The sequence below is a fragment of the Bubalus bubalis genome, chromosome 6 (assembly GCF_019923935.1).
Source record: "Bubalus bubalis isolate 160015118507 breed Murrah chromosome 6, NDDB_SH_1, whole genome shotgun sequence".
Taxonomy (NCBI): domain Eukaryota; kingdom Metazoa; phylum Chordata; class Mammalia; order Artiodactyla; family Bovidae; genus Bubalus; species Bubalus bubalis.
The window spans coordinates 105,525,939-105,653,462 of NC_059162.1; the positions used below are offsets into that span (position 1 = coordinate 105,525,939).

At 38.9% G+C, this 127,524-nt stretch overlaps 1 protein-coding gene across 4 annotated transcripts; it reads right to left on the bottom strand.

The window, feature by feature from the left end:
* Positions 1–1,901: 1,901 nt before the first annotated feature.
* RLF (RLF zinc finger) lies at positions 1,902–82,424 on the bottom strand. 4 transcript variants are annotated; one of them, XM_006061924.4, is made up of 8 exons: positions 82,138–82,422; positions 50,804–50,958; positions 49,819–49,900; positions 47,088–47,220; positions 40,155–40,357; positions 16,307–16,443; positions 11,322–11,463; positions 1,902–6,778 (listed from the first exon to the last, which is right to left on the bottom strand). In XM_006061924.4, the coding sequence occupies exons 1-8, from the start codon at positions 82,372–82,374 to the stop codon at positions 2,129–2,131; spliced, it is 5,739 nt and encodes a 1,912-aa protein (XP_006061986.2). In that variant the 5' UTR covers positions 82,375–82,422; the 3' UTR covers positions 1,902–2,128. The 4 variants fall into 4 exon arrangements, with proteins under 4 accessions (XP_006061986.2, XP_025144801.2, XP_025144803.2 ...); XM_025289016.3 differs by lacking the exons at positions 49,819–49,900; positions 50,804–50,958; positions 82,138–82,422 and adding an exon at positions 41,035–41,123 and having other exon boundaries at positions 47,088–47,222; XM_025289018.2 differs by lacking the exons at positions 1,902–6,778; positions 16,307–16,443 and having other exon boundaries at positions 11,332–11,463; positions 82,138–82,423.
* Positions 82,425–127,524: the final 45,100 nt, after the last annotated feature.

The following is a 127,524-nucleotide window of genomic DNA, read 5'->3' on the forward strand; positions in this document are numbered from 1 at the left end:
ACCACTCCAAACTAGAATAGAAAATGCTTCTAGGATCATATTAAAGCAAACTCTCAACTGGGTTCTAAAAGCCAGGGTTTGGCACTACTGCCAGTGGCTCACTTGGCCCTTCCAGGGTGTAGGGTTAGGAGCGGCTGAATACAGCTGAGTCTTTTTCTTTTGGCCAAACCACACAGCATGTGGGATCTTGGTTCCCCAACCAGGGATCAAATCTGTGCCGCTTGCAGTGGGAATGCAGAGCCCTAACTAAACCACTGGACCACGGGGACTTCCCCTTTTTGGATGGATACAGTTGAGTCTTAAAATTAGCAGCTTTCTCTTGGTCTGGTCTAAAAATCTCTAGAATGAGCAATTTTTAAGATGGAGCCACTGGTTATTTCTCATGCTCAGACCACAGGTAAAGGACTTTTTGAAACAATCACTTACACCTCAACACTTCGTAAGGCAGGAAACTGAAGCCCAGAGGGGAAATGAGCTCACGATCCCAAAGAACTCAGTCAGTAGTGACCTCAGCCTCTAAGAAGTTCCACTGTTTCTGCCACTTTTGCTTTCAGTAGAATCTTGTTTGAGAATCTTGTATCCTACTAAGATCTGAGCCAAGAAATGACTTCAGCTTGGTGGTGGTGGTGGTAGCGGTAGGGTGCTTTAGACTCTTAGGCTGAGGAGGTGGTAGAATAAAATTCTTTAAGAGCTGACAAAACAAGGTTTAAGGGTCAGAGAAAAGATCTTAAAATTCTAACCAGAGGCATAAGAAGGGGATTTTAGTACTATCTGTGTCATTTCATTGTTAAATAATGATAAAGTGACTTCATAAAGAACAGAGAAGAAAGCTGCTATATAAGAAAACACTGCTTTTCTTGTCATTATACATGGATGTCCCACTGTCCACTGAAACTTTAACAGAGACCAAACTCATCTTGTGTTTCTATTCTCTTCCCCCAAACTCCTTTTTAGTCTTGCCTCAGTTGGTTGCACCCATCACTACAGAACCTTAAGTTTTCCTCAAAACATTTTCTCTACCCTCCAGTGCCTAATAATCCTCTTAAATTTCTCAATTTCATCTACTCACCCCTCTGCTGCCGTTGTTTGCCTCTCACCAAGTTTGCCTCAATTACTTTAACAGTCTTAGATCCGTTTCCATTCTCAGCCCCTCCAATCACACTCATTTCAAGCAATCTACAGATTAATATGAATGTTGTTTAAAATTCTGTAAAGGCTCTCGGCTGCCTATGGACTCAAGTCCAAAGTCCTCCGTGTTCGTGGTCTGGTTCCCATCTCTACAAGAAGCTCATCTGCTCCAGGGCTCCCCTTTTACTGCCAGCCTATCACATTATTTGTAGTTGCCTGGAAACATGGCTTTATTATCTCTGAATGCGTGGAGCCCTTCATAATATGCCTGGCATACCCTCTCCTTTCTACCTGAAAAACTCCTGAACATCCTCTTCCAGGAGCTACCTTGACTCCCAGAGTTAATTACTCTATTACTCTATCTTAGAATTTTCTTTCCACAAATTTTTTAAGACAACAGTCATTCAAAAGGAAGCTTGATCTGAATGGTTTGGTTAAGAACTGGGGTAAAATATAAGTGCACATTTCAGAAAATACATGTGCAATTCCAATTCATGTGTGGCATGAAAACTCATTATGAGTAAACAAAAAAAATGGGTGAAAAATTGTAATTTATTGAAACTCAACTCAAAAAATATAAGATGCTGTAGTGTACAATATATTACACAAAGCACCCTCAGGCGCACATTCAAGTCAAGTAAGAACTCCATACCCCTTTCCCTAGCCCTCCCACCCTGGGATCTTAGTATCTGTTCCATATACAATCATGCACACTTAATTTGAAAAAGGAAGCCCCAATATATTTTGATGTATTAATTAGCACCAAACAAGAATACAGTTCCATTTTTTAATAAACAAAACAAAAAACCCAATCAATAAACCAACTGGAGAGCTAATGGACTCAGCCAATACTGCTGACATAGATATTATACATTCATGTAAATACACAGCCTATTCTACCCTAATGACGGTGTGGCTGGTTCTCAGCCTTTGTTCAAGTTGGCAAGTGTCCCCACGTTGCAGTGCTGGAGCCAGTCTGTTTCTAAAACAAAATTGCTATTTAGGAACTTCCTACACAAAGCTCATCTGTCTTTTTTGTTGGAAACAAGTCTAAAATTGGTGTGGAAAACTTAGATCTTTCAAGGACAACCACTGGCCGAAGATAATGAAGCTGTTTTAAGGCAAGTTCTCCACAGTCTGTTAATGCTTTGTCCAATACGACCCTCAGGTTTTCCAAGGAGGGAACTGTCGTCGTCTCAGCTACTATTAAAGGTGGGATTGCAGTCAGGTTCTCATGAATTGCAGAGTCACTGGAAGAATGAGGTATGTCAACTTCAGGGTCATTGTCATTCACCATATTGTTTGCCATAACACTCCCTGTTATGTCATTACACGGTTGTGAAGAATTACTTAATGTTAAGTGCTCTGAAGGCTCCCAATCATCAAAATCATCTTCTTTCTCTTCACTTTCCTGAATAAATTTCAGAAATGAAGATTCAAATCCCATTGGTTTATAAGTCTTCAAATCAAATGACCTGGGCTGTGGATGCTTCCTGAAATTCTCTTTTGGAACATGGGTTGAATTTTTTACAGTGTTTTCTTGCCCTGAACTTTGCTGCCCGGTTTCTGAGTCTTTGATCCTTGGTAAAGGCAGCTGGAAACTTGTGAAATAAGTCCCACTTTCAGTCCCATCAGGATTAGGTATGGAATTTTCTATTTTACAAGGAGGAGGCTGAACTATATTACATTGTTCCAAAGAAGTGGTTTCTGAACTATGGTTACATTTCAGAGTTCCTCTGTAGAGCAGAGAATCTGCATCAAAAACTGGGTTGCTCTCTGTACATCCTTTCTGGCCTCCATCCCTTTCGCCTGGATGAAGGGGGTCAGCGGCCTGCACAGGCATGCTAGTGTCTCCTGGGGGATGGCTATGCTGTATGAGCTCTGATTCACAGCTTCCATCTTCTTCTTTCTTTATATAGGGCTCTGCTTCAGAAGTGGGCTCCTCCTTAATTTTGGTACCGTACTTAACACACATGACAAGGTTTTCCATCTGTTGCTCTAGGTAGGCACTACTCATCTGATGGGTGCGTTTGTAATGCCTCACTATGCTGCTCTCCAACTTCACCACAGACAAGCATCCTTGAACCATGCAGGGGTACTGTGTGTGCTCAGAATGCTCCACGCACATATGGAGGGCTTCAGCTCTCGTTTTAAAACTAATCGGAGCTTTCTTGTCTTTGATTAAGCCACACTTTTTAGCCTTGGCATTAAACGATTTCCTGGTCGTCTGATGTTCGTGCCCCTGAGGGTGAGCTGTTTGACACACCTTTTCACTCCGTAGTAGCCTTTCATTTGCTACTTTCTGGCTTCTAAACAGATCATCATAATAGTCCTTATGTCGGTAATATACATGTTGAGAATAATTGCTGCGATGGGTGAAAATCTGGCCACAGCCATTAAGATCACAATGAATTTCATAGTCTGAATGTATTTCTCCTTCGATGTTATGCTGTTCCATCAAGTGGTGCTTCAACTTGCTGAATGTATAAAAAACAGCAGGGCACTGAGGCTGGTTACAGGAAAATCTGGCCACTGACTCAGCTTCAGAAAGCACTTTCGGCTCTTCAATGTGGTCTAGGTTATGAGAGTCACTACAGTGCTTCGCAAGAGCTTTGGAACACAGGAAGCGTTTGTTACATTCCTTATATTTGCAGGCAAATATCTTTTTACATTTGACAAGTTCCCTTTTGGTTCTCGCTTTGTCTTTCTCTAAACATAACTGCTCTTTGTTGTATTGATGTACAGTCCTGTAATGGCGAATCAAGCCTTTGAGATTGGTGAAGGAGGAGTTGCAAGTTTTATGAATACAATGGAATGGTTTGTGGTATTTATTCAAAATGTAGCAGAGATTTCCTTTAGCAACAGTTCTCCTGCTACCTCTGCCCTCTCTTCCTTCTCCTTCTTCTCTATGGCTGCCTACTGGTGATGAGAGATCAGATATTTTACTTTCCGTTTCTTCACAGGATGACTCCAAATCTGTTTCCGAACTGCACTCATCCTTTTTAGAATGACAGTGTGGCTTCTCAGAGTTACCACTGGGATCACCTCCAAGTTCTGAAGGACAATCAACTTTCAACCTGTCTACTGAGCATGGGCCTTCATGATCACATTTTTCATTATCTAATAGTTTTTGAGTTACTCTGTCGCTGCCAATTTGATGTTTATTTTTATAATGAATCCTAAGGTGTGTTTTTCGCGTAAATGACCTTTGGCAAATATGACACTGGAACGGGGAATACCGATGTTGAAACATGGTTAACTGAAGGACTTTTTCTTTTGAATAATTATGCTTTTTAAGATAATGCATTAACAAAGCCTCTCTAGTCACAAATTCGTATTTGCATCCTTGAAGCTCACAAAAAAAAGGCTTGGCTGCCAACTGCGCCAGGTACTGACTTGGCATATTTTCATCTTGATTCTGAAAATTAAGATCTGAGATTGTAGCTGAAACTGCTTGAAGAGATTTAGCACCACTGGATGGGTACCCCTGCAATGACCCTGAGAAAGATCCATGGGTTATTGAGTTTTTCAAGCTTAAATGTTTCAAGCGTAACAGAAGTTCCAACATGGTATCCTCTGTACAGGGCCTTTTAGAGGCACAGATGGAGGCTTCTGAGGAATAGCCTTGATGTTCTCGTTTACATTTAGTATGGATATTGTGATCCAGACCTTCATCCGGGGAGTCACTGTTTGTATCTGAGCTGGGTTTAGGTTCTGCATCAAACTTTTCAGTCGTTGGATTGTGTTCATTACCCAAACAGGGAAAGAGATCCTTTGTCTTTACCTTTTTGGGTTTGAAATGGTATGGATGAACCTTCCGTAGGTGCTTCTGCATGCCTCTTGCGTTTTTGTACGTGGAACCACAGCCATCAAAACCACAGGTAAACTTAGTCCCATCAAAACAAACTGCTACATTGGAACATTTCTCCTTTAAACTGGAGGGTACAAAAACTTTTTCATGAGATAGTAATATATCCTGCATGGTTTCAGAGTGATCCAGTGTGTCAATTAACTCTTCATTCATGGAAGCTGAAGAGCTATGACTTAACTGATCACTAGAATTACTGTCACTGTTTTCTTTCAGATTTTCTGTAGTTTCTATCTGAGAACTAGCTGATCCTGCACAGAAGAGAAGATCCTCTGGTAAACGTGACTTTTCAGTTTGGTCAAGCAGATGGGGCTGATCAATACAATCCTGCTTTTCACCTGCTGCCGGCTCAAGTTTCACTGTTTTCTTCACATCTCCATTTGAACTTTCAACATTATGCATTGAGAGGTGATTCTGATATTCAATTTTGGAATAATAGAACTTTTTGCAGCCAACGAAGTTGCACGTGTAAGATGCATCCCTAAAGTGTTGTGCTTCATGGTGGTAAAGCTGTCCCAAGTCACTGAAAACAATATTACAGCCATTTAATTCACATTTATAACGCAGATCATCATGTTTTTGTTTATGGTTAAGCAGTTCATTCACTGATCCAAACCTAGCATAGCAATCTATAGATACACACATATAAGGCTGAGGACCACAATGCACTTGTTCATGCTCTCGCAGGTGAAAAGCAGACATGAAATGTCGTCGACAATAAGTACACTTCTCTCTTCTATTTTTCATATCTAAGTAGTGCTTGGCATTTTCATCATTATTTTGGTGTTCAGCTTTAAGATGTACACTTAAGTATTTGAACTGCTTAAACACACGGGAACAGTCTGTGCCAGGACATGGGTACAAATCTCTGTCTTGCAGGTGGCAATCTTCTAATTTGCTGAATGTGACATATTCATGTGACTCTCCTTTGGCTTGTTCATTCAGTGACTGACCTTGCTCCAGGGCTGCAGAGGGGCTCTTGGGACAGATTCCCTTTTGAGAGCCTTTCAAGAGTAATTTCTTTCTAGAGCGGTCCCTTCTGCTTGGTGGCATTTTAACATGTTCCATCACATGAGGAACAAATATTTCTTTTCTCTTGAATTTTTTAATACAAACCGGACAGGTGTAAATTCCATCTTCCATATGCATCTTAGAATGATGAAGAATCCTGGCCTCTATACATTCTCGCTTACATAACAAACAGAAAAATTTATACTGAAGCCACCTCTGGTATCTTTCAGAAGAACCAATGGGTTTCTTGTCTCTTTTCTCCTTATGTTGATCTGTCACATCTCTTCTTCTATATTGTTTATCTTCTTTACCTTCCTCATAGTCACTGAGAAATGACTCTAAAACATCTGTGTCGTTAATAGACATTTCATAGCCACTTAGATCATCATCAGAATCTGAGGCTTCTTGTCCTAGAAGTTGGTGGCAGTGTCGTTTTAAAGTTTTCCAGTCCCAAAATTCAGGATCAAAAGGCCAGTGGGCTTTTAAAGCTAGTAAAAGCTCACATCGGAGAGAATTTGGAACTGGTGCATTTTCTTCATCAAATTTTTGATCTGGTTGGGAATACAGTTCTTCCAACATGTTAAATCCATCCAAACTGGGTTCAATTAAAAATTCTGTAAGTTGACAAGCTCGTCTAACTTCTAAATCTTCTGGCAAAAGACAAGCAATTGTTTTGCAAACTGATGCCTTCATTTCTTCATCCTCACTTGTTCTGAGTTGAAGAGCTCTGACACACAGTAAAATCGACACCCCAAGACCAGCATCTTGTGCCTGTTAAGAAAAACAGGGAAGAAAAGGTTTTTTTTCCATTTGGAAAACTACATAAATTTGGAAACACTACATAAATTTCACTGATAGTATACACACATACACTCTTCTTAAAACTTATAAACAACAACAATGTACATTTATAGAGTATGCAACTTTATAAAGCACTGCATATTATTATTATTTGGCCACACTGTGCAGCATGCAGGATCTTAGTTCCCCAACCAGTAACAAAACCCATGTTCCCTGCAGTTGAAATGTGGAGTCTTAACAAATGGACCGCCAGGCAAGTCCCAAAGCACTGCATATTAAAGCAGTCCTTAACCCTCAGCAATCTACCTATGTGCCAAATGTGTACATTAAAAAGGCACATAAATTCAGAGGAGCTCAGAATAAATAAGGTCACTGAAAGATTCAAAAAAGAACTGTCTCAAGCTGGGTAGGAAGGACAGGGCTTAAATAAATGGGTTTAAGAGGAAATACATGTGTAAAAGGGAGTTTAAGACTGAATTCAATTTAAAAAATTCATGTATCATGAACAACTGGGTGTTTTCAAAACCTCAAGGGTAAAATAAATGATTTTTCCGTTTCCTCCAAAAAAAATCAGTACTTTATAGTTACATGTGTACTGAATCTGTTTCCCATAGAAAAACAAAAGAAAATTTCTATATAGCAGCAGGTTCTCAGAAATTAGTCAAAAATCATGAAAAAGACCTGGTTGTATATGATAAAACGCAAGTGCATTTAAGATGATCCTTTCATGTGAGAGGCTGAAAGGATATGTGAAAATAATATGAACAAAGAAAAGCAGGATCTTATGGCAGAGGAGCTTAAAACACAGTACTGAAAAGCACAGAATTTTGAGCCAGACTGACTGCCTTTGAACCCCAGCTTCACAACAGTGACAAGTTCTTAACGCCTCTAAGCCTCAGCCCCTTCTCTGTAAAATGACAGCTGTAGCGGCAGTATTAGATTTTCTCCTAATGTTGTTATAAAAACGAAGGAAGGTAACAGAAAGTGATTAATACAATGTTGGCACACAGTACATATTCAACAGAATCCCATATAAAATACTTGAGGATAAATCCCACTGTTTAATTTGCTAAGCAATTATTCTGTGTTGGGTACCGTTCTAAATTCTGAGAACACAATGAAATAACTGCCATCAATATACAGAACCCTTATGAATCTTGGACATTATTCTGAATAAACTTTTTGCATAGATTATCCTCATTTGACTTCGCTATATCCCACGTGCCCTTGATACAATATGCCAAGTCACTTCTTCAGTTTCCTGTTTAAAAGCCTATCAAATTATTCATATCCATCAGTTTCTTCAAAATTCAGTTCCACATTCCACACCCTAATTCTAATTTATTCACCACTCCTTTAACAAGTAACTATCCATTCAGAATGTATAATGGTAGTTTTGTGGGGTTGTTTTTGGAAAAGTATTCTTAGTGATTTCACAAATTTTACCATTTCAACTAGATTGGGCTGTTTAAGAAAGAACAGATCTGGATTCTTTGCTGTTTACCTCACACAGTCTTGCGAAAGGGGTTTAGTAACCTGTTAAGAACCTATGAAAAATTTTAAAACTTAATGGACTTTCTCCAAGTCCTCTGTGCTCTGACTTACAATGATAACCATTGTATCTGACTTACAAATGATAACCATTATGCCATTTGTCAAGATACCCAGGGTCTAGATCCTTACAAGACACACATTTCTAATTTTCAGATTCTTTATTACTAAAGAGAAGAGAATAAAACTAGACAAAATTTTGCAAAATGATTCTAACTTGTATGTTCCACCAAAAAGAGCTCAATGGTCAAATAAACTGGCTTCAAGATTATCCCTCTTCTTATACCTTCCATTTCAAATATAACCAACATCTATATCCATTCTTCTGTCATACTACTTTTAAAGCCTTGAGAGACACCCTACATTCTCTAAAGTCATCCCTTCCAATGAGTTTCTCAAGTCACAGAATCAAAGTTTAACAAGTCTTGAGCACCTTTAATTGATTATCTGCTTTAAGCTCTTTTTTTAGAGAAAACTAAAACCAAGAAAATAAGGAGGTACTATTACAAGGCCTGCCTTCCACAAAAGACCCAATGCCCACAGAAGTTTTTCAGCATCATTAATCTTTTCCTTCCCAAGGGCTATGTAACTGGTTGCTATGCACTAAGATCATTTCACCTCTTTCTCAAAAACCAAATACCTGATTTTATCTGGTTAGAAAGTCACCCAGATTCATCAGTGTATCTCCAAGCTCCCCTTGCAGCTAGGTGACCGTGTCTGTGAATGTGTTAGAAGGAACAGGGGAAAAGGTGTGTCATAGTGTGGTCTGCTCCCCACTCTACTCACTATCTGGAATGAAGACATTATAGCTGGGACTGGAACAGTTAGATCTTGGAACATGAGATGGAAGCTATGTGTTAACAGCAGATAAAAGGAACCTGGGTTTCTGATATGTGGAGCCTTGAGAGGATCCTTTGCCTATCTAGCTGGGTTATCGATTTGTATAAGAGAGGGAAAAACTTCTTTCTTCTTCACATCACTATCATCTGGGATATCTCCATTCACAGTAGAACTAGATCCCAAATGACAGAGGTTAGATCACCTCTCGCTTTTGAAAACCTAGAGGTGTCTTGCTCAATTTGAAAGGAATTCCATTTCACTCCCCTTCCACCTACCAGTCCATAGCTTTTCTACCCTTTAGGACAAATATCATAAGTAAAGATTACAGGGGGAAAATATCCTAGACTAGGATGAAAAACAAATGGGTTCTGGTTATACAAATGGACAGCAAATTCCTTGATATGTGTCAGAAACCCACCTTCTCTAATCCTCTAACATTTTCCCATTTTTGTGATTCCCTGAGGTAAAGAGCAATCTAAAATAACCCCCTGACCTTCACTTTTGTATAATCTCCTCATTTTGAGTATAAGCAGAACCTATAAATATGGAACTATTCTTATGATTACATTATGTTATATGGCAAAAGAGACCCTGCAGATGTAATTAAAGCCCCAAACCCATTGATCTTAAGACAAGTGGATTACCTGACCCAATCACTCAAGCTCTTTAAATCTAGGTCTGGAAGTCAAGAGGTGAAGGAGGTCATATTTGAAGAATTCTTTGTGCCTTTGCTGGCTTCAAAATGAAAATGAGAGTGGCTTCCAGGAGCTGAAAACAGGCTGTGGCTGACAGCCAGCAAGAAAATGAGGATTTTAGCCCTACAACTGAAAGGAACTGAATTCTATCAACAATACGAATGAGCTCAGATGTGGATTGTCTACAGAGCCTCCAGATAAAAACTCAGCTTGGCCAACACCTCAATTTTGGCCTTGTGATACTGAGCCGTGAACCATGCCACACTGTGCTGGACTTCTGCCCCACAAAACTGTGAGCTAATAAATGGGTGCTGACTTCAGGGCTAAGCTGTGGTGTTCTCTTATGCAGCAAGGAAAAACTCAGCCTTTCCTTAAAGATTTAAAAAAACAAACAAACCCTAAAACCAAAACTTATAAAAGGCCAGTTGTACCACTGATTATTTTAAACAGGCAAGTTCTGTAATTACTTGAACATGCTCCTGTGATAGGGACACAACTTCATTTATAGTGATGAGAAATAATAATCACCTAGCTTGTCTAAGTATGAATTTGCTTCTGATAACTGTTTTACATTTTCCTATCTTCACTGGAGAAGACTAAACACACAGTATTAAAATAGGATATGGATAGTACTAAAATAGGATACATTAAAGGCTATAGAACATATCAATGATACAACTGTGCCTTGACTTTAGTATAAACAATCCTTGGATGTTGTCAAAGAAGTAACCCATAAAACATACCCATAAACCATCATAGATACGGGTATACAGGGATCTCTGTCATTGAGTAGACACTAAAAACAGAAACCAAGCATAGCATAAGGCTCATCTAAATCTCCAGTCTTAGCATTAATTTATGGGGCCAAATTCAAAAAACTAGGTTTTATACATAGCACTTTGTTTTAGGAAATATTTATTTCTTAAAAAACAAGACAAAACTAACTTGCTTCCTAATTCGCACAGAAGCTTGCAATCTGTGTACAGTCCATTCCTCTAAAACCTAGATAATCTATCACTCCATCATCAAGGAGTTAGTCATTCCATTATCAAGGAGCTGGAAAATACAATTATACTTTCTTCACTAATAATTACTATCCTAATTTACCAACAAACATGTCTGTATATAATACAGAACACTATTCTAGGAAAACCAGACCTAGGTTGGGGTGACTGAGGGGACAATCAAGAAACAATCTTTCCTTCCTCCAGTGGTCTGTAATGTCAATCACTATTTTCCACAAAGAAATATTGTTGATTCCTAGGAAATAAATCTGCAGAAACAGCTAGCTATGTCTAGTTCCATAATCTTATTAAACTCCATTATTTCTCATTTTCCCTTATTTAAAAAGAGTTGCCTGAGAAGTTGTCTCCCCACTTATTTCTTCCCTCCAGTAACAATCAGCACAAAAAACATAAATTACTCACTTCAGTTTGTATAACTCTAATCAGGCAAAATAAATGCTGCTGTGTTTTAGCTATGACACCAAACTGACGACAGCGCTCCAAGAAAGTGTCCACAGAAGCGTCGATTCTTCTTTGCAGTTTACTCCAAAAGAGAGTCAATTCCCTATTTTAAAAGAGAGAGAGATTATGATAAAACATTTAAAGGAACTGGTATCGCTACCCCAGTTTTTCAGTTTGTGAAAGTAAGCTGACAGTAGTGTAACAAAATCTAGAAGAATAAATCATCTATATTCCCTATTTTTGCTGTTTAGTGGCCAAGTCATGTCCGACTCCCTTGCGACCCCATGAACTGTAGATCGCGAGGCGCCCCTGTCCATGGGATCCTCCAGGCAAGAACACTGGAATGGGTTGCCACCTCCCTTTCCATATTCCCTATTGCTTCCTCTCAAACTGGTTAAATTGTTAAAAAGAATCCTCCTTGAAAATTTCCCCACTTTCTTCTTTGTGCCTGGGGAAAAATAAAAACAACAGAAGACTACTTCCTTTATGCTGACATTTTCAAAGACTTCTTTAGATCCCACCTTATCCTAAAAGGTTTTACTCCTTACAGTGGTAATTATAATGACTGAATCAAGCCCTGTTCTAGTGGGCAAGCATCATCAGACATCACTACGCTGCTAACAAAGTGCATAGAACTATGAAATAGTCTAATGGTATACTTCTCCACATTAATTTCGTGAGAAATCCTTTTCCATCTCTAAAATGTCATAATGCTACTTAGGCCTGTATCTTGGAATGCTTAAATATTACTAATAAAATTAGTAAAATGACACTCTTGGAAATGGCTACAATAGAAGAATCCCACAAATATACAAAGAAAAGCTTGAAAAGAATAAGTTACATAAAAGCACTGAATGGGTTCAGAGAAACTCTCAAGAAAAAGCACTAGAAACTCAAAATCATCCAGGACAGAAATGACTTATAACGTGAATATGAAATGTGAATGTAAGGAAAGTTACTTAGCAAAATAGAAGAGAAATGTTATCATTTTCTCATATTTTTAAGGAAGTAACTGACATTTGGATATGATACAATTCTTACATAGATATAAGATAGGCCAGCTATGAAAATAGCTACCAGGCAAGTAATTGGGATGACTGTTCATTTTTAAGCTTACAAGACTTACATATATGTTTATCTTACTAACAAAACTTTAGAAAATGGAGAATTACATATGCTCAGAGATAAAAAGGAGTACCTACTGAAATATATGTACATGAAATCTATGCTATTTGAAAAGAAAAAATCATCAAAGCTAGTGAAATCTGATTATAAAGATAAAAGGGTAAAGAATATCTACTATCTAAAATTCATCAACTAGCTAGAAGTTTAAAGTTAGGCAAATTTGATAAAGTGATAAAAGGCACGTTGAGAATTAAAATGTCTCAAAATGTTTTTTTAGTAAGTAAGAATGTGTGGGGTCTGATTTATTCCAAATTAGGTATTTCAAACTCTGGTTATCTTAACTCCAAATAACCGTGACCAAAAAAGAGAATTTCTATCATGTATTTTATATCTGTATACATATTTCCACAGTTTCAATTCAACAATTTAAAACTACTATTGCCCTCCCAAACATAAAACCATGCCTGAAACCATGACAACTAGTGGATTACTTACTAGTGAGAAAGTCAAGATGTCACTTTAACCATCCATTCAAATCTACATACCAGAATAACGAACTACCACCAGCAAATTATAGTCTCCCGGATCATACATGTACTAGGATAATGCTTCCTTTAACCACTATAATGATGTGATCTTTTTAAATAGACAATCATTGAAAAATATACTGAAAACGATTCTACTGTATGGATACTTCCAATGTTCAGATGATTTACTTCACCTTCAAATTAGGTCACTGCCTACCTCAAGATAACAAATTACATACAAATTTATAAAAATTGGAAAGGAAATTTAAAGGAAAAACTGGCAGACATCTATCTACCAAGTAAGAACTTTACACTATGTTTCTGCAAAGCAGGAGGCCCACAATGTCACATTGTGATCCAGAATTTAGACATTTTAGAAGCAAGGCAAAGACAACTTTGTGGAATTAAGGAATGACCACCCCCTTAAAAGGGCTCCTGGAAAGGCTGATTCTCATGACCTTTTTTCATAAAAAATGTCAGTTAAATATTAATAAAACATATGGATATCCTGGATCTGATCTTTGCCAGGTGCTACGGACTGACCTGTAAATTGGACAACATACATAAAGACCCTGGTATATCCATCACAGTCTAGTTGAGAGAGAACAGACATGAAATTACACCTGAAGAAACATAAATACATAACACACAAGATTTAAGCTCAGAGATGCTACAGAAACCAAAGGTCAACGTATCAAACACTGACTGAAAGTTTCCAGTGGAGATTAAAGTTCAACTGTATGATTTTATTTTCAAAGTAGCAGCGGTAACCACATCTGTATGTACACTGTCCCATTCAAAATGGTTACCTTTCTCACTTGCATGGCTACTCTAATTACATTACCACTGCCAAACATCTATAGGGAGCTCACTCCTTCAGCCCTTCCTTGACTTTTGTAGACAGCCAAAAATCTTTTGTGGCCAAGCTTAATGAATAAGCTAAGTGATATACCTTTTGAGATCAATAATATGGTAACTGCTATAAAGTAGTAAGATTTACTGCAATTTGTTAAGCATCTCTGAAGGAAATTTCTAAAAGAATAAAAAAGTCTGGGCGACAGTTACATAGTTTACCTTTCAACTATCTTCAATGGTAACCAAGCTCAAGAATGACACTTTATAAATTCTAGTATATATATGTATTTAAAAATAAGTGACTTTTTATTATCATATTCCAACTTTACTGTTGCCAATAAAATGCCAATTAATATTTTTTTTCTTTTCTAGACAAATACTCCCATATAGTCTACTATCTTCAACACAGGAACATCTCTATCACAACAAAAGAATCTAATCTATTTGAACAGAATTCCTGGGATTTATTTTCCTTAGTAAAATTCAGTTTTTATGTCATGGCTATTCTAATATCTACTACCTTACCACCCACTCCCCTCTCTCCAAATAGAAGGGTGAAAGAATACTTCAAAATTCTAAAATTTTATATTCTATTTCCCTCTGAAATGCTTGGAAGAAGCTTACTTTTAACAAAGTGTGAAGTGATTTAAGATTTTCTTTCCTTTCCTTTACTCATTACAGCGCCTCAGGAGGCGAACAAGTGGGAAATCCCTGTTAATCCCTTCCTGCTGCAGGAGAAGAGCATTAATCCGAGACCCATTAGGGAAACAAGGGAAGCTGTATGAAGAATATTACAAGAACCATGTGACTACAGTTTTAAAAACTCTTTATAATCTGTAACACATCTCCTATGTGATTTAATGTGATTTCTTTGCACTAAAAACCTAGCTGCAGCTAGCTGATATTACTCCTTATAGGCAAAGAAAGTAACTATAAAAGAAAAAATGCCTATATTCATTATAGGCAAAGAAAATAACTATAACAAGAAAAAATGGGGGTTGCTCCACCAGCAGTAAATAAATACATCTGCTTTAATGAGGTTAAATCTCTAATTTCTTATGCATGAAAAGCAAACAAATCCTTCTACTTGACAGTGATCAAAAATCTCACTGCTCTGCTAAAATTTCTTTTTACTTACATCATTTCTTTTGGTTGGCTAATAAAATGCCCACAATGATTATTACAAAGTATAGTTCAGTCCTGTCCCACTATCTCCTCCCTGGTAGGAGATGTAACTCTAGCATAGAGGAAGTGGCAGCAGAAGACTGCCACTGAGTTCTGGCCCTTGTCAAGGAAACAGCTGTATGAGGAGCCAAAACCCTGCGCTTCACTCTACGACTCTGGCCCTGAGACGATGGGCAGCTGAAGACTTCTAGAATTCCTTTGATCCTCCACTCCCTTATCTGTACAATGATTATTATGAGGACTGGGTGAGATAATCTATGGAACACAAATAATATTTCTATACAAATTATTAAATAAAAAGAAATACAATAACATAAAAAATGCTAACAGTTATAAAACTTTACAAATATATACAGATGCTCCAGAGGGAGATCAATAAGGGCTGAAGTATATATAAAAGGCTTTACTAGGTTTTCCTATAAACAAAATGCTTATTTCCAACTTCAAGCCATCCTTAAAAGCTCTTCTAATCAAGATGATGCCCAAAAAAAAAAAAAAAAAAGATGATGCAAATCCAACCAGTCCATTCTTTGCATGCTACCTCCTCTCTAACACCCTGCTTCAACTCTGGTATACAGTGAGCACCTTTCTCTAATACCTTACAGTGTTATCCATACCACTAATCTGATACTTACTGACACAGTGTTACATTTAGAGGTTTGTCCTGCTGTCCTAAATAGCTTCAATACAGTTAGGATGAAAGAACCATGGGTTACATTTATTGTTTCCTTTTTAGCAACTAAATACTCTGTATGCAAACAAGACATAAACTGAATTAAAACCAAATAATGCAATTTTGCTGAACAGTACTAAAGTTGCAAAAAAGATTACTATTCAAAAGGGTTTCCCTCTGTAGTGCAAGTTTGACCTAGAAACCTAGATAATTAGTGTGTTTCCAAATATGAGGGTGAAAGTGACTACCAGAAGATGTGAAATAAATGTAAAGGATAACAAACTCACACCTATTTGGTTCATACTGCCATAATTACATCTTCAAAGAAGAAGATTTATATTGAAGTTAACAGATAACCCTCCATGAAATAATCAAGAGGAGCTCAGACTTTTCACTCTCTCTTTATTTTTGGACTCAATATTTTTAATTAAATGGTTTAGCTTGTAAGTGAGATTTAATTGTCATGTCATCATTTAACCCACTTAAGACTTTAAGTTCGAAACAAACCAATGTTTTACATAAACCCTAAATGCTATACTATGTACTAACAAATAAAGGGAATAAAAACTAAATATACTTACCATGAACAATATACACTTGCAGTTTGGAGCTGCTGGGTAAGGTAAGTCGTACAAAGAACAAATGCTGTGTTATCCTGACCCTCAGATTCCAGATTACATATGATGTCTAGTATTTCCTTGCAGTCGACCTTTGCAATCTATCAAAAATGAGATGACTAAGTCAAAAAGAAAATGGTGACTTTTCTATAAACTTTGTTATATAACATGAAGCTTCTTTATGTAACGTTTTCTATCTTTGATAATTCATGAGGCAAGAATTAGAAGCGTATAATTTTCTTCTACTAATGGCTGAGTCTGCTGGAATATTTCACACAAGAAATTATTAAACAGAAGAAAACAGACACTATGAGGAAGTTCCACTGCAGTCCCAACACAGATAAAAACATTTTTGTAGAGTTAAAAAAAAAAAAAATTACTCATGAACACTGTTACTATATAAAAGAATCAAATTATGCATAACTTCAGGTTATTTTCACCTGAAGTACCATCATCTTTTTTTTTCCCTTGTTTTTTGTTTCTTTCTTGTTCAATTTTATTCAAGTCACTCAAGTTACAGAAAGAAAAATACCATGCTTACCCTTCCTCCCAGTAGGGCTAAAGGAAGCCTGCTGAGAAACTGTTTTAAATATAAATGCTACGGTAACATATAGTTTTCTCATATAATTTAGGAAAAAATATTTTGTATAAATGAGTTTTTCACACAACTAAAACACTTTCAGAAACACATCTTTTATATTTATCCTATTTATAGGAATCTTAAAACAAAAAACCAATCTCGGAGCAAATAAGTAGAGTTTTCTGGGGATCTTTTTGTATAGTGGTAAAACAGGAGATTAAGACTTCTAAAGAACCTTTCTCAGTCTATTTTATCCTTTTCCTATCTTAATAAACAGGATATGAAGAACATAATCTATTTCATGACTGTGTCAGCACTATAAATGTCAATTATACTAGGCACCAACCGCACAAAACAATGATACTTTCAGGACAAATGAGGTGTATTTTCAAGGCAAATGAAGCATATAGTTTAGCTCATCTCTGGTGTTTCTCTTATTTCATGAGTTCAGGATTATGTACATCTTGTTCAAAACTCAGCACTTATCAGTGTCGGAAACATAAATACACCTAGTAAATATGTGCTAAATGGAATAAATGAAATCCGGTCTAACCAGGGTAAACAGTTTATGTTTACAAAGTGAATCTTATTTCTGTGTTTTTTAATCTTTTCAAGGACAATCCAATGACATAATAAGCAATGTAGTACAGTGGTTAAAAGCAATTATTGTAGAGCAAGACTGTATACATTCTCTTCCCAGCTCACAGCTACTAGCTGTGTGATCCTAGATAAGTTATATAACCTCTCAGTAACCTACTGCCTCTTTCCTCATCTATCAAATGGGAATAACAGAACCTCCCTATAGTTATTGCAAGAATTGTATGTTTCAGCACAGCATAGTGACTACAGTTAATAATACCATACTGCTTATCTGAAATTTGCTAAGAGTATATGTCAATTATATCTCAAGTTTTAAAGATGTGGTTCATGTGCCTATTAAAGTCAGAGTTAAAGCTTTTCATTAAAAGTAAATAATAAAAAATTGTTTTCATAAAACACATAAATTTTAAAAAGAAAAAAGTGAACCTTGGGATACTAGAAAGTAATTGAAAAGATCATTCTCAGATGCAAAAATCACTTGATGCAAATTTATATCTAATGAGTGTTGGGAGGGAAAGTTAAGTTTGTTAAAGCCTAAACATAATTAAATTCAGGTTTCAAGGAAAAAAATAAAACCATACATTATGAAAATGGAATTCCATGTCCTCTACCATAGCTGAATCAATCACAAGGGTCATCCAGAAACGAAATGCCCAGAACAGAGCCACTTAAAATTGCGCTGGCTGAAGGATCAAAATAAGGATTCCACAGCAAGTAACAAGAGTTGCTCCAGAGCCGCCGCCGCCACCACCACCACCACCTGCACTCCACACCATGTTAAAGCTCATGCTGAAAACCAAGAACTCTAAGGTTCAATTTTTGCCGCAGTATAACATCTCCAAGCTGAGAAATAGCTCAAGAAGCTCTCTATTGCCAGGCATATACATTAGAATGGAAATAAATACAAGCTGCATTTCTAGAATATTTTTATTCATTTCAAATAATTTTACTGTAATATCTCACTTTATCAACATGGTAAGATCTGTAAGATTGGCAAGGCAGGTGGTATTCTTACTTTACACAAAAAATGAGCCTAAGACAGACTGTTTCTTGTCTCAAGTCAACTGCGGTAAACAAAGTGAAAAACTAATCTCATGCCATTTTACTCCTAAAGGGAAATCCTTAAATTCTGAAAAGGTACATTTCAGAAATGTACAGGCTTTCATCCTTTGGAACCAAAGTGTTTAGAACAGTAACAGTGTCTAATAGGCCAGAACAGTCCCTCCTCCTCTCGCCTAACCAATCCTTCTCCTCCTCCAACATCTAATTGAAACTCTTTTTCCATTATCAAGTCTCCATTCATAGATTACTCTAGCATCCAGTGATCTGTTGCCCTGCCCTGAATTCATAGCATGTTGTCAACACTTTTAATTGGGCTGTTTTTAATTCTACTTTGAGTCAACCATTAAACTAGTGATTCACATTGGCCTTTATCCTTTGTTATTTTACCTCTTCGCATGATTTTACTTTGGCCCTCCAATCAGATGATGAATGGAGAAGAGCAGTCTTATAAATGATATCCAAAATCCTCTGTGCACTAAATCTGGTCAGAAGGAAAATGTACATATTCTTCAGTCAAAGTAGTGCTATTTACTAAATACTTATGTACTGTGCTAGACATTGGGGATACAAGTCATTTTTGCCCTCATGTAACTCATAGTCAGGGATAATAAATAAGCAAGATTATAATGTATGTTAAAGACTACACTGGAGGTATACAAAGTATTTTTCAAATACCTTTTGTCAGAAAAATCTAACTGAAATTTGGGGGAAAGGATTTGAAAATAACTTCTTGGATGAAGTCACAACTGATATGTGAGTTAAAAGAATGAGTAGGAATAAGCCATGAGAAAGAGGAGAGAGAAATAAGAAAATTGTTCCAGACAGGAAGAAAAAGACATGCAAGGGCCTAAAAGTGAGCACGGTACTGAAGGAACAGAAATATCTCAACATAACAGAGGAACAGAGCGGTACTGCTGGAACATCAGATCGAGCGATTCCCAGGAAGAGAAGCACTTCTGTTCTTCCAGCGTCCCCGTTGCCTTCTGAGTCTGCCACAGGGTACTGTGGCAGCCACACCCCTGCACGGCACTAACCTCTAGCAATTTCTCAAACTGACTTCAACTTTTCCCCAAAAGCTATACATTTCTAGTAAATTTTAAATACTAACATTCTTTAACATTTAGTTTGTATTCAATACTGCCATTTACCTTACATTTTAGAATATGCCTGATAATGACGTTTCTAACACAAGGTCCATAACACCCAAGCACATGCAAGCCTGTTAAGCCGCTTCAGTTGTGTCCGAGTCTTTGTGACCCTATGGACTGTAGCCTACCAGGCTTCTCTGTCCATGGGATTCTCCAGGCAAGAATACTGGAGTGGGTTGCCATTTCCTCCTCTAGTGGACCTTCCCAACCAGGGATCGAGCCTGCATCTCTTATGTTTCCTGCATTGGCAGGTTAAGTTCTTTACCACTAGCACCACCTGGGAACCTGAGTACATAATTTTAACACATTTTTTTTTATTATTCATTAACTTGATAATTTTACTTCCATTAAGGTTTTTTATTGAGAAAGTAGCACTATTTTATGGTGGGCCTATTTAATAGTAGAATTATTTTAACCTTCTGATTAAGAACTCATTTGCCTCACACATACCTATCTAGGCTATTAACACTGGAACATTCTTCTAGTCTTCCTTTCCACTTTCATTTTACTAAGTAATAAAACAAATCTGATTGTGTCTGTTATCTGTCCCTCCTTACAGGCTCTAAATCCCCAAAAAGCCAATACCATACCCTCATTTTGTACTTTTACCCACCACCCCCCTAAATGCCTGCTTCAGGATCATTGTTTAACAAATAAACACCAGTTAACTTTTTTTCTTGGGGTGGGGGTAAAAAGAATCTTAGTATTTTGCCCCAAATACCTGCATTTTCTTGAATGTAGAGGAAATGTGGAAATATGACAAAAAAATTAAGATGACATACTTTTTAACACCTCATTAGTAATATAGTTATATTACCTGTCCCCAGCGACTGCAATTAAAAGCACACTAAAAACAAAATACATGGACAAAATACTTATCAGCTAAAGTAAATTAAAACGAAAGGTCACTGACAAGATTTTGAGCATTTCAATCAGTATCTAGAAATACTTTGTACCTGGACAGGAAATAACTTTCTTATTCTTAAATATGAAATCTTATTTCTGGGTTTACATTTTATAGCTATTAAGACAAGTGTAACATGCATCAAATAATAATTAAATCTTTGTTTACTATTTATCTTATCCACTAGAATATATGTTTCAGGAGGGCAAAAGTTTATTTCATTCACTACTGTATCTTCAGTGTACAACAGTTCCAGGCACATGAAGGAATATCAATAAATATTTGTTGGAATGAAAGATAACTACAAGATAAGTAAGTGACCACAAAATGGCAAGATAAGTGGGAAAGACTGAAAACAAGAAGCATAATGTGGACTGGAGTAAGCAAAGAAGGGTTTAAGAAAAATAGCTCTTCAGGGGATACCAGTGTCTAGATGGACAAAGGTGTAAATGACCCCTCAAAAGCTGCCAGAATGAGCAAACAAATGTGAGAGTAGTCATGGCATATGAGGGGAGGAGGATTATCTGATAAAACTGTAAAGAGTGATATTTACACTTAGCTGGCACTCAGTGAAACAAAGGTTGAATTAATAAGTAAGATTAGAGACTTAGGATGGGCTTCCCTGGTAGCTCAGCTGGTAAAGAATCCATCTGCAAAGAGGAGACCCTGGTTTGATTCCTGGATTGGGAATCGAACCCAGTACTACCCACTCCAGTATTCTTGCCTGGAGAATCCCCAGACAATCCCCTGGCAGGCTACAGTCCACAGGGTTGCAGAGAGTCAGACACAACTGAGCGCACAGCACACAGAGACTTAGGACAGAGCTCAACTGCGTCGCCAGAAGGTGTCATGAATGAGGCCACGCCATAGAGTTGTGCAGTTTCACATTACACGAAGGTAGCTAGCTAAGGAGGTTAATAGGGGCTAAAATTTAGTCAGCTTGCCAAGCCCTAAGTTCCAACATGTGGCACTTCCTCTTAGAAGTGAGACCTCTGAAAGGCAATCACGTGAGATGGGGGGACAGTGGAGCACAGTATTTCTTGCTGATTTCCATAAAAGTACCTACAGGCTAATGCTAGTGGAGACTCTAGGATATGGAATTTATCCTTTGTGTTTTATGGGGAATCACAGGTTTTGCTGTTACTGTTTCTTCTGGATATATACCTGAAAGGGATGACTGGAATTCAGCATAGTCTTAGTCTGATTAACTTACATTTATTATATTTCTGATTATAAAAATATTTATATTAGAAAATCTGAAAACATAAAAATTAGCCTTAGACCTTACAACTCAATAATAACTAATGTTAAAAATATAGTGAATTTTACTCGAGTATTCTGTTTATATACACTAACTACATAGCATGGGTTCAATACATGGCTACTGCAAATATGTACCTATTCTAGAGAAAGGCTGGATTATGCTGATTGTATATTTGTTCTTTTATCCTAATGTTCTGTTGTGACTTAAGAGTTTTTTTAATCAGTCCACAAGACAGAAAGGAGAATGTAAACAGATTGTCGAGGCAGAGACAGAAGATGTGAAGGAAAAAAAAGCATTGTAAAAGTAATAATAATGATGATAATATTTCTGAACCTTATACAGCATTACGTATGTCATGTACTGTTCTACAATTTATATAAACTAAATTATTACATCTACACAACAGTCCTACAATGTAGATAAACTACAGTTATCCCTATTTATAGATTACAAAACTTGAAGCACAGAGAGATTAAGTAACTTGACCAAAGTTTTATAGGTAGTACACATCCCTAGATCTAGCCCAGATGGTCTGGCTCTAGAGTCCACACTCTTGGCCACTTATGCTCTATTGAGATGCTTTAAGGGTAGAACTCACAATACACTATTACTAAATAGAAAGGAAACTATATCCCCAACTGTTTGCTCTTTGAAGGCAAGGAATATGGTGACTGTTTTATGTCTAGACATTTACTGAATTGAAATGAATGGACAGTGAGCAAAACTAGCTAAGAACTTAGAAGTATCTGAAAGACTACTCAGGCTCATTCATTGTACACCATGTTTTCACCTTAAGCTTCTTCCAAACCCTAAACAGTCTCCTCAGATTTTTCCTTATCAAGATTTACCTCATAAAGTCTGATAAACTTAATGATATAAAAATATAAACCGTGCAGAAACATTATTAATGACATTTAAATATACCAGAATCAAAACTCTGTGGATAAAGGCTAATGTTGGAAACTCAGGTGTCAAAGACAAAAAACATAAGACTTTACCATATGAATTTTATATATAATGGTTCTATGCTTCCCTGACAGCCCTGGTGCTGAATAAGGAATAAAAACAAAGAGTTGGACTTGACAAGAATAATGTCTGAAAATTCTCCTGTGGCAAAGCACTTAGAAATCCTGGATAAAACACAACTAATGTGTTTCTTAAATACACAGTTGAAAACTCAAGAAAGAAGTGTGAATGGACAAGTGCCTTGACTTTCTGGGTTGTTGATAATTTCACTAAGAGGCTTGGGTTTTACAAGTTGTGTTTAGATGATAAAGCTTGAACCTGAGGACAAGAAGTTGGCATTGAGCCCTTCAACATATGGTTGGAACCTCTGAAGAGCTCAAAACTCAAGAGAAAGTACAGACTAAAAAAAGGGGAGAAACAGGGATATAACAGGAAAATATGTTTGTCCATCTCACCCTGGTTCTTGTAGGACCAAAAAGTTTTGGGGAATTTTAATCTGTCCTGATTCAAACTAGAAGTTTCATACAATACTATTCTGTTTGTCTAAAAAATCCAAACTGAGAAAAACAAAATAAGAAGATTCTGGCTGGTAATATCCTTGAATCACTTGGTAGAAGCAAATGCAAAAATGATTTACAGAGATACATGCTAACCAAGGCCTATGAAAATTTTCAGACATAAAGCATTCCCTACCCTCATCCATCCCACCAAAACTGATGCTCACAATCCCAAACTATAAAAAGCACAAATAAACAAGCCACTCCAGAAATGTCACCACACACAATAAATATCAGATTTAGACTCCTGAGAATTTCAGATAACAGAATACACAGCACAAAGACTGAAACCTAATATGGACTTTGGTTGGTTTAAAAAATGAAATAAGGAACTAGGAATAAAACCACCAATATGACCCAGCAATCCCACTCCTAGGCATATACCCTGAGGAAATCAAAATTGGAAGACACATACGTATCCCATTGTTTATTGCAGCACTATTTACAATAGCTAGAACATGGAAGCAACCTAGATGTCCATTGACAGATGAATGGATAAAGAAGTTGTATATATACACAATGGAATATTACTCAGCCATAAAAAGGAACACATCTGAGTCAGTTCTAATGAGGTGGATGAACCTAGAACCTATTATACAGAGTGAAGTGAATCAGAAAGAGAAAGATAAATACCGTATTCTAACACATATATACATACAGCATCTGGAAAAATGGTACTGAAGAACTTATTTACAGGACAGGGGGACGGGGAGGAGTAGGGTGAGATGTATGGAAAGAGTAACATGGAAACTTACATTACCATATGTAAAACAGATAGCCAAGGGGAATTTTCTATATATCTCAGGAAACTCAAACAGGGGCTCTGTATCAATCTAGAGGGGTGGGATGGGGAGGGAGATGGGAGGGGGTTTCAAAAGGGAGGGGATATACGTATACCTATGGCTGATTCATGTTGAGGTTTGACAGAAAACAGCAAAATTCTGTTAAGCAATTATCCTTCAATAAAAAATAATTTTAAAAAATGAAATAAGGGCAATATAAGTTTGATAATAATTTGGGGAAAAGAGACAGAGACAAAAACACGTAAGAACCTTAAATGCATATTGTTAAGTGAAGGAAGTCAATCTGAAAAGGCTACATAATGTATGATTCCAACTACATGATATTCCAGAAAAGGTAAAACTATGGAGGCAGTAAAAAGATAAGCGATTGTCAGGGGCATGAGAGGAAAGTGAGGGATGAACAGGCAGAGTACTTTGGGGCAGTGACACTATGCTGTGTGACTCTGCAATGGTGGATACAAGTCATTATAGGTTTGTCAAAACCCACAGAATGTACACCACCAAGAGCGGGACCTAAGATAAACTATGGAGTTTAGTAAATAATAACGTATTGGCTCACCTATTGTTAACAAATTTAAGACATCAATGACAAGATGTCAACAGGTGACTCTAGGGGTGAGGGAGTACAAATGGGAACTCTGTACTTTCCGCTCAATTTTTCTGTAAATCTAAAACTGCTCAAAAAAAAAAAAAAAAAAAAAAAAACAATCTAATGATTAAAAACAATTTGATCATTTTAATAATTAAATTATTTGTCTTTTTAGTACTGATCTTCAAGAGTTCAATATATATTCAGGATTCAAGAATTCAGTTCAATTCTACATATATTTAATCCTGTATCTATTCTTGAATATATATATATATATATATATATATAGTTAGCAAATATTTTCTCCCATTCTGCAGATTAACTTTTCATGTTGTTGACTTTGACATACAAAGTTGGATACAGTCCTACTTGTTTTTCCTTTTGTCACCTGTGTTATTGGTGTCGGATATAAGAAACAACAGCACAATCGAGGGTCTTAAAGATTAATTCTTGTATTTTCTTTGAAGATGATACAGTTTCAGCTAGTACATTCAAGTCTGTGATTTATTCCGAGTTAAATTCTGCACATGGTATTAAGGGTCAAACTTCATTCTGCTTCAAGTAGATATCCATTTGTTAAAGAACCAACTATTGAAGACTATTCTTTCCACCACTGAATTATCTTGGCAGCCATGTAGAAATCAACTGGCCGTTAAGTGTGAAGGCTTACTTCTGGACTTTCAATTTCAGTCTACTGATTTTTTTTTTTTTCCCCTACACTTTTGCCAGGAAAACACTGTCTTAATTACTGACATTTTTAGTGACCTTTGAAATAAAGAAGAATGAGCCCTCCAAGTTTGTTCTTTTACAAGACTGTTTGGGCTACCCAGGGCCCCTTGAATTTCCACATGAATTTTAGGATCATCTTGTCAATTTCTGCAAGAGAGAAAAATAGAATTTTGATACAGGTAGCACTGAATCTGAGGATCAATTTGGGGAGTACTGCCATCTTCAAAGTCTTGTTTTCTGGTCCATGAACATGGGATTCTGCTCCATTTACTTCTTTCAACAAATTTTTGAAGTCTTTAGTATATAAATGAGTCTTGTACTTCTTTTAAAAGATTTATTCCCATATTTTTTATTCTTTTTGATGCTATTGTACATGAAATTGTTTTCCTAATTATATTTTTGTGTTGTTCATTGTTAGATGTATATAAATAAAAATCATTTTTGTATATTGATCTCATTAGAATAATTTATATATAAGATCATGATACATGCAATCAGAAATACTTATACACCTTACTTTTCAATCGAGATGCTATTTTAGCTATTTCCCTGCCTAACTGCTCTAGCTAAAACTTCCCATACAATATTGAATAGAAGTAGCAAAAGCAGACATTCTTGTTTTGTCCCTGATCTTATGGAAAACCACTCTATCTTTCATCATTGAGTATAAAGTCGGCTGTGGGTTTCCACAAATGCTCTTTATTGGGGTGAGGAAGTTTTCAGCTTATTCCTAGATTGCTGAATGTTTTTAACACAAAAGTGTACAGGATCTTGTTAAATGCTTTTTCTGTCTCTGATGACACAGGCAAACATACCTTTTGTCCTTTATTCTATGGCACAGTATTCACATATAACCTTCTGTATCCTTTAAATCACCCCTAGATTGTTCATAATACCATCATGTCTGTCTGTCTGTGACCCTATGGACTGTATGTAGCCCACCAGGCTCCTCTGTCCAGGGGATTCTCCAGGCAAGAATACAGGAGTGGGTTGCCATTTCCTCCTCCAGAGGATCTTCCCCACCCAGGGATCAAACCAGCGTCTCCTGTATTGCAGGTGAATTCTTTACCCGTGAGCCATTGCGGAAGCCCAATACAATGTAAAGGTTATGTAAACAGTTGTTGGAGTGCACAGATTCAAGTTTTGCTTTTTGGAACTTTCTGGAAAATATTCCCCTGAATATTTTTAATCCATAGTTGGAGGCAGAACCTAAGGATACAGAGGGCAGACAGCACTCCTTTATTTTATATTGCTGGGTTTTGTTGAGGATTTTTGCATCCATACTCATTACAGATATTGATCTGTATCTTTCTTTTGATGTCTTCATCTGGTTTTAGTTGTCAGGATAATAATGGCCTCAGTGCATGAGCTTGGAAGCACCCCCTCCTCTTTTTTTTTCTAGAAGACTTTGTGAAGGACTGGTGTAAACTTTTCTAATGTGTTTTGCACAACTCACCAGTGAAGGTGTGGGTTTTTCTTTATGGGAAGTTTTACAATTACCTACTCAATCTCTTTACTAGTCATAGGTATGTATATTCAGTTTTTCTTCTTTTTTTTTGGTTAGTTTTAGTAGCTTGTTTCATTCTGAGATCCGTCCATTTCATCTTAGCAAATCCAACGTTTTGGTATATAGTCATTCAAGGAATACTCTCATAATCTTTATCCCTGCAATGTCAGTTGTCATGTCCTTTCATTTGTTCCTGATTTTCATAATTTGAGTATTCTTTTTTCATGTTCAGTCTAACTAAAACTTTATCAATTCTGTTGATCTTTAAAAACAAAACCAACTTTTACTGCTTTTTCTATTGATTTTATTTCATTTATTTACATTCTAATCATTATCATCCTCCTTCCTTCTGCTTGCTTTGGGTTTAGTCTGCTCTTCTTTCCTGTCTTTTAGGGTAGACGGTTAAGTTATTAATTTGAGGTCTCTCTTTTTTTTGGCCACACTATGTGGCTTGCAGGATCTCAGTTCCCCAACCAGGGAGTGAACCAGGGCCACAGCAGTGAGAGCCCAGAATCTCAACCACTAGGCCACCAGGGAACTCCCAGGATCTTTCTTAAGACTGATATTTTACAATCATAAATTTCCCCTAAGTGCTGTTCAAGCTGCATCCCATAAATTTCACTGTGTTGTGTTTTTATCATTCAACCCAATGTGTTTTCTAATTTACCATTTTTCTCCCTTCGATCAACTGCTTATTTTGAGGTGTTTAATTTTCACATTATTTGTGAATTTCCCAAATTTCCTTCTGTTACTGATTTCTAATTTCATTCTATTGTGGCCAAAGAATACACTGTATGACTTCAATCCTTTTAAATTTACCAAAGTTTGTTTTATGGCCTAACATATTTCTATCCTAGAGAATGTTCCATGTGCAACTGAGAAAAATGTATAGTCTGCTATTCTTGGATACAGTATTCCACAGATGTCTACTTGGTCTAGTTGGTTTACAGTAGTGCTCAAGCCTTCCATATCCATGTTTAGTTGGTTTATCCACTACTCAAAGTGGGGTATTAAAGTCTCCAACCTTTGTATTTGAATTGTCTATTTCATCCTTTGACTCTGCCAGTTCATGTATTTTGGGGCTCTTTTGTTCCTCATGGGCTTCCCCAGCAGCTCAGACAGTAAAGAATCCGCCTGCAATGTGGGAGACCTGGGTTCGATCCCTGGGTTGGAAAAAGGACATCTTTTTTGGATGTTAGTTCTACAAGGTCTTGTAGGTCTTCATAGAACTGTTCAACTTGAGCTTCTTCAGTATTATTTGGTTGGGGCATAGCCTTGGATTACTGTGATACTGAATGGTTTGCCTTGGAAATGAACAGAGATCATTCTGTCGTTTTTAAGATTGCACCCAAGAACTGCACTTCAGACTCTCTTGTTGACTATGAGGGCTACTCCATTTCTTCTAAAGGATTCCTGCCCACTGTAGTCGATATAATGGTTATCTGAGTTAAATTCACCCATTCCAGTCCATTTTAGTTCACTGATTCCTAAAATGTCTATGTTCACTCTTGCCATCTCCTATTTGACCACTTCCAATTTACCTTGATTCATGGAGCTAACATTCCAGGCTCCTATGCAATACTGTTCTTTACAGCATCAGACTTTACTTCCATCACCAGTCACATCAACAACTGGGAGTTGTTTTTGCTTTGGCTCTGTCTCTTCATTCTTTCTGGACTGATTTCTCCACTCTTCTCCAGTAGCATACTGGGTACCCTCATAGGACTTCCCTCATAGCTCAGTTGGTAAAGAATCTGCCTGCAATGCAGGAGACCCGAGTTCGATTCCTGGATCAGGAAGATCCTCTGGAGAAGGAAATGGCAACTCACTCCAGTATTCTTGCCTGGAGAAACCCACGGACAAAGGAGCCTGGCAGGCTACAGTCCATGGGATCACAAGAGTCAGACATGACTTAGCGACTAAACCACCACCACCACCGACCTGAGAGTTCATCTTTCAGTTTCATATCTTTTTGCCTTTTCATACTGTTTCCCTGTGTATGGGCTACCTTTTTTTTTTTTTTTTAATAAGTGAATATTTTAAAAAATATATTGTGGCAACTCCAGAAATCAGAATCTTCCACCTCTTTGGAGTTTACTATTGTTAGTATCTGTTTACTGATTTTCTTGGAATAATTCTGTAAAGCCTATATTCTGTCATATGTGGTCTCTGCTTCATTAGCTTAATTCAACAAGCTAAATATGTTGCCTAAATGCTGTGAAAAAATAAGTCTACTTTTCTTAGAAAAATTATTTTTTGTTGCACTGGGTCTCTGCTACATGCAGGCTTTCTCCAATTGTGGCAAGCTATTTTCTCTAGTTGCAGAGCATGGGCTTCTTGCTGTAGTGGCTTCTCTTGTTGCGGAACATGGTCTCTAGAGCATGGAGGCTTCAGTTGTTGTGGTGCATAGGCTTAGTTGCCCCAAGGTATGCAGAATTTTCCCAGACCAAGGATTGAACCAGTGTCCCCCTACATTGGCAGGTGGATTCTTTACTACTGGACCACCAGTAGTCTTTCTGTTTTTGCCAAACAGCTCTGTGTGTGTGTGTGTCAGGGCATCCTTTCAATATTACAGTAGGAAGTTAATGGCTATTCCTTGCCCTTCATCTCCTACTTGTATGCAGCCTCTCAGTAAACAAGAGTGAGGGATTATAGCCTTCTCAAGTCATTCCTTGGCAGACACACAGCACTACACATTTGTTTTACCTTCCAGAGTACTAGGAATACATCAGAGGTTTTCAAAGTCCTCTATGGATATCCTTTATCTCAGTTTTTCTTTTTAAATTTGTCAGCCTTTTGTTACCTGAACTGGTAATTCCTCTTCAGACAAATGTCATGTTAAACAATTCCCAATGATTATTTCTGATAAGTGCCCTGGAACAGATCTTTTGGCAGAGTGGGCTCTGAATCAAATAAAAACAAATGCTGAGAGTGGAGGTTTTCGGAATGTTGCTAAACAGGTCAAAGAGTGACAATTCTGTGGAGTCGGGCTTTTGCCGAGTTCCACAACCATGCTGCTTCCTCAGGTGGCTGCTAGGAAGCTTACCGGTTCAAGGTTCAAACGCCACCAAGCTCACTGTTCTGACATTCATGTGTTTTTCTTGAATAAAACTTTCTAGGATTATGGTAAGCCTTTAATTTCTGGAGGTCTAAAATGTGAATGCCCTCCACACCCTGGTTTCAAATGCTGATAACTTGGAACTCAATTTCCAGCACCAACCTTTCCCCAAATCTCACACTGTGTGAACACTGCTGCTGGTTCTCCCTTGTGTCTTGTTCATCTCTGTATTTCCAGTGCCTAGCACAGTCCCCAGTGAATATATATTAAATGACTGGAAGGCATGCCTGCATTATTTCTTATAGTAACAATGAGAATGTACTATTATCTCAAAATAAAATGTTTTAATTTAAAAAAGAAAAAAAAAAGATCACTTCGGTTGTTGTAGAAAATAAAGTCTGGGGCAAGAACAGATGTTATTAGAAGGCTTTCATGATAATCAGTGAATTAAACACCAATGGTACAAGAGGTAGTCACTGGCATAAAAGAATGTGCATTTAGATGACTTATTTGTCTTCTTAGTTATCATCATGCTTAGGCTACCAAGGTAAACTAGTATTCTGGCCAGTGACATTACTGTAATATTTTAACATTTACCTTTCTCAAGAATAATGGTTTTCAATCTAGTATTCTCCTGATCAGTTCTGGAGTATAAGGCAAGTAATTTGTTCCTAATGAAGTGAAGTGAAGTGAAGTGACTCAGTTGTGTCCGACTTTTCAAGACCCCATGGACTGTAGCCTACCAGGCTCCTCAGTCCATGGGATTTTTCAGGCAAGAGTATTGGAGTGGGTTGCCATTTCCTTCTCCATTGTTCCTAATAGGAGATCTTAAAAAACAAGCTGGTAAATGTTTCTTTCAAAACAGAGACAAAGTGGATTTAAGGTTATCCATATAATGAGATCTCTCTCACTTGCATCCCTGAGTAGGAAAAAGGGAGGAGTTACTCTTAGCAAGTCTTCATGTCTAATAACCCTGAGTCTACTTTGGGAGAATTATTCATCAGGTTCATAGATATCACCTGAAAAAAAGGCTGTGCTCCTAAAAACCAGGTTTCTTTTAAACTGCAGCAATGCCACAGACCAACACTATGCTATCGAGTTGGTCATTTGTATGTTTCTTGAAGAAATAAAAGGTCACTGATGCTTCTGATTAAATCCTATGGCTTAATCCTATGAGTATCTGAGAGACACCTGAACTGTCCTACTGAATTCTTGAAAATGACTGTGTCTGACTAACTCTCCATAATGATCCCTACAGTGTAATCATGTATCAACCAAAATACCCACATGTAACCCATGAAAGTGGCTTCCCAAGTGGCTCAGTTGGTCAAGAATCTGCCTGCAATGCAGGAGATGTGGGTTCGATTCCTGGGTCGGGAAGATCCCTTGGAGAAAGAAATGGCAACCCACTCCAATAGTTTTGCCTGGAGAAAATCCCATGGACAGAGGAGCCTGGCAGGCTACAGTCCATAGAGTCACAAAGAGTCAGACACTACTGAAGTGACTGAGCACAACCCATGAAAGTAACAGTAAAAGTGAGATCCAAATATATACTGAGTTCTAGGAAGAAGTTTCTTCAAAGTTAGTTAAAAGAACTCTGGGGGACTTCTCTGGCGATCAATGGTTAAGAATCCACCCTGAAATGTAAGGGGCATGGGTTCGATCTCTGACTGGGAAGCTAAGATTCCACACACTGCAGAACAACTAAGTCCACAAGCCACAACCACAGAGTCTGTGCAGCAGCGAAAGACCCTGCATGTCACAACCAAGACCCAATGCAGCCAAGTAAATAAAATATTAAAAAAATAATAAATAAAAGAACTCTGCTTTAGGGGATAAATATTTAAACTGGCAAACCTTCCACTTCTTCATACAATCTACCTTTAGTGTATTTTCTGTGTACATCTTATTCACCATATGACCATAAGGTTACATGAAGTAAATTATCCAGATTTTAATTACACACTTTATTATTCCTCATTCAGGATCCATCTTAATCTTATTTAAACTACACCTGGAATTTCTATGCTCTTGTTTACTGTTTCTTCTATTCCCAAACTGAATTCCCAGTGGGTCCTGTTTAAATGTATTTGCTCTGTTTATCATTTATATACCTAGTGACTATGTTAATTCCCAACAGTGTTAGACCAGTGAATAAATCAGGTTCTGTTTGTCTTTGTCTTTTCCTTTTCCCATCAAGAGAAGAAACAAGCCTTGTAACCACATCAGACACTGAAGATGTAGTTCACTCAAGGATCAAAACTGAACCCCTACCTTATCTATGCCAACAACTCTGCAGACAGATTTCTTGCTCTTCATAGTAACAGAAGTGCTTCATGTTTAAAACAGCTTTATCCTTTATACTATATATGTGGAAAACTTGATCTTTGCAAAGATTCTTTTTCTCAGTAATAAGAATATACAAATTCTGGCTTTGAAGCTGACTCCATCAATTAATATTAATTGTGCCTGGCTAAATCTTCCCCAGCAGAGGTTTCTCATTACATACACCCATTATTGTGATACCCACAGGTGCCAACACATAAGTACTTTTATTCCCAGCTGTTGCTGAAGTTAATTTGACTCTTCTCCTGAACTCAGAAGAAGATGGCAAATGTATATGTAACTTTGCTGCCTTAGAACATATGCTGATTTTAAACCCCAATTAATGAACATCAGGTGACTCACTGGTCTTTTTCCACAGCAAATTTTTAATATTTCTTTAATTGTGCTCTCACTTGCAAAAAATAGCATCACTGGATAAAAGACTAATTATGATGGTACCAGTGTTCCTTTAAAAATAATTTTACAAAGTGTGCCAAATGTTTTCACATCAACATACTTAACAAATTAACCCCAATCATTATAAAAATATTTTAAGTTGCACCTATACATAAATGTATAAACATGAATGGAATGAAATACCACCAAAATGTTTCCCATGAGAACATGACTCATCAATGTTTATCAACTAGCAATAAGTTGTACAGAACTCTAAAAAGAGCTGGCCAGAGAGTCAGGAGATCTGAGTTCTGGCCTGGGCTTGGACTTAATAATTAGCTTAATGAAGGTAGGGCCTTGGAAACACTACCCCTTGGCCTCAGTCTCACCATTGATAAAACATGGAAGGTTAAACTAAGTGATAATTAATGGTTGTAATACACTAGGAAATCTGAATCTTGCATAACAAAAGTCAGCAAACATTTTTTGTAAAGGGTCAGAGAGAAAATATTTTCAAAGCTGCTGGTCAAATGGTCTTGGTAACAGCTATTCAGCTCTGCTACTATGGAGCAAAGCCAGTCATAGATAATAAACCAATGGGCGTGACTGTGTTCCAGTAAAACTTTATTTACAAAAACAAACAGCAGGGTGGATCTGGTCCACAGGCCATAGTTTGCCAGTCCCTGTTGTAGAAAAACCAAATCATACTTCCAATAACCCAGTTCCTCATATTCTCAACAAATTTGTTGAGACTTGTATAACCTCAGGAAGAAATCCTATTTTCTTGCCTTGTTATTAATAAACCAGGAGAGATTCGGCACAAAGTGTCCCATATTCTCCCTTCTTTGCCATTTTTGTCAGCAGCAGAACACTGCCTTTCTTCCAGTCTCTCAAGGTCTCATGAGTCTCTTGAAGGGATCTCTGTACATTATTCTCTATTTTGGTCCTGTCAGCAAGTCCCATTCTTTTTCCTCTTGCTAACTCCAATCTCTTCTCCTACATCTATTTCAGTCTATGCTTCCTAAAACACTGTTTCAGTCATTTTACTTCCTATGTTCAAAACCGCTCTAATTTCTACTGCATCAAAAGTTCAAATGCACTGCCGTTTCCAAGGCCTTACTTTTCCCTATCCAACAGGTCTTATTACTTCTCGCAAGACCTCAATATCCACACTTTTCCCCAGACAAGGTGTTCTCTAGTGGTCCCCTACAAAGTGACATTCATTTCTGTACCTTTATATCACAGTTATCCCTAAACCATTCTTTTTACCTACATAAACCCCACCATTATTTCAAGGTCCAACTCAAGGATCAATTTTTATAAAGCTTTATAAAAGGCTCTTGGAGAAGGCAATGGCAACCCACTCCAGTACTCTTGCCTGGAAAATCCCATGGATGGAGGAGCCTGGTAGGCTGCAGTCCATGGGGTCACTAAGAGTCGGACACGACTGAGCGACTTCACTTTCACTTTTCACTTTCATGCACTGGAGAAGGAAATGGCAACCCACTCCAGTGTTCTTGCCTGGAGAATCCCAGGGACGGGGGAGCCTGGTGGGCTGCCGTCTATGGGGTCGCACAGAGTTGGACACAACTGAAGCGACTTAGCAGCAGCATAAAAGGCTCTACACCACTCTACAAAGATATGCTCTTCATTTCTACATAATCTCAGGGAACTATCATATAGCTAAGTATCTACTACTGTTTCTGGCAACCAAACAAGGCGATACACACACTTTTGTATTTGCCATTGCCTAGTGCAATGCTAAAAACAAAACAGGTTTCAAATAAACAAAGTCTGAGAGATTAAAGGAAAAATTGTTATTACAGAAGAAGAATCAAATCCAAGGTCTAGCAATTTTGTTCTTCTGAATTCTTTTGGCATATATCAGGTGCTGAGACTAACCATTACTCCATCTTACTCTGATTAAGCTTCCCAACACATAATACTGCAGCTGTTATTAGAGGCAAGCAATCTTCCATCTCCTTACCCTTCCCAACATTTCAGTGGCTTTGTAGTACAGTCTGAAGTCAGGGAACATGATACCTCCAGCTTTGTTGTTCTTTCTCAAGACTTTTGGCTACTTGAGATTTTTCATGTTTCCATACAAATTTTAGAATTCTTTGTTCTAGTTCTATGAAAAGTGCCACTGGCACTTGATAGGGTTTGCACTGAAATCTGTAGACTGCCATGAGTATGGTCTTTTTAACAGTAGTAATTCTTCCAATCCAGGAACACAGCGCACCTCTCCATCTGTGTCACTTTCCATTTCTTTCATGAGTGTCTTACAGTTTTCCTTTTTTTTAGAACAAAACACTTTATTTCTTTAGGTCCATTTTAGATTCACAGCAAAATTGAGAGAAAGGTACAGAGATTTCCCACTTAGCCCCTATCACTGCCTCCCCCATTATCAGCATTCCCCCACTGGAGCATGACATTTGTTACACTGATGAGACTACTTGACAAACCACAATCACCCAGAGTCCATAGTTTACATATGGTTCCCTCTTGGTGTCGCACATTCTATGGGTTTGGACAAAGACACAGTGACATGTTTTATACATTATGTTATAGTATTATGGTATTATACATATAGTATAATTATGATACATTATATTATCACATAGAGCAGTTTCAGTTCAGTTCAGTTCAGTCGCTCAGTCGTGTCCGACTCTTTGCGACCCCATTAATCGCAGCACGCCAGGCCTCCCTGTCCATCACCAACTCCCAGAGTTCACTCAAACTCACGTCCATCAAGTAGGTGATGCCATCCAGCCATCTCATCCTCTGTTGTCCCCTTTTCCTCCTGTCCCCAATCTAATGCCCTAAAATTCCCACTTGCTCCACCTAATCTTCCCTCCCTTCCTTTTCAGACTGGCTTCTTCAATTGGTAATATGCATTTAAATTTCCTCCATGTGTTTTTATGGCTCAACAGCTCACATTATTTTTAACACTGAATAATATTCTATTGTCTGGATGTACCACAGTTTAATTATCCATTCACCTGTGTGCTTAGTTGCTCAGTCGTGTCCAACTCTTTGCAACCCCATGAACTGTAGCCCACCAGGCTCCTCTGTCCCTGGGATTCTCCAGGAAAGAATATTGGAGTGGGTTGCCATTGCCTACTCCAGGGGGGGTCTTAAAGTTTTCTGAATTACAGGTGTTTTCCTCCATACTTAAACTCATTCCAAGGTACTTTACTCTTTTTCATGTGACTATAAATGAGATTGTTTTCTCAATTTCTCTGACAGTTCACTGTTACTATATAGAAAGTGCAAGAGATTTCTGTATACTTATTTTGTATCCTAAACTCCTGATGAACTTTACTGAACTCATTGATGAGCTCTAGTAGTTTTCTGGTGATGTCTTTGGAACTTTCTATGTAAAACATCATGTCATCTCCAGACGGTGACAATTTTACTTCTTCCTTTTCAATTTGGATTCTTCTTTTTTTTTTGTCTGACTACTCTGCAATGTGGGAGACCTGGGTTCGATCCCTGGGTTGGGAAGATCCCCTGGAGAAGGGAAAGGCTACCTACTCCAGTATTCTGGCCTGGAGAATTCCATGGACTCTACAGTCCATGGGGCCGCAAAGAGTCGGACACAACTGAGTGACTTTCACTTCCACTCTGGCTAGAACTTCCAATACTATGTTGAATCAAAGTGGTAAAAGTGAACATCCTCATTCTGTTCCTGATCTTAGAAGAAATGTTTTCAGTTTTTCACCATTGAGTATGATGTTAGCTGTGGGCTTGTCAGATATGGCCTTTGTTATGTTGAGGCATGTACCCTCTATTCACACTTTTTGAGTCTTTTATTTTTTTTAATCACAAACAGATTTTTAATTTTGTCAATGCCTTTTTTGCATCTATTGAGATTAACATAATTTTTATTCTTCAATTTAATGTGCTGAGTTACACTGACCAATTTGCAGATGTGTGTGTGCTGAGTCGCTCAGTTACGCCTGACTCTCTGCAACCCCATGGACTGTAGCCCGCCAGGCTCCTCTGTCCATGGAATTCTCCAGGCAAAAATACTGGACTGGGTTGCCATGCCCTCCTCCAGGAGATCTTCTCAACCCAGGGATCGAACCAGGTCTCCCGCACTGCAGGTGGATTCTCTACCATCTGAGCCACCAGGGAAGCCCAAGAATACTGGAGTGGGTAGCCTATCCTTTCTCCAGGAGAACTTTCTGACCCAGGAATCAACCCTAGGGTCTCCTGCATTGCAGGTGGATTCTTTACCAGCTGAGCTACCAGGGAAGACCAGATATCAAACCATAATCACATCCCTGGGATAAATCCCACTTGATCATAGTACATGATCCTTTATTGTTGAATTCACTTTGCTAATATTTCATTGGGAAGTTTTACATCTATGTTCATCAGTAATATTAACCCATAATTTTCTTTTTTCATGGTGTCTTTTTTTGTCTGGTTTTAGTATCAGGGTGATGCTGGCCTTGTGTAATGAGTTTGAAGTATTTTTTCTTCTTAATTGTATTTATTTATTATTTTTGGCTGTGCCTGGGTTTTGTTGCTACACATGGGCTTTTACTAGTTGCAGTGCATGGGCTCCTCATTGTGATGGCTTCTCTTGTTGCAGAGCACAGGCTAAAGGCGCCTGGGCTTCAGCAGTTGATGTATGCAGGCTTAGCAGCCTCAAGGTATGCGAAATCTTCCCAGACCAAGGATCAAACCAGTGTCCTCTGCATTGCCAGGTGGATTCTTAACCACTGGACCACCAGGGAAGTCCTGAAGTATCCCTTCCTCTACAAGATTTTACAATAGTTTGAGGACAGTTATTAAGTCTTCTCTCATGTTGGGAACATTCACCTGTGAAGCCATCTTGACCTGGAGTTTTGTTTTTTAGGAATTTTAAAAACTACTGACAATTTCATTACTGGTAATTGGTCTGTTCCTATTTTCTATTTCTTCCTGGTTCAGTGTTGGGAGAGGTAAATTTCTAGAAATTAGTCCATTTCTTCCAGGTTATCCATTTATTGGCATATAGCTGTCTGTAGTAATTTCTTATGATCTTTTGTATTTCCCTGGTGCCAGCTGTGAGCTCTCTTCATTTCCGAAATGATTTGGGCCCTCATTTTTTCTTGATTGAGTCTAGCTAAAAGACATCAAATTGTTTATCTTTTCAAAGAACCAGCTTGTTGAAAGTTTCAATGATCTTTTCTATTTCTTTTTAATTTCTCTTTCATTTTTTCCTGCTCTGATTCCTTATGATTTCTTACCTTCTACACTTTGGGTTTTGTTTGTAAGTTCCTTTAGGTGTAAAGTTAGGTTGTTTATTTGATGTTTTTCTTGTGTCCTGAGGTAGGCTTGTATCGCTATAAAACTCCCTCTTAGAAGTGCTTTTGTAGCTGGCTTTAGTGATGTGGTAGGCCGGCACAAGGCACCAACCATAGCAGAGTATGTTCAAGGAGAAAAACATTAAACAGCAAATTCAGAAAATTCATTCGAGAAATTATATTGAAAGGGGAGGAGAGAAACAAGGTGATAGCTGAAAGAAGCATTTCTTTTTAAAAAATGGAAGAAATAACAGCATAAGTGCTGCTACGATGGTTACAAGCAGAGGGGGAATTGATAATGCAGTAGAGAAAAGGAGAACTGCTGCAGCATTAGCCTCGAGGGGACAAGAGCGGATGGGATCTGATACAGAAGTCTAGGAGGCTGTCGGCCTTTGTGGGGGGAAAGCAGATATAGTTTATCCTCAGAACAGAAGAGAAGGTGTAAATACATAAATGCAGGTAGGTCAACAGATGCCATGGAAATTCTCTTCCAACATTTCCAATTTCCTCAGAGAAAGAGGAAGGAAGCTCATCCGTGGGGAAAGGGATGGGACAGAAAGCACTGTAGTATAGGTTAAAAGAAAAAGTTAAGAGTATGAAATAGTAACCTCAGAGAGTGGGAGAGTGAATAGACTACAGAAACATAGTGTGACTCAATTAAAGTAAATCAGTTGGTAGGTTTTTCCCCACCCAAACCACTAATGCAGGTAAAGATATAAAGGAGGTGGAGATGTAGGGATAGTGAGGATACAGGTTAGTCAAATAAGTATAATTAAGGAAGAGACCAGCAGAGGAGTTGAGGGTATATGCAAAGGAGTGATAATAGTGATTGACTATGGAAAAGCAGGGTAAGGAGGGAAGTGAGTACATGAGAAGAGTGAAGGAGAATGAAAAGCGGACAGGACCAATAGATTGGTTGGTCCTGGTGGAGTCTGTATATTAAAGTCTAAAGATAGGGGCTTCCCTTATAGCTTAATGGTAAAGAATTCGCCTGCCAATGCAAGAGACATGGGTTCCATCCCTGATCTGGGAGGACCTCACATGCCAAGAACAACTAAGCCACACTCTTGAGCCTGTGTTCTAGGGGCTGGGAGCCACAACTACTGGAACCTGCACGTCCTTCAGCCCCGGCTCTGCAACGAGAGAGGCCACTACAATGAGAAACCCGAGGACCACAACCAGAGTAACTCCCGCTCTCAGCAACTAGAGCAAAGCCCACATAGCAATGAAGACCCAGCACAGCCAAAAATAAACAAATAAATAAAATTATTAAAACAGAAAGACAGTTTCACTTGGAGAATAAGATATTTACAGCTGAAATTGTCATAAAAGTTTAAGAATCACTACAGCATAGAACCAGATCCTCGTGATTCCTGCATTTAACAAGAAAGTTCGGTGTAGAGGTAAAATGAGAATCTATATTAAGACCTGAATGGCAGGTAAGAGAATTATAGGCAGATGATGAAATATCTATTATTTTTCTCTCTATAATTTATCAAAAGACTAATTACAACTTTTCTAAGGAAAACGATGATTTAGGCCAAAAAAAAAAAACCACACCAAAAACACCCCGTTTGTCTGCTTAATTATTGTTCAAAGTGTACCCATAGGTTCTAAAGTCCTATACTTCTCTGCTTACAGAGTTAAATGTATAAAGTAACTTAAGCTAACTGCCATTATCTTTAGTCTACCTCTTGACACCACTATTAATAATGTCTACATTTCCCAGAGAAATTGTTAGTTTAAGAAGAAAAAGTGACTTTCACATTTAAACATTTCAAAACAAACCATCAGCCAAATTCATAAGCATTTATCTGCATATTTTTAATTATCTACTTTTCAAATACACCTAAAAGACACAATTTTATATTCAATGTGCTGAACAGTTAAATATACAGTTAAAATGGTACTTATCAGTAGCCTGACCAAAAAAAAGTCTTGGTTTTCATCCTGTCATGCAACAATTATCAAAATCTAATAAATTCATTGTATGAATGACAACAGCAGTTACTTGCTTTACCTACCTCCTTAATAGCATCTTCATTAGGAAGAATGGAACATAAGCATGTGATATAGGCTTGCTGAAAAGATGACACATTTGAAATTTCTTTAGATTCTGCACACAGTTTTGATAAAGCAGTAGCCTGGGGGATGCAGTTAGATTTCAACAAATGTTTTATTCGCATTTGCAGAAAGAAAGGTCCTTCTTGTGCAATCAATTTATTGACTAGAAAAAAGGAAAAATAAAACAGTTTGATAACATACCACATAACATATCAAGGTTGTGAAGATGAAAGTTTGATATCTTTTGTTGTTGTTTGTTTTTAGCAGATAAAAGGTCAGCTGACATTACTGGAAGTTTATTCTGATCTCTGTACTCATTTAACAGAGCAAAGAGCAAAATAACGTTGCTAAGTATTCCCGTATTAGCAGTTTTATTCTGAACATCAAACCATTAAAAAAAATTTTTTTTTAACTCTATTTTTTAGCCATACCAAACAGCATGTAGGATCCTAGTTCCCTGACCAAGGATTGAACCCGTGTCCGCCTGCACTGGAAGCATAGAGCCCCAAACACTGGACCACCAGGGAAGTCCCACAAACACCAAACCTTTTAACAAAGCTACTACTAACATTTCACCAAAATTTATTCTTTCACTTTCTCCTCCCTCACATCCTGATAAGGATAGTAAGGAACAGTGAAATGAACTATAAACATAAGAACACGGAAAAATGAAGTATCCTGTGTAATATTAACAACTACCACTTAAACACTCATGAGGTACCAAGCTTTGAGTGTTTTTACACACCTCTCATTTATTCTTCACACCACCACCAAGGCAAGTATTGTTATCCCCGGTTTAAGGTTAGGAAAATCAATACTCAGAGAAATTAGGTAACTTGCCAAGGATTCCAAAGCCAGTGGTGGTCTTTCCTCTAAACCAGGCATTTCTCAAAGTGTGTTCCACCGAGCAAAAGACCTGAGAGATAGTCCTAGAAAAAAAAAGGATTCCTTGGTCAAATCTCTGAACAGTCCTGCAATGAAGAAAACTGTTCACTCTTATTTAAACCCAGTGTTACCCAAACTGATTTGACCAGAGAACCCTTTTACACATCATTAACATGACATAAAGTCCATGTTCCTGGTTCAGTACACACTTTGGAAAATGCTGCTCGGAGCAGTACTCACATTGATTTGTACAGTGTTCTGAGCAAGCCCTTGATTTATAAGTAGTAAATATTCAACAAGTGTGTGGCACTGTTACCCAGTATCATTGAAAGAACAGAGGTGGGAACGTACATGTGAAGCTGAGTGGCAAGCGAGCACTCTAGGTGTTTTAGATGGTTCACCTAACACAGTGTTTCTCAAACTTGAAAGTGCCTTCTGAATCACCAGGGAAATCCTATTAAAATGCAGATTCTAATTCAGTAGGTCTGGAGTGGGATCTGAGATTATGCTTTTCTAATAAGCCTCACAGATGATACCCATGCTACTAGGTCTACAGGCCACACGTGGAACAGAAATCGTTAAAATTAATGATAAACCACCAGGGTTGGGGGAACCACTGGCCCAATCTTAACTACATATGAGAATCAACTATAGAGATTCTAAAATTTTCTCTTTTAAAAAAAATAGGTAACATTATACATGCAAATGACACAAAAGTCAAAAAGCACACAAAAAGATGTACAGTTAGAAGTTGTCTCCCTTCTACTTTGACTCCAGTCTCTTAGTCTCTTTCCTCAAGAAACAATAATCATTTTTGTTTATCCTTCCAGTACAGTTCAGAGAAGGCAACAGCACCCCACTCCAGTACTCTTGCCTGGAAAGTCCCATGGATGGAGGAGCCTGGTAGGCTGCAGTCCATGGGGTCACTAAGAGTTGGACATGACTGAGGGACTTCACTTTCACTTTTCACTTTCATGCATTAGAGAAGGAAATGGCAACCCACTCCAGTACTCTTGCCTGGAGAATCCCAGGGACGGGGGAGCCTGTGGGCTGCCGTCTTTGGGGTCCACACAGAGTCGGACACTACTGAAACGACTTAGCAGCAGCAGCCAGTACAGTTTGTTTATCCCTCTGAGTACAGAAGACCTATTTCTTTTCCTATTTAATATATCCTACAGGTCATTCTATTACTGTACACTGAGAGCTCAATACTTTTAACAAGTGTGTTATTCCACTGTACAGATCAAATGTAACTAATTTAACCAATCCCCTCCAGATAAACTTGCAAGTTGTTTCCAATCTTTGGCAACTGTCAATAATGCTACAATTTACATCCCTGTACAGAGACCATTTCACAATGCATGGCTGTATCTATAGAAAAAATTCCTAGAAGTGAAACTGTTGCCAGGTGGATGTCCAGAGATTATACCAATTTATACTCCCAGTAGGCATAGGTGGAAGGGGCTCGTTTCCTGTGGCACTTCAGAAAGGTCAGTATTCAGAGCTTCAACTCTGGAGATTCTGATTTAGCAGATGGAGCCTGGACCTGGGATATGTGTCTGTGTGTTCTGGCTTTAAATTCCACAGAGACTCTAATACACAGTCAAGGTCAAAAGGCATGGACAGAAAATAGATCACTTGCATTTGGACTTCTTCATTTTAGTCCCACAAGCACTAAATTCCACAAAATGAACTCACAATCATATCTCAAAGAGCTCCTCATTCCTTACTTCTATTTTCAGTAATGGTATTCTCTCAGTTTTTTAAAAAAATGAAATTCTGGCATTACCCTTCCTTGCCAACTCCTTTCCTAAGAAAATCAACTTAGTTACTGTGTCCTAGCAATTCTTTTAAAAATTCTCTTCAACCTAATTACTTCATGTTATTTCCTGCCACATCTGTCCCCTCCATCCTAAACTGCCTAACATCAGATTATGCTCCATTTATCTACTCTATCAAGTATATGCATTTTCACAAATCTCACACCTGAAAACAGGTATGTTAGCTATACAACCCAACCCCTTCTAAATTCCTGTAACATTTTACTTCTTTTACCACACTTATTTTTCTCTTTATATATAGTAATAAATGATAAGAGTATATAAAGGTTAAGATCTTAGATTTTGGAATCAATTAACTGATGCCAAATCATGACTCGCACACATACTAAGTTGTGAGGCCCTTGGACAAATTAGACCTTCCTGAGTCTCAAGTTTCTTTAACTATGAAAAGACTGCCTCACAGAGATGAAAGAATCATAAATGAAATACCAGAATGCAAGTAAGACACGGAGCACAGGGCCCAGGCAGAGTGAATGCTCAATACTACTTGCTATTCTTTGACTCTGATATCTACATTATACTATCAGCAATTTGAGGACAAATACCGTGTCTTGTTAACTTTTGGATAAAACCATGTTTTTAGAAACCAAATGGTTATCACTTTTAATCAATCAAAAACTTTTAAATATTTCCTCACCTGGGCTCAAATTCTGTCTCCACAATTTTAACTATATGGCCTTGCCCATGTGTAATCTCTCCCTGTTGAATGGATTAAATGAGACGGAAAACACAGTGCCCATCACATAACAGGCACGCTATAAATCACACTATTACTTCTATGAGGTAAAACCACTTTACTCAATGTATTACAGTCACAGTTAAACCACTATATCAATTTTTAACACAGAGATCAAAGCTGCATTTTAAAAACACTCTGTCATGTTAAAATCAATCCTTACTTATTTTATAAATCCTTAACTGTATTTTTAAAAAGGAATCCATCCATACACGTCAATATTTAAAACGACACAATAAAGTGTACACTAAGAAGTCTCACTCCCAATTGTGTTCCCTTCTGTGTTCATTTTTCAAACATTTTAATAAAAAAAAAATGTTTAACCATATAGCCTCTCCTCCAGCTAGATTCAACAATTGAACCATTGTGCCATATTTCTTTGTCTAGTTTTTCTTTTTCTGAGCCACTTAAAAGTAAGTTGTAAACATCATGACGGTTTACCTCCTGTATACTTCAACATGTAATAAACTGTAACATTTAAGGTCCAGTGAAAAATTATCTTTGTCTTTTTTAACAGTGTTGTTAAAGAAGAGTGTTGTTTGTTTGCTTATTTTACTGAAGGCGCAGGTGACACATGACAGGTCATACAATGGCTTTAGAGGTATGTGGTAGAAGGGAAACAAAAAACAGACTGCGGTGGGAAGAAAAACAACCAGGAAGAAGTAAGAGCTGGCTGGTTCCTTCTCTACTAGATTAAGGGGAGGAAGTTACTGCCTCTGAACAATTAGGATGGCTCTCTTCCCTCAACCCTTAGTAGGGAGAGAAATAAAAGAGCAAAAGCCTATTGATTTGGCCCTCCTGAGTCTCAAGAAAAATAAGGAAAAGCCAGTGTTTTGATGTCATGAATTAAGAGGGGAGGAGGATGCTGGGGAAGGCACAAGTCAGTTGGAAAAACTGACAGATACCAGATGGCAGCTCTGGGTTTCCTCTAGCACAGTGAAAGGGGGTCTCCAAGGTTGATGGGCCTGAGGACTTTGAAGCTATGGGTTGCTGCCATCACCACTGAAAGTACGGGTGGTTTGTGGGCACTGGGGCTCAGGCCAGGAACCACCAGGGGGACCTTGGCTGGGCTTGGTCTTGCCATCTCTACATTTTGTGGTAGGCTGCTAGGGTGGCCTGGGGTAAAAGCCTTTGGTACCTGGGTGGGAGGACTTGTTCATTTCCCTGCTGATCAGGCTGGCAAAAGTGTCAACAACTGGTACATATTACATGCTTCAGTAAGAAATGTCTTTTTGGGGGGGTGGGGGGGAGGTGTGAAAGTGAAAGCCACTCAGTCGTGTCAGACTCTTTGTGACCCCATGGACTATACAGTCCATGGAATTCTCCAGGACAGAATACTGGAGTGGGTAGCCTTTCCCTTCTTCAGGGATCTTCCCAACCCAGGGATCAAACCCAAGTCTCACACATTGCAGGCAGATTCTTTACCAGCCGAGCCACAAGGGAAACCCATTTTTTTGAGGGGCGGGAAGGGGAGCAGTGGTAAATTTGAGACTTCATGGCAAGAAAAATAAAAATCTTATGCACCTTTTTTTTAATTCAAAAAACTAAACCAAAAGGCATATTTACTCGGTTACTTGGAAGTTAAAAAAATTTATTTTTAATGTTTCTGATTAGTACACTACTGAAAAACAGCAATTAATGAAATGATGGTCACTGCTCTCAAGTATCAAATGTGTTAATATCTGGGCTGCAAGGGCAATGAAGCTACACAGGAGGCTTTCTAAATCTGTTGATCTGAAATTAGCAGGGGCCAGTTGCAAAAGCAAGCAGGTCACAGGCTGCTCACCACTTACATTGTGGTTCTCAGAAAAATTCCTTACATATGTAGGTATCCTATACCCATTCAGAATTCTACAGATGTTAGGTACTTAATCTTTATTGAATATACAGGATACCATGGGATATTAGGTAAACAGTGCTTCTCCCCATTTCTTTTTTTTTTTCTATGTAAAAAAAAAACCTGAGTACTATTAATTCCAGAGATAGGAGGGTGAAATATTTGATTAGTTACATCAGGAAAAAAAACGAGGGACATTTAATGCAATTCCATCTCTCTTCCCTCTGGGGCTTGAGCCTGTCTACAAAGGTCATGCACTCTTCACTCCTGGATCCTTATCTGGGAATCTGCTAATTCTAGGATCCTTTTGCAACTATTTGGCTTGTCCTCTAACACTTTTTTTTTTTTTAAACTTCCCAGGTGGCGCTAGTGGTAAACATCCCTCCTGCCAATGCAATTTTTAATAATGATAAAAGGCAATCATTGAGTGTCTACCTGCCTATATTTACAAAAGGATGCCATTTATCAAGAACCTCAACATAAAACATATATACAAATCTATTTTCTATTTAACAGATCTTTTTTTTTTTCTTATCAGTATAACTGATAAGCAGTAGAATTATCAGAGGTAAGGAACCAAGAGAAAATTTAAGCACTCTTATTATCAATCATCTCACTATAAAGAAAAACCCACATAACATGTATACAGTAGGTTATCAAACTTGGGGAATGAATAAGTTAACTGAAATATTTTAAGATGTGTCTCCATGCTAAGTAGCTTCAGTTGTGCCCATTTCTTTGCGACCTTATAGACTGTAGCCCACCAGGCTCCTGTGACCATGGGATTCTCTAGCCAAGAATACTGGAGTTGGTTGCCATGGGGGATCTTCCTGACCCAGGGTCAAACCCTTGTCTCTTATGTCTCCTGCGTTGGCAGGTTCTATCATTAGTGCCACCTGGGATGCCCATATTTTAAGACATCAACAAAAGGCCTGAGACTTGAACTAAAGATTTATCAAAAGTATAAATAAAAACTGTTTTGAAACTCATTCTTATTCCAGAAACACACTTAACAAAGATGTGATCCTTGTTAATTTTCTACTAACCTATAGCAAACAAAATCATAAATGTTGGACATGTAAAATGAGATATTTTGTGCGTCTAAATGGAAACATCAACCCAAATCCATAAATCTGTTGGTCTTCAACTGACAATTTTTAAATAAAAATTTTCTTCTTTGTGTATCTCTATAAAATGCTAAATTCCAATGTTTCATAAATCTAAAATAAAGAGTAATTTTCTGTCAATAGTCCTCAGCTCTAGTAACCAGTAAACAAAATATAAGCAAAGCTCTACTATATACCAAGGACTAGAAGCAGATTATTAATTTCTATCACAGGAGCTCTGTATAAACACTGTTATTCAAAGCAATATTTAAAACAAGTACAAAGGGATACTTTTAAAACTCTATGTTAAAATTCAAGAATCTTAAAACAAAACATTAAGTGCTAATGGCTAGTTTTTATTATTCAAAGGAGACCAGAATGACTGGTTATTTCACACAGGTGACATTCACAAAATTTTAACCCATAAAAATTTTTAATTCTCTTAGAACTAAATCCTCCTTCAGTAGTCAGTATAGTTTTAAGCTTACCTTCTTCTGTTTCTACTGGCTGTTGAGACAAAATTTTAAGAAGAACAGGATTTTTCCACACCCCTTCCTTGGTAACATGAACCAGTATTTGTAGGTTATTATTCCCAAATTCCAATAACGCATCATGTGACTCCTAAAAAAAAAAAAGCATATTCAGAAAACTGGCAATATAAAGTCTTTTTGCCTTTTCAATATATCTGAAAGTCTATGAAAAGCCCTGTATCTTGGATTTCCTAAAAATAAATAAGCAGGGGGAAAAAAAATAGCTATCCTCAAAGTTTTATGAAATTCTGTTGCTGCTTTTAAACAATGAAACTAGGGCATTTTCACTAAGTTAAAGAGTACCTTTAAAATGTTTTCCCAAGTTCCTCTATGTAAAATTATCACCACCATTCAATTTACATCCTTGAATTACTAAATTATTTTAAGGTCACTGGCACAGCTTTCTTTTAAAAGATTCTGCAGTATTCACATAGGCAACCTATTCCTTCTAACATAAGCATGACAATGATATCTATTGTTATGTATCTTTTTAATTGTTTAAATTCTTCTATCAAAAGACTTTTTAAACGATAGATGGCTCCAGGGACTTTCAATGCAGGGGCCACAGGTTCAGTCCCTAGTTGGGAAACTAAGATTCCACAGGCTGAGCAGCATGACCAAATAAACAAATAAAGAAAAAAAAATTTTTTAAATAACCTCAAATAGAGTCTTCAAAAACTATGGTGGATTTTAAAAATAATTTCTTGTTTAAGGTAAAACTATCTGAAGTCCACATCTTGAAATCTACAATATAGAAATACAAGTGCAAGATGTTCACTCTAGCATTATTTACAATAAACAGCAAAGAGATCTGGCCAAATAATTTATGGTGTAGCCACATAACAGAATCCCAGGCAGTCATCAAGGAAGATGCAATCCTAGACACATGTCCATGATAAAATCATTAAGTTAAAAAGGTTGCAAAACACAGGATCTCGTTTTTATTTAAAAGCCCATTTCAGAATGTATTTTTATATCCATAAAGAAAAGGTCTGGAAGGGTTACACAAGCTGTAAATAGTGATTGAGAACACTCTCTGTGGCCTGCCTGGTAAAACTATTCTCTTACCAAAGGTATCCTCAAAACATATCCTGATGCCCTATCCATTTTTACCTAAAATAAGAAAACTTCCATTTTTCATGCTTTATATTTCTACAGGGATTGTGTCATATTTTATCTGTACCTCTACTGTATTTATTTTATTGAACACATATTCAGAAATGTGAATATATATATCCTAAATTGTCTGATAAACATTTTAACAAAGTTGTACAAGCAGGGAGGAAGGCAAATATTTTATTTAGGCATACAATCTGAAAAAAGAATGAAGAAATCTAAGGAGAGATACTAAGAAAGTATCACTCTGCAAAGGAATACTAATAAAAAATAATAGTAACAGCCCTAATAAAAGAAAAAGTTCATTTGCCCTTCTAGAATTAAAATGTCTTATGCCAGGGCAAACTACTGGCAGACCCCAAAACAAAGAATGACAAAATCAATACGCTCTGTATGAAAGACGATTTTAACAACTATATGAATATGTGAAGAGTTAGGACATTATAGGGATTCGAACATAACAAAGAATTCTTCTTAAACAGAAAATCTAAACAGTAACAATTATGCAGGAATTGGCGATGGACAGGGAGGCCTGGCGTGCTGCAGTGCACGGGGTCGCAAAGAGTCAGACACGACTGAACGACTGAACTGAACATTGTATCATTTCAATTTGGATTATACAGTCAAGAAGAAAGAAATTTTCAAATAATGAGGTATGTCTGTTAACACACAAACCTTGACTTATGCCTGCATGAAACAGGTCCAGGCTACTATGGAGTTTGCCTCCTTGAGGAAATAGTTAAACAAAGCAAGTTCTAGGTATAAATCTAGGTGTTAACTTTAGGCAAGTTAATTCACCTCTCTATGCCTGCCTCCCTATTTATAAATTGTGGTTCAAATGATCTCTATGTTATATAAGGTTTGCAATTTGATTAAAACATACAAAATGTGAAAACAATGTAGAGCACTGTTTGCCACATAATTAATGATAATAACTGAATGATAGCTTTTTTACTTATTAAGTCTGTTTTCTTTAAACAGTTTTTCTATCTCCACTAACAGGCAAATTTGCTTTCTATTGCTGGCAGTACACTTGCTTTTTATCTCCTACCTTACTCTCCTCTCCCCAACTTGCTATTTTCTGATCTGCTCATCTGAGTATGCTTATTATCAAGCCAATAGATGAGCTAACATAGCTCTCCTGTAAGTAAAATGCATGAACAGAATCCCTGATGACTACTTTTAATTGTTAGCATTATAAGTCCCTGAAATTTTAGGGGAAATTACTGGATAAATGTACCATGAATGAACCAAATAGTATTGCATAATAAACACATACAATTTTATATTTTAATAGATTTATTCTGTCTAAAAGTTTGTTTCTGAAGAATGAAAAATTTTTTGTTGACTTCTAAGCTATGTAAAGACTAACAAAACCAAATGAAAGGAAAAAACCAATAATTTTTAGGATACTCTCTTCATCTGGAAGGCCTCTTTCTCATTTCATGAACTTAATACAATATATAATGAACTTGCTTTTGTTCTAAGTTTCCAATTTCAGTTTGCTGGGAGAAATTAACTAGGTGTCTTAGATATCCAAACGGAGACCTTTTTTGAGGCCAAATCAACCCACCTGTAAAGACTGAAGGAAGAGTACCCAGGCTTCACATGGCAGTTCACTTTCAGACACTGAAAGCAGTAATTCAAAACAACTCCTAGAATATGAAACACTACGTCAGTATATAACACTGGTTATAGTCATAATCAAGCGCCGTATGACAGTGACACAACACACATTTTAGGTTTATTTAGACTATTTCAAATTTGTTTTTTACTCTTCAAAATTTTATTCAACATTGTTATATTAACTTTTCAACTTTAAAAAAGAGAAAAAAGAAAAACTGTGAAGCTTTAGAGAAGGAATAATAGGATTATAAAACAAGGAATGTTTGTGTTCCAAAAAAAGTATGATGTTAGAGGTCTGGGATTTTGGAAAATAGGAAAGAAAACAGTTAAGACCACAGAAAAGTAAAATCAATCACCCAGACTAAAATTTATCCTACCAACAATCTGTAAACTGAATCAAGGTGATTCCAGAACTAAAAACTAACAGCTGTTATATTTTTTCACTCTGCAAATAAAATACATTAAAGGTGTAATTCTGCCTGCTATTAGGCAGTCAAGTATTAAAATATCAACTAAATCATTATGGGCTCTTAGGGTGGTAATTTTACACTGTGCCCTGGTACTTTCTGCTAGTAAAACTCAAATAATACAACTGAGTTGCAGAATTTCACAGTAATTCCCTCAAAGACCACTACACCTTCCAGATACTCTGTCACTTCAGTTGAACTATACCTAAGGACAGAAAGAAAATTTATCAATCTAAGCCTGAGGACAAAAAGAGACTCTAGGGGCAATTAAATATTATGCTGCTTGGCTGCAGTTTCACTTATACTTGTCTCCTGAAAATGGGAATATAAACGGGTCAGAGCAAAGGAAGTTTCATTCAAAGGTATGAAACTTTAAACAATGTGATGCCATAGTAAAGAGAAGTCCGGCAAACATTACAACCAAAAATACTCAATTTTAACAGTGATTTAAGTTCTTAAACTTACAGTACTAATCTGCCGAGCACTAAGAGGACATCTTCACACTCAGTAGTTAAATACGGGCGAGCGCTGGCGAAGCTTCGGATGGCAAGCCGATACACCTCCAGGAGATACACAATATGTTCTGATGCGTTCTTGTTGCTTGCATACTGCAACAAGGTCTAAAAAATAAAGTTTCAATTATTTTAAAAATAAAGACAATGAAACAAACAAGACCATCTTTGTTCTCAAATGGACTACCCCTTCCCTTTTTTCTAACAGATGCATACACCTTTTATTTGGCACTAGTTTGTTCAGAGAATTCTATTTTCATCACTTAATGAATTGTTTCTGTTGAATTAAAGAAAAGGCAGAACTGCTCTTTTGACATGAGAATAAATCTACGAATAGAGCCATAAAATGCTGATAGTTGTTCTCAACAGAGGTCTGGAGTTATCATCTCTGAAATTTAGTAATTAGTTTCATTAATACAACACTAAATTGAGCACCAACCATGTACCAATACACTGGTTATACAAGATTATGATTCCTGCCTTATACAAAAGACATTGCTGTGTGTGGCCATTAGCTCTTTTTTCCACATAGGACTGATTAGGCTTAATTTACACCTACCAATTTATAAAAGGTTATGGTTATATTTAATGAAGTTATTTCGAAAACTAACATACATGCCAGATGCTCCAAAATCACTGTGGACAGTGACAGTAGCCACGAAATCAAAAGACGTGCTCCTCAAAAGAAGAGCTAGGACAAACCTAGACAGCATATTAAAAAGCAGAGACATCACTTTGCTTACAAAGGTCCTATAGTCAAAGCTATGGTTTTTCCAAGAGTCATGTAGGGATGAGAGATGGACCACAAAGAAGCCTGAGCACCAAAGAAATGATGCTTTCAAACTGTGGTGCTGGAGAAGACCCTTGAGAATCCTCTGGACAGTAAGGAAGTTAAACCAGTCAATCCTAAAGGAAATCAACCCTGAATATTCACTGGGAAGGTCCAGTACTTCGGCCCCCTGATGCAAAGAGCTGACTCATTAGAAAAGACCCTGATGCTGGGAAAGACTGAGGGCAGGAGGAGCAGGGGGTGACAGAGGATGAGACGGTTGGTTGGCATCACTGACTCAATGGACAGGAGTTTGAGCAAACTCTGGGAGATAGTGAAAGACAGGGAAGCCTGGCGTGCTGCAGGTCTTGGGGTCGCAACAAGTCAGACACGACTTAGCGACCAAACAACAACAATCCCAGATGCCAGTTTATTTGTTTACAAAGGGGACAGTCATATTAACACCTAGAGTACCTCATTCCCCATATTTTGATATAATAGGTTTTCTGGTGAGTTAAAAATCTAAAACAAAGGAAAACCAGAACCACAATAAGGCCTGAAAAATTACATGTTCAAATCACAATGGAAAGCTGGCTTCTGTTCTCTTTGGACAGTGTGGAAAATAGGCTAAGTTCTTGTTTGGAGTCTCTCTAGGTTCCACAAAGTTGCTCTCCCTTCTAGTAATATACTTCTTTCCTCTAACAACTGAATAGGTTTTGCTTATGCTTAATTGACACATGCTTAATTAACAGGTTAAGACTTGAATTATGCAAGCTTCCCGCCCCCTAGAACACACATTCTGACTGGGTAGGTAGGCAGTTAAGGCTACTTCAGTAATAATCTCTTCAAGGATTCCTAACTTCCTATATTCTGATCTTTCTGCCTAGCAAACTACAAATAGCTTGGTGGTATTGCAGGATTCCACTGATTTTCTGTAGTTTTTTCCTGTAGTTTTTACAATAACAGTCCTTGTATCAGTTCTGATAATTAAGTACTGTCTTTTTAAAAAAAAAAAACAAAACAGGGAAACGAATGATAAACCATTATATCATATACTTTATTAAAAGCTCACTTAACTTACACACTGAATTATCTGATCATTGCATACTTGAATGATCAAGATACTTAAGCTATTAAGTTGGTAAGAAAAGTAATTGTGGTTTCGCACTGTGAATTTTAAATCATTATAACTAGGCTCAAACACATTTTCATTAATCAAAATAGGAACCATTACAATCAATGCATTTTTGCCAACAAGAAGTTTGTTTGTTTATTCCTGTAGCATAAAAATCCGTGCCTGGGGATTCGACAGACTCTTGGAAAGTATTTTCTGACTCCTGCTGATTGTGGAAGCATTTTCCCTGCAAAAAGTTGTTGAGATGCTTGAACAGGCGGTAGTCGGTTGGTGAGAGGTCAGGTGGAAAAGGCAAAACTTCATAGACCAATTTATTCAACTTTTGAAGCATTTGTTGTGCGACATGTGGTCGAGCACTGTCATGGAGAAGAACTGGGCCCATTCTGTTGACCAATGCCGCCTGCAGGCATTGCAGTTTTGGGTCAATCTCCTCAATTTGCTGAGCACACATTTGCCGGGATTCAGAAAGCTGTAGTGGATCAGGGCATCAGAGACCATGACCTTTTTTGGTGCAAGTTTGGCTTTGGGAAGTGCTTTGGAGCTTCTTCTCAGTCCAACCACTGAGCTGGTCATCACCAGCTGTAATATAAAATTCATCTTTTGTTGCACATCACAGTCCAATCAAGAAATGGTTCATTGGGGACTTCCCTGGCGGCCCAGCGGCTAAGACCCCGTGCTCTCATAGCAGGAGGTCTGGGTTCAAGCCCTGGTCAGGGAGCTAGAACCCACAGGCCGCATCAAAGATCCCACGTTCTGCAACTAAGACCAGGCAGAGCCAAATAAACAAATGAAATAAACTTTTTTTTTAAAAAAAGAAACGTTCATTGTTGTTGCGCAGAATAATAGAAGACAACACTTCAAAAAGACGATTTTTTTTTTTTGCAGTCAAACACCCACTAGCTGAGCTTTTTCCAATTTGCTTCAAATGCCAAACAACTGTAGAATGGTAGGAATTGAGTTCTTTGTCAACTTCGCGTGTAGTTGTAAGAGGATCGGCTTTGATGAGCCTCTCAATTGGGCACTGTCAACTTCAAGAGATAGTGAAGGACAGGGAAGCCAGGCATGGTGCAGTCCATGGGGTTGCACAAGAGTCAGACACGACTGAGCGACTGAACAACAAATCCTGATGGTTGGCCACTAGGCTCCTCGTCTTCAAGGCTCTCGTCTCCTCTGCAAGACTTCTGGAACCACCACTGCACTGTGTGTACATGAGAGGGTCCTGGGCCAAATGCGCTGTTGATGTTGAGTTGTCACTGCTGCTTTACGACCCATTTTGAACTCGAACAAGAAAATCGCTCTCATTTGCTTTTTGTCTAACATCATTTCCACAGTCTAAAACAAATATAAAATATACAGCAAGCAATAAGTCATTAGCAAAAACCATAAAGTGAGAAAAGTGCATGAAAATGATGTATAACATAACCACATTAATTTAAGAATATATTCCAATTGCAAACAGCAAAGTTCAACAATGCAAAATCACAATTACTTTTGCACCAACCTATTTCAATACATCCATTTAATTAAGTATCTTGCTGCTTTACCAGTCACTTTAGAGAAGTAGACTCCTTCTATATTTTCAGAAGAACATTATGTACCCATCTAATCAAATCCCAAATTTTAATAAGAAAAAACTGAATGATAACAGAGGATCATAAAACTGATCCCATAGTAATCCTTTCTAGCTAAATGAGTGAAGAAAAGGCATGCAGAATTGTGTGCTTATCAGCTACATAAATAAGACTTCATACTTGCTGTTCAGTCGCTAAGTCATGTCTGACTCTTTGCAAATCCATGAACTGCAGCCTTCCCTGTCCTTCACTATCTCCTGGAGTTTGCTCAAGCTCATGTCCATTGAATTGGTGATGACATCCAACTATCTCATCCTCTGTCGCCTCTTTCTCTTCCTGCCCTCAATCTTTCCCAGCATCAGGGTCTTTTCCAATGAATCAGCTCTTTACATCAGGGGGCCCAAGTACTGGAGCTTCAGCTTCAGCACCAGTCCTTCCAGTGAATATTCAGGGTTGACTGAATATTCTTTAGGACTGACAGGTTTATCTCCTTGCTGTCCAAGAGACTCTCAAGAGAGTCTTCTCCAGCACCACAGTTCGAAAGCATCTCTGGCACTCAGCCTTCTTTAAGGTTCAACTCTCACATCCATACATGACTACTGGGAAAAAATCAAAGCTTTAACTATATGGACCTTTGTAAGCAAAGTGATATCTCTGCTTTTTAAAGTGATGTCTCTTTTTTTAATACCCTGTCTAGGTTTGTCATTGCTTTTCTTTCAAGGAACAAGCATCTTTTAGTTTCATGACTGCAGTCACCATCCACAGTGATTTTGGATTATTTCACATAATATCTCTTAACAAATCTCTTAAAATCTATGTCAGAAAGAAACTGTTTTAGGTCAGCAAATTACTTATTTTCTGCATTGGTTAATCTGAAAACCAGAAGGCTTTACAAATTTATATTCAGTACCAGAATTTATGTTCCTTAAGGTCAGGTAATATCTTATCAACCTTAGTAGGCCAAACACTCCTCCACTCACTTCCATCTCCATAGGACATTCAAGTCTCATTAAATGTTTACTGAATAAATTTACCATTTTACTGAATAAATTCATCATTCTATTCATTTGCCAAATATTTTTTCATAGTCTACTCCAGTAAGGAGCTAGGTACTAGGGGGAAAGACACAGGGGCCTATCCTGGAGCTTTCAGAATGAGTCAACACAACCTAACGGTTGAAACCACATGTGCAAATTAACCAGCTGCTGGCTACGTGTGCAGAAAGAAGCGCGGAGGGAACAGAGACAAGGCTGTTCTTTCCGCAGTCCCTTCCCACTCAGAAGCTCCTGCCACCAGTCTAGTATCTTCTGACACAGATGTCCAATTAAGCCTCCCAAGTCACACAAGATTCAATACCCTGTGAGTACTTAGGTTTACATCTTCCCCTATACTTATTTATATATTTTTTATATTCCTAAATCTTTTCCCCCTTATATGTTAATCACATTAAAGAAGTGTCCTTTTCTGCTATATTTAAAATGGAAACCAGTAAGGTCCTACCGTATATAGCACAGGGAACTCTGATCGTCGTTACGTGGCAGCCTGGGTGAAAGGACAGTTTGGGGGAGAATGGCTGAGTCCCTTTGCTGTTCACTTGAAACTGTTACAACATTGTTAATCGGCTATATTTCAATATAAAACAAAAAGTTAAAATGGTTAAAAAAATTTTTTTTACAAGGGAGGTGTCCTTAACATATCCACTATGTGCGTACTCTGGACACTGAAAGAACCACTGGAACAATCTTCTTTACTATCATCGTTTTTAAGAACTCAAGATTAAACTGAATGAATTATAGCCATCCAAATAACATTACTTTGCCAATAAAGGTCCATCTAGTCAAGGGTATGGTTTTTCTAGTGGTCATGTATGGATGTGAGAGTTGGAATGTGAAGAAAGCTGAGTGCCGAAGAATTGATGCTTTTGAACTGTGGTGTTGGAGAAGACTCTTGAGAGTCCCTTGGACTGCAAGGAGGTCCAACCAGTCCATCCTAAAGAGATCAGTCCTGGGTGTTCTTTGGAAGGACTGATGCTAAAGCTGAAACTCCAATACTCTGGCCACCTCATGCGAAGAGTTGACTCATTGGAAAAGTCCCTGATGCTGGGAGGGATTGGGGGCAGGAGGAGAAGGGGATGACAGAGGATGAGATGGCTGGATGGCATCACCGACTCGATGGATGTGAGTCTGACTGAACTTCGGGAATTGGTGATGGACAGGGAGGCCTGGCGTGCTGCAATTCATGGGGTCGCAAAGAGTCGGACATGACTGAGCAACTGAACTGAACTGAACTGAACTGAAACAACATTTTTAAGTAACTCATGTAAACAAAATTCCATCAAAAGCAGAAAAGAAAAATGGGAGTCTTTTATTTCTCTTTAGAAATTTAAATTTTAGACACCAACAAAACTAAGAAAGGGGCAGTAAATAATAATTATGACTCCCTCAAGTTCACTGGCATTCTTCAGAAACCAAATTAATGACCAAATTAATGGCCTCTTCTCTTTGTTTCAGTAAACTTATTTATTCTACTAAAGTTTACTATGTAGCAATAATGTGGAGGGTAACAGAGATGAAGACTCCATTCCTGCCCTTAAAGAACTAAGTACACTTAGCCCAATCAGGTACCATCTTTATTTCAAACATTCTCACAGGATGTTCTCATTCATATCTCAGGCAGATTCTCTCTCAAGTCCTTGCTATATACCTCAAATGCCTGTTAGACATTTCCATCTGGATGTCCTATTCAAATCTAAAATTCAACATGGTGAAAACAAACATCTTCCCCAGCAAATATGCTCTTCCTCCTATGTTCCATCTGTCTCTTTTCAGGAGCCAGAGCTAAAAAAAACTATCTCTGAAATCACCACACCAAAGTTTATTGACTCAATGGCAAAAACATTAATACCTTTGTCTCTGATCTTATGCTTTATTTCCATAGCCAGTGACCTAGACCAGGGCTCTGAACATCCCTCATCTGGAATGCCACAACAGTTTACTTCTCTAGGTTAAATACTATTCGGTTCTGTGTATGTGTTATAATCATAACTTCTTTGTACATAAAAAATTAATGCACAGGGGGAAAAATTAGAAGGAATTCAGCCATATTAATGTTAGGAAGAACCACTGGAAGGACTGATGCTGAAGCTGAAGCTTCAGTATTTTGGTCATTTGATGTGAACAGACGACTCATTGGAAAAGTCCCTGGTGCTGGGAAACACTGAGGGCAGAAGGAGAAGCAGGCGTCAGAGGTGGCTGGATGGCATCCCCGATGCAATGAAGATGAACTTGGGCAAACTCTGGGAGACTGTGAGGGAAAGGGAGGCCTGGCGTGCTGCAGTTCATGGGGTTGCAAAGGGTCAGACACAACTGGGCACCTGAACAACAGTGGTAGGATTATAAACAATTTTGTACCATTTTTATGGTTTTCTGAAATTCTTCCCAAGTTTTCTTTATTAAGCATTATTATATTTACAGGAAGAAGGAAAGATTATCTCCCCTTATCCCAATTCTATCTACATTCCTCACTACATGGTTTCAAACAGGCTGGTTAGCATCTGGACTATTCTCTGAAAACTACCAGGGAAGGAGAAATTTTTTTCATAATGATCATTGTTTATGCAGGGATGCATTCCAATTTAAGACTCAAATGGTTTGAGACTAACTTTTCCAGTGGAATAATCATAGTTAATATTTTTGAGCACACACTATGCACTAGGTATTTTCCTAAGAGCTTTACATGGTACTAACATTTAATACAATAACCCAAGAGCTAAGTGATTTATCATCAGGCGATTTTTAAAATGAGATAACAAAAGCACAGAGAGATTATTTTCTGAAAGTCACCATTGTAGTAAATGCTGGATTTAGGATTTGAACTGTGGGTCATCTGACTCCAGAGACCACACTTAACCACTCTGCTACAAGACTTTCAAGAACGCACAATTCTATAACTATTTTACTTGTATTTTTAATTCTGCCCCTCCTGCCCCCAAGCATTAGCTTTAATCTTCTACAACAAGTAGTATCATGGGTATCATTTGATCTTCTTCCCAAGAGTTTACAGCATTTAATTCCCATTTAAAATGACTGCTTCTGGGGAAAGTTGTTCAGCCATAGTGAGATTGACGCTCCACACTTTAGAATGGTGGTGGTTCACACAGAAGTGACAAACGGTATCTGGTACTTGGTCCTTACTGTTAAATCTGTATGTGACTTTTAATAGAAGAGGATTTGCATTATTTTAAATTTTGGCCAGTAAGCAAGAAATCTTATTGATTTTAATTTCTTAACACATGAAATTCCCAGAATTAAATAAATTTGAGTAAAATGTGACTGTACTATGACAGACAGACTTCCAGCAGGGTAGCCTTTCAGCTGGATTTCTGAGGTATGGGTCAAGTTTGAAAATGCGAAAGTGAGGGGAAACGAAATTCAGGTAGACAGCAACTTGAACAAAATCAGAAAAAATCTATAGAACAGATGGGGCAAAACAGTGACAAGACTTAACATCACTTGGTGAGGAAGCATGGGAGATTTCTCTCGAAGAGACTAAGCTGGCTGTGAGATGAAATGGAATGGGAAGTGAACAGCTGGCTGCTTACATTCAGAAAGTGGCTAGAGTAAATTACAACTTTTAAGTCTTAAAACATACATGGCTATTAGACTGCACCTCACACTTTTTATATTGGTTATAGTTGGCTTTTTAAACCCAGAAATATGACTTGTTACTTTATCTACCTACCTATTTATCTATTCTGATTAACTTTCACTGGATGCAATCCATCATCCTAGCCGACCAAGATTATTTTTAGATACTGATTCTGTCATGGGATTTAACTATGCTTTCTAATTTCATTTTCAATTTAAAAAAATATCTTTTGCTGGGCTTTTTCCTAGTGGCTGAGTTGTAAAGAATCTGCCTGCCAATGCAGGAGACACAGGTTCAATCCCTGCTCCGGGCAGATGCCACATACTACACAGCAGCTAAGCCTGTGTGCCGCAACTACTGAGCCTCTACTCTAGAGGCAGGAGCCGCAACCACGAAAGCTGCAACAAGAGAAACCACAATGAAAAGCCCGCGCACTGCGACTGGAGGGCAGCGTCAGCTCTCTGCAACTGGAGAAAAGCCCGTGCAGCAACGAAGACCCAATAAGGCCAAAAATAAATACATAAAAATTGTATAAATATATCTTTTGCTTTAATAAACTAATAAATTTTTTGTAATAAAATACCCTTTATTGTTTAAAAAAATATATATAGGTAAGTAGAGAAGTAAAAATAAAAATGTCATTAATAAACACTACCATTACTCCCAAAACAGACCACTGTTAACAAATAAAATTAAGTTTGAGGGGTTTTTATGCCTAAATAGTAGCATATTAATGGACTCAAGCTATATTATTTTGTAAAACTTTCTTCAACATCAATATTTTTATACCTCATGTGTATACTACAATTTATTACTCAAGTCCCTGTTTCTGGACATGATGGTTTCTAACTTTTCATTACTATGCAAAGTTAGAAATTTCTATATGCAATATTTATATAATTATTATAATATTCAGCACAATGTTCTATAAATAGAATTGATGGGTCAAAGGATGCATAATTTTTAAGAATTTACATAGTGCTAAATTTTGCACCAGAAAATTTGTTCCAATTTATATTCCTATTATTTATGTAAAATATCAATAGATTGAGAAATTATCACAATTATTGTACATTACAACCTAAATACAATCTTTTCAAGGTCACATGGATAGGGCAAATACAGTATTTTGTTTATTCATTTTACAATCCTTTCATTACTACTGTGATTGAATAAAATTTTTCATGTTTATGATATCTTTAATTACTACAGCATCTATATGGTATCTTCATCTAAGTTATCAATAATAGAAAGGAAGAGAGCTTGAACGAGAACAGTATCAACAGTTAAACTTCCCCCCAAAATTGAAGAGGAACAAATTCTAACTCATTCTATGAGGCCAGCATGACTCTGATATCAAAGCCAAAGACTACAAGTAAAGAAAACTACAGACCAATATCCCTTACGATACAAAAATCATCAACAAAATATTAGCAAGCTGAATTCAATGGCATATTAAAATAAACTATACACTATGACCAAGTGGTATTTATTCCTGGAATGCAAGGATGGTTCAGCATATGAAAATCACATTAAGAGCATGAAGCGAAAAAACCTCACATGTCACCTCAACTGATGTAGAAAGAATATTTGAAAAATTCAGTAACCTTTCATGATAAACACTCAACAAACTAGGAGCAGAAGAAAAGTACCTCAAAATAATATAGATCATGAATGAAAAATCCTAACATTATACTCAATGGTGAAAGACTTAAAGCTTTTCCTTTAAGGTCAGGAAGAAAGATGTCCACATTCCCCATTTCTATTCAATACAGTACTTGAAGTCCTAGTGAGAGCAATTAGGCAAGAAAAAGAAATAAACGGCATCCAAATTGGAAAGAAAAGTAGTATCACTGTTTGCAGATGACATGATTTTATATGTAGAAAACATTGAAACTTCAACATCAAAAAAACTAACCAAATAAACAAGTTCAGAAAAGTTGCACAATATGAAATCAACACACAAAAATCAGCTGTGTTGTTTTTTTGTTTTTGGCTGCAACACACAGCTTGCAGGATCTTAGTTCCCCAGCCAGGTATGAAAGCACAGAGTCCTAACTACTGGACCGCCAGGGAATTCCCTCAGTTGTGTTTTTATACAACAACAATGAACAATCTGAAAGAGAAGTCAACCATTCCATTTATAATTGCATCAAAAATACAGGGATAGTGACTTCCCTGTTGGTCCAGTGGTTAGGAATATGCCTGCCAATGCAAGTGACATGGGTTTAACCCCAGGTCTGCCCACATGCCATTGGACAACTAAGCCCATGTGTTGCAATTACTGAAGCCCACCCGCCCTACAGTCTGTGGTCCTCAACAAGAGAAGCCACCAAATTGAGAACCCATGTATTGCAATGAAGAGTACCTCCTTGTGCCACAACTAGAGAAAGCCCACATGCAACAATGAAAAGCCCATGGGTTACAACAAAGACCCAGTGCAGCCAAAAATTAACAAATTTTAAAAACAGAGGAATAAACTTAACCAAGGAAGTGAAAGACTTACACACTGAAAACTATAATATTAAAACTTAATCAAAGATGCTAAAGACACAAATAAACTGCAAGACATGACACAAAAATGTTCATGGAATGGAAGACAACAGTGTAAGATGTCAATTCTACAGAAAGCAATGCACAGATTCATGAAATCCCTATCAAAATCTCAGTTTTGCGAGGGGGGGTGGCATCTCAAGGGACCCTGAATTGCCAAAACAAACTTGAAAAGAAGGATAAAGTTGTAGATCTCACACTTTTTTTTTTTTCCCTATGTCACACTTTCTGATTTCAAAATTTACTACAAAGCTACAGTAATCAAAGCAGTGTGTACTGGCATAAACACACAAAGACCAACGAAACAGACTAGACAGTCCAGAAATAAACCGTCATGTGCATGCATTTGTGTGTGCTAAATTGGTTCAGTCACGTCTGACTGTTTGTTACCCTATGGACTGTATGTAGCGCACTAGGCTCCTCTGCCCATGGGATTCTCCAGGCAAGTGGGTTGCCATGCCTTCCTTCACAAGACCTTCCAGACCCAGGGATCAAACTGGCGTCTCTTATGTCTCCTGCACTGGCAGGTGAGTTCTTTACCACTAGGGCCATAAACCCTCATATATATGGTCAAATGATTTTCCAAGGTGCCAAGACCATTCAGCAGAGGAACAGACAGTCTTTTCAACAAGTGCTACTGGAAAAACTGAATATTCATATGGAAAAGAATTTGTCTCTTACTGTATACCATATACATAAATTAACTCAAAATAGATCTAAGATCAGACTCCCAAGGAAAAGAAATAAAAGCAAAAATAAACCCTAAACAAGACCTAATCAAACTTAAAAACTGTTACACAGCAAAGGAAACTATCAACAAAATGAAATGTCTTTTTTTGAAACAGGGAATGGGAGAAAACATTTGTAAATGATATGACTGACAAGGGATTAATATCCAAAATATACCAATAACTTCTACAACTCGATATCAAAAAACCAAACAACACAATCAAAAAATGGGCAGAAGACCTAAACAGGGATCTCTCCAAAAACAAAACATACAGATGACCAACAGGTACATGAAAAGATACTCAACATCACTAATTATTAGAGAAACACAAATTAAAACCACAATGAGGTATCACTTCACATCAGTCAGAATGGCTATCATCAGAAAGTATGAAGATAACAAATGCTGGAGAGGGTGTGGAGAAAAGGGAGCCCTCCTACACTCTTGCTGGGAATGTGAACTGGTACAGATACTACAGGAAACAGCATGAAGGTTACTTCAAAAACGAAAAAGAGAGCTACACATGATCTAGCGATTCTACTCCTGGGTACAAATACCAAAAAGACAAAGACTCTAATTTAAAAAGATACATGTACCCCAATGTTCACAGCACTATTTACAGTACCCAAGATGGAAAAAATTCAAGTGCCCATCAACAGACAACTGACTTAAGATGTCGTACAAGTATGTGTGTACATGTACACACACAAACACACAAAATGAAATATTACTCAGTCATAGAAAAGAATGAAATATTGCCATTTGCAGCAACATGGATGGGACCTAGAGAATATCATACTAAATGAAGTCAATCAGATAGAAAAACACAAATACTTTATGATATCACTTATACATGGAATCTAAAAAATGCTACAAATGAATCTATATACAAAAAACAGACTCACAGACACAGAAAATAAATTTATGGTTACTAAAGGGGGAGGTGGGCGATAAGTTAGGAGCACTATGGGATTAACAGATACAAATTGCTTCACATAAAACAGATAAGCAAGAAGGATTTACTGTATTACACAGAGACCTATATGCAATATCTTGCAATAACTTACAATGGAAAACAATCTGAAAAAAAAAAGTAACTGAATAATTTTGCTGTACATCTGAAACTAACACATACTGTAAATCAACTATACTTCAAATAAAGAAAAAAGGAAAAAAAAATAGATCTAAGAGCTAAAATCATAAAACTCTTAGAAGAAAACAATGGGAAAAAACTCCATGATATTGGATTTGGAAATTATTTCTTAGATATGATACCAACAGCATTACATAACAAAAGTAAAAATATATAAACTGAACTATATCAAAATAAAAACTTGTCTACCCTGAAATCTGGACCTTATCCTTGTGGTAAAAAGAAAACCTGCAGAACAGGTGAAAATATTTGCCAAATCATATACCTGTTAAAGGATTAATATCCAGTATATATAAAGAAGTTTTAAAACACAACATCAAAAAAAACAACCCAACAATAATAGGCAAAGGACTTAGACTTCTCCAAAGATACACAAGTGGCCAATAAGCACCTGAAAAGATAAAACAGAATAACAATTGTTTGTAAAGATGTGGAAAATTTGGAACCCCTGTGCATTGTTGATGGGAATGTAAAATGGTACAGCCACTGTGCAAAATGTATGGTGGTTTCTCCAAAAATTAAACTGAATTACCATATGATCCAGTAATTTTGCTTCTGGATATATACCCAAAAGAACTGAAAGTACGGATTTGGAGAGTTATTTGTATCCATGTTCATAGCAGCATTATTTACAAAAGGTAGAAGCAATCCAAGAATACATCAAGGAATAGATGAACAAATTGTGGCATATAAACACAATGGAATATTATTCAGCCTTAAAAGGGAGACTTGACATGTGCTGCTGCTGCTGCTGCTGCTAAGTCACTTCAGTCGTGTCCAATTCTGTGCGACCCCATAGAGGGCAGCTCACCAGGCTCCCCCCGTCCCTGGGATTCTCCAGGCAAGAACACTGGAGTGGGTTGCCATTTCCTTCTCCAATGCATGAAAGGGAAAAGTGAAAGTGAAGTCGCTCAGTCATGTCTGACTCTTTGAGACCCCATGGACTGCAGCCTTCTAGGCTCCTCCGTCCATGGGATTTTCCAGGCAAGAGTACTGGAGTGGGGTGCCATTGCCTTCTCCATGTGCTACAAAGTCAATAAATCTTAAAGTCATCATGCTCAGCGAAATAAGCAAGCCACAAAGTGACATATGTTTCCACTTATGTCAAATTCATAGACAAAAATATAGAATGGTGGTTACCAGAGGCAAGAAACAGGGAGGAATGGCAAATTAATGTCTGATGAGTTCAGAGGTTCAGTTTGAGAAGATGAAAATGTTCTGGAGATGAATAGTGCTGATGGTTGCATAACAATATAATATACTTAATACCACAGAAATGTATGCTTAAAAATAGCTAAAATGGCAAATTTTATATTATGCATACTTTACCACAATGTAAAAAAATACCCAAAAAAGTTAACTGTATGTCTTGAGATTTAAGAAGAGCTATTTTCAAGAAACAGAAGTGGGTGAGCATGAACAGGAAGAGTGGGGAAAGCGAGGAGGATAAATTCAAATATTTCCCATTTCTGTTTTAGTAAGTCACTACTACTAAAGAGATCTAGGATACTTCTTGAATACGAAAATTTTAAAATCTGAGCTTTATCACTGGGGAAGATTACAATATTGAGGCAGCTATGTAAAACAGTGAAATAAAAATGCCTTTCAGTTGGGGAGTCAAACTTCTATGTCCATTGTTTGCCAGCTAACAGTGGTCTTGATTTTTTTTAAAAACATTCAACTGAAATGACTGAGTACTCATTTTGCACCAGACAATGTGCAATATAGCTTAAAAACAAAACAAACAAACAAAAAATCTGTGGCAAAACACACGTAACAAAATTTACCATCTTAATAATTTTTAAGCGAACAGTTCTATGATATTAAGTATATTTACACTGCTGTGCTACCACCCCAACATCCATCCACACAACTTGTTCCATCTTACAAAACTGAAATCAAACCCATTAAACAGTAACTCCCCATCCCCCTACCCTCCACCCTCTGGCAACCACCATTCTACTTCTTATCTGTGAGCAATATACTCTCATAATATTGTATTTTCTGTTTGAAAAAAGCAACACAAGAGTGTGGTAATGGCATCAAGGTATACAAACAGAACAATGGAACAGAATAAAGTCCTGAAATAGACCTACATACATATGGCTAATTGATTTTCAGCCAAGTGCAAAGGAGATTTCTCCATTCAGTGGGAAAGCAGTCTTTTCAACAAATGCTGCTGGGACATTTAGATGCTCATATCTTTTAAAAAAAGAACTTCCATCCATCACTCACACAACATACAAAAAGTAACTCCAAATGGATCATAGATCTTTAAATGTAAAACTTAAAACAATAACACAGAAGAGAACACAGAACATCTTTGTGCTCTTAGGTTAGGCAGATTCTCAGATATAACATGAAAACTATCATCAATAAAAGAACAAGTTGATAAATTGAACTCTGTCAAAATTAAGAACATGTGTTCTTCAAAAGACACTGTTGCTGCTGCTGCTGCTGCTGCTGCTGCTAAGTCACTTCAATCATGTCCGACTCTGTGACCCCATAGACAGCAGCCCACCAGGCTCCCCCGTCCCTGGAATTCTCCAGGCAAGAATACTGGAGTGGGTTCCCATTTCCTTCTCCAATGCATGAAAATGAAAAGTGAAATTGAAGTCGCTCAGTCGTGTCTGACTCTTCATGACCCCATGGACTGCAGCCTACCAGGCTCCTCCATCCATGGGATTTTCCAGGCAAGAGTACTGGAGTGGGGTGCCATTGCCTTCTCCAAAAGACACTGTTAAGAGAGTAAAAAGACAAGCCACAGCCTAGGAAAATACATGCCAACAAGCCATGGCTTGGCTGCTCCTAGGGCCATCTAGTAATGTAGGCCTTCTCTTTCCTGTTAATGTCTCACCCAGTTTTTCCTTGAGGTTCTTGATGGTGTCTTGTGTGAGTTTACCAACAGTTCAGTCCACAACGTGTGGCTGACACTATGTTGTTCTGCCTCAGTTCATCTGCTCTCCCTGAGCTGGTAGTGAGCACCTTAGGCTCTCTTCATGCCCACCCTCAGCACAGTGGAATTTGTATCACAGTCAAGGGTGTTCCCTCCAGAGATACCAAGTGAACCAGTGACAGAATGTGTGTAACTTAAAGGTGATACAAATCACCACCTCCAATCTGTCTACCCTTTGCCATCTAAGCCACAACATTTAAAAAAGCAAAAAAAAAAGAATATATTAAATAAAGGGCTTGGGTCCAGAAACACACACACACTCCTCTTGAAACTCAACAACACGAAAACAATCCAATTTTTTCAAGTCGGCAAAAGAGTTGAAAAGATACATTTCCAAAGAAGATATATGGTTGGTAAATAAGCAGGTAAAAAGATACCCAACAAAAATCACTAGGGAAATACAAATAAGAACCACAATGAGCTGCCACTAATTTTAGGATGGCTAATACTATAATAAAGCGACTGGCTACGCCATGTGTTGATCAGGGCCATGTGTTGATCAGGAAGTGGAAAACTAAAACTCTCATACATTGTTGTTAGGAATGTAAAACGATACTACTCTGAAAAACCTGACATGTGACCCAGCCATTCATTTACCCAAGAGAAAGAGAAAGCATTTGTTCACACAAAGACTTATACATGAATGTTCAAAACAGCTTTGTTTGTATTAGCCAGAAACTGGAAACAAGCTGAATGGCCAACAGGTGAATGGACAAACAAATCATGATAAAGCCATACAAAGAATACTCAGCAATAAAAGAAATTAATTATTAATATATACAACATAAAAGAATTTCAAAATAATTATACTGGCTGAAAAAAAAACAAAGAGACTGTATAGGTTTTCTTTGTAAAATTCTAAAAATGGAATATAATCTATAATCTATAATCTAATCTATAGAGAAAGCAGCATAACTGAGTGAGGATGGAAAGTTATTATGGAAGGAAAGTAAGAAAGAGGAAATACAATGGGAGTAGAAGAAAGTTCTAGGAGTGATGGGTATATTCATTATTTTGACTGTGGTTTCATGGGTATAAAAATATGCCAAAGCTTATCAAGTTTTAAATATGAGAGGTTTACTGTATGTCAATTATACCTCAGTAAAGCTATTTTTAAGAAAAGACAATGGTCCACAAAATGTACAAAACCATTAAAAATTTTTTTAATAAGTTTTACATTTTAATTGTCAGATTTACTATTTTCACTGCAATAAAATGTAAAAATTCTGCACATAAAGGTAATACAAAAAGTGAAAAGATAAACTGAAGAAAATATAATTCTGAAATAATGACCAACATAGAATTCATGTCTAGAATATACTTTCATAAAACCTGTTAAGAAAAAGACAATCCAAATGAAAAATGAGCAGAAAATGGGAAAAGATAACTCGCAAAAGAGGAAATCTGAATAGCAATAAATGTAACCAAAAAGATAAGCAACTCTTCACATCAGAAAAACAAAAACCCACAGTAAGATAGCACAGTCCACCCACCAGAATGGCTAAAATTAAACTGTCTGACTACACCAAGTATCGACAAGAATACAGGCCTATAGTAACTCTTCAAACACTGGTAACTGCATAAACTGCTACAAATACTGTGGAGAATAACTTCGCAATATTTATTATAGTTGAAGATAGGCCTATGTATGAACCCAGGAATTCCACTCAAGGCATATACCCTGAAAGAAATTCTTGCATCCATATATAAAAATACAAAGAAAAGATGTCTACCCCAGCAGTTAATGTAAATGCCTCCAAATCCATTAATAAAAGAATGAACTGTGATGTATTTACATAATGAAATACTACATATCATGAATGTATCAAAAAATGAATGTTATCAAAACTATATATACCAAAAAGTATACATATAACTAGATAACTCTTAGTATTCAAAAAGCTTCAGAAGAATGCATGTGCATGCCTTCGTGCTAAGTCACTTCAGTACGACTCTTTGTGACCCTGTGGACTGTAGCCTGCTAGGTTCCTCTGCCCACGGGATTCTCCAGGCCAAGAATACTAGTTGGTTGCCATGCCCTCCTCCAGGGGATCTTCCCAATCCAGGGACCAAACCCACATCTCTTACATCTCCTGCATTGGCAGGTGGGTTCTTTACCACTAGTGTTATATAGTGCATCATTTAAGCACAGCTGGAAAACGTAAGAAATAATACTACACATTGTATTAAAATTCACACATACAAAGTAAAGAGATGCCAGAGAAACATTAAATAGCAAAACCAGGATGACAGTGGGAGGTAGACAATCTGACATGGCATACACAGGTAGCTTCAATTATTTCTGAGGTTGTGTTCATTTTAGCATTATGCACTTTACTACTTGTATGTTGGAAATATTTGTTTTGGAAAGTAGCATATCCTTCAAAGTTTTGCACAAAACTAACTTTCAACCTAGATTCCTATACCCAGCCTAACTAACCCAAAAGAGAGGGGAAACCTCCTCAGGAACTACTGGAGAGTAACTCACACCCCAAATAGGGGAGTAAAGCAAGTCAAAGGCATGAGGGCCAGAAAACAGGATCCAACAAGGGAAAAAAGCGAAGACAAGTACTGAAACAACAGATGATAAAATGAAAATTAATTTAAAAGGGTAGCATAAGTACAAGCCATACAAAAACACAAGAAATACAAAGGGAATGTTCCACTTATTCTTCACTGAAATGCAACAAATGATAACACTTTAGTAACCGTGTTTCAAACTTTTTCCATTTATCACTGCTTTATAAAATAGTATATTTTAGTTTTCTAACATTTTTTATAAAAAACAACAGATCCTGGATAACCTTTCATATCAATAAATACAGCACTATCTTTTTGCCTGTTTATTTTTTTTATAAAGTTTTATTAAAGTATAAAGGAGATAGAGAAAGCTTCTGACATAGACATCAGAAGGGGATAGAAAGAGTACCCCTTTTTGTCTGTTTAAATTTGAAAAAAAAAAAAACAAAAACAAAAAACTGAAATACAGCAAAAAGGAAAATTCACACATAATCCTACTACTTTAAAGTTCTCTATGCCATAAAGAAGTAAAAGATCACTCCTGTGTTCCACCTAACTCTATTCCTACTCTCTATGGCCAAATAACCCTGATAAATACAATTTGGTATGTCTTGGTACGTACGCCTTATATACATAAACAAAAGCTTTCTGATCCTTTGTAATAATCTCCTGACCTCAAATATTTTATGGCTCTGGGATGTTCAAGAGGTACTTGTTTTTTTGGCATTTTCAAACCTAAAATAAAGAAGCCCTCATCCATTTCAAGATGGATTTCTGGCATTCCTGCTTTCCCTGAAATTAGTGGGTTTTTTTCTCTTCTTAATCATACACTTGCTTCAAATTTTGTTTGGCAATGAAGCTGATTATAGAAAAGTGGCATGGAAATTCATCTCTATGGTCTACACCAACTGGAAGGAGAGATAATGTTGTTTACTCAAAAACATTTATGTTTTAAATTACTGCATAATAGTTAGGCAAGGAAATTGTTTTACTTACATTCCTGTTACCTAAGGACAAACTAGTTGGAAGGTGGATAAATACATATGACCATCAAACACTGACTACTGCTCTACTGTAACAATAAGCAAATGCAATAGGAAAAAATGTTTAATATTTATCTTCTCCACTAGACAATAAGCTCACTGTAGACCAGAACCCTGAATAGTACATAGCAGGTATTTTACAATTATTAGCTTTTTGATTCTTTGCCAAGTTATTAAAGATCTAACTTTTTTTTTTTTTACGATTTTTTAAAAAATATTTTACTTTATATTGGAGTGGAGAAGGCAATGGCACCCCACTCCAGTACTCTTGCCTGGAAAATCCCATGGACGGAGGAGCCCGGTAGGCTGCAGTCCATGAGGTCACTAAGAGTCGGACACGACTGAGCGACTTCACTTTCACTTTTCACTTTCCTGCACTGGAGAAGGAAATGGCAACCCGCTCCAGCGTTCTTGCCTGGAGAATCCCAGGGACGGCGGAGCCTAGTGGGCTGCCGTCTACGGGGTTGCACAGAGTTGGACACGACTGAAGCGACTTAGCAGCAGCAGCAGCAGCAAATTGGAGTATCACAGATTAGCAATGTTGTGATAGTTTCAGGTGGACACCAAAGAGACTCAGCCATACATATAGATGTACCCATTCTCCCTCCAACTCCCCTATCCAGGCTGCCACATAACACTGAGTAGAATTCCCTGTGCTATACAGCGGGTCCTTGTTGGCTACTCATTTTAAATATAACTGACAACTTATTTTTGAAGTTTGATTAAGACAGTTTTTCAGATACATATCTTTGATTAATATGCCTATATACCAAAACAAATTCAAACTAAGGAGATTTAATTTCAAATTCTCACTGCATCACTTCATGGCAAATAGATGAGGAAAAAGTGGAAACAGTGTCAGATTTTATTTTCTTGGCCCCAAAATCACTGTGGATGGTGACTTCAGCCATGAAATTAAAAGACATCTGCTCCTTGGAAGAAAAGCTATGACAAACCTAGACAGTATATTCAAAAGCAGAGGCATCACTTTGCAGACAAAGGTCTGTATAGTCAAAGCTATGGTTTTTCCAGTAATTATGTAGGGATATGACTGCCCTCAATCTTTCCCAGCATCAGGAACTTTTTAATTACTCCCTATTTTATAGACAGGAATACAGAGGCACAGCAAAGTTTAAGGTCACGAGAGGATCAGAATGAGGATTTAAAATGAAACCTCGTAACTTCAAATGTACGTTGCTGTGTATGTTCTCCATTTCATTAGACGATAAAACATGACTGACCAAACATGATGTTTTACCCATACTTACTTTTAGAACTTCATGGGATAATCTGTCTTAGGTTTAACATTCTCATTAACCAAGTCCTTTAAACATCAGAATCAAGATTTCACTATGAAGGAAGGGCCAAATAAGGATAGTGAGCATAACAACGAATGTAAACAATTTCAGCTCAAATTAGTCGAGTAGCTTCCACTGGGATGGCCATTTACCCTAGAGGGATAAATGATAACCCATCAAGGGGCAGAAATATAATACTGAAACTTTTGTTTAGCTGCACTATGTCTTTGTTGCTGCATGTGAGCTTTCTCTAGTTGCAGCGAGCAAGGGGCTGGTCTCTGTTGTGGTACGTGGACTTCTCACTGGGGTGGCTTCTCCTGCTTCAGAGTACAGGCTCTAGGTGTGCGGCCTTTGGCAGTTGTGGCACACAGCATCAGCAGCTGTGGCTTGAAAGCTCTAGAATCTAGGTTCAATAGTTGTGGTCCATGGGCTTACTTGCTCCTCGGCATGTGAAATCTTCCCAAATCAGGGATCAAACCTGTGTCCCCTGCCCTGGCAGGTGCATTCTTACACAAGGACCACCAGGGAAGTCCAATATTGAACATTTAAATTAGTGTTTAAAACCTCACCCTTTTTATACTTCTGTGTTTCCTTGTACTTTATATATTGGTATTGCATTAAAAATTTTAATATTCATTTATTTCAATAAGGATGCACAAGGCAAATGTTTGGAGACGACTTAGAAAAATAATCTTTAGCAAATGTTTCCCAATAGAATTATTTACTTTTGAAGGAGAATCACATCTGAAAGGTCATCTCATTTAAGTAGCAATTTGAAGCCCCATAACAAACTGATTTGGTTCAAGGTAATACATGCATTCAGTGGAACTTTATTTGAAAATGTATAAAGATAACAACACAGAAAAAAAGTTAGCTAATGAAAAGCACGAGGGTCTTTCCATTGATTCAGCTATGAATTAGTCTTTCTAAAGATCCCCAAATCTCCCCAAAATAGGAATGATCAATAAATGTTTGCTGGAAATGAGTACACTTACAAACCTCTCACAAAAATCACTAAATTGTATCATACAGTCCAACGGCCTCAGGTTAGGCCACAACTAACTCTACAGTATGTTCTGCTTCTTGAGAATCTCAAACAGCATGGAATCCTAAGGTTACAAGGTCACACTGAATGATTAGACACAATCAAATTTTAATGACTTTTAACTAATAACATTTTCAAATAGAGGTATGTTTACAAAGTAAAGACAAATCTCACAGGGGGAAAAAATAAATACCTAATACACATGAAAAAATACACAAATGTTGTTAATTTAATAGTGTAATAGCAATTATCTGCCACAACCAGATGGGCAAATATTAATAAGTTCAGTAATATCAGAAATGGCAAGGCCAGTATCTATCAAAATTTTAAAAAACATTCTCTTTAGTCCAGTATTGTAATTTCAATCCCAGAAATTCATGATATGGATTTAAATAACTGGTGCTTAATGTTTAAGGTTATTCACTTCAGTATTATTTGTGATAACAACAAAAAAGAACACAAATGACTTAATTGTGGTGTACTGATAGAGAAAATTGTCCTCAATATAGTAAATTAAAATGCAAATTTCAGAAGAGTGTATATTTTCATTTTTGAAAATACATGAGACACTGTTAACTTCTCTGCCAAGTGACTGGAGGAACTGAAGGCAGAAGAGGGCTTTTAGTTTTCCCTTAAACTTTTCTGTAACTTTATATACTCTGCCATGAGCATTGCTTTTATAGTTAAAAAAATTTTTTCAATTAAGAGTGTTGGGACTTCCCTGGTGGTCCTGTGGCTAAGACTCCACGTTCCAATGCAGGGGGTCTGGGTTCAATCCCTGGTCAGGGAACTAGATCCCACATGCTGCAACTAAAGATATCAAGTGTCACAACTAAGATTCAGCACAGTCAAATGAATAATTATTTTTTTAAGTGTTGACGGTTTTGCTCCCTGCACAATTTAAAATTGATGCAGTTTTCAATGGAATACCATGAAGTTATTTTTTTAATGTAGTCAATATGCATGTCTTCCACATGAAAAGATATCTACATTAAATGAAATAAGCAAGTTTTAGTATATAAACTTGACACTTTTTAAAGACAGTACATATCATACAGAAAAATTCTGTAAGTATATGAATGAATGATGAAAATGAAAAATATTTTAGTGTATTATAACTTTTAATTCCCAAACTGTTATCTAAAGAAAATGTAGCACTGAAATATAAAGGGTATGTGATAGCTTTCATCTTTACTTTCTCTTCTTTTACATTATTCTAATTTTTTACAATTAGAATGTGTTTATGAGTTAAACAGTGAGACTGCATGGTACTTTCACTTTCTGCTTTATGCATTTATGTCTTGTCTTAAACTTCTAGAAAGAGCATGCATCAGTCTGCAGTCACAAAAAAACAAAAAATAAGTATTCAGTTTTATTACCTTAAGATATCTTATATACCTTAAGCATATAAATATACATATACATGAAAAAAGAAAATGAAATCACAAATTAAAATACACCTATTTTATACTATCATTCATCATAAAAATACAATTCCCAAGCTAAGTCATTTATTCTATCATACCTGGTAGTAATCCTTGTAAGTGTCCATATTAAAAGGCATTACTGTTCTGGCTAATGTGGCACACTCAGGTTATCTCTTTGGGAGTAAAAATACTTTAAAACCAAATAAATGTCAGCACAATCAGCTACTAGATTCCCCCCCCCCCCCAAAAAGGACAAGAAAAGGCCTCAAAAAAACACATTGAGAATTCAGTATAGCACAAAAGTGAGGAGAAACAGATAAATACATCAGTATTAATAGTTTCCAAGCTAGCTGTGCTGCAGAAATACAGGAAAACCTAGATGAATAAACTTGAACTCAAAATATGTCTGAAATGCAATTCATTCTCAATTTCCAAAAAAGTTATAATACATTAAAATATTGTTCATTTGGGACAATAAGTATAATCTAAAAACTGCAAAAACTTTGCAGGGAAATTTTTTTTATAAAAAGCTCACAGTCATTTAGGCTGAAACCAAGAAATCAAAACTCAGTGGTGTGCAGAAACATAAGGCAATCAACTATTCACCACAGTGATTTGCTTTACTATAATGAAAGAGGCCTGGCGTGCTGTGATTCATGGGGTCACAAAGTCGGACATGACTGAGCGACTGAACTGAACTGAATGAAGGCAAAACATGTGATTTGGGGGCTGATACAAGGTTTAGAACATGGCAAAATGTTTTATAGACAGCCTTATCTTAGCAAATGTCATACTAAACTTAAATGTCTTTCTAGGCGTCACAGTATGTCTTCTATTTTTTAAAAAAGCATTTCTCGAAACATCATCCCAACTTACATAAACACAGAATCCTTATTTCATGAAGTACTTATGAATACATGTATTTCATGGAGCAAACATAATTTAGGAAATGCTGATTAAAAAAGAACAGCATAGGCTCTGGAGTCAGACTTCACCACAGCTGTGTGCTCTTGGGAAAGTTACATAATTTCCCTGAGTCTCAGTTTTCTATCTGTAAAAGGAAAATACCACCACTTACCCAAGTGCCTGACACACAAAAAGATGCTCAATAAATTAAATATCTATTTTTTCACATGGTTTCCATGTTGGCCTATGTCAGCAATGAAAGTTTCAGGAATCTATTTTTTTATATCAACTTGCAATCTATGTTCGGGTTTTCTAATATGGTGTCAATCATATCCAAAATAAATACTTCAATCTAAATAAACCTTGCTGAAAAATTCATTACTTTAAATGTTTGTGGAATATAAGAAACCAGGGGAAGTTCTTAGAAAATGTAAACAAAATTAAAACGAGATTCTACTTTTAGTTAATCAAAATACAAGAACAGTAAGACCTGATCCCTACTGGAAGCAGCATGACCTTCTTGACAAAAAAAGTTCTTATTTCTTGATTAAGATAGGTTAAAACTCACTTGTTGCTCTCAAGAAGTCTAGTCAAGGATTTATGGAAGGAAGGAGACAAAGGATCAACAAATACTGATTGAATAGCTATTAAAAGCCAGGGACTAATATAGGTAGGGGTAAACAAAACAATCAACACCCTTATGCTGCTTACAGTCCAAGTGGGCATACAGACAAAGAGACATATCAGACAGTAGTCAGTGATTAAAAGAACTATAAAGGAGTGTTAAGGAGTCAAAAAAAGATGGGGATGAGCTGCTTCAGATAAGACAGTCAAGGGAGACCTCTGGGACAGGTGACAGGTGTCTAGAACAGAATGAAAACAAATATTTTTTGGTCTGCGAATGCCTTTGCAGTCTTGAAATAAGTGATGTTTTCTATTTAGATTTTTTACTAACGTGGTTCAGGAGAGCATGATCCACTGGTAGGCACAGAAGTCACTAGAGGCCACAGTATAAGAGACTAGGTGGTACCGCAGTAAACGACAGCACCCAAAGCTCCCACTGCTTCACAGATCACATTTACAATAATGTTTTGGTTATATGCACTGAAAAACTAGCTTTTCTGATTATAACTAACTGTTCTCTAGTTCCTATATAGATATCTCCCAAGAGAAGCCAGCACAAGAAGAAAAGCTAATGCATTTAATAAAAATCCTTTAAACTAAATAATTGAAAGAAGCAAAAATAAAAAGATATTGCTCAAGACTCTTCATGGCCACCAACCTCAAGGAGTTTGGAAGACGGATCCTTGCTATCTCAGCATCTCCAAGTCATGTGTGCTCAGTCCTGTCTGACTCTTTGCGACCCCATGAACCGCAGCCCACCAAACTCCTCTGTCCATGGGATTTTCCAGGCAAGAATACTGGAATGGGCTGCCGTTTCATACTCCAGGGGATCTTCCTAACCCAGGGATCGAACCTGAGTCTCCTGAGTCTCCTACATTGGCAGGCAGATACTTTTCCACTAAGCCATCTGGGAAGCCCTAGCATCTTTCTCAATACTACATGATGTCTCCTATTTGCCCCCCTCCATCAACTCTAGCCCTCATTTCACACATGTAAATCTGTACCTTAATATAAATGTAAGCCAAATTGACAAGTAATGTCTCTAAGAAATGACCAAAATCGCCTATCCTGTTTCTTCACAGTAATTTCCTGTAGTAAATCTGCCTTTTAACATACCAGATTTTACATTAGGTGTTCCTACAAAATTTATTCAACAAATTATTTCTGTGGGCCAGGCATTGTATTAATTTCTAGGTACCAAGAATAAAACAAAGACTTGTTGGCTTACTAGTCAATACAAGAAATAAACATGGGAAAAAAAATTCAGGTACCATGCTGATGTACAAGATGCTACTGGAGTACATATTCTAAGTGGAAGAGTCACCTCATTCTATCTAATGAAATCAGAAAATGTTTGAAAAAGCTTATTACTTGAGCCAGGTATTCAAGGATAGATAAGCAGATGAGTTAAGGGAGGACCCTGGGATTAATCAAGCAGACTTAGAGATGAACACTGAGGTGAAGATAGACAAAAAAAGAGAGAGAGAAAGTTGGGTGTAAGGGGTGGAACAGTCCAGATCCTAAAAAGCTTTCCTTGCCAGGTTAATAAGTGTGAATTTTATCTTGGCTTTGGGGCAAAAAAAAAAAAAAAAAAGGAAGAATTTTAGTGAATAAAGTGACCAACAAGATCATGTTTATAATTTAGAAGGAACACCAAAATGGACTGTAGATAAGGTCACTTGGAAGGCAAGGAAGATTAGTGAAGAGATGCAAAAGGACATTATGAAGCCTGAACTAAGACCATGACAGCAAGAAAAAGAGTTAAAACCAAATAGGCATATGCAAGCCAGAATCAAGATTGCCAGGAGAAATATCAATAACCTCAGATATGCTGATGACACCACCCTTATGGCAGAAAGTGAAGAGGAATTAAAGAGCTTATTGACGAAGGTAAAAGAAGAGAGTGGAAAAGCTGGCTTAAAACTCAACATTCAAAGAACTAAAAATATGGCATCTGGTCCAATCACTTCATGGCAAATAGATGGGGAAACAAAGGAAACAGTGACAGACTTTATTTTCTTGGGCTCAAAATCACTGCAGATGGTGACTGCAGCCACGAAATAAAGACACTTGCTCCTTGGAAGAAAAGCTATGACGAACCTAGATAGCATATTAAAAAGCAGAGACATTACTTTGCTGACAAAAGTCTGTCTAGTCAAAGCTATGGTTTTTCCAGTGGTCATGTGTGGATGTGAGAGCGAGACCATAAAGAAGGCTCAGCACACGACTGATGCTTTCAAACTGTGGTGTTGGGGAAGACTCGAGAGTCCTTTGGACAGCAAGGAGGTCAAACCAGTCCATCCTAAAGGAAATCAACCCTGAATCTTCATTGGAAGGACTGATGCTGAAGCTGCAGCTCCAATACTTTGGCCACCTGATGCAAAGAGCCGACTCATTAGAAAAGACCTGGATGCTGGGAAAGATAGAAGGGAGGAGAAGGGGACGACAGAGGACAAGATGGTTGGATGGCATCACTGACTCAATGGACCTGAGTTTGAGCAAGCTCTGGGAGATAGTGAAGGGCAGGGAGGCCTGGTGTGCTGCAGTCCGCGGGGCTGCAAAAAGTTGGACACAACTGAGCGACTGAACAACAGGTATATGCAAAGTGTCAAAAGAAAGCAAACAACTAAAAGGAAATCTATTAAAATCAAAGAAAGCGTCACAGATAAGGTGACATTTGCACAGGGCCCTAGAGAAGGAAAGTCAGCCATGCAGAAAATGTGAGAAAGGACAGAACAGCATGATGAGGGGGCTTCCCTGATAGCTCAGTTGGTAAAGAACCGCCTGCAATGCAGGAGACCCTGGTTTGATTCCTGGGTCGGGAAGATCCAATGGGAAGGGACAGGCTACCCATTCCAGTATTTTTAGGCTTCCCCTGTGCTTCAGCTGATAAAGGGAAAGGCTAACCACTCCAGTATTCTGGCCTAGAGAATTCCATGGACTGTACAGTCCATGGGGTCACAAAGAGTTGGAAAGGACCAAGGGACTGTCACTTTCACTTTTCACAGCACAATGAAAGGGAAAGACCTAAAAATGCTTGAAGAACTGAGTTCTTGTTAAAGTAGTAATGCCATCCTTTGTAGATCAGTCACCTGGGAAACATTTACTGAAAGCCTAAGGTGTGTTTTGGATCTTGATGAATCCAATGACAATTAAGATCATCTTTCCAAAATAATGCACCTAAAAACCTGTAGGCACAATTTTAGTCACAGAGTAACTGAGCTCCCATACTTGGTCCATGGCATCCAAGCACAGTAATTCTGAGTAAGAGTAGAACTGGGGTGGTGGGACTGGCTACTTAAGAGCTGAAAAGTAAGCTGGGGGCAAGCCTGTTACGACTTTTCATCCCAAGAAATCCGGAAAACTCAGTTTCAGAGCCATTGGCTTTTTATAGAGATTGTTTTATCTAGTCCACACAACAATGTATTTACATAGAGAACAGTAAGTACTATTATTACATTTGCAAATGAGAAACTTCGGTTTAAAGAAAATTAACATGACCCAAGGTCACACAGCTAGTTTAAATGGTAAAGATGGTATAGAATGGCAATCTGACTTAGGCCTTTGGACCCAATCACTAATCTAGGGAAAACTGAAATATATTCAATACTCACCGAGTTAACATTTAAAAATCTACAAAGTCACTGTTAGTCCAAAACTGGAAGTGTCTCATAAACAAGGATTACTCATAAAGCTACTCTCAAAGTATAATCAATATACTTTGATTGATATATATTGGGCAGTATACTGCCCAATACTCTCAAAGTATAATCATTCACTCAATAATGTCAATTTTGTAAATGAAGTCTACTGTAAAAGTCTTCAAAATCTGTGTTACAAATACACCAACCAGTTGGAAAACTTCAGGAATCTGGGTTCCCAAAACATAGTAAGAACCTGAGAGGATATCATCAATTTTTCAGCAGAACAAAGAAAGACTGTTTTCTAGAGTTAATTTTATCCACAATGTCTGGCAGACAATGTTTTTAGAAAAGGAACTGAGGGAAAGGGGGAAAGAAAAATCCACATCCAACTGTCACTGAATACAAATTTTCACTGACTACAACTTCATCTAAAAATCATTTTCTTAGTAACTATTACTTATGAAGTTTCATTTTGATCATCTTTACAAACTTCTGAAAATTGAAAACATGCCCAGAATGAAACAAGCTTCTCTATCCTTTCATATGCTAGTTTATTTCTTGATTTGGTGCAATTCCAAAGACAGAGCCATTTCTTTTAAGTGCTGCAAAAGCTAGAGGGAATATGGTCCCAGCCTGTTGCAGGAGGTTCTACTTTGGGCACTCTAAGTCCCTAAGACAATATCTCTAACTTACACACATGATAAAAATACCTTTTGTGGCAGTTAAGCATCCCCGAGAGCACAGATGAGGCCTTTATGATAATCTAACATCACTACTTCTCTTCACACATTCCTTAGGTACTCCCTGCAGGACAGGTCCCTATTCCCAGCACTAAGTGCAATGTCAGGCACACACACAGTCAGTAGGTGAAAAAATCTGACTCTGCCTTTCCAATGTGAAACCAAAAGCTATTCAACCAAATTTGGATGGTGAAATTATTCCTACTTCATCATAAAAATTAAAAAAAAAATTCTGTATCTGATAAGAAAGGACACCCTAAGTTGACTGGGCTATGGGAAAAAATGTGCCAAAATAATGTGACAAATATTGTGAAGAATTGAAAATAAACTTTCTGCTCTATTTGTATAAAGCATTACAAGCAGATAAAGGTCAGAAAACAAAACAGAATCTCACAGTCACATTTTGCCCAAGGTTATTAGCTAGAGCAAGTAAGCAGTAGTCACAATTAAGACCCAAATAACTCCCAATCCAATGTGCTTTCTATTACTACATATTGTCACTGATACTTTTATTTTATTAGTGTAAAAAACTGTTTCAAGAAAATTTCAGACCAAAAAAAAAATTCACTAAAAAAAAAATTACAAAAATATTTTCTTTTAAAAATTCTTCTGTGCCCTCGCATCTTAAGTGTTGCAAAGACAATACATTAAAAAATCAGTCAAAATCAAATCCGCCAGTACTAGGCTTAAAGCAATGTGTGTGTGTGTGTGTGTGTGTGTGTTATTCTCTGACAAGCTTCAATTTGATTGGTTATATCCATTCCTGCTATCCTTCCAAGAAGACTACGAAAGCTTAGAAGGCTTATCCCAAACCAACAGTTCTTCTGCTCTCCTCCTCACTAATCCTGGTCCAATTAGTTCCCTCTTCTCCCAAAGCACTGTTTTCCTTCTCTTCTCCACCATTAACACTACAATGCCACCTACTTTTCCCATACTTAACAAGACTCATTTTCAACCCTTCAGGCACAGGGCCTTCTCAGGCCACTCCATCTAAATTGGCCTCTCCCAGTTACTTCTAAGTATTGATATGTATTACAGTCTGTAGTTAACCTTTACATTTATTTTTACTAGTTGACTGTCTTCCCAAAAGATGTCCCATGAGCCCCGCCCCCCCTTTGTACAAGGTATCCTCTTCCATCATCACCAAAACTGCATCAGCAATACTGTTATTTCTACTACCTCCTCCAAATGGTAAACTCATCAAGGGTAAATGCTGTCTGATTCATGTTTCCTCAGCACTTGGCAAAGTGTCTGGCACCATTCTATGGAGTCAGTAAAAGTTTGTAAATCTGTATAGTAAGAATGTTCATTGAGAGTGAAAATGCAGAGGACACCTTAGTACTTCACAGTTCAGGGTAAAGGCTGCAGGTTGTAGACAAACTGGAGTGATACAATGTAGGGAAAAGATTCATTGGCAAGGACAAAATCTATTCAAGAGGAGAAGCGCTTTTGGCTCAGCAGAGAGGAGGGAGAAAAGCAATCAATCAAGTCAATTTTTGATCATCCTCCGGACCAACAGAGCAAATTGTCCCTCAAAATAATAACTTTGGCACACCGCAATTTATTCTGCACGCTCAACTACTCATTAAGAGCCCAAGTGCCAACACACTACGATTATTTTGCATTCTTTAAGGTGCACCAGGTGAGAAGCAGAGGGGTGCTTCCAAAACCTGATTAGAACAAGCAGAGGAAGAAATAATCATGGTACATCTTCAAATTTACAAAGAAAAATCGCGACGTGATCATGGAAAGAAAACTCAGCATACCAAGAAATAGATAATCATAGGTTAGGACCCACTATGGCACAGAAATGGTCATAGAACTGCCAAAACAGACCACACTCCACATCTTTCCCAATCCTCTTCTACTCAAAGACCCAAATAACCATTGCAAGGATTAAGAGCCTCATTTCTGGCAGCACAATTCTCCAAAGAACATAGAAAAGGCGAAAGAACAGCTTTAATACCCTCCCCTCAAGGCAGCCAAAACCAAACAACCAACCAGCTCCAACCATCCCTAAACAGAAAGCCCTAGACGCCTTTCAAAGCCAACTGTCATACCTTTGAGGGGCCCAAAAGACATTGACTCCAAAGATAAGTCTCTGGCCCCAACATATATCTCCGAATTATGTAGGAAAATCCAGGCATTTCAATTTGGACATCTGCACTCAAAAAAGGATCTCCTGGCAGAAAGGAGCAATCAATCTTTCAAGAGGCAATGGCGCTCCAACCACCCGGCTGGGGGACAGGCAACGACGACAGGGCACGGCCCTTCTAGGGAGCCGCCGGCGCCCTCCCAGCTCTCAGTCTGACCCAGCGCTACCCTCCCTGGCGGTGGCCAAAGTCGGGCACTTGGCGGACGGGGGCCAGCGGTTGGGCTTTCGAACTGGGCCTTCCCGGCCCCGGGGGCGCGGCAAGACACGGAGGTGGCGCCTTTCAGTCCAGCCCCGGCAGCAGCAACGGATCCGGGGCCTCTTCCCCTGGTCTCCCCGCCCCGCCGCCTTCAGCCAGCCAGTCCGCCCCTCACCTGGCAGAAGCTCCGACAGTAGTTCAAAGATGAGACCTCCGACACCTCCTGCTCCCTCAGTTCTGTCTCCAGCTGCCACAGACAGGGTCGCAATCCGGAGGCTACCGGCGCCGGAGATGCGGGACTATGGCCCCGAGCCATGGACTCAGTCTCGGTTCCGTCTCCGGCTCCGGCTCCCACCGGAGCCTCAGCCCCAGCCCCGGTGGTGGCGGCGGCGTCTCCCTTTCCGTCCGCCATCTTCCCACGGCCCAGCAGCGCGTAGGCAACCAAGCCACGTGACTCAGACCTGGCCCCGCCCCCGACCGACCGCGCGTGGTGACGCACTCAGGGGCGACTCAGGCGCCCGCTGGATTCCGTCATTAGAACTCTGGACGCTCCTCCCCTCCGCGGCCTCCTCTACAGCCGCCCTGGCAACAGCCTGGCAACAACTAACCAGAAGTTCCTGTCCACTGCCGTCCTTCCATTACTTTTGGAGTTACGGGGTCACTGAGATGGGACATACATGTAGACATAATCTAGGTATGAAAGAATGACGTTTGAGCTGCGATCTGAAGAACGAGAGAGATGTAGCCAGGAGAAGAGCCTTTTTAAAGGAAAGCATCCCCAGTAGAAAGTAATAATAATAAGCAAGGTTGTGGAGGTTGTGAGGTTGAAATGAAGACTACACATGGGAACGTGGTTTATAACACAGAGGGCATTACACGTCAGTAGCTAAAGGATGCGGAGAAGGCAATGGCAACCCACTCCAGTACTCTGGCCTGGAAAATCCCATGGACGGAGGAGCCTGGTAGGCTGCAGTCCATGGGGTCGCTAAGAGTTGGACACGACTGAGCGACTCCACTTTCACTTTTCACTTTCATGCATTGAAGAAGGAAATGGCAAGCCGCTCCAGTGTTCTTACCCGGAGAATCTCAGGGACAGGGGAGCCTGGTGGGCTGCCGTCTATGGGGTCGCACAGAGTTGGACACAACTGATGCGACTTAGCAGCAGCAGCAGCTACTAAAGGATGAACTTTTCAATAAATGGCGCTGAAACATTTTTTTCCAAACGAAAAAAAAATGGATTTTTACCTCAAACCATATCTAAAAATAAACACTGGATGGAGTAAAGGAAATACAAATATGATATCAAAATAGAGAAGAATTTCTTAAGATCCAAAAAGCACAAACCATAAGGGAAAATATTATTAGATTAAAACTGTTGATTCTGCAGTAACAAGTTTTAAAAGTTGGTGCATGATGACAACCCAAAAACTAGACAATATTCATTACATTTATAAACATTAAAGGATTAATATCTGTCACGCGAGTGTATGTTCCTCGGTTCTTTGTCTCGTCACAACAAAGATTTGGAGCAACAGACATTAACGCCCTCGGCGTGTCACAGCTCTCAGGTCTTGGACAAACCATGCCACAGCTCTTAGGCAAATCAGTGTTACAGCTTGAAGAGAAGAGAGTGGAGGAGTGCGTGGGGAGAGAGAGAGAGACGGAGAGAGAGCGCGAGCGCACGCACACGCAGGAGAGAGAGTCCGAGAGAAAGCGCTTTGGCTCTTCCTTTTATATGTTTTTTTCCTCCACCTGGGCATGCCCTATGCAAATTGGGCTTAGCCAGGAGTGCTGTTTGTTCTGTTTGTTCTGCCTGAAGTCTTCACTCTGGTCCTCGGACCTTCATTGTCTTTAGCCACCGCCATTTTGGACTCCTTTTCCCTATTCTACCTACATAACAATTCCATACTCATCCGATTGGCAGTTTTAAATTAGTACCATGTGTTAGGAATTAGGAAAATGGAACTTACATGCTGCTGATAGTATAAATTGATACATCATTTAGAAGAATGTGTAATAATTCAAGATGCACATGTCCTGTAAGCCAGCAATTCCTAATAATAATAGTAATCATCATCATTGATATTCATTGAGATTTAATAGTGCTAGGTAATTTTCTGTTCTTTTCCAAGGCAAACCATTCAATATCATGGTAATCCAAGTCTATGCCCCAATTAGTAATTGTGAAGAAGCTGAAGTTGAATGCTTCTATGAAGACTTATGTTAGGTAGGTAGAATAGGGAAAAGGAGTCCAAAATGGCGGTGGCTAAAGGACAAGGAAGGTCCGAGGACCAGAGTGAAGACTTCAGGCAGAACAAACAGAACAAACAGCACTCCTGGCTAAGCCCAATTTGCAGAGGGCAGGCCCAGGTGGAGGAAAAAACATATAAAAGGAGGAGCCAAAGCGCTTTCTCTGGGACTTTCTCTCCCGTGCATGCGCTCGCGCTCTCTCTCTCTCTCTCTCTCTCTCTCTCTCTCTCTCTCGCTCTCGCGCGCTCTCTCTCTCTTTCTCTCTCTCTCTCTCTCTCTCTCTCTCTCTCCCTCCCTCTCCCTCCCTCCCTCCCCACGCACTCCTCCACTCTCTTCTCTTTGAGTCTTGGATTCTCCTGCTATCTTATAAATAAAATGGAGTTGTAACACTGATTTGCCTAAGAGCTGTAACACGGTTTGTCCAAGACCCGAGAGTTGTGATGTGCCGAGGGCTTTAATGTCCGTTGCTCCAAATCTTTGTTGTGACGAGACAAAGAACCAAGGAACATACCCTCACGTGACACTTTTAAGACCTTCTTGAACTAACACTCAAAAAAAATATCCTTTTCATGACAGGGGACTGGAATGCAAAAGTAAGAAGTCAAGAAACACCTGGAGTAACAGGCAAATTTGGTCTTGGAGTACAGAATGAAGCAGGACAAAGGCTAATAGGGTTTTGCCAAGAGAACACACTGGTCATAGCAAACACCCTCTTCCAACAACACAAGAGAAGACTCTACATATGGACATCACCAAATGGTCAACACTGAAATCAGATTGATTATATTCTTTGCAGCCAAAGATGGAGAAGCTCTATAGTCAGCAAAAAAAAAAAAAAAAAAAAAGACAAGGAGCTGACTGTGGCTCAGATCATGAATTCCTTATTGCCAAATTCAGACTTAAATTGAAGAAAGTAGGGAAAACCACTAGACCATTCAGGTATGACCTAAATCAAATCCCTAACACATATACAGTAGAAGTGAGAAATAGATTTAAGGGGCTAGATTGATAGACAGAGTGCCTGATGAAAGCAAAATGGCTGTCTGGGGAAGCCTTACAAATAGCTGTGAAAAGAAGAGAAGCAAAAAGCAATGGAAAAAAGGAAAGTTATATCCATCTGAATGCAGAATTCTGAAGTATAACAAGGAGAGAAAAGAAAGCCTTCCTCAGTGATCAGTGCAAAGAAATGGAGGAAAACAATAGAATGGGAAAGACTAGCAATCTCTTCAAGAAAATTAGAGATACCAAGGGAATATTACATGCAAAGATGGGCTCGATAAAGGACAGAAATGGTATGGACCTAACAGAAGCAGAAGATATTAAGAAAAGGTGGCAAGAATACACAGAAGAACTGTACAAAAAAGATCTTCATGACCCAGATAATCACGATGGTGTGATCACTGACCTAGAGCCAGACATCCTGGAATGTGAAGTCAAGTGGGCCTTAGGAAGCATCACTACGAACAAAGCTAGTGGAGGTGATGAAATTCCCATTGAGCTATTTCGAACCCTAAAAGATGATGCTGTGAAAGTGCTGCACTCAATATGTCAGCAAATTTGGAAAACTCAGCAGTGGCCACAGGACTGGAAAAGGTCAGTTTTCATTCCAATCCCAAAGAAAGGCAATGCAAAAGAATGCTCAAAGTACTGCACAATTGCACACATCTCACACACTAGTAAAGTAATGCTTAAAATTCTCCAAGCCAGGTTTCAGCAGTACATGAACCTTGAACTTCCAGATGTTCAAGCTGGTTTTAGAAAAGGCAGAGGAACAAGAGATCAAATTTCCAACATCCGCTGGATCATCAAAAAAGCAAGAGAGTTCCAGAGAAACATTTATTTCTGCTTTATTGACAATGCCAAAGCATTTGTGTAGATCACAACAATACCAGACCACCTGACCTGCCTCCTGAGAAATCTGTATTCAGGTCAGTAAGCAACAGTTAGAACTGGACATGGAACAACAGACTGGTTCCAAATAGGAAAAGGAGTACATCAAGGCTGTATATTGTTACCCTGCTTATTTAACTTCTATGCAGAGTACATCATGAGAAATGCTGGGATGGATGAATCACATACTGGAATCAAGATTGCTGGGAGAAATAACAACAACCTCAGATATGCTGACCACATCACCCTTATGGCAGAAAGTGAAGAGGAACTAAAGAGCCTCTTGATGAAAGTGACGGAGGAGAGTGAAAAAGCTGGCTTAAAACTCAACATTTGAAAAACTAAGAATATGGCATCTGGTCCCATAACTTCATGGCAAATAGATGGGGAAACAATGTAAACAGTGACAGACTTTATTTTCTTGGGCTCCAAAATCACTGCAGATGGTGACTGCAGTCATGAAATTAAAAGACGCCTGCTCCTTGGAAGGAAAGCTATGACCAACCTAGACAGCATATTAAAAAGCAGAGACATTACTTGGCCAACAAAAGTCCATCTAATCAAAGCTGTGGTTTTTCCAGTAGTCATGTATGGACCATAAAGAAGGCTGACTGTTGAAGAATTGATGCTTTTGAACTGTGGTGTTGGGGAAGACTCTTGAGAGTCCCTTGGACTGCAAGGAAATCAAGCCAGTCAATTCTAAAGAAAATCGATCCTGAATATTCATTGGAAGGACTGATGCTGAAGCCGAAACTCCAATACTTTGGCCACCTGATGCAAAGACCCTGATGCTGGGAAAGACTGAAGGCAGGAGGAAAAGAGGACAATAGAGGATGAGATGGTTGGATGGCATCACCGACTCAGTGGACCTGAGTTTGAGCAAGCTCCGGGAGATGGTGAAGGTCAGAGAAGGCTAGCCTGCTGCAGTCCATGGGGTCACAAAGAGTCGGACAGGGCGGAGCGGCTGAGCAACAATAGCAACCATTTATTTGCAACTTTTTAAACTTATATTCCAGTTTCATGGGTACTTGCAGTTCCCGTTGATTGAAGCTGGGTATTTTTCAGTACACCATCAGCCACACATTTACAAGTGATGAAGTAGGGTTGTTTCTTTTTGCAGATTAATCTATTCCAATTCAAAACGCATTGTGGATGCCTACTATTGTAGTGATAATTTCATATAAATATATGTAAAAATCCAAATTGCTGGCTTTGAACCCCAGTTCCATTGCTTGTTAGTAGTGTGCCTTTAGATCATTTAATTTCTTTGAACCTCATGTTCTTAAGATGGGCATAACTGTAGCCTATATCTCATAGGAATGCCATAAGGTCTAATAAAATGTAGCCAAACTTTATCTTTAGGACAGACACAGAGAAATCTCTAAGTAAATATTACCATTACTTCTATGAGGTTCAGTCTCAGAGAATAGCTTTAGCTTCTCTTATTGTAGACCTTCCGGACCCACACACATATACTGACTGTAGAAATGGTTTATTTTCATGATTACCCTGTGGGTAATAAAATAATCAGAGAACAGACTTATACTGTGGATTATAAAAGGAATTGATCAGGCTAGAATTTCTGACTTGCAGATTCAAGAACTTGGTTCTATGATATCATTCAGGTGGTAATTAAATCACAAGAGCCCAATTTACTAATTTATTGTAAGAAATATAATGGAATCCCTATAGAAAAGATGGCTTGGGAAACAAACAAAATTAGCACCAGAAGTTTGCTTAGGAAGGTAAGACTCAGTGGAAAGGCAGCTAGAAGGTCTTAAGTCACCCTGGTACCAACACCCAGGCTTCTCAGAATTATTTTCCATTCTCTCTCTTTCCTTTCCTCAAACTCTAATCAGGTGAGATGCCAAATCCTATCAATTTGTCCTTAGGAAATTTTATTCCACCCACCTCTTCTCTAACCTAATTCCACTTAGCCTTGCCCAGGGGCATGACAACATCTCCTCTAAAGGTCCAAGAAGAGCTTGGTGGGTGGGAGCAGTGTTTATACCCTAGAATCTCCTTTTGAGTGATTATCCACCATGACTGTCACCACTCCCTCCTAAACCCTCACCTTTGGACTTGGGATGGTCAGCTCACTGAAACCCTGGGAGCTCAGGTGTTCCTTGCTTGGAGGCTTTTTTGTTGTGTCTTGATGAAGAATCAGGGGCCTTAAAGGTAGAGAACCCCCAAAGGAGGCGGAAACTCTAAAAACCTCACAGACTCTGTTTCAGCCCATTTCCCTCTTGCCGGAGATTCCCCCCAGAAAACTCTTCTTTGCTCTTCCTTTTGGGTAATTTTATCTGTTGGGGTTAAGGAAGGATGCATTCCTTCATTGCACAACCACTCATAGACAAGTCTTACTTTTCTTTTGCTTAGGCTATTGCAGGAGCCCTGCAAGGGATATTGCTATTTCCAGATCCTACCACTTACTCCCTGATTCATCTTCTAAATCTACCTCCATTGCTTAAACATGATAGCCCTTTCTTGCTTCAAATAGAATAAAAATATTCAACCTGGCTTTTAAGTTCAACTGCTTGCTACTTCTAAAAGCACAGAGTTGTTTGGTAGTTCCCCAATCATGTCCCCACTCCATCGCACATTACAGTTTTCCTGCCTACGCCTTGGTCAATCTGTAACCTCTTCCTGAAACTCCATCCCACTTGGGCTAAATAGAATTGAGATATAGTATCATCTAGATTTTACTTCCTTGGGTTCCCAAATCACTGCAGACAGTGACTACAGGCATGAAATTAAAATATGCTTGCTCCTTGGAAGGAAAGCTACAACAAACCTAGACAGTGTATTAAAAAGCAGAGACATCACTTTGCCAAGAAAGGTTCATATAGTCAAAGCTATGGTTTTTCCAGTAGTCACATGTGAATGTGAGAATTGGACTATAAAGAAGGCTGAGCACCAAACAATTGACACTTTTGATTTGTGGTGCTAGAAAAGACTCTTGAGAGTCCCGTGGACTGCAAGGAGATCAAACCAGTCAATTATAAAGGAAGGGCTGAATATTCATTGGAAGGACTGATGCTGAAGCCGCTGCTCCAATACTTTGGCCACCTGATGCAAAGAGCCACACCGCTCATTGGAAAAGACCCGGATGCTGGGAAAGATTGAAAGCAAAAGGAGTAGGAGGCAGCAGGGATGAAATGGTTAGATAGCATCACCGACTCAATGGACATGAATCTGAGCAAACTCCGGGAGCTAGTAAAGGACAGGGAAGCCTGGAGTGCTTTGACTATATAGACCTTTCTCAGCAAAGTGATACCCCTGCTTTTTAATGTTGAGGTTTGTCATAGCTTTCCTTCCAACAAGCAAGCATCCTTCAATTTCATGGCTGCAGTCACTGTCCGCAGTGATTTTGGAGTCCAAGAAAAGAAAATCTGTCACTGCTTCCACATTTTCCCCTTCTCTCGGCCATGAAGTGATGGGACCAGATGCCATGATCTTAGTTGTTTTAATGTTGCATTTCAAGTTAGCTTTTCCACGCTCCTCTTTCACTCCCATCAAGAGGCTCTTTAGTTCCTCTTCACTTGTTGCCATTAGAGTAGTATCATCTGCATATCTGATCTTGATTCCAGTTTGTGATTCATCAAACCTGGTGTTTTGCATGATGTACTCTGCATAGTAGTTAAGCAGGGTGACAATATACAGCCTTGTATATTTGGCACTCCTTTCTCAATTTGGAACCAGTTAGTTGTTTCATGTCAGATTCTAACTGTTGCTTCATGACCTGCATACAGGTTTCTCAGGAGACAGGTAAGGTGGTCTAGTGTGTGTGTGCTAAGTTGCTTCAGTCATGTCTGGCTCTTTGTGACCCAATGGACTGTAGCCTGCAGGCTTCTCTGCCCATGGAACTCTCCAGGCAAGAATACTGGAGTGGGTAGCCATGCTCTCCATTTTCCTGACTCACTGATCAAACCCTGGTCTCCTACATCTCCTGCATTGTCAGGCAGTTCTTTACCACTAGCGCCACTTGGGAAGTCCAAGGTGGTCTGCTACTCCCATCTCTAAGAATTCTCCATAGCTTGTTGCGATCCACACAAAGGTTTTTGCGTAGTCAATGAAGCAGAAGTAATTGTTTTTCTGAAATTCCCTTGCTTTCTCCATGATCCAACAAATGTTGGCAATTCGATCTCTGGTTCCTGTGCCTTTTCTAAATCCAGCTTGAACATCTGGAAGTTCATGGTTCACGTATTGTTGAAGCCTGGCTTGGAGAATTTTAAGCATTACTTTGCTAGCATGTAAGATGAGTACAGTTGTAGTTTGAGCATTCTTTGGCATTGCCTTTCTTTGGGATTGGAATGAAAACTGACCTTTTCCAGTCTTGTGGTGGCTGCTGAGTTTTCCAAATTTGCTGACATATTGAGTGCGGCACTTTCACAGCATCATCTTTTAGGATTTGAAATAACTCAACTGGAATTCCACCACCTCCACTAGCTTTGTTCTTAGTAATGCTTTCTAAGGCCCACTTGACTTCACATTCCAGAATGTCTGGCTTTAGGTGAGTGATCACACCATCGTGATTATCTGGGTCGTGAAGATCTTTTTTGTACAGTTCTTCTGTGTATTCTTGCCACCTCTTCTTAATATCTTCTGCTTCTGTTAGGTCCATACCATTTCTGTCCTTTATCGAGCCCATCTTTGTATGAAATATTCCCTTGGTATCTCTAATTTTCTTGAAGAGATTGCTAGTCTTTCCCATTCTATTGTTTTCCTGTATTTCTTTGCATTGATCAGTGAGGACAGCTTTCTTATCTCTTCTTGCTATTCTTTGGAACTCTGAATTCAAATGGATATATCTTTCCTTTTCTCCTTTGCCTTTTGCTTCTATCCAAGCACAGACTTGGATAAGATCAGCAATCCTGAGCCACAGAGTTTTTGAGAACTAGAGAGGGGACCTGGTTGAGTGACTGGATTTACTATCCAACCAGTCCATCCTATAGGAAATCAGTCCTGAATATTCATTGGAAGGACTGATGCTGAAGCTGAAACTCCAGTACTTTGGCCACCTGATCCAAAGAACTGACTCACTGGAAAAGACTCTGATGCTGGGAAAGATTGAAGGCAGGAGGAAAAGGGGACAACAGAGGATGAGATGGCTGGATGGCATCACCGACTCAATAGACTGAGTTTGAGTAAACTCCAGGAGTTGGTGATGGACAGGGAGGCCTGGCGTGCTGCAGTCCATGGGGTCGCAAAGAGTCGGACATGACTGAACAACTGAACTGAAACTGAAGGTATGCCACGGCTTGTTTAGAGCTTGGAATTTGGGGTATTTTAAAATGCATGATCCATTTGTGTTAACCATAGTTAGTTGAGGTCAGGGGTACTTCTAAGCCATATGCAAAAGGAAGATAATAATGAATATTTCAGCTGTCAGTGTATATGTGAGAATCTAATGAGTGCTGGTAGATATTAGATGTTCAATAAATGGCAACTGCTATTACTGCTCTTGAAAAGAAGGCAGGCTTTCTACTTTTCCTTCTTATGCTACTTGACAAATTTACTCTAATAAAGATTTTTTTTTAATGACTTGAAATAAGAACATGATCAAACTATGCATTTTTGGGTGTGGGGGCAGTCTTTGCTTTTTGATTTAATTGCAAAATATGAACTTTCTGTTAATAAATGTGTGTAGTTAAATTTATTTAAAATTCATTAATAGGTGGCAATGTGATTATTCAGTGGTTGCCAGTGGCCAGGGGTGAGAGGTAGAGGTAGAAATTGATTGAGAAGGGACATTCAGAACTTTTTAGGGTAACAGAAATTTTTTGTCTTTTGATTGTGGTCATTGCATGTGTATATACATGTGTCAAAATTTGTCAAACCAATCTAAATGGGTGTTTTATTATTTGTATACTGTACCTCAGTAGAGCTAATTTTTTTTAAATTCCAATGTTTTTATAGGCCTTATTATTTTAATAGTTATCCCCTTTAAATTAATTTAATAACTGAATTTGGCATTTATTATTTTTATTATTTATTAATTTTTATGTTTGATATTAAATAATTTAATACAATTTAGTTTAACTTAGATAATATCAGTAATAGCAATGGAAATGAAATGGTAGGGGGGACATGCTATTATACACATATAAAGAGCCAAAATTATGACTCTGACTTAGACACAGTGCTGGGCTCTTGGGGTATAAATCGAGATAGACATGGTCCCTGATCTCAAGCAATAGCTTACTGTCTAAGAAGGGGCACATCCACAGAGAAAGATAATTTCACCTTTAAAAAATTAAATATTTTTGAATAATTAAAATATACATTTAGTTTTTAAACATTTTTATTTATCAAATATCTATTGATAGACAGTAAAAGTGTCCCTCCCTTCCCTGTCTCTCAGTCTCATAATTCTCCTCCTTGAAAGCAACTATCACGAAACAGAGATTACTCTATTCATATACACACATTTGTATATAGTATAGATATGATAGCTTTATATATAGTAGCTTTATTTTCTCTTTATTCTAGTTCTTCTCCTTGTTGTTGGTTTTTTAACTGAACAGTCTACTCTGGAGATAATTCCACAACAAACAAATCAAATAGGTAGTTTTCAATACAAGAAGTGATGACAAATTGAAATTATAATGGGAGTAATCACAGTTCAGGCACACCAAAATAAAGTGAGATGGCCATGGAGGATCTGGTCTCAGACACCTCTCTGCACCACTGAGAACTGGAACTTTCTTTGAACTGTAGCAGGCCCAAGGACGCTACCAGCTGTATTCAGGACACCACCTGCCACCTTATGATCACAAGTTCTGTCCTTGTAACTGTACAATCATTTCAACCCCAAGAAATCCTTACTTAGCATGCACCCTTACTTTTCACCAGCTCCAGTTACAATCTTGATAAACAATTCATGTAACTAACTGTAACCTTGCAGCTTTTGCCTTTATAAGCCCCCCTCATTTTGTAGTCCGTTGAATTTTGTAGTGCTTCTTGAATTTGTGTTTCCTGGGCTGCAATCCTAACAAACCACAAATAAACACCCTTTCTTTTCAATCAGTTCTTTGTTTCTCAAATTCTGGTTAATAGAAGATAAAAATAATGGTAGAGGAATGAGAAGAATTCCATGGGTGTATAAATTATTGGCTAACTAGGTAAAGGTTTCTGGAGGGTTAATGAGGCTGCTTCGTCTTCTTTATGCATGCTGCTGCTGCCGCTAAGTCGCTTCAGTCGTGTCCTACTCTGTGAGACCCCGTAGACGACAGCCCACCAGGCTCCCCCATCTCTGGGATTCTCCAGGCAAGAACACTGGAGTGGGTTGCCATTTCCTTCTGCAATGCCTGAAAGTGAAAAGTGAAAGTGAAGTCACTCAGTCATGTCCGACTCTTAGCGACCCCATGGACTGCAGCCTATCAGGCTCCTGCATCCATGGGATTTTCCAGGCAAGAGTACTGGAGTGGGGTGCCATTGCAAGATAAAAACACTTGAACTAATTAGTAAAATAAACTCTCTAGTGGTAGACTGTGTGCAGCTGTGTGACACTGTCCCGAACTCTGATAGCTGTTTGGAGGGAGCAAAAACAGTATGTGAAGGTCAAAGGTAAAGAAAAGGTGTGGTATAGAAAGTAAGCCTAGAAAGAGGCATACCTAACCACTAGAAGCCCAGAGGTGCAGGGAGGTCTAGAGTTATAGATGGTGTTTAGGATTAAAAGAAGCTTGTCTGTAGTTCTCTCTAACTAGTATCACAAGATTTAGCAAAGAAAAATGCAGAGCATCCACTTAGATTTCCAGTTGAGATAAACAATGTTTTAGTATAAGTATGTCCCAGATCCAAACTTAACAGTATTTTATCTGACATAAATGAGTCAAGCTGACCACTTGTCACCATGCACTTAAAAGAGAAAATAGGGAAATAAGCATTTTTAATGCGAAGAGTATAAAAAGAAGGAAATATGAGGAGCTAAGGCAAGATCCTTAAGGAGCTTATGATCCTTAAGGAGCTTATGGCAGAAAGTAAAGAAGAACTAAAGAGCCTCTTGATGAAAATGAAAGAGGAGAATGAAAAAGTTGGTTTAAAACTCAATGTTCAGAAAACTAAGATCATGGCATCTGGTCCCATCACTTCATGGCAAATAGATGGGGAAACAGTGGAAACAGTGTCAGACTTTATTTTGGGGGGCTCCAAAATCACTGCAGATGGTGATTGCAGCCATGAAATTAAAAGATGCTTATTCCTTAGAAGGAAAGTTATGACCAACCTAGACAACATTTTAAAAAGCAGAGACATTACTTTGCCAACAAAGGTCTGTCTAGTCAAGGCTATGGTTTTTCCAGTAGTCATGTATGGATGTGAGAGTTGGACTATAAAGAGGGCTGAGCACTGAAGAATTGATGCTTTTGAACTGTGGTTTTGGACAAGATTCCTGAGAGTCCCTTGGAATGCAAGGAGATCCAACCAGGCCATCCTAAAGGAGATCAGTCCTGGGTGTTCATTGATAGGACTGATTTTGAAGCTGAAACTCCAATACTTTGGCCACCTGATGTGAAGAGCTGACTCATTTGAAAAGACCCTGATGCTGGGAAAGATTGAGGGCAGAGGAGAAGGGAACGACAGAGGATGAGATGATTGGATGGCATCACCGACTCAATGAACATGTGTTTGGGTGGGCTCCAAGAGATGGTGATGGACAAGGAGGGCTGGGGTGCTGCAGTTCATGGGGTCACAAAGAGTCGGACACAACTGAGTGACTGAACTGAACTGAACTGAAGGCAAGATTTGGTTGTTGAGTTTAGGGCTAGGGGTCCCAGGCCAAGGAGACAACTCTGATGGTCTGGGCTGGCAGGGCTGTGGCTTAGGTCTAACTCAAAAGGTCAGGACAGAAAAAGGCCTTCGTGTTCAGGGCTAGGGAGGCAGTTCTTTTGGTCGGGGTCACTAAGGACGGGGCCAATGAGATGGTTCCTATAGCCAGGAAAACGAGTAAATAAGTCAATATATTGAGAATAATGTGAGCCAGATTTCTGAGTATTGAAGAAGATAGAAATATAGGAAACAGGAAAGACTAGAACAAACCCTGTGCTGCTGGACTAGAATTAGAAGTAGAGGTGTGATCCTACTTGGTGTACATGTGTGTGTATAATATTAACCATTATAAGGAGAGAGAGAGAGAGAAGGTATATGTGTGTTAGATGTAATTATGTGCTAGTAAAAGGGCTTTCTTATTTAAAACAAAAACTGCTTTATAATGTTTGCTGATTTCCATGGTGTAAGTATTCCCACCATAGCTGATTTCAAACTGCCGTTAGTTTAACAGTATTCCAGTATATTTAATTGTAGGCTTTTGCAAACCCTTGGAAGTTGATTCCAGATAACTGTTCAGAGTGCACATGATATGTATCTTTGTGTGTGTGTGTGTGTGTGTGTGTGTGTGTAATCATACGTTATTTCCCTATGGGTGTCCTACTTCCTAGTCCTAGAGAAAGGATGTACAAGAATGACACTCTAATAGCCATAAGCCCACCTAGCATCTACATTTTGACTTCCAAATACCATTCTTCATTAAAAAAAGAACAAACATATATGGAGAAATAGCTGATCCCATGACTAGGGTAGTAAAATATGTTATTTGTTCCTTACTAAAAGAATTGGTCAAAGAATGAGGAGGTAGTAAACTAAATATTGACCCTCATCAGTATCAGGTTCTAATCCTGGGACCCATAAATGTTACTCTACATGGAAAAGGGTCTTTGCAGATGTGATGAAGTTAATTAAGGATCTTGAGGCAGGGAAATTATCTTGGGTTATCCAGGTCAACTCTAAATGCAGTCATAATTATCCTTTTAAGAAAGGTCTGAAGAAGAACATGGAGGAAGATGACAAGGCAGGAGGGAGAGATTGGAGTGGTATAACAACAAGGCAAGAATATCAGCAGCCACCAGAAGCTGGACGAGATAAATAAAAGATTCTCCCCTAGAGCCTCCAGCCTGATCTCTCCCTGTCCAGTGGACTTGCCATTCTTGTCAAAAATCATTTATATATATATATATATATATATATATATATATATATGCAAGGTTATTTTTTCTGGGCTTTCTATTCTTTTCCATTGAATTATATGTCTGTCTTTATGCCAATACCACACTTTTTTGATTATTGTAGCTTTGGATTAAGCTTTGAAACCAGGAGGAGCTCCCAGATGGCGATAGCTGTAAATAACCTGCCTGCCAATGCAGGAGACTTAAGAGACTCAGGTTCACACCATGAGTCAAGAAGATCCCTGGGAGGAGAGCAACCTAATCCAGTATTCTTGCCTGGGGAATCCCATGGACAGAGGAGCCTGGCAAGCCACAGTCCATAGGGTTGCAAAGAGTCAGACACAACTGAGCTACTGAGCACATGCACAAGGGCAGTTAGTGAAATAGTTCACAATTTGTACTCTGTGGTAGCTAATCCATTATTGTTATTAAGTTGCTAAGCTGACTTGAAATCAGGAACTGTGAGAACTACAGCTTTGTCCTTTTTCAATATTATTTTTTGCTGTTAGAGATCCCTTGAGATACTATATGAACTTTAGGCTGATTTTTTTTCTATAAAAATACAAACTTTTAGAAATATTTTTCTATGGAAAGAAATGGTATACTTTTTTTTCCTCCTCCAAACCACATAGTTTGCGGGATCTTAGTTCCCTAGCCAGAAATAGTATCCAGGCCACAGCAGTAAACACACTGAATCCTAACCACCAAACTTCCAGGGAAATCCTTGGTACACATTTTTAAAATTCAAGATTCTCCTTAGAAAGCTCGTGACTAGCCATGGAGATGAAATTAGGGAACCTTTGGAGACATGCCTTAAAGTCTGTACAGAGGAATCCCTGTACAGAGGAAATTGAAAATCCTAAGACAGTATTTTATGAGATCTCCAGTTCCTGTTTCTACCCATAAGAGATCAGGCTCGATAACCCTCCTGGTCCTCTTTTCCCAAAGTTATTGCATCAGAAAAGAGAGCTTATCTGACATTGGTTTATTTATTCCAAAGACTTTTTAAGAGTTATGTGGAGTTTAACATTTTTGATAGAATTGCTTTACCTTATTCATGGAGAAAAACATTCAGCAAATACCATACAAACTGAGGAAAATACTTAAAGTGATGGGAATACCAGACCACCTTACCTGTCTCTTTGAAACTCATATGAACGACAAGCAACAGTTAGAACCAGATGAGGAACAACGGACAGGTTCAAAATTGGAAAAGGAGTAGTTCAAAACTATATTGTCACCCTGCTTATTTAACCTATATGCAGAGTAGTTGTTGTTCAGTCGCTTAATCTTGACTGACTCTTTGTCCCCCATGGACTGCAGCACGCCAGGCTTCCCCATCCTTCACAATCTCCTGGGGCTTGCTCAAACTCATGTCTATTGAGTTGGTGATGATATCCAACCATCTTGTCCTCTGTCGTCCCCTTCTCCTCCTGTGCTCAATCTTTCCCAGCATCAGGGTCTTTTCAAATGAATCAGCTCTTCCCATCAGGTGGCCAAAGTTTTGGAATTCAGCTTCAACATCAGTCCTTCCAATGAACACCCAGAACTAATCTCATTTAGGATGGACTAGTTGGATCTCCTTGCAGTCCAAGGGACTCTCAAAAGTCTTCTCCAAAACCACAGTTCAAAAGCATTAAATCTTCAGTGCTCAGCCCTCTTTATAGTCCAACTCTCACATCCATACATGACCACTGGAAAAACTATAGCCTTGACTAGACGGACCTTTGTTGGCAAAGTAATGTCTCTGCTTTTGAATATGCTGTCTAGGTTGGTCATAACTTTCCTTCCAAGGAGTAAACATCTTTTAATTTCATGGCTGCAATCACCATCTGCAGTGATTTTGGAGCCCCCAAAAATAAAGTCAGCCACTGTTTCCACTGTTTCCCCATCTATTTCCCATGAAGTGGTGGGACCAGATGCCATGATCTTTGTTTTCTGAATGTTGAGCTTTAAGCCAGCTTTTTCACTCTCCACTTTCATTTTCATCAAGAGGCTCTTTAGTTCTTCTTCACTTTCTGCCGTAAGGGTGGTGTCATCTGCATATCTGAGGTTATCGATATTTCTCCCGGCAATCTTGATTCCAGCTTGTGCTTCATCCAGCCCAGCGTTTCTCATGATGTACTCTGCATAGAAGTTAAATGAGCAGGGTGACAATATACAGCCTTGACATACTCCTTTTCCTATTTGGAACCAGTCTGTTGTTCCATGTCCAGTTATAACTGTTGCTTCCTGACCTGCATACAGGTTTCTCAAGAGGCAGGTCAGGTGGTCTGTTATGCCCATTTCTTTCAGAATTCTCCACAGTTTATTGTGATCCACACAGTCAAAGGCTTTGGCGTAGTCAATAAAGCAGAAATAGATGTTTTTCTGGAATTCTCTTGCTTTTTCGATGATCCAGCAGTTGTTGGCAATTTGATCTCTGGTTCCTCTGCCTTTTCTAAAGCCAGCTTGAACATCTGGAAGTTCGCGGTTCACGTATTGCTGAAGCCTGGCTTGGAGAATTTTGAGCATTACTTTAATAGCGTGTGAGATGAGTGCAATTGTGTGGTGGTTTGAACATTCTTTGGCATTGCCTTTCTTTGGGATTGACTGGACCTTTTCCAGTCCTGTGGCCACTGCTGAGTTTTCCAAATTTGCTGACATATTGAGTGCAGCACTTTCACAGCATCATCTTTTAGGATTTGAAATAGCTCAACTGGAATTCCATCACCTCCACTAGTTTTGTTAATAGGGATGCTTCCTAAGGCCCACTTGACTTCACATTCCAGGATGTCTGGCTCTAGGTCAGTGATCACACCATTGTGATTATCTGGGTCGTGAAGATCTTTTTTGTACAGTTCTTCTGTGTATTCTTGCCACCTCTTCTTAATATCTTCTGCTTCTGTTAGGTCCATACCATTTCTGTCCTTTATTGAGCCCATCTTTGCATGGAATGGTGCCTTGGTATCTCTAATTTTCTTGAAGAGATCTCTAGTCTTTCCCATTCTATTGTTTTCCTCTATTTCTTTGCATTGGTCGCTGAAGAAGGCTTTCTTATCTCTCCTTGCTGTTCTTTGGAACTCTGCATTCAAATGGGTATATCTTTCCTTTTCTCCTTTGCTTTTCTCTTCTCTTCTTCTCACACCTATTTTTAAGGCCTCCTCAGACAGCCGTTTTGATTTTTTGCATTTCTTTTTCTTTGGTCTCTTAAGGTGTTTTCTAATAGTCACGTTAAAAAAAGATACAATTAAAATTAACTTTAATGATATATTTGTTTAATCCAATACATTGAAAATATAATGATTTGAACATGTGATCAATACAAAATTATTAATGAAATTTTCTTTTTTTTCATATTAAGACTTAGGAAATTTGTGTGTATTTTACAATTATAGCTCATTTTATTTTGTACAAGCCACAGTTCAAGTGTTCAATAACCTTAAGTGACAATAGGCTACCATGTTGGAAATGCAGACATAAGGCCTCAAAAATGAGTTGTGTGGTTGAAGGGAAATGTCAAAAAAATCAATGCTTATTATGATAACTTATTCTTCATATGTCCAAGTAAACGGGTGAGCTTCATAGGAAATCACAGAAATTCTATTTATAATGCTGCTGCTGCTGCTGCTGCTGCTGCTACTGCTGCTAAGTCACTTCAGTCGTGTCCGACTCTGTGTGACCCCATAGACGGCAGCCCACCAGGCTCCCCCGTCCTTGGGATTCTCCAGGCAAGAACACTGGAGTGGGTTGCCATTTCCTTCTCCAATGCATGAAAGTGAAAAGTGAAAGTGAAGTCACTCAATCGTGCCCAACTTCGCGACCCCATGGACTGCAGCCTACCAGGCTCCTCCGTCCATGAGATTTTCCAGGCAAGAGTACTGGAGTCGGGTGCCATTGCCTTCTCCACTTATTAGGCACTTTCTATGTGTCAGGCTCTGTACCATGAGCCTCACAAGGGTTGTTACCAAAAACTTGGCTTCTCTGTACACCAGTGCCAAATTAAATCCCAGAGACAGAGTTATGCGTGAAGTAGGAAAGGATACCTTTGTTGCTTTGCCAGTCAAAGGGAGGAGACACACCAGATTTCTGCCATGAAAAACTGTGTCTCAGCCCCAGAGAACTAGATGAGAATTTTTATGACACTGGGTCAAAGATTCAGTCTCTGATAATATTAGGGTGTGAGCAGGGCTTGTTTCTGCTATTATCTATTTCTGCTTTATTGACTACGCCAAAGCCTTTGACTGTGTGGATCACAATAAACTGTAGAAAATTCTGAAAGATGTGGGAATACCAGACCACCTGACCTGCCTCTTGAGAAACCTATATGCAGGTCAGGAAGCAACAGTTAGTACTGGGCATGGAACAACAGACTGGTTCCAAATAGGAAAAGGAGTATGTCAAGGCTGTATATTGTCACCCTGCTCATTTAACTTCTATGCAGAGTACATCATGAGAAACGCTGGGCTGGATGAAGCACAAGCTGGAATCAAGATTGCCGGGAGAAATATCGATAACCTCAGATATGCAGATGACACCACTCTTATGGCAGAAAGTGAAGAGGAACTAAAAAGCCTCTTGTTGAAATTGAAAGAGGAGAGTGAAAAAGCTGGCTTAAAGCTCAACATTCAGAAAACTAAGATCATGGCATCTGGTCCCATCACTTCATGGCAAATAGATGGGGAAACAGTGGCTGACTTTATTTTTGGGGGCTCCAAAATCACTGCAGATGGTGATTGCAGCCATGAAATTAAAAGATGCTTACTCCTTCGAAGGAAAGTTATGACCAACCTAGATAGCATATTCAAAAGCAGAGACATTACTTTGCCAACAAAGGTCTGTCTAGACAAGGCTATGGTTTTTCCAGTGGTCATGTATGGATGTGAGAGTTGGCCTGTGAAGAAAACTGAGCGCCAAAGAATTGATGCTTTTGAACTGTAGTGTTGGAGAAGACTCTTGAGAGTCCCTTGGAATGCAAGGAGATCCAGCCAGTCCATTCTAAAGGAGATCAGTCCTGGGTGTTCATTGGAAGGACTGATGCTAAAGCTGAAACTCCAGTACTTTGGCCACCTCGTTCAAAGAGTTGACTCATTGGAAAAGACCCTGATGCTGGGAGGGATTGGGGGCAGGTGGAGAAGGGGGCGACAGAGGATGAGATGGCTGGATGGCATCACCGACTCGATGGACATGAGTTTGAGTAAACTCCGGGAGTTGGTGATGGACAGGGAGGCCTGGCGTGCTGCAGTCCATGGGGCTGCAAAGAGTTGGACACGACTGAGCGACTGAACTGAACTGAACTGAGGGCTTGTTTGGCCTTAACCTTGTCTCAGGTAATCAGTCTCCTAGTCTTGATGAGTCTACTAGTCTCTGATCCCTTTAACCTTGCCTCAGGTGATTCCTTGCCTGTTTCTCCTTTGATTATTCTAATCTGCCTTTGGCAACTATTCTGATCTGCCCTTTGGAACTCAAGGAAGGTCATGGAGGTTGGAGTCTTGCCTACAAAAGTGGGTACAGAAAGGCCTCCATGCCCGGGAGCCCCTTAGAGCCCTGTTCAGTTTCAGGGTTATTTCATTTATTTTAATCTGCCAATACCCAGTAATGTAATAATAATTATTGGCATTTATATAAAAGTGTTCTTCAAAGTTTATATATATTAATGCATTTGATCCTCAGGCAACCATATGATGTTATTTCTTTCATTATGCCTTTTTTAAAAATCTGAGACACAAAGAAGTTAAGTAAGTGCAGATCCACAATTTGTATGCTTATTTTAAAAATATGCATTACTTATTATTTTTTCCAGTCTTACAGGAGGGTCATGTTAAAGATTTGCTTTTAGATGTATTGTTTGAAGAAATAAATCACAGATCATTTTATACTTCTGGGTGATACTGGGTCATTAAAGATGTTGTGACTGTATGTTATTGTTGTTGTTCAGGCACTAAGTCCTATCTGACTCTTTGCAGCTCCGTGGACTGCAGCACACCAGGCTTCCCTGTCCTTCACTATCTCCCTGAGTTTGCTCAAACTCATGTCCATTGAGTCAGTGATGCCATCTAACAATTTCATCCTCTGTTGCCCACTTCTCCTCTTGCCCACAATCTTTCCTAGCATCAGGGTCTTCTCCAGTGAGTCAGCTCTTTGCATCAGGTGGCCAAAATATTGGAGCTTCAGCTTCAGCATCAGTCCTTCCAATGAATATTCAGGACTGATTTTCTTTAGGATGGACTGGTTTGATCTCCTTGGTATCCAAAGGACTCACAAGAGTCTTCTGCAGCACCACAGATCAAAAGCATCAGTTCTTCACCACTCAGACTTCTTTATGTTCCAACTCTCACATCCATACATGATTACTGGAAAAACCATACCTTTGACTATATGGACCTTTTGTCAGCAAAGTAATGTCTCTGCTTTTCAATACACTTTCTAGGTTTGTCAGCTGTTCTTCCAAGAAGCAAGCATCTTTTAATTTCATGCCTGCAGTCACCGTCTGCGGTGATTTTGGAGCCCAAGAAAATAAAATCTGTCACTGTTTCCACTTTCCCTCCATCTATTTGCCATGAAGTGACTCCTTATTGCCAAATTTAGACTCAAATTGAAGAAAGCAGGGAAAACCGCTAGACCAATCAGGTATGAGCTAAATCAAATCCCTTACTATTATACAGTGGAAGTGAGAAATAGATTCAGGGAACTAGAGCTGATAGACAGAGTGCCTGAAGAATTATGGATGGAGGTTCATGACATTGTACAGGAGGCAATGATCAAGATCATCCCCAAGAAAAATAAATGCAAAAAGGCAAAATGGTTGTCTGAGGAAGCCTTACAAATAGCTGTGAAAAGAAGAGAAGTGAAAAGCAAAGGAGAAAAGGAAAGATATACCCATGTGAATGCAGAGTTCCAAAGAACAGCAAGGAAAGATAAGAAAGCCGTCCTCATTGATCAATGCAAAGAAATAGAGGAAAACAATAGAATGGGAAAGACTAGAGATCTCTTCAAGAAAATTAGAGATACCAAGGGAACATTTCATGCAAAGATGGGCTCAATAAAGGACAGAAATGGTATGGATCTAACAGAAGCAGAAGATATTAAGAAGAGATGGCAAGAATACACAGAAGAACTGTACAAAAAAGATCTTCACGACCCAGATAATCACGATGGTGTGATCACTGACCTAGAGCCAGACATCCTGGAATGTGAAGTCAAGTGGGCCTTAGGAAGCATCCCTATGAACAAAGCTAGTGGAGGTGATGGAATTACAGTTGAGCTATTTCAAATCCCAAAAGATGATACTGTGAAAGTGCTGCACTCAATATGTCAGCAAATTTGGAAAACTCAACAGTGGCCACAGGACTAGAAAAGGTCAGTTTTCATTTCAATCCCAAAGAAAGGCAATGCCAAAGAATGTTCAAACCACCACACAATTGCACTCATCTCACACACCAGCAAAGTAATGCTCAAAATTCTCCAAACCAGGCTTAAAAAGTATGTGAAAAGTGAACTTCCAGATGTTCAAGCTGGTTTTAGAAAAGGAAGAGGAACCAGAGATCAAGTTGTCAACATCTGTTGGACCATCAAAAAAATGAGAGAGTTCCTGAAAAACATCTATTTCTGCTTTATTGACTGTGCCAAAGCCTTTGACTGTGTGAATCACAACAAACTGTGGACAATTCTTCAAGAGATGGGAGTACCAGGCCATCTGACCTGCCTCCTGAGAAATCTGTATGCAGGTCAAGAAGCAACAGTTAGAACTGAACATGGAACCACAGACTGGTTCCAAATCGAGAAAAGAGTATGTCAACGCTGTATGTTGTCATCCTGCTTATTTAACTTATATGCAGAGTACATCATGAGAAATGCTGGGCTGGATGAAGTACAAGCTGGAATCAAGATTGCCGGGAGAAATATCAATAACCTCAGATATGCAGATGACACCACCCTTATGGCAGAAAGTGAAGAAGAACTAAAGAGCCTCTTGATGAAAGTGAAAGAAGAGAGGGAAAAAGTTGGTTTAAACTCAACATTCAGAAAACGAAGATCATGGCATCTGGTCCCATCACTTCATGGCAAATAGGTGGGGAAACAATGGAAACAGTGACAGACTTACTTTTGGGGGGCTTCAAAATCACTGCAGATGGTGACTGCAGCCATGACATTGAAAGACGCTTACTCCTTGGAAGAAAAGTTGTGACTGACCTAGACAGCATATTAAAAAGCAGAGACATTACTTTGTCAACAAAGTCCATCTAGTCAAAGCTATGGTTTTTCCAATGGTCATGTATGGATGTGAGAGTTGGAGTATAAAGAAAGCTGAGCGCCGAAGAATTGATGCTTTTGAACATGGTGTTGGAGAAGACTCTTGAGAGTCCCTTGGAATGCAAGGGGATCCAGCCAGTCCATCTTAAAGGAAATCAGTCCTGAATATCCATTGTAAGGACTGATGTTGAAGCTGAAACTCCAATACTTTGGCCACCTCATTCAACGAACTGACTCATTAGAAAAGACCCTGGTGCTGGGATTGATTGAAGGCAGGAGGAGAAGGGTTTGACAGAGGATGAGATGGTTAGATGGCATCACCAACTCAATGGACATGGGTTTGGGTGGAACCCGGGAGTTGATGATGGACGGGGAGCCTGGCATGCTGCGGTTCATGGGGTCGCACAGAGTCGGACATGACTGAGAGACTGAACTGAACTGTTAATGGTGAATATATGTCAGTACACACTTGCCAAAACCATTAGACTGAACAACACCTAGAGTGAAACTTAATGTAAACTATGGATTTTGGGTGATAATAAAGTGTCAGTGTAGATTCATCCATTGTAATAAATGTTTCACTCCGGTGGGGATGTTGATAATGGAGGAGGCTGTGCATGTATGGGGGCCAGATGTACATGGGCAATCACTGCAACTTCCCTCAAATTTGCTGTGACCTTAAAACTGCTCTAAAAAATAAAGTTCACTAAATTTTTTCTTCATAAAAATAGTTATATATGTGGTTCACACATTATTTCAACTGGACAGTGCTACCTCATAGGACAACGATTTGATGATTGTTTAAAGTCATGACCACAGCTTTAAGCTGGAATTCTCATAATTTTGCTTAATCAATAACATTTCCAAATGTTTATAAAGGTATGTTAATAATTTACCTCTACATGCCATTATATTTTAACTGCACTTCATGTTAATATCTCTTTTTCCCCCATATTATCCTGGATTCAAGACAGTTTCTAGATTCAACTTGTTTCAGTTAGTTACAGTCATTGATTTTCAATATTTAGTTTGTCCCTGGGTGTGAAAACTTTCTTCTCAAACTGTCCTGTTTGCCTCCTCCAACACTATACATGAACTCCCCCAAAGAACTGGTGCTTCCCATCAGTAACAATATGTACCAGGCGTTTTTCTGCCTGGAGAATTGGCACTGGCTCTCTTCCAATAAGCCTGGGTTCCTTTTAGTGAGGAATAAACATGAAGGATTTAGGTATTAGAGCTACATTTGTATCATTCTCAGTGACTGTTGGGTGTCAACTGGCCAAAAATAAACATTAATCATTTCACTGGCTGAATGGAAGCCTTTCAGAGTCATGAGCTCAATTCAACACTAATCTCCTTACTTTTATTTTACTCTAATGTGAATAATAATTCTAAATAGAAATTTTAATTCTAATTATTTACTAGTGCAATTCTCCCTCTCCAATATTCCTGATTTCTCTCTCTCTTCTTAATTTTTTAATTTTATTTTTTATTTCTGGCTGTGCTGGATCTTTGCTGTTTGCATGGACTTTCTCTAGTTGTGGCAGGCTGAGGCTGTTCTTCGTTGTGGTGCTCAGGCTTCTCATTGTGGAGACTTCTCTCCTTACGAAGTACGGGCTCTAGGGCATTTGGGTTTCAGTAGTTGCAGCAAATGGGCTCAGTAGTTGTGATGCACAGGCTTAGTTGTCTCGTGGCATGTGGAATCTTCCCAGACCAGGGATCGAACCAGTGTCCCCTACATTGACGGGCGAATTCTTATCCAATGTGCCACCAGGAAAGTCCCCACATTCTTAATATCATTAAAAATTGAAAGCAGTCCTTGACTGTTTTCTGGAACTGTCCTGGCACTCACATCTGGGCCTGAGCTAGCCCGGGGCTCACCACTCAGCCATGGAGTTGCCCTGTTCAACATAAACAATTTTACAGGACACAAACATCAGATAAGAGCATTCTGATTATGACAGAGGCAGACAAAACAGGACTACTCCATAATCATGTCTGAGCAGACAAAAACAAGAAGCTTGTCTAAACCACAATAACATATTCCCTTTCCCTGGATAATATGAGTGACTACTGCTGAAAGAGGAGCATTGAAAAAGTTGGCTTAAAACTCAACATTAAGTTCATATCCCAGTGGGACATCCAAAAAAAAAAAAAAATCAACATTAAAAAACTAAGGTAATGGCATCTAGTCTCATCACTTCATGGCAAATAGAAGCGGAAAAAGTGGAAGCAGTGACAGATTTTCTTTTCTTGGGCTCCAAAATCACAATGGATGGTGACTGCAGCCATGAAATTAAAAGACATTTGCTCCTTGGGAGAAAAGCTATGACAAGTGTTTTAAAAAGCAGAGACATCACTTTGCTGACAAAGGTCTGTATAGTCAAAGCTATGGGTTTTCCAATAGACATGTATAGATGTGAGTGTTGGACCATAACGAAGGTTGAGCGCCAAAGAACTGATGCTTTTGAATTGTGGTGCAAGAGAAAACTCTTGAGAGTCCCTTGGACTGCAAGATCAAACCAGTCAATCCTAAAGGAAATCAACCCTGAATATTCATTGGAAGGACTAATGCTGAAGCTGAAGCCCTAGAACTTTAGCCAAATGATGTGAAGAGCCGACTCACTGGTAAAGACCCTGAAGCCGAGCAAGATTGAAGGCAAAAGGAGGAAGTGGCAGAGAATGAGATGGTTAGATACCATCACCGACTCAATCACCTAAATTGGATCAAACTCCGGGAGACAGTGAAGGACAGAGGAGACTGGTGTGCTGCAGTCCATGCGGTCACAAAGAGTCAGACACAACTTAATGACTGAATAACAGCAACAGCAGCTGCTTCTTTACCAAGCACAGCTTTAACTCTGCTTTATTCCTCCTGCCTTCTGGATAAAAACCGCAAGAAATTGATATAAATTAGCAGTTATTATTTGTCTTTGCTTTGAATAATAATTACGTAGTCAGAACAACAGAAGTTCTATGCTGTTGATTTCCACTTCTAGAATCAACCTATAGACAAAGCACAGCACAGAAGATTGGATGTAAATATTTCCCATCTTGATCATGTAAAAATAAAGAAGACAGTAGTTCTGGAAGTAAAAGTGGGGAAGATGCTGAAAGGTAGAATTTCCTGACCAGGGTCAGAAGGGAAGAGGATTTGTTTCAAGGGACATTTGACATTGGCTGGGGACATTTTGACTTGTCTCACTGGCAGGATGCTGGTGGCACCTAGGGGGGAGAAGCCAAGGATGCTGCATAGCATCCTAAAATACACTGGGCAGTCCTCCACACGAGAGAGATATTCAGCCCCAAATCTCTGCAGTGCCATGGCTGAGCCATCTTGATCTAGAGTAAAAAGCAAGGTCCTTACCATGGCTGATACAGCTCTACCTGATCTGGTGCTGTCTGCCTCTATTGTCAGCTCCACCCACTCTCCATCAATCACACTGATCTATTCTTTCTCAGATTCACCCAGCACATTTCTGCCTTGGGGGCTTTGCATTGTTAGTTCCTTTAGTTAGGAGCCTCTTCCCCCAATAACCACACAGCTCAATCCCCCCTCTTTCTACAAGTTTTGGAATAAATGTCCCTTCTAAATGAGATCTATGTTGACCATGTTACATAAAATTATAATACCTGCGCAAGCACTAGCAATCCTTGCTCGGTTCTATTTTTGTTTCCTTAATTCTATTTTACTTATCACCTATTAACATTTTTTTCCTTTGCTTTTTTATTGTATTTATTGCTGTTGTCTGTTATCCCTGTGATAAGCACCACAGGAAATTTTGTGCAGTTTGCTCACTGACCTACCCCAAGTGCCTGGAATACTTCCTGAAGTGAAGTGAAAGCTGCTCAGCCATGTCTGACTCTTTGCAACCCCATGAACTATACATTCCATGGAATTCTCCAGGCCAGAATACTGGAGTGGGTAGCCTTTCCCTTCTCCAGGGGATCTTCCCAACCCAAGGATCGAACCCAGGTCTCCTGAATTGCAGGCTGATTCTTTACCAGCTGAACCACCAGGGAGGTCCAAGAAACACTGCCTGGCATATCTTTCCGATCCCAAGGACTCTAGCCCACCACACTCCAATGTTCATGGGCTTTCCCAGGCAAGAATACTGGTGGGTTGCCCTTTCCTTATCCAGGGGATCTTCCCAACCCAGCGATTGAACTCACGTCTCCTGTGTCTCCGGCATTGCAGGTGGATTCTTTACCTGCTGAGTCATTAGGGAAGCCCACTAGTAACTGTCAATAAATATTAATTGCATGAATTAAATGGATGAACTTGATAATTTCCAAAGCTTTTTAAAGTATTTAGGTATTTTCAGTGTCATTTGCAGCAAGATGGATGGACCTAGAGATTATCGTACTAAGTCAAGTAAGTCACTGCTGCTGAGTCGCTTCAGTCGTGTCCAACTCTATGCGACCCCATAGACGGCAGCCCACCAGGCTCCCCCGTCCTTGGGATTCTCCAGGCAAGAACACTGGAGTGGGTTGCCATTTCCTTCTCCAAAGAGAGACAAATACCGTATGATATCACTTATATGTGGAATCTAAAATATGACATAAATGAATTTATCTATGAAAGAGAAACAAATTTTAGACATGGAGAACAAACTTGTTGTTGACAAGGGGGAGGGGGCAGGGAGGGATGGATTGGAAGTTTGAGATTAGTAAATGCAAACTATATATATAGTGGATAAACAACAAGGTCCTACTGTGTATAGCACAGGAATTCAACATCCTGTGATAAACCATAATGAAAAAGAACATGAAAAAGTATGTTTTATATATATATATATGTATATGTATGTATAACTAAATCATTTTGCTGTACAATAGAAATTAACACATTGTAAATCAATTATACTTCAATAGATTTTTTTAAAAAGCATATGTATCTTCTCTGTTCACTACTAATTTCAAAATTCCAAAAGACTTTTAAAAACCAAGAATTTCTAAAAATCCACACTACATATTATAAATTATACCTAACAATACATTCTCACCTGCAAACAAGATTTTCTTTTTGACAGTCTATGGATTGAATTAGGAAACTATCAAACTCTCTGTGCTGTTCTCCAGGAAATAAATTGCATAGCCAGTTAAACACCAACTGGGTTCCCAGAATCTCATTGCTTCCATACTGAATATTCAAGATAAAATTGCATTCTCATAAAGCACTGGCCTGCTTACCCTAGTTCTGTTCATTGTATTTTGAAAATACACTGCATTTAGATACTAACAAAATTAAGTCAATCACTGTTCATTTGTTTTGCCCATAGATTTTCCAAATAACTGCAAATAGAGAAAACACTTTCCCTGTATAAACATACGGAGTTTGGGAAGATCCCCTGGAAAAGGAAACAGCTACCCACTCTAGTATTCTGGCCTGGAGAATTCCATGGACTATATAGTATAAACATACACACATGTGCACACAAATTACAGGAAAAATTATCCTTAAAAGTAATAGTTTACTTTTGTTCATAAAGATTTGGAAAACTCTCAAATTATTTCCATGAGTCAGGCAGCTTTTATTTGGTAGTCAACAACCCCACCACATAGAGTCAAATAATTCTTCATTTTTAACCCACAGTAACTTAAAAATTAGTCAGGAAGACAACTTTTGCTTGTTTTTCACTTTGTAATATATCTGGTCAACAAATATATAATTTTTAAATTGATATGTTGGTAAATTATGAATCTTCTTAATTAAGATAAAATAAGCAGTGTGTGTCAGTTGTTAAATTGGAAAAAGTTTAAATTTATCTCTGTGTATCCTAAATATAATTTAAACAAAGTTAACAATGAACTTCGGAGAAGGCAATGGCATCCCACTCCAGTACTCTTGCCCGGAAAATCCCATGGATGGAGGAGCCTGGTAGGCTGCAGTCCATGGGGTCGCTAGGAGTCGGACACGACTGAGTGACTTCACTTTCACTTTTCACTTTCATGCATTGGAGAAGGAAATGGTAACCCACTCCAGTGTTCTTACCTGGAGAATTCCAGGGACGGGGGAGCCTGGTGGGCTGACATCTCTGGGGTCACATAGGGTCGGACATGACTGAAGCGACTTAGCAGCAGCAGCAGCAGCAACAATGAACTTTATAGTAATAATATGCTTAGAAACATGCTAAACTAAAATGAGTTTTGTTATAGTATAACAGGTGATGTCATGGAATCACTTGATATGTGGAAAACCCACACATCTGGTGTCAGAAGCAGTGTTAAGGTAGTGTGAGAGTAAAAGAGAAAGACACAGGAGGAGTGTAGATCTTTCTTTATGACCTCTAACAAAATTCATGGCTCTTGGGACTTCCCTACTAGTCCAGCGGTTGAGAATCCACCTGCCAATGCAAAGAACATGGGTTTGATCCCTGGTCTGGAAAGATTCCACATGCTGTGGAGCCACAGCCAACTAAGCCTGTGTGCCACAGCTACTGAAGCCCAAGCCCTGGAACCTGGGTTCTGCAACAAAAGAAGCCACTAAAATGAGAAGCCCTCACACAGCAACGAAGAATAGTACCTGCTCTCCGCAACTAGAGAAAGTCTGCACGCAGCAATGAAGACCCAGCACAGCCAAAAAACCAAACAAAAAAAAATTGATGGCTCATAGTAAGTGCTCAATAAATATCAGTGATGTTGACCTTAAAGATAAAATAGTTATTTCACCAGCAAAAACAGGTTTATTCAGGAATAGCTGGGGAATTGCAGTTGGGACAAACAAGCTATAGTAGAAGCCACAGGCAAACCCAATAACAAAACAAGAGCAATGTTGCTTTATAGAGAAAAAGGAGGAAGCTGAAAGGGCTTGTTTTCAATGAAAATCTATTGGAAAAAAGTGAGAGTTCAGGGTGACGAAGATTTCTCATTGACTGAGTTGCTGGTGTAGTCAATTCCTTATAGGAGATGCAGTGCACATCTTTTCCTGTTCAGTTCAGTCGCTCAGTCGTGTCCAACTCTTTGCCACCCCATGGACTGTAGCACGCCAGGCTTCCCCATCCATCACCAACTCCCGGAGCTTGTCTGACTCAAGCCCATCTAGTTGGTGATGCCATCCAACCATCTCATCCTCTGTCGTTCTCTTCTTCTCCTGCCTTCAATCTTTCCCAGCATCAGAGTCTTTTCCAATGAGTCGGTTCTTCACATCAGGTAGTCAAAGTATAGGAGTTTCAGCTTCAGCATCAGTCCTTCCAATGAATATTCAGGACTGATTTCCTTTAGGATTGACTGGTTTGATCTTGCAGTCCAAGGGACTCTCAAGAGTCTTCAACACCAGTTCAAAAGCATCAGTTCTTATGTACTCAGCTTTCTTTATAGTCCAACTCTCACATCTGTACATGACTATTGGAAAAACCATAGCCTTGACTAGACGGACCTTTGTTGGCAAAGTAATGTCTCTGCTTTTTAACATGCTATCTGGGTTGGTCGTAGCTTTTCTTCCAAGAAGCAAGCGTCTTTTAATTTCATGGCTGCAGTCACCATCGGCAGTGATTTTGGAGCCCAAGAAAATAAAGTCTGTCACTTTTCCATTGTTTCCCACGTATTTTTCCTGTTGGAGCCTACAACTGATGGCTGTTTCCTGTGGATTCTTTCATTGAGGTCTGTAATTGACAGCTCTTCGTGTAAGCCACATAGAGTGCTACTGCAGTGAGAGCTCCCCTTCCTGGCCTACAGACTCCGCTTTAGTGAGATTTCCATTTATTAATTTTCACAGTGATAGTGATCTGTCTTTGTCCTTACTCTGGGCCTCCAGGGAAGTTGGGACTACCAACAAACACTAACAAGCAAATACATAGCTTTCAGGTGGTTTTGATCGAACCCTTAGGTGGCGTTAAGAGCACCTACATGAGGGACAGATTCTGCACTTACTCCTTCTGCAGGGCCTCCTTCTTCTGCCTGAAATGTTCTGTTCATTGTCAACTCCAATTCTGCAGAGTAAACATATCTTTCATATTGCAGGCCAAGAGTGACTTCCAAAAGAAAACTTTCACTGACCTCCCAGTCTAGGTCAAGTCCCCTTTCTAGAACCAATAGAACTAATCAGAAGTGTAATGTCATACTTTTTTCACAGATATTCCATTTGTATCTGTCTCCCCACCAAACTACAGGTCCCATGACGGCAAGGCCTACTTCTTTTTGCTCGTCTGTTTCCCCAGGACCCAGCTTAGTGCCTGGAATACAGTAGGCATTCAAAAAACACATTTTATGAATGTGTGTCCCCATGTTATCATCCACAAATTTAAGTTCTTTTTGTTAGCATTTAATTTTTAAGTTGATTTTGTAGTTGAAAAATACTTTTTGCACTTATTTTAATAGACTTCTGGAAAAAATATTCATTTTTATTTATTTATTTGGCTGCATTGAGTCTCAGTTGCAGGACGTGGAATCTTCAATTTTCATTGGCATTTTTGGGATTTTTAGTTGGAGCAAGTGGGATCTAGCTCTCCAACCAGGAATCGAACCTGGGCTCCCTGCACTGGAGTCAGCCACTAGACCACCAGATCAGATCAGATCAGTTCAGTCGCTCAGTCGTGTCCAACTCTTTGTGACCCCATGAACTGCAGCACTCCAGGCCTCCCTGTGCATCACCAACTCCCAGAGTTCACTCAGACTCACGTCCATCGAGTCAGTGATGCCATCCAGCCATCTCATCCTCTGTCGCCCCCTTCTCCTCTTGCCCCCAATCCCTCCCAGCATCAGAGTCTTTTCCAATGAGTCAACTCTTCGCATGAGGTGGCCAAAGTACTGGAGTTTCAGCTTTAGCATCATTCCTTCCAAAGAAATCCCAGGGCTGATCTCCTTCAGAATGGACTGGTTGGATCTCCTTGCAGTCCAAGGGACTCTCAAGAGCCTTCTCCAACACCACATTTCAAAAGTATCAATTCTTCAGCGCTCAGACCACCAGGGAAGTCCCTAAAATAGACTTTAATGGGTGTTGGTAGCATAGAACTGAACCTTGTGCTCTCTGGTAAAATCCAGGCACACTGATTTGCTGGCAGAGGTGCCCTTAAAACTAATGCGTTCCAAATAGAAGATCTATATAAGACAAGCTACATTCGCCAAAGTTTTTGTACTGTGGTGTTTCTGCATCAGTTCAGTTCAGTTCAGTCACTCAGTCGTGTCTAACTCTTTTCGACCCCATGAACCGCAGCATGCCAGGCCTCCACGTCCATCACCAACTCCCGGAGTCCACCCAAATCCATGTCCATTGAGTCAGTGATGCCATCCAACCAGCTCATCCTCTGTCGTCCTCTTCTCCCCCTGCCCCCAATCCCTCCTAGCATCAAGGACTTTTCCAATGAGTCAGCTCTTGGCATCAGTTGTCCAAAGTATTGGAGTTTCATCTTCAACATCTGTCCTTCCAGTGAACACCAAGGACTGATCTCCTTTAGGATGGACTGGTTGGATCTCCTTGCAGTCCAAGGGACTCTCAAGAGTCTTCTCCAACACCATAGTTCAAAAGCATCAATTCTTCGGCACTCAGCTTTCTTTATAGTCCAACTCTCACATCCATACATGACCACTGGAAAAATCATAGCCTTGACTAGACGGACCTTTGTTGGCAAAGTAATGTCTCTGCTTTTTAATATGCTGTCTAGGTTGGTCATAACTTTTCTTCCAAGGAGTAAGCGTCTTTTAATTTCATGGCTGCAGTCACAATCTGCAGTGATTTTGGAGCCCAGAAAAATAAAGTCAGCCACTGTTTCCACTTGCAAGATTAAAAACTCAGTGCACTAATCCAGTTCTTTCTTATCTGTAGATTTTTCCCCAATGGCTACAATCATATTATTCTATTAAGGCCCATTGATCATTGTAACTCAGTTTATCTATTTATTATAAGTTGCCATTCAACTATTACTAACAGTTGAGTTATCACATTTTGATAGCTGGTATCAAAAACCTCTGAGGGTAACCAGAAAGCAGTCAGGGATTGCTATCTCTGGATGGCTCAATTAATGTTGTGTAGTCTGCAAGTTTTGGTAATTGCTCTTATGATGAAATAATCATATGTGCATTTTAAATTTCACTTTGATAAGAATTTTTCTTTGTTTTAAGCAAGTAAATGACCAAGTCCACTTGAATAGACCCTGTCTACCCTGATGGCTTAGTGTTTCTGGCTAATATCCATTAAAGCTGAGTTTCAAGCATCCCAGTACTTTCCAGGGCTAAACTGCTGCCTTTTATTTTGTTCCTCAGCAGAAAAGAGCACCTCCTCAAAGAGAATATGAATAAATGGGCCTCTATTTTGTTCTGAATGGTTCTCAAATGAGCCAGGAGAGTTGAAAGTAGAAGAAATTCCAATTCTTCCTCCACAAGAGGCAATTGAAAGGATCTCTCTTAATATGAGGGTATTAATAGAAATAGAAGAAAGGCAGAGATATACCCAAATGAACACTTTCAAAGAAAAGCAAGGAGAGATAAGAAGGCCTTCTTAAATGAACAATGCAAAGAAATAGAGGAAAACAATAGAATGGGAAAGGGTAGAGATCTCTTCAAGAAAATTGAAGATATCAAGGGAACATTTCATGTAAAAATGGGAACAGCAAAGGACAGAAGTGGAAATGACCTAACAGAAATAGAAGAGACTAAGAAGAGGTGGCGAGAATATGCAGAAGAACTGTACGAAAAAGGTCTTATGACCTAGATAACCACAATGGTATGGTCACTCATCTAGAATTAGACATCCCGGAGTTAGGAAGCATTACTTACCAACAAACCATTACTTAGGAAGCATTACTACCAACAAAGCTAGTGGAGGTGATGGAATTCCAGCTGAGCTATTTCAAATCCTAAAAGATGATGCTGTTAAAGTGCTATACTCAATATGTCAGCAAATTTGGAAAACTCAGCAGTTTTCCACAGGACTGGCCACAGGACTGACATTTTCGAGTCAGTTTTCATTCCAATCCCAAAGAAGGGCAATGACAAAGAATGTTCAAAGCACTTTACAATTACCCTCATTTCATATGCTAGCAAGGTAATGCTCAAAATCCTTCAGCAGTATGTGAACCAAGAATTTCCAGATGTTCAAACGGGGTTTAGGAAAGACAGAGGAGCCAGAGATCAAATTGCCAGCATTCATTGGATCATAGAAAAAGCAAAGGAATTCCAGAAAAATATCTACTACTTCGTTGACTATTCAAAAGCCTTTGATTGTGTGGGTCACAGCAAACTGTGGAAAATTCTTAAAGAGAAGGGAGTACCAGACCACCTTATCTGTCTCCTGAGAAACCTGTATGCAAGTCAAGAAGCAACACTTAGATCCAGACATGGAACAACTGACTGGTTCCAAATTGGGAAAGGAGTATGACAAAGCTGTATATTGTTATACCACTTATTTAACTTATATGCAGAGTACATCATGTGGAATGCCAGCCTAGATGAATCACAAGCTGGAATCAAGATTGCTGGGAGAAATACCAACAACCTCAAATACGCAGATGATACCACTCTAATGGCAGAAAGTAAAGAGAAACTAAAGAGCCTCTTGATGAGGGTGAAAGAGGAGAGTGAAAAAGCTGGCTTGAAGCTCAACATTCAGAAAATGAAGATCACGGCATAGGGTCCCATTACTTCATGGCAAATAGAAGGGGAAAAAGTGAAAGTGGATCTTGGGCTCCAAAATCACTGTGGACGGTGACTGCAGTCATGAGATTAAAAGCTTCTTGCTCTTTTCCAGTAGTCATGTATGGATGTGAGAATTGGACCAAAAAGAAGGTTGAACGCCAAAGAATTGATGCTTTTAACTGTGTTGCTGGAGAAGACTCTTGAGAGTCCCTTGGACTGCAAGGAGATCAAGCCAGTCAATCCTAAAGGAAATCAGTCCTGAATATTCATTGGACGGACTGATGCTGAAGCTGAAGCTCCAATACTTTGGCCACCTGATGTGAAAGGCTGACTCATTGGAAAAGACCCTGATGCTGGGAAAGATGGAAGGCAAAATGAAGCAGCAAAAGATGAAATGGTTAGATAGCATCACCAATTTAACGGACATGAATTTGAGAAAACTCTGGGAGATTGTGGAGGACAGAGGAACCTGGCGTGCTGCAATCCATGGGGCTCACGTAGAGTGTCAGATACAACTTAGTGACTAAACCACAACAACGACAAATTAATAGAAAGGAGAAAGGTACTTGTTTATTGGGTCCAAGCAGAGAGAAGAGAAAGCATGGCACCAACAGCCTCATTCTCCCTAATTACTCTTCTTTCTGCCAACCATGTTCTCTCTGGAGACGGAGGTATCTGGAAGGGCTGCTCATGGGCCCTCCTGAACCAAGACCATTCCTGGGCTAAGTAAGGATAAGGTATGTATTCAGAAGGAGAAATCCACTGAGTTATCTGTGGTCTCAGGATATCATCTGAGTGAGCAGGTTGTACCCAGCAGGAGGCCTACGCCCCGAGCACTCAGTCCTCTTGGAGCATTTCCACTCCTCTCTGCCACTGCACTTTCTCCCACTTTCCTATGTGAACAGACTAACTAACCCATGTTACTCCTTTCCTCATTTCTCAGGGCGTGACCATCACAAGCAAAATTTTCACAACTCCTTTATGAAGGCTTAGACTCTGGAGTCAGGCTCCATCTGACTTAAACAGACTTAGTTGACTCTACTCTAAGAACAAATCTTTGGATGTTCAAGGGACACAGTTTTATCAGTTCAATGAGCATGGGAGAAGCTGGGAGTGAGGAAGGGAGAGTTACCTCTCATTCTAGAGTGTTCAAAAACAGATCTGTCTTTAACCCTTATCTAAGACCCACTCATTTAATCATTCATTCACTCAGTGTTGGTTATGACTTACACTATGTAGACTATGAACTATTTTGTGTGTTAGGAATATGGTAGTAAACAAGACAAAGTTCTTGCTCTTAGGTAGATTACAAAGCAAGTCATAAAATAATGTATATAAAATAGGTGGAAAAATAAACAGGAAAAGGGAAATAAATAATTACATATGTATATTTAACATATATTATTTGCTGAAAACTCCCAGAAGGCGCTAGTGGTAAAGAACCTTCCTGCCGATGCAGTGAGATATAAGAGAAAAGGGTTCGATTCCCTTCCCTCCTGGGAAGATCCCATGGAGGAGGAAATGGCAATCGACTCCAGTATTCTTGCCTGGAAAATCCCATGGACAGAGGAGCCTCACAGACTACAGTCCATAGGGTTGCACAGACACAACTGAAGTAACTTAGCACCGCTGCCTCTCTACATAGGTGACCACTGAATGGAGATGAGAATGAAGTGAGGTTGTTAGCCATGCAAATACTTGGGAGAAGAGCATTTCAGGCAGAAGAAATAGCAGGCATCTTAAGGTGAGAGTCTGCTTGGTGGGCTCATGGAGTAGCTGAAGGCCAGTGCTCTAGAGCTCAGGGGATGACAATGATGGGGAAAGAGATGCAGCCAGGGACGTGAGGCTGGAGGCTAGGGACAGGTCATGTAGGGTCTCGCAGGCATCGTAAGAATACTGGGTTTTATTCTAAGTGCAATTGGACCTTACTGGAAAGTTGAGGAGTAGCATGATCTGATTCACATTTTCAAAGAATCAGTCTTGTTGCTTGTGGAGAACAAATTGTAGGGGCCAAAGTGGAAGCAAGGAGACTTTCTTCAAGGCCTTTGCAGGAGCTCAGGGAAGAAATAACAGGCAAGGATGGTAGCCGTAGAGATAGTGAGCTATTGCCAGATCCTGTGTTTTGCTGATAGAATTGGGTGGGGTTATAAGAGAAAGAGAAATGTGAAGGGTGACTCCAGAGGTTTTGATCTGAGCAAGTGGGTGAATATAGTGTCACTTACAGAGACAGGAAACCATGGAAGAGGAATAGGGTTTGGGGGTGGGGGGTGGGTGGTGGGTGGTGGAGTAAAGAGGAAGGGTAGCCCAGAGTTCATTTTAGACATGTTGAGTTTGAGATGACTGTTAAACAATCAAGTAAACATGCTGACTAGGCAATTGAAAATACTTATCTGAAGTTCAGGGGGAAAAGTCAGGGCTAGAAACATAAATACAAAAGAGTTCAGTATATAGATGTTATTTATTTATTTGTATTATGAAACAGCTTTTAAGCATATACAAAAGCAGAGAGAATAACATAACTATCATCTACATACCCATCACCTAGCTTCATCAGTTACTAATATTTTGCTAATCTTGTCCCATCTTCCCCTGCTCCTCCCAGGGCTGGAGCATTTTAAAACAAACTCTGGATATTTATTGCTTTCCCCATAAATATTTCAGTATATAATGGATTATTTTTAAACAAATGACATTACCCACAGAGTGTGTATAAATAGAGACGAGGTCAGAGAATTGATCTACGACTCTGCTTTAGAGATTAGGATTAGGAACCACTTAAAGGGGCTGAGAAGGAACAACAAGTGAGAGAAAGGGTAGGGAATGTGGGATCTTGAAAGCAATGTGAAACATGGGTTTCAAGGAGGGAGGATTTGGACTTCTCTGGTGGTCCAGTGGGTAAGAATCCGCCTGCCAATGCAGGGGACACGGGTTCAGTCCCTGGTCCAGGAAGATCCCACGTGCTGTGGAGCAACTAAAGCCATGCACCACAACTACTGAAGCCCACTCTAGAGCCCACGCTCCACAACAGGAGAAGCCACTTCAACGAGAAGCCTGTGCTCCGTAACGAAGAGTAGCCCTCGCTCGCCACAACCAGAGAAAGTCCGCAGAAAGCAATGAAGACCCAGTACAGCCAAAAAAAATTAATTCATGAATTAAAATACTAGAAAAAAAAAAGAAGGAGGAGGAGGGAAGGATCAATCGTGCTGAATGCTGCTTAGAAGCTGAGAAAGATGAGGACTGAAAAAAGACCCTTGCATTTAAGGAAGTTGTGATCACCAGAGATGAGAGCAGGTTAGCACAAGAGCTTGATTAAAATGGATTTAAGAGAAAATGAGAGGAGAGGCAATAGAGACTTCTAGTATACAGAGCTTTTAAAAGGGATCTATTTTTTCCCGTAAAGAGAAGGTGGGAAATGGAGTCATTACCAGAGGATGGTGTGAGGCTCAAGAGAGGCATCTTTTAAAGAGAGGAGAAACGATAGCATGTTGGTAGGCTCATGGAAACAATAAAGTAGACAGGGAAATTCTGATGATGTAGAAGTGAGACAGAATAAATTCATGAGCTAATTCCTGGAGTAGGTAAGAGGAAGTCGGATTTAGGGCTTTAGATCACTCATTTCAGTAGCTACAGGAAATTCTGAAGACCCAGGCCTTGCCTCTTATGGGTCAGGTCCTAGGGTAGAGACAGTCCCCCTTCTTTATCAGCACTAGTTCCAGAGGATGAGCAGCAGCCTTGTCCAAAGAATGATTGGGCTTGTCATCAAGATAGGCGGGATCCTCTTTCACTAAGTGGAATCATTTGGTTGTGTCTTACCCACTGTCAAACCTCCATGGATCTAGTGACTCCCACAGCAAGCGCAGTCCCAGTTATACAGAGATATGAATCACTCCCTCCAAGAATTAGCAATAAAGTTGAGTAGATCAGATATTAAGAATAGAAAGCTTTTTAAAAAATCTCCCTTCATACCCTTCGTTTGAAGAAGCTGACTCGAACTCAGGGGTGGAGTGGATCAGTGCACACGTGACCAAAGTCGCAGGTCTAGGGGTGGACTTGTGATCTAATCCAATCCAATTGTATCTTTTTTAGAAACCCTAGGCTAGAGATTCCTGATGCCAAACCCTGGAGCTTTGAGCATCGATCAGTTAACAAAAGCAGTCAGTATTACAGATGTAGGGGAAAAAATGCATGGACATCAAGAGGGGAAAGAGGATGGGATGAACTGGGAGATTGGGACTGACATACATACACTGTTATGTACAAAATAGATAACTAATGAGAACCGACTGCACAGCACAGGGAACTCAACTCAGTGCTCTATGATGACCTAAATGGGAAGGAAATCCAAAAAAGAGGGGCTATATGAATACATTTAGCTGATGCACTTTGCTGCACAGCAGAAACTAACACAGCATTGTAAAGTCACTATACTCCAGTAAAATTTTTTAAAAATACAACTGGATAATCATGCCAGCCAGATACATTGAATGATATATTTCACCAGTCAAATGAAGGTCAAGGTAAGAAAGTGTTTGTGTTTGCTGTATCCTCATTATTACACCTGGAATGATATTGTAAGATAGAATAATGAATTCCTTGTGTCACTCAATAAACATATAACTCATAAAAAAAGAAGTCAGTTTTATGACTGACTTTTATGCCAACATTTCAGAAGGCAGAGATAAGGGATGAAAATATATCGCATCCTTGTTGAGCTGTTGGATTAGCGTGTTACCTGAAGTTCTGATACCAAGTTTTAGCGCAGTTCCGAAAAATTTTCAATTATGTAGAATAATATATTTCCCTTTATTGCTTATAGGAATATTGCTTAAAGGGAATATATTCCCTTTAGGGCTTCCCTGGTGGCTCTGATGATAAAGCGTCTGCCGGCAATGCAGGAGACCTGGGTTCTATCCCTGGGTCAGGAAGATCCCTTGGAGAAGGAAATGGCAACCCACTCCAGTACTCTTGCCTGGAAAATTCCATGCACGGAGGAGCCTGGTAGGCTACAGTCCATGGGGTCACAAACAGCTGGACACGACTGAGCGACTTCACGTTATTGCTTAAGCCAGTTTGCGTTGGGATTTCTATTATTTGTGATCAAAATCATCGTAACTGAAGCACAATGAAAGGCACTGTTCTCTACCAGGTTATACATTTATTAGACATGTTTATCATAGACTAGTTCTGTGTCAAGCATGTGCTATGCACCAGGGAGATAGCAGTAAACAAGGATGTGTCTTCACAGTTTAAAAGCAACCCCCCAGGCGCTTTCTTCTGGAGGGTTGTTGGGCCCTTTGTTCTTTGCTGTGAGCCCCCGACATTCAATCCTTGCTTCTCTCTTCTCAGAGCTGACACCTCCTGCCTTCACCACATGGGACCTTCTTTAACCAATTTTGTCTTAAAGCATATTTCTCTTCCCAGCCCTCCTTGTCATATCACTGTTTCAGTTGGAAGTCAGTCAGGGAAACAGAAACTATTTTAGATGTTTCAAGCAGGAAGGAATTTATTTCAGGGAAATAGTTTTTTTCTCAAACCATTAGAAGAGCTGGAGAGTTGAAGCTCAGAGTAAGTCGTCCTTTGTTCTCAGACCTGTCACTGGCTTTCAAAGAGTCAGAAGTTTTAGGAACTGCAATGATTACTCCTGCAAGTGGCACGGAGGCGTGGGGAACTACATGGAGACTACTGCAAAACCTCTTATCTTCCTGCTGCTTGCTGGTCAGGAAACAACAATATATAGCTTCCACTTCTCGTTTGCTTTCCAAATCTCATCTGAATGACTTTCATTGGCTGGCAGTAACCTGAACTCCACTGGTGAATTTCCAACAGACAGTCCGACACAGCCAGTCATCAAAGGAAGAATCTAACCCCTTTCTTTTAAGGAATTGTCTGCTAATCACAGTATACCTGGTCTTTGAAGGCAGTGGGGATTTGACTGGAGCAGGCTCCTAGAGAGAATAGTTTACTGGACAAAAAGTAGATTTTATATAAAAGGAACCAAGGGGTAGGGAGTGGGAAAGCAACTTCAGTTAGAAACAATTCAGTATTTTTGTTATTTCGTTGTTCAGTCTCTAGGTCATGTCTGACTCTTTGTGACCTCGTGGACTGCAGCACACCAGGCTCCTCTGTCCTTCACTGTCTATCTCCCAGAGTTTGCTCAAATTCTTGTCCACTGAGTCAGTGACGCTATCTAACCATATTATCCAATTTACCTTCATTCATGGACCTAACTTTCCAGGTTCCTGTGCAATAATGTTCTTTATAGCATCGGACTGTCACCACCAGACACATCCACAACTGAGGTCATTTCCGCTTTGGCCCAGCCACTTCATTCTTTCTGGAGTTATTCATAATTGCCCTCTGCTCTTCCCCAGTAGCATATTGGACACCTTCTGACCTGGGGGGGGCTCATCTTCTGTTGTCATATCTTTTGGACTTTTCATACCGAGCATGGGGTTCTTGTAGCAAGAATACTGGAGTGGTTGCCATTGCCTCCCCTAGTGGACCATGTTTTGTTAGAACTCTTCACTATGACCCATCCATCTTGAGTGGCCCTGCACAGTGTGGCTCATAGCTTCATTGAGTTACACAAGCCCCTTCTCCACCACAAGGATCTGATCCAAAGGGGGAATCATAGACTACCTACTCCCCAGGAACCTGCGAAGAAGACTGCATGATGATATGATCTTCATTTCTTGTTCACTTAGAGCCCAAAGTTAAGGGATAGGTCTCCTGGGAAAATACACATGCAGAGGAAACTCAAGATAACTCTCTATATAAGAATGTGCATGGGCAACCAGGTATCTAAGGAGGCAAAGAAGCAAACAAACAAAACAAGTTCTTGTATAAAGAAATGAGACTTGACATCATTAGCAATGAATGTCATTGTGAAGGAATAATTGTTTGAACCTAGAATTAAGAAGAAATTGAGCCAGATACTAGTTAAGGCTGTATAAAGACAGATTTTATTTAGTATCATTGCAACATGGCAGTGAAACTAAATTTCACTAAAACTCATTTTCGAATACAACAAAGACAGCTGGAAGAGCAAAGTGAGGGGGTCAGTGAATGGAAGTTACTAAGGGGAGAGACCTGAAAGGTAGGGGGATTCTTGATAAACGTGTGTAACAGGATTCTATGGCTCAGCAGTTAAAGAACCCACCTGCCAATGCAGGTAATGTAAGAGATGTGAGTTTAATCTCTGGATCAAGAAGATCCTCTGGAGAAGGACATGGCAACCTACTCCAGTATTCTTGCCTGGAGAATCCCATGGACAGAGGAGCCTGGCAGGCTACAGTCCATATGGTTGCAAAGAGTTGGACATGACTGAAGCGACATAGCATCCATAGCACGCAACAGAATTTTTGTTTGTTTGTTTTATTTATTTGGCTGTGCTGGATCTTAGTTACAACATGTGGGATCTAGCTCCCTGACTAGGGATTGAACCCAGGCCCCCTGCAATGGGAACTGAGTCTTAGCCACTGGACCACCAGGGAAGTCCCACAACGGGATTTTTGCTAAGAGCAGGGCAAGGACTTTAAGGGTAGGGAATCAGTAACTTCATGCGGTATCAATGGTGATGAGATACTAAGAATGGGGCAAGTCTTGCTAAACTAACTCAGCAGGATTCTTGCTAAACCTGGGCTAGGCAAGAGCCCAAGGGTGAAGAAAAGTCAAAAAGAGGACTCAGAGTAGCCTGTCTAAAGTTTAGTCAAGGAGTCTTTGTCAGAATTCTGTACATAGCCAAACTGCCAGCTGAATGTGAGGGCAAAATAAGAAACAAGTAGAATGCAAAATGTGTAACATCATATACTCTATGTGAAAAAAATACTCATAGATACACTTCCATAAAACTTCCGCAAAATGAAAATTGAATCTAACAAAGATCTGTATGACATCGGATAAAAAAGATAGACGTATAAGACTAGACAAAGTGAAAAAGGCTTGGGAAAAAAAATTAAAGATCCATAAGATCCTGATACATGGAAAGCTTCCTTTTGAGCTACAAAGTTTTGATGATATACGGATATATTTCTATCACTAAGGATCTAATCACGTTACTTGGTTCTACAACTATTACTTATAGAATTATAATATGTGGTCACTTGAAATCTCTGTTAATTTTATTGAAAAGTCAGTGGGTGTCTAGATCTTGGTCATCAATAATCATGTTTTTTAATGGCAAGCAACTTTACCAAATTTTAACAATCTATGAAAAGTGCTTTCATTTATCTGCAAAAAAAGAGAATTGAAATTTATGAGTGTTCAGATACTTCTCCAAGTTCTCATTGTTCCCTGCCTAATTAGGGAATGTATATGTATCTTATTAACTTTCAGTATTCTTTGAAGCTACATGGGAATTCAGACTTTGCAAGCTCTCACTTCCTATTATACTATTAATAAGCATCAGAAGCTACTTATTAGAATAACAATCTGGAATTGACTTAAATTGAAAGAACTTTGTCTCATACTAAATGGTTCCTCTTAAAACCAAATCCAAAGGAAGTAAGAACTCTGCTGGTACTTCTCTACATGGATACTTTGAACTATTTGATTAAAAACTGCTTGGGCAGGGAATAAACTCTGAAGAGATCAATGGAAGAGACAGACAAGAGGTTGAGCTTTGTGGGATGGACTGTATTTGCCTGGAATAAGGATGATGAGCCCATTCAAGATGATATAAATGATGTTGGAGAAGGAGCAGAGAAGGGATTTTCAGGCAATATCTCTAGTAGATCAGATCAGTTAATTCAAGATTAGAGGGAGATAGGTTTGGAAAGATAGTTTGGGTTTTTTGTTTTTTGAAAGCAAAAGGATCAACCATATCCTGAAGACTAGGAAGAAGTGTTGAAATTTTTTCAATTTGCTTTAAGAAAAATTATGCTGTTGTTCTTATAAAAAATACATTTTCATGATAAAGAATTTAAACAATGCAAAACACATACACACAAAAGAAAAATATTTTAAATCCCTCAAAACTCATCATCAAAAATAACCACTATTAACATTTGGCTAACTTCATTCTAAATATCTTTGCATGCTTTATTACAGATAGAATGATAGATAAATAGGAATGTAAATGATATATCTAATTTTTTAAAATGGTATCATAATTTATGTGCTATTTAAAAATTTCTTTGCAGGCAGATGCTTTACCGTCTGAGCCACCAGGGAAGTCCATATTTAAAGATTAACATGTGTTAAATTCAAACTTAGTTGAATTTAACAGAATTTTAAAAAACTAGAAGAAAAGCTAGACATCAAATAAGGGTTTATTCACTACAAGAGCTATCATTTCTTAAAATATCAATTTAAGGTTAGAAAAAGTGGTTTTGATATTGTTATTCTGTTGTTTTCAAAAAACATGTTTTAAATTAAAATCAGTTGATCCTCAATTCTTAAAATCTTCAGTTCAGTTCAGTTCAGTCACTCAGTCATATCCGACTCTTTGCGACCCCAAGAATCGCAGCACGCCAGGCCTCCCTGTCCACCACCAACTCCTGGAGTTACTCAAACTCATGTCCATCGAGTCGGTGATGCCATCCAGCCATCTCATCCTCTGTCATCCCCTTCTCCTCCTGCCCCAATCCCTACCAGCATCAGGGTCTTTTCCAATGAGTCAACTCTTCGCATGAGGTGGCCAAAGTATTGGAGTTTCAGCTTCAGCATCAGTCCTTCCAATGAACACCCGGGGCTGATCTCCTTCAGAATGGACTGGTTGGATCTCCTTGCAGTCCAAGGGACTCTCAAGAGTCTTCTCCAACACCACAGTTCAAAAGCATCAATTCTTTGGCACTCAGCTTTCTTCACAGTCCAACTCTCACATCCATACATGACCACAGGAAAAACCATAGCCTTGACTAGACGGACCTATGTTGGCAAAGTAATGTCTCTGCTTTTGAATATGCTATCTAGGTTGGTCATAACTTTCCTTCCAAGGAGTAAGCGTCTTTTAATTTCATGGCTGCAGTCACCATCTGCAGTGATTTTGGAGCCCCCCAAAATAAAGTCTGACACTGTTTCCACTGTTTCCCCATCTATTTGCCATGAAGTGATGGGACCAGATGCCATGATCTTAGTTTTCTGAATGTTGAGCTTTAAGCCAACTTTTTCACTCTCCTCTTTCACTTTCATCAAGAGGCTTTTGAGTTCCTCTTCACTTTCTGCCATAAAGGTGCTGTCATCTGCATATCTGAGGTTATTGATTTTGCCCTATTTCTTAACTGACTGAATTTCACTCTAAGTATTTCTCTTTTCTGTAAGTTCTTTTATATTTGTGGGAACTGCCCAATACCTTTACTTTTGAATGACATCTTGACTGGGTTTACAATTCTTAGATCACAGATTTGTCCTTTCAGAACCCTTTCAGAAACCTATCAGAACTGCTCCACTGTCTTCTGTCTCTGAATGTTGCTGTTGAGATATCTGAGGACAGTCTGACTTTTTTCCTTAGAGATGATTTGCCTTTTTTTCTGCCTGGATGTCTGAATTTCAATAAAATAACTGAAATACATCTCAGGGTTAAATATTCTGTATCAAATATTTGACCTTTCAAGCTACAGACTAATATCATTTTAGAGGAACTTCTGTTCTTATATTTTTTAATACTTCTTATTCCATTAAGAGTTCTTAACTCTGAGGACACCAACAACTTCTGTCTTCCATATCTAGTAGCTTCTCTCTGATTGTTTTAATCTCTTGGTGTTTTTCCATTTGCTTTTATTATAATTATTTCAAGGTTTTTTCCACATCAATAATTCAACTTCCAGCCATGTCTATTCTGTTCCTTGCTGTTTTAATGTACTTATTAGTTCTTTAATGACACTGTTTTGGTCTCTACTTTATCAGATGTGCAATTTCTCTGTCCATCTCTTTCAGTTGTTTTATTGTCTCATTTTTGAGTTTTGCCTACTGAGTTTATTTTCTTTTTAGATTATTTTAGTGCTCAAAGCACTTGGGGTGATTTTTTCTGATTCTCTATTTGTCTCTTGAATTTATTCCTACTTGATCCTAAACTGGTTTGATTTTCCTAAGGAACAGCAATTTGAGGCTGTTATTTTTCTATGACTTATAAGCTAGTTTGAAGGAGAGGAGGGTGCAGAACTTAGGGGAGGTAGGATGCAGTCTTTGTTAGAATACAAATATTCTGCAGTCACTTCTGAGGTTTCAAGGGTCTACTTCAGAATTCACTCTATTATGGGAAAGAGCCTCCCCTGATTCACTAGGCTTTCCTGGAGTCTTCGCTGCTACCTAAAGACTTAGTCTATTCTCCACTTCTCACTCCACCTTCTTCTCCCCAGCAGCCATTTTCACGTCTCAGGAGAGAAGAGATAAAAGATAAGGAAGCCACTTACTTTTCTTTCAGGATATATGTGCATATATGTATGTGTTAATTTCTAGGATTTTAACAGTATGAGTATTGATGGAATGCTCCAGACCAGAATCTTCTATATCTTTCCTTGACTGCCACTTGTTGACATTTAAGATATTAAGCTGTTACTCTTTGCGTGCTGTCGATGAAATTTTAACTTTTAAAACTTTCTTGGGTATTGGTGGAAACAGAGTCTATGAGAAAGCTTTATATCATTGCCTTAACCGAGAAACACAATAATTTTTAATGT

Coding starts and splice junctions, on each gene's coding strand:
- RLF (XM_006061924.4), bottom strand. CDS start 82,374: ATGGCGGACGGAAAGGGAGACGCCGCCGCCACCACCGGGGCTGGGGCT. Junction 40,358..47,087: donor GCCAGTAGAAACAGAAGAAG/GTAAGCTTAAAA, acceptor CCTTTTTTCTAG/TCAATAAATTGATTGCACAA. Junction 11,464..16,306: donor GCAAGTGTATATTGTTCATG/GTAAGTATATTT, acceptor CTTTTAAAATAG/GGAATTGACTCTCTTTTGGA.